At 38.7% G+C, this 144,179-nt stretch overlaps 1 protein-coding gene and 2 pseudogenes across 1 annotated transcript; all 3 read left to right on the top strand.

Annotated features, from left to right (window-relative positions):
* LOC109091872 overlaps positions 1–46,572 on the top strand; it is a 57,382-nt pseudogene extending 10,810 nt beyond the window's left edge.
* Positions 46,573–58,250: 11,678 nt separating this feature from the next.
* LOC109064174 lies at positions 58,251–120,229 on the top strand (annotated as a pseudogene).
* A 2,258-nt stretch (positions 120,230–122,487) lies between these two features.
* LOC109104055 (sarcoplasmic reticulum histidine-rich calcium-binding protein-like) lies at positions 122,488–128,644 on the top strand. The gene is made up of 6 exons (XM_042734939.1): positions 122,488–123,919; positions 126,197–126,297; positions 127,340–127,408; positions 127,662–127,716; positions 127,885–127,921; positions 128,035–128,644. Exons 1-6 carry the CDS (start codon positions 123,607–123,609, stop codon positions 128,054–128,056), a joined length of 597 nt encoding a protein of 198 aa, XP_042590873.1. The 5' UTR covers positions 122,488–123,606; the 3' UTR covers positions 128,057–128,644.
* The last annotated feature ends 15,535 nt before the right edge of the window (positions 128,645–144,179 follow it).

The raw sequence follows: 144,179 nt of genomic DNA, 5'->3' as shown, positions 1-144,179 counted from the left end.
AAAAACACAGAATTGTTGACATTTTTGCAGATTTATTAAAAAAGAAAAACTGAAATATCACATGGTCCTAAGTATTCAGACCCTTTGCTCAGTATTTAGGAGAAGCACCCTTTTGATCTAATACAGCCATGAGTCTTTTTGGGAAAGATGCAACAAGTTTTTCACACCTGGATTTGGGGATCCTCTGCCATTCCTCCTTGCAGATCCTCTCCAGTTCTGTCAGGTTGGATGGTAAACGTTGGTGGACAGCCATTTTCAGGTCTCTCCAGAGATGCTCAATTGGGTTTAAGTCAGGGCTCTGGCTGGGCCATTCAAGAACAGTCACGGTGTTGTTGTGAAGCCACTCCTTCGTTATTTTAGCTGTGTGCTTAGGGTCATTGTCTTGTTGGAAGGTGAGCCTTCGGCCCAGTCTGAGGTCCTGAGCACTCTGGAGAAGGTTTTCGTCCAGGATATCGCTGTACTTGGCTGCCACCACCATGCTTCACTGTTGGGACTGTATTGGACAGGTGATGAGCAGTGCCTGGTTTTCTCCACACATACCACTTAGAATTAAGGCCAAAAAGTTATATCTCGGTCTCATCAGACCAGAGAATCTTATTTCTCACCATCTTGGAGTCCTTCAGGAGTTTTTTCTTGTGTCTTGCACTGAGGAGAGGCTTCTGTCGGGCCACTCTGCCATAAAGCCCCGACTGGTGGAGGGCTGCAGTGATGGGTGACTTTCTACAGCTTTCTCCCATCTCCCGACTGCATCTCTGGAGCTCAGCCACAGTGATCTTTGGGTTCTTTTTTACCTCTCTCACCAAGGGTCTTCTCCCCCGATAGCTCAGTTTGGCCGGACGGCCAGCTCTAGGAAGGGTTCTGGTCATCCCAAACATCTTCCATTTAAGGATTATGGAGGCCACTGTGCTCTTAGGAACCTTAAGTGCAGCAGATTTTTTTTTGTAACCTTGGCCAGATCTGTGCCTTGCCACAATTCAGTCTCTGAGCTCTTCAGGCAGTTCCTTTGACCTCATGATTCTCACTTGCTCTGACATGCACTGTGAGCTGTAAGGTTTTATATAGACAGGTGTGTGGCTTTCCTAATCAAGTCCAATCAGTATAATCAAACACAGCTGGACTCAAATGAAGGTGTAGAACCATCACAAGGATGATCAGAAGAAATGGACAGCACCTGAGTTAAATGAGTGTCGCAAAGGGTCTGAATACTTAGGACCATGTGATATTTCAGTTTTTCTTTTTTAATAAATCTGCAAAAATCTGCAAAAATTCCGTGTTTTTCTGTCAATATGGGGTGCTGTGTGTACATTAATGAGGATGAACTTAAATGATTTTAGCAAATGGCTGCAATATAACAGAGTGAAAAATGTACGGGGGTCTGAATACTTTCCGTACCCACTGTGTGTCTATATATATAAATATATATGTATTTTTATATATATATATATATATATATATATAACTTTCCGTACCCACTGTGTGTTCCATAAGTATTGGGACAGTAATGACAAAATTGCTTTGTTTGCTGTGTAGTCAAGACATATGCAAATAAGATTAAAAGATGAATATGAGACAAAACTACAGAATGTCACATTTTATTATTAGCTGTTTAAACACGTTTTACCAAATAAAAAGACTTTTAGAGCTCATCCCACTATCTGATTACATTTACATTTAGACATTTAGCAGACACTTTTATCCAAAGCAACTTACAAATGAGGACAATGGAAGCAACCAAAAACAACAAAAGAGCAATGATATACTGTATAAGTGCTATAACATTTTTTAAGTTTACTATATATTTTATTTTATTTTTTTTTTTTTTAATATTTTTTTTTTATTTTATGTAATGTTATTGTATTTTTTTTTTTTTTTATTTTATTTAAAAAATAAAATAAAGGGCAATAATATTCTAATATTTTTATAAAGTTATATTTAATATATCACACTATGTGCAGTGTGAGGACCAAACCAAATCTCCAGGCTGAAAAAACTGTGTACCCCGTATTTTTTTTTCATTACATAAACTTGTAATTCTGAGATTGTTTTTTTTTTTTTTTTTTTTTTTTTTTTTTTATCACCTCCATTTTCACTTTCATTTGTTTTGTAAATATATGGAATAAAAAATTTAAAAAGGTATTTGCAACTTTTTATCTCACAATTCAGACTTTTCTTCTCAAAGTTGCTGATGTGCTATAGTTTTTAACTTATAATAGTGAATGGAAAAAGTCAGAATTGTGGCAAAAACAAGCTTCCATAGCATACTGCTTAGAGCAGACATGCTATGTACTTCAGAAATAGTAAGAGTAGTTTGTTAGTATTCCATTCCAAAAAAGCCATTAAAATGACAAACTGTTCACTTGAGAGCAAAAATCATACCCCAATTTGTAGATAAACTAGCACTGCACATTGCATTTTGCAATGGTTCACAGTCTTTCAGAAAAACAGTGTCTTTCTCTTTCTCTTAGGGAAGTTTCCCCGCTAAGTATTTTGTCCATAGCACTTCACGTGGCACCTGCTCTCTGGATAATAACTACAAGGCTTTCCTTTTGGTGGACGATGGGACCGAAGGACGTAAAGGTGGGGAGGTTGGTTTCAGAGGCCGTCTGGAGGATTACATTTCACGTCAGCGCCCAGGTACAAAATTAAACAGAATGGCACTGTGCTCTTCTTATGCAGGATCCAGAAATGTTCATGATACACTTGTGTTTAATAGAATATGACTGATGTGGAGTTGACTTTACATTGCTTGGATTCATTGCAGTTATTTCACTGAACAGACTAACCAGCAAACATTGGTTTAGCAAGGGAGAGGTTTTGGCCACCTAAAGGACATTTTGAGCTATTGCAAGAGAAGACAAAGCTTTAAGTATAAAGGCAACAAAGCTTATCAAATGAAATATTATCCATAGTCAATGAAATGAATTTATTAATAACATTTAATATGTATAAACGTATTATGTGTTTTATGTATTTTATGGTGAGATCTCTGAAAACAACAAGGATTTCATACTCACTGCGGTTGCTTAAATATGTCATTTCAGCAGGCAATGCAAGCATTGACATTCCTGTTCTGAATATGCTGATATCTGGAGAGGTTTCCATGGTGGAGGTGAGCAGATTACAATTATATTAAACAAAACTTCCTCTGTCCTACATCTGAAAGGGATAGTTCACCCAAAAAATTATTTTTGCTATTAAATTCAGAATTGCTATTAACTCACCCCCAGGCCATTCAATATGTAGGTGACTTTTAGGGGTTGCACGACTACTGATTTCTGCTAGTCGATTTCTTATTTAAAAAAATACTCGAATTACTTGACTACTCATTGTTCATGCTACTATAAATGAAAAGACATGAAATAGTTCTTATCAATAAACGATTATTAATTCATAGCCTAATGCAACAATTACATATGTAAATTGTCAAAACTTTATAATTATGACATTTCATGTCACAGCCAATATTTGTATCTGTATTTGTATCTGTAACAATCACAAAATTATTTGTATCTGCATCCGGATAAAACCGGGTGGAACGTCGTACAGTTACTTGATATATTTTCTAAAAATATATTTATCATGCACGCATTAAGATTTCATGACAAACGATTAGTGATCATTTGAACTCGACTGAATTAATTCAATGCGCACATTTTCATTACGCAGAACTCTTTAAGCGAGACTTTTTGAACTTCACTAAACAAATGTGCGTGTGCCACGCAAACCAGCAAAAGATAAAGATGCAAACATGTAGGCCAGGTAGAAAATGTATCTAAGTTGATTATTAGCCTACTCTTGAGAGAGAACTGGTTTGGTTTTTGAGAGACTGAGATGTGCAACTGTTTGATTGGTGAGCGTGCTGTGCTTATTTATTCGTTTAATATCATAGCCTAAGGTTTAATTCATTGCCTTTTAAAAATATACAAATAATAGAACGTGTTTGATGTATTATTTTATAGTTGATATTACTCTTGCTAAGATCTGATTTCTGAGAGATGCACAGAGAGGCAACAGCAATGCGGAGTTTAATTTGCGCTCTTTTCATTCATAAAGTTTACATTCATTCACTTCACACTCTATTGCGTGACTTTAGAGTTCTGTGTATAATATTGCGCTGATCCCCTGACTCAACTGTTATCTAGCAAACACCAGTTCATCAAATCAGACTAAGGCTGCATTTACACTCTGATCTTGATGCCCAAATTCAATTTTCTGACTATATCCGATTTTTTTGATGAGCCGCTTACATCATCTTTTAAAAGTGACCCGTATCCGATTTTTGCATTTACATCATACACTGCTGAAACTACCAAACGTAGACGTTCTGACCCAGAAAAGGAAGTAAAACAGCACGAAATATAATGGATGCAGATGCAAATAAAATTATACAGTGTTTTGCTTTCCACAATATTTTGAAATATAATATATTATATATATATATAATATAACATTGCTCCACTGTGTGTTCTTCGTCCTCCATCGCGCCTATAATAAGTCATGTGATCTCAGTTGGTAGTGTCCACCTGAGTTGACGTCACTTTTTTAATGACGTACGACTCGCATTTACTGGGGAATATCTGATTTGTCTGCTTACATGGCACACGCAAATGCACGTATCCGATTCATATCCGATTTATTACCACATATGAATGAGGCCTGAATCCGATTTGAGAAAATCGGAATCCATGCGGTTTTTTCCTGCTTACATGTTCACCGGTCATATCCGATCTGTGCCACATGAGAGGAAAAATCGGAATTGGGTCACTTGAACCATGCAGTGTAAATGGGGTCTAAATCATCTGAAACAATTCGCGACTCGAGCAGCACAGATCTACAAGATCTGCCTGACAGTCACTTCGACTCGAAATGAGTACTTGAATGAAGGGGCGAAATACTTTTTTTTTCTTTTTTTCTCTCTTTATGTTTTTAAAATGATGAGCTGATTAAGTTTTACACTTCATATTTTAGCCATGTAAAACATTAAAGTTTAATATCATTATTGGGTCCTTTAGTAATATATCTGTGTATGTGTCATCATTGCGTGAACCAGTTTGGGGAAAAGAATCATAGTCCTGAAGCTGTGGATTACAGATAATAATTTCATAAATAATGTTGAGCTTCTTGCACAGACCAATTGTTTTGTTTCATAATACCTCAAAATATATTGTCAGGAGTCACAGGTATCAATTTTGTCTTGTCTGTGTATGCTTTTTTGACTCTCAAGTGCTGGTAGCCTCTAACTTGTCTTTTATGAATCACCAAGGACCATGGTTTCAGCTAAGAAGATTATTTACTGTTCTACCGAAGAAAAAAAAGTCACCTATATTTTGGACTGAGGGCGAGTAAATGAACAGCCATTTTTCATTTTTGAGCAAACTACCCCTTTAATTGTTCTCTTACCATGTTTCTTCATCTCAGGCATTAGAAATCGCTCTGAAGAATTCAATGCCCTGGTTGGTCCTGGCTGGTTCGGGTGGGCTTGCTAATCTTGTGAGCGACATTGTGGAGAATGTGCAATCTGATCTGATGTCTGCGTTTGGAGGAGCAGAGGAGGAGGAAAGGTCTCCCAACATGGTGCTTAGAGATCGTATAACCACGAAAGTAAAGAACCACTTTCCTTCAGAGCAAGACATGGACAAGCTTGTTGATAAGGTAAATGTCACACTCTCTACTTAGTCAAACATAAATAACGTTGAACGACAAACTTTGTTTCAAACTTCTGTTTTCAATCACTGTATAAGCCAATCACTGTATTAAGATAAAATGATGCTGTCATCTTTCTAAAGTCATCCCCTCTGTAATTTGGCTCTAAATGTCATGTCAAAATTGTCATTTTGAACCCCCTCTACAAAATAGTGGATTACTCTGTAAATTATAAGCTATGATATTTAATATTTTGCTTTTTTTCATTCTCTTATGTGTTTAATTCACCTGAAAAGCAAAAAACAGTCACAATTTTTAGTTGGACCTCTGGTTAAGTTGAAATGTCACAGGCACGTTTTTTAAGCACTGTTTTTTTTTCTTGCTGCTTGGCTGGCTCCTGAAAGGTTTTAAGCATCTACCAGAACAAAGACCTCATCTCCATTTATCACGCAGAAGGAGCGGATGATTTTGACACTGTGATGCTTAAAGTGCTTGTTCAAGGTAGATTTAAACTGGTTATTGCAGTGTTTGTGGCACTTTAACTTCTAACCTTTTCTGTCTACAGTGTACTTTGATGTTTATATATTTCATGTATTTTTAATCTACATAATTTTGCTGTGTGTATGTGTTAGCGAGTAAACATCGGGTTTCCGTGACTACTAACCCCTATGTTGATGAGTTGAAGCTGGCTGTAACCTGGAACAGAGTGGACATCGCCAAGAGTGAACTGTTCAGTGGAAACATCGACTGGAAGGTACAGTAGAGAATTGTGAGAAATATTAAATTAGCTTCTGAACTAAGGCAAGTTGTTGAGTGTTACTGTAGTTCAAACAGCACAGCGTGGCACTAAAAGGGCCAAGGTCTTGGGTTTGATTCCCAGGATGAACTGATTAAATGTACACATTGAATGAAGAGTCACTTTGGATAAAAGCGTCTGCCAAATTGATAAATGTAAGTGGCAAAACTGAAAGTGTCATTCACATACATTATTTAATGTCCTTTTTTTTTTTTTTTTTTTTTTTTTTTTTTTTTTTACATTTTTATGTACACTACTGTTCAAAAGGTTGGGGTCAATAATTAAGAAATTAATATTTTTATTCAGCAAGGACACATTAAATTGATCAAAATGTCAGTAAAGACATTTGTTGTTGCAAAACATTTCAATTTCATTTTGTACTTTTAAACTTTCCATTAATCAAAGTATTTTTGTGGAAACCGAAATGTTTTCAGGATTCTAAGCAGCACACCAATATTAATAAGCAGAAGTTTTCAACAATTAATAATAATGTTTCTTGAGCAGCAAATCAGAAAGATTTCTGAAGGATCATGTGACACTGAAGACTGGAAAAACGATGCATAACAGCTTTGCATCACAGCACTTTAAATTATATTCAAATAGAAAACCCTTATTTTAAATTGTAGTAATATTTCGAAGTATTACTGTTTTTACTGTATTTCTCATCAAATAAATGCAGCCTTGGTGGGCAGAAGAGATGTCTTTCAAGAAATCTTTCCACCCCAAACTTGAATGGTAGTGTATCTTTTGAGAGGATATGGTACTATTAAACCAACTCATCCCATATTTCTCCAAATTTCAGACTGATCAATACATTTGAGCACAGGAATTTATGACCAATCACAAAACCATTCCTTGTATTCATATTATAAATGTCCACTAATCTGTTATGCGTTATGTGATATTTTCACATAAACAGTATGAAGATCTTGAAGAATCCATGACTGATGCCCTGGAGAACGATAAACCCCAGTTTGTGCGTCTCTTCATTGACAACGGTCTAAACATTGTGAACTACCTGACCTACAGCCGACTGGAGGGTCTTTACGACTCCATCTCTAAAACCTCTCAGGCCGGCAAGCTGCTGCAGCATTTCCTGGAAGAGCGCATAAACGAGTCCAGTGGTCAGACGTGCCATGTCAGCCTTTATGAGGTGAGATCTGGAAATGGACAAATATTGGCAGGTTAATTAGTCTGTCACCAATACATAGTAACACCCCCCTGCAGGCAGTTTCCTGATTATTTACACCTCCAGGCCATCTAAGGTGTACAAGACTTTTTTTCAGCTGAAGAGAAATGAAGGTTTTAGAAGAAAACTGTAGAGAATTTTCTCCATCTAATGCAAGTGAACATAGCTCAATAGAGATCATTTTTGATTGTCCAAAATTCATATTCAGCCAGCTTCGAAGTAATCCGCATTAACCCAGCCATCAAATATGGGTCTTGTCCCACATATTTGGTTTGGACTGTTTTACAGTGTGTAGGGCACTTAAATTTTAGAATTTGCATGTTCCTTTTGTCAGCAAAATATGTTTATTTTTTATTTTGTGTAATGTTTATTATTTTGAAGCTGTTTGTTTGTGTATTTTGGATTATTTTGATGGTGTATGTTTATGGATTTTCACTAGCTTTAGATGGAGAAAAATCCTTGAATGTTTTCCCCCAAAATTTTAATTGTGGGGGGTGGGGGAAGGCAGATGGACACCAACACAAATAAAATTTGTTGGCACACTTTGTAGACCAAAAACAAAAAAACAATGCCTTCACAAAAAAAAAAAAAAAACAGAGAGAGAAAGAACGAAGGAAGGCTGCTAAAAGCAGTTCAACATTGCAAACATGGATTGAAAGCTCCAACATACAGAATATTTAGCAGTTTGTCACACTTTTGTTCTTGTAATTAAGTATATTTCCCATTATCATCACTTGTCTTTGATACTTTCATATTTATAGTATATGCTAATATTTTATTAAAACCATATTAATAGTAGGCCTATAAATAGTTAAAAAGATAATATAAATGTCCCAAACAAGTTGTTTATTAGCATATATAATATAGATTTATGCTTTATAATATTAAATTAAATGTCTAATATTTATACTTGCATTGAAGATGAGGAAAAAGCTGGCTCATAGAGTGAGCCACAGCTGGGTAGTAACTGATTACATGTAATCTGGTTACGTAATCAGTTTCCAAAAATGAAGTACTTGTGATTAGAGTAAGTTACATTTTAAAATACTTGTAATCAGACTACAGTTACTTTTTTTATAGATTACATATTATTCACACAATAGAAATAAATTATTCATCATTTGATTCTCTCTAATTCCTTTTTTATCTTTTAAATGTTCCTTTCTAAAATAAGTGTACCGCTTTTTTAGACTCAGAAAGTCTTCCAGTTTTGTGGACATTTACACAGATCAGTCATTATTCAGGTGGCGACTAAAATTATTTCAGGTTTAAGAAATGTTTCAACATTGCATTGATTCAACTACTGATGAACACATTAATTTTTATTTGAATTATCACTCAGTAGGTTATTTAACCATGTATTATGTATTATTGAAAGGCTTTTGTCTTTCAAACTCACAAATTAAATTCACAAATTCTCATTATTTCTTATTTGCGGACATTCTCAAACTTTTTGTCATCTTTCACCTAATATATTTACTTTAAAGGGGTGGTCACTCAGCAATTCTGTAAAAGAAAATGGCACGGTTACACAGACCGTGCCCAAGGCCCTGATATACTTCAAATAAAGTTCCTTTTTGTTCTTCGTTTGGGGGCAAAAAGAAGTTTGAAAAGGCTGAGCAATGGTAGACTGTTTCCTAACTTTCCAACACCCCCACGCTGCTGGAGGCGGAGTGTAGATTAATGTAAACATGGCTCGCGACACTCACGCGTATGCCCTAAACACAATAAAGATACAATGATGGTGTATCTAGGTGTGAGACGGGTACTGATGGTCAGATTATAGACAAAAGAATAATGATTAGCAAAGTCAAGTTTGCAATATAAAAGAACCTTTCTATTTCCACAATCAGTCCTTTAAGTGTGAATGGCTCATAGTCTGACTCTGAAAACTTTAGCATGATGTGGAAAAAAATATTGGAGTCAGTTTGTTACTTCATTTTTATTAGTGTTTTTATTTATTTTATTAAACTGGATAAATTATTACACCTTTTTATATTTTATGTATGTCATGATTTGATAAAAACAAAAGTTTATTATTGTATGTTCCTGTGACATTTCATTAATTATATACCTTTTAAATTAACTTATTGAAAGAACAACAGCAGCAGCAGCAGTATTTGGAACACATGTATTTGGTACCTGCTACCTTTTATCTTTACTCTTTCCTTTCATTCTTTTCATGACTTTGGAAAACTTGCATCTGATGTTTCTCTAAGTCGCTTTTTGCATAACTCCGGGTCGTCTGTACCAAGCTTTGTTGCATTTTTTTTTCTAGGAATTAAATGCTTTCTTCTGAATCTTTAAAGTCTCTCCACAAGCGATCGTACAGGTGCGGATATATCTGTGCGTAATGTAATGGATTTTTGTCATGTACTGTAATTTGAAATCGGTAACGGGTTACAATTTATAAGAAATCTACCCAACTCTAGCCACAGCCATGTATTAACAAGCACCCATCCCCTTAGTGCCCCTTATTTTTGGTTTGGGCCACTGCCCCTCAAAATGTTTGTGCACAGTCCTGGTTCTGTGGATGTTTTGTGCACCAGTCGTGTGACCGACAACCGTGAGTGAATATGTGCTGTTGTAAATGTCACAGATTTTTCATCCTACTATAGGTGAGTCTGCTGCTGGAGAATCTTTTGGGAGAGGTGTGCCCGCCCTTCTATAGGCATTTGCTCAAAGTGGACGCAGCATCTACCAGAAGGAAAGCTTTGAAGGTACCAGACCTCACTTTAGTTCTGTATAATTTGAAAATGAATTTTTTGCACTGTCTGCTCAGTACCTAAAAATGAAGTGGCATTGTCTTTGAATACCGCCCTTTAGAAGGTATGCAAGACCCTGAAGGAGGACTGCTCTTATCAGCAAGTCATGTGCAAGCATCCGTGGTTATGTCTCTTCCTCTGGGCGGTGCTGCAGAACCGTGGTGAAATGGCAATCTTCTGCTGGGAAATGGTAACTTGCTTCTGATGAGCTGCTGTAGTAATTGTGATATTGTTAGGGATGCGCAATATATAGTTTATATCGGTTGATATTGGCTAATTAATTGATCATGTTAATTTCCCGTTTTTATATTTTGATTACGTTTGAACACTCACTTAAAGTTAACCTTCAAGTAAATAAAAGTAATTTAATAATTGTAAGATATAAATAAATGTAAATTTTCCATACATTGCGCCTGTGTGATTGTCTATATCGTTGCTCAATGTAAACTGTATTGTTGCAAGCTCTATATATAAAGTTGGATACATATTATATCTAACTTTATCCGCTTACATACAGTTTACTCACATAAAATGATCCACGAGTTCACTGTTACATATAATCTGATAGAGCAAATAATACGCATATTTTGGCGTGCTGTTCTTGGGGGAGGGCTCCGTGCCTGGAATATAGCCTGAAGCCAGAGAACTCCCACTATCTCTAGTAACAGATGAGAATAGATTAAGAGTGAGGAGTTGATGGAGGAGGGATGCCGGAAAACAGTCGTAGGATAAGGGGTAGGCTGTGTGTGTGTATATGTATATGTGTATATATATATATATATATATATATATATATATATATATATATATATAGTATATGTGATATGTATATGTGTATATATATATATATATATATATATGTATATGTGTATATATATATATATATATATATATATATATATGTATATGTATATGTGTATATATATATTAAATTAAAATTAAATTAAATTTATGCATTTAGCAGACGCTTTTATCCAAAGCGACTTACAGTGCATTCAGGCTATCAATTTTTACCTATCATGTGTTCCCGGGGAATCGAACCCCCAACCTTGCGCTTCGTAACGCAATGCTCTACCACTTGAGCTACAGGAGCATATATATATATATTGAACAAAATTATAAGTGCAACACTTTTGTTTTTGCCCCTATTTCACAAATCTGTCTAAATCTGTGTTGGTGAGCACTTCTCCTTTGCTGAGATAATCCATCCACCTCACAGGTGTGGCATATCAAGATGCTGATTAGACAGCATGATTATTGCACAGGTGTGCCTTAGGCTGGTCTCAATAAAAGGCCACTCTAAAATGTGCAGTTTTACTGTATTGGGGTGTCCGGGGGGTGTGACCACCATTTGCCTCACGCAGTGCAACACATCTCCTTCACATAGAGTTGATCAGGTTGTTGTTTGTTGCCTGTGGAATCTTGGTCCACTCCTCTTCAATGGCTGCCCAAAGTTGCTGGATATTGCCAGGAACTGGAACACGCTGTCGTATACACCGATCCAGAGCATCCCAAACATGCTCAATGGGTGACATGTCCGGTGAGTATGCTGGCCATGTTTTCAGCTTCCAGGAACTGTGTACAGATCCTTGCAACATGGGGCCGTGCATTATCATGCTGCAACATGAGGTGTAGGTCTTGGATAAATGGCACAACAATGGGCCTCAAGATCTCTTCACGGTATCTTTGTTCATTCAAAATGCCATCAATAAAATGCACCTGTGTTCGTTGTCCATAACGTACACCTGCCCATACCATAACCCCACCGCCACCATGGGCCACTTGATCCACAACGTCGACATCAGCAAACCGCTCACCCACACGACCCACACGACACCATACACGCTGTGTGCCATCTGCCCTGTACAGTGAACAGTACAGACGCTTCAGGAGTCTGAAGGCAAAAACGGAGAGGCTCAGGAGGAGTTTCTTCCCTCATGCTATCAGACTACTAAACCATGGACATTAAACACAATACACTTTACAGACTCTGGTAGTGTACCCAATAACTCTCTGCAAACTGCACTTTTTTATGACACCTAACTATGCAACTCATCTGCACATTGTTTACATCTCTGCACATCATCTGTATAGCAGTTCTTGTAGCATCGCTACACAGCATCTGTGTAGTAGTTTAATATATTGTGTATATTTCATTATTTGTATTTAATTATCTTTTTGTTTGATTTTTTTTTTTTTTTTTTTTTTTATTTTTTTATTATTTTTATTTTTTTGTTTTTTTTTATTCTTATTTTTATTTTATTTCTTCTCCTTATTTTTTAGGATATTTCATTATTTGTATTTAATTTTCTCTTATTTTTTTTTTGCACAGTCTGAAAAGAGTATGCCAGACCTACATTTCACTGCTTGTTGTATGTCATATAACTTGTACGTGAGAAATAAAATCTTGAATCTTGAAATCAGGGATTCATCCGTGAAGAGAACACCTCTCCAAAGTGCCAGACGCCATCGAATGTGAGCATTTGCCCACTCAAGTCGGTTACAACGACGAACTGCAGTCAGGTCGAGACCCCGATGAGAATGACGAGCATGCAGATGAGCTTCCAGGAGACCGTTTCTGACAGTTTGTGCAGAAATTCTTTGGTTATGTAAACTGATTGTTGCAGCAGCTGTCTGGGTGGCTGGTCTCAGATGATCTTGGAGGTGAAGATTCTGGATGTGGAGGTCCTGGGCTGGTGTGGTTACACGTGGTCTGCAGTTGTGAGGCCGGTTGGATGTACTGCCAAATTCTCGGAAATGACTTTGAAGAGGGCTTATGGTAGAGAAATGAACATTCAATTCATGGGCAACAGCTCTGGTGGACATTCCTGCAGTCAGCATGCCAATTGCACGCTCCCTCAAAACTTGCAACATCTGTGGCATTGTGCTGTGTGACATTTTATTGTGGCCAGCCTAAGGCACACCTATGCAATAATCATGCTGTCTAATCAGCATCTTGATATGCCACACCTGTGAGGTGGATGGATTATCTCGGCAAAGGAGAAGTGCACAGATTTAGACAGATTTGTGAACAATATTTTAGAGAAATAGGCCTTTTGTTTACACAGAAAAAGTCTTAGATCTTTGAGTTCAGCTCATGAAACATGGGGGCAAAAACAAAAGTGTTGCATTTATAATTTTGTTCAGTGTGTGTGTATATACACTCACCTAAAGGATTATTAGGAACACCATACTAATACTGTGTTTGACCCCCTTTCGCCTTCAGAACTGCCTTAATTCTACGTGGCATTGATTCAACAAGGTTCTGAAAGCATTCTTTAGAAATGTTGGCGCATATTGATAGGATAGCATCTTGCAGTTGATGGAGATTTGTGGGATGCACTTCCAGGGCACGAAGGTCCCGTTCCACCACATCCCATAGATGCTCTATTGGGTTGAGATCTGGTGACTGTGGGGGGCATTTTAGTACAGTGAACTCATTGTCATGTTCAAGAAACCAATTTGAAATGATTCGAGCTTTGTGACATGGTGCATTATCCTGCTGGAAGTAGCCATCAGAGGATGGGTACATGGTGGTCATAAAGGGATGGACATGGTCAGAAACGATGCCCAATTGGCACTAAGGGGCCTAAAGTGTGCCAAGAAAACATCCCCCACACCATTACACCACCACCACCAGCCTGCACAGTGGTAACAAGGCATGATGGATCCATGTTATCATTCTGTTTACACCAAATTCTGACTCTACCATCTGAATGTCTCAACAGAAATCGAGACTCATCAGACCAGGCAACATTTTTTTTCCAGTCTCCAACTGTCCAATTTTGGTGAGCTCGTGCAAATTGTAGCCTCTTTTTCCTATTTGTAGTGGAGATGAGTGGTACCCGGTGGGGTCTTCTGTTGTTGTAGCACATCCGCCTCAAGGTTTTGCGTGTTGTGGCTTCACAAATGCTTTGCTGCATACCTCGGTTGTAACGAGTGGTTATTTCAGTCAAAGTTGCTCTTCTATCAGCTTGAATCAGTCGGCCCATTCTCTTCTGACCTAGATTCAACAAGGCATTTTTGCCCACAGGACTGCCGCATACTGGATGTTTTTCCCTTTTCACACCATTCTTTGTAAACCCTAGAAATGGTTGTGCGTGACATTCTGACATTCAGTTTGGAGTTCAGGAGATTGTCTTGACCAGGACCACACCCCTAAATGCACTGAAGCAACTGCCATGTGATTGGTTGATTAGATAATTGCATTTATGAGAAATTGAACAGGTGTTCCTAATAATCCTTTAGGTGAGTGTGTTTTTATTTGTTTATTTGTTAATTGCATTCATGAGAAATTGATATATATATATATATATATTGTGCTAGTTAGGTTGATTAACTAAATGAGTTACACCTGTGCCAAGCTGGTTGATTATCTGATCATGCTCCTCTCGAACCTTATAAAACCTAATAAAACATCATGTTTTGTGATGAAAACGAAACTGTTTGTTTTAAAATTAAATGTTATATAAAGTTAGATACACATGTACACCTTCATCTGCATACATACAGTATACCTGCATTATATATCAAGTAACTATATAATAGCACAGCTCTAATCTGATAAATACGACTATAAAGCATTAGGATGTTATTTATTGTATGAGTTGAGTATGGTTTTATGGATTGTTGCTTTGAAAATGTGTATTATGAAAAAGCTTTATACAAATAAATTTGACTTGATGTTATGATATTAATGCATAAATTCACTTTCAGCATTTAATATGATTGATTTTAGTTTTTAGTGTTATACAAAATAGTACAAGAAAAAAATTATGTGTGTGTGTGTGTATATATATATATATATATATATATATATATATATATATATATATATATATATAATATTAATTTGTTTTTTAGACATTTATATGAAGTTGTGAATTATAATATCCGTGCATCCCTGCATACTCTCTTAAAAATAATCTCTTTATTGTTATTTATGGTTTCATGAAGAACCTTTAACATTTATGGAACCTTTTTCACTGTGCAAAACGTTCGTTATTGTGGAAAAGGTTCTTTAGATTTATTAATATTTAAAAGTGTCTTATTGCATCACTAACACACACACGAAAACAGCCCTTTTGGAACCTTTATTATTACGAGTTTATTGTGATTTATTAGATAATTTGTTCTCAGATGGAGATGTTCTCACAGCATCACACTCATCTGTGCCACTCTTCTCTCTCAGTGTGGTGAGTCGGTTCTGACGGCTCTGGGAGGATGCAAAATACTGAGGGAGCTGTCTAAACTGGAGACTGAGACAGATGCTAAGGTCCCCATGAAGGAGTTGGCCACAAAATTTGAGTGTATGGCTCATGGTAGGACATGTGCTATTGGTATCTTATAAAACCAGTGGTAAAAGAAAGTTTAAGCTTCTCTCCACTACAATTGTTTTGACAGATGTGTTTAGCACGTGCTACCAAACCAAAGCAAATTATTCCTACAAGCTGCTGATCCGCAAGTCTAAACTGTGGGGTGATGCCACCTGTCTGAAGATGGCCATGGCTGCTGACGCCCGTTATTTCTTCAGCCATGATGGAGTACAGGTCTGTCGGCATGTAGTTAGTCATTGTTTCGTTTAAAATAAGGTGAGCGTTTTTCTGAAACAGTCTCCTTTTTTAGTCCCTGCTGTCTCAGATCTGGTGGGGTGACATGGAAAGAGGAACAGAGCTCTGGAAACTCGCACTGACGATGATCATTCCTCCTCTCATCTACACCAACCTCATCAATTTCAAGTCAGTACATAAGTAATGTCAGTTTCCTCAGTTTCCTTGCATCTTTCCTTACATTATCACTATGTTTCACTTTTTTACATTTACCATTATGGCCTGTTTAACTCATTGAGAGGTAAAAAACTATTAAAATATAAAAAACTTCATACTATATATATATATATATATATATATATAAATATAAATAAATATATCATCATGCCAATTTGGTAAGTTTTATAGGACAGGATAGAAGACGATACACATCAACTAATGCTACAAATCATAACAGAATTCATTAAATCTATTGCTAATATTTGCACAAATTTACCCAAACAGAAGTATACAAACTTCTTGACATTCCGAAAAATAGAAATAAAATAAAATAATAAAAAAGATGTACTTGACTGTTTTTGTTGTGTTGTGGGAAGACATTTTGAACAAACAAAGTTAAACATTTAAATGAACTTTGTTTTTCAGTTTTATGAACTAATTTGTTTTTATGTGTTTTTAACAGTACAGTAAGGGATAAACTGACTTTTAATTACAAAAAAAAGTAGCATATGTAAAATGTCTTAATAGATTAGAACTATTACCTAATAGTTAAATTATGAACTAATATTTGTCTTAATGTCTTAATAGAAATATAACCTACTTGTGTACTGCATTGTAAGAATGACTGAGATATCTTCTTTACAGGAAAGCAGAGAATGCAGAAGTGAAATCAGGGATGGCACCTCCACCTTCAGCAACAGACTGTAATTACGGAGAGACTGTCTTCTCCTTCGCTGACATCAAACACAGGTAAATTGGGTTTTATTTGATACATGCATAAATATAAGATCTCTGTAGACAAACATGTCTTTATCCATTATCTTCATACAATATTTAGCAGTGAAGGCGATCACGAGGACTCAAATAACATCAGGCGACTAACAAAAGGTCTGCTTTTTTATTTTAAAACCCACCGGAATGATTTTTTTTCTCGTTCTTGATCAGTTTGGAAGAAATAGGTCTCTCTTATTGACTTCCCTGTTTCAACTTCCTGTGCAGGTACTGCTACAAATTTCCAACCCAAGAAGCAACCGTTTTGGGTTTCCCGCTGGAAGCAGTTCTGGTACGCCCCTGTCACTTCATTCATCGGCAACGTTGTGACGTACTTCCTCTTCCTGTTTCTGTACGCCTACGTGCTATTGGTCGACTTCAAGCCGCCTCCGCCTGAAGGCCCTGCCGTTTCTGAGTATGTGCTGTATTTCTGGGTGTTCACGATCGTCTGCGAGGAGATTCGAGAGGTAGAAGCTGCATTTCTCAAATCACTTCCTGGTTTTCCTGTACAATATATCAAACAAGTGATACAAAGAAAGAATTTTCAGTCAAGTATGATGATTCATTCTCTTTGTTCTCTTTCTCTCCCAGACATTCATTGTGGGCAGTAAGAAGTTTTGTCAGAGATTGATGCTGTATGTTCAGGATGTTTGGAATAAGTTTGATGTTCTTGCCATCTCCCTCTTTATCGCTGGACTGTGCTGCAGGTAATGCTTGAAAGTCAACAAAAATATTTAGCATCGTTGAGGATAAGAAACATTTTGTGAGCAGCAAATCAGTATATTAGAATGATTTCTGAAGGATCACATGACACTGAAGACTGGAGTAATGATGCTGCAACTATATACGTGTGTACTTTTATGTCCTTCTCAGGATGTTCAGTTGGTCATTCAACACAGGACGTGGTATACTATGTATGGACTACATGGTCTTCACGCTCCGACTCATCCACATTTTTGCCATTCACAGACAGCTGGGTCCCAAAATCATCATACTTGGCAAAATGGTGAGACAATCAGAGAGGTTATCAAAGTGATAATAAAGCTCTATAGATGCCGTCAACCAAAAATCATTTTAAATGCAATGCATTACCATAAAATTAAGACCTTTCCAAGTAGGGCTGCACGATTAATCAAATTTCTAATCACGATTAATTATGGATGCCACAATTACATAATCATTCAAAGCGGCAATTAATCGTTCAAAATCCACTCATGTTATTCTGCGTGTTTAAGATGCGTTTTTTCTTTCTACATTATCTTAAGGGTTTTTCCCATTATTTTAACTTTAGTTTTAGTATAACATTATAATACCACTGATATTTGTACTTTTTTATAATTTAAAGAAGAAACCATTTCGATGTATAGTTGACATTTGAGGCTTAATACTATAGAAAAGCACTAAAGGTTTTTTAAGTTAGTGTTTCATCTTGTTTAATTTCATATAAAAATACGACATGCAGTTGCATCCAACAATGGTATAAACATCATTCAATGTAAATTCTGATAATCGCAATTACAATTTCAAGGGAATAATCGACAATTATGATTTTTGTCATAATCGTGCAGTCCTATTTCCAAGTAACCATCCTGAAAAATATAGATTAATTTCATGCTTTTAAAAGCCCTCCAAGCCTAAAAGACTTCTATACCACTAAAATCCCATTGTGTCAACAGTTTACAGATTAAAAAAAAAAAAAAAGCATAAAAATTAAATTTAAACAAAAATTAAAACAGTTGGAGACCTTTCACATCTCACTCCTGTTTTTTATTTCTTATGAATGAACCACAGATAAAGGATGCGTTCTTCTTCTTATTCTTCCTGGCGGTTTGGCTGAGTGCATATGGAGTGGCCAATCAAGCTCTATTATACCAATACGACCCAAGCCCTGATAGAGCGTTTCGACGAGTCTTGTACAGACCATATTTGCATATATTTGGACAGATTCCTGTGGAAGAAATAGACAGTATGTTCACTTCTGATTTACACTTACAGGAATAGTTCACCAAAAAATGAAAATTTACTGAAAACGTGCTGACCCAAAATGTAGATGAGTTTGTTTCTTTACTTAAACAGGTTTGGAGAATGGATCCAATCGATCCTCTGCAGTGAATGAGAGGATCGATTGCCATCAGAATGAGAGTCCAAGCAGCTGATAAAAATATTACAATATTAAAGGGGTCATATGATGTAATTTCAAGTTTTCCTTTCACTTTGGAGTGTTACAAGCTGTTCGTATAGATAAGATCCCTAAAGTTGCAAAGACTAAAGTCTCAAACCCAAAGATATATTTTTATTGATGGTTTGGTATTTTTTAAGAATGGACCATTATTTTAAAGTGTTACCAAGATAATGTTAATAAGTGTTTATGTGGGAAGATTTTCATAGCGCTGCCCAAATGTTCACACAAGGAAAGAAGGCGTAACTTTGATTCTCGCTGTTGCCGCCAGCGTTATGTTGTGGAGATGCTGTTTATGTTTACATGACGTGTTTCAGAAAGGCGGGGCATAGAGGAGAAACAATAATGTACAGTATGTGGAAAATAATGTGTTTTTCGAACCTTAAACCGCATAAACAACATTTCATTACACCCAATAAACAAAATAATTAGCAACATCATATGACCCCTTTAACCAAGTAAGCCACACTACTCCAGTCCATCAGTTAACATCTTGTGAAGCAAAAAGCTGCATGTTTGAAATAAACAAAAAAATAAACAATTCTGAAGGCACGCTATATTTTTATCAGCTGTTCAGGCTTTTATTCTGGCCGCAACCATTCACTGCAGAGTATTATTTGGAGAGAAAGTGATGTTAATTTTGTTTGGCTTGAGGATGAGTAATTTTTCAACAAAGTTTCGTTTTAGGCTGAACTATTCCTTTAAATTGTCAACTAATAATATTTCACAACTTTCTGTTAACATCCATTGACTATATTGTATCTGTGTGTGTTGCTGGCAAGTATTGGGATAGAGACTGCACAGATAATCTGACACTGATTAATGAAGGCAAAGAGCCATGTAGAGACACCAGCCACAACTGGCTTGTGGTCATATTGCTGGTCATATTCCTGCTAGTCACCAACATCCTACTAGTCAACCTCCTCATCGCCACATTCAGGTATTTGTTTGTCTAGTCATCCATCTGCTATATGTAGCCATCAAATTATACATCCATCCATGTATTTCTGTTCTCTTTGTGTCTGTTTCTGTAGCTACACCTTCTCTAAGGTTCAGGAGCGCAGCGACACATACTGGAAGTTTCAGCGGTATAATCTGATAGTGGAGTATCATTCCCGTCCAACTCTCGCTCCACCATTCATCATCCTATCCCACATCAACCTCTTAATCAAAAGAAACTTACGCAAAGTGGCATCCACCAAAATCCACCGATTTGGTAAAGTTGGAAATGAACTGCAGTTCAAGCAGACTTGTTTAAGATGAAATGTGAAGTAAAGTAAAAATTGTGCATTTGCCTTTTATAATAGCACTGGAGTTGAAGGGTAGAGAGGCTAACAAGCTGGTGAAATGGGAGACCTTCCAGAAGGAGAACTTTCTGGCTCTTGAGAGCAAAAAACGAAGAGGGACTGACTCTGAGAGGCTAAAGCGCATGACTGCTAAGTGAGTCAAACTACCTCCTGAAATGAGAATTTGATGTTATTTAGACATACTGTTGTATTATATATATATATATATATATATACACACACACACACACACACATACAGTGCCTTGCAAAAGTATTCAAACCCCCTTTTTATCACGTTTTATGTTGCAGCCTTATGTTAAACTGCTTTAAAGTACTTTTTCCCAAGTACTTTTTTTTTCTCCATACACCATAATGACAAAGCAAATAACAGCTTTTTAACGTCTTTGCAAATTTATTAAAGATAAACAATTAAAATGATTCCATTGTGTAACTATTCATATAAGTATCTGGGACAGTTGAAATTTTATGCTCAGGAGCATTCATTTTGCTTGTAAATGTTGAAAATGTGTCAGTGTCTAGTGTTTAAATTGCCCATGATTATCAGTCATATGTGTTATGTGTTTATGATGGTCCAGCAGGCAAAGTGCAGATTGCTTTTGAACAGGCTGAATTTACCCTGATGATACAGGTGGAAGTGGCAGTGGGTTTTGACTATTTATCAGTCTAATGGCCTGGGGATATAAACTGTTCTGGAGTCTGGATGTTCTGGTCACAGTGCTCCTGTACCGCTTGCCAGACTTCATTAAGGTGAAGAAATTGTGGATGGATGAGTGGTGTCCTTGATTATGTTGCAATCCCATTTGCAGATCCTTCTATTGTAGATGACCTTCAGTTAGGGGAGATCTGTCCCTGTGATTTTCCGGGCCAGCTTTATCACCCTCTGTAATGACTTTCTGTCATGTGTTGTGCTGTTGCCAAACCACACAGCAGTGCAGCAAGTTAGCGCACTCTCCACAGTGCATCTGCAGAAGAAGTTATGGAGTATTTGTGGAAGCATGCCAAACTTCATAATCTCCTCAGGAAGTACATTCTTTGATTGGCCTTACTTACTAGTTTCACTGTGTTCTCTGTCCACTTGAGGTCCTCAGAGATGTGTACACCAAGGAACTTATAGCTGCCCACTCTCTCAACCTCAGCACCTTGGTCTTGCTGATGTTCAGTGTGAGATTGTTAGCCTCACACCATGTGACAAGTTCAGACACTTCTTTCCAGTATGCAGTCTCACCATTGTTTGTAATAAGGCCAATGACTGTGGTGTCATCTGCAAATTTTATGATGGTGGTGTTAGGATAGGTAGCAACACAGTCATGTGTGAAAAGAGTGTACATCATCGGGCTGAGTATATGTCCCTGAGGAATGCCTGTGTTCAATGATGGTGCTGGAGGAGTGTTTTCTGAGGCGGACGTGTTGAGGTCTACTGGTGAGGAAGCTCAGTATCCAGTTACACAGTGCAGAAGGCAGGCCCAGGTTATACAGCTTGTTTATGAGTTTGGAGGGGATGATAGTGTTGAATGCCGAACTGTAATCAATGAAAAGCAGTCTGGCATAGCCAGGTGAGTTAGGATTTTGTGAAGGGCAAATGAAATGGCATCCTCTGTTGATCTATTAGTCCTGTACGCAAACTGTAATGGGTCCAGGGGGGCTGGTACAGTGCCTAGAATGTGTTTCTTGATGAGACTCTCAAAAGACTTCATGAGAACCGGTGTGAGAGCCACTGGTCTGTAGTCATTCAGACTTGAAACTGTGGCTTTCTTTGGGACAGGGATGATAGTGGTGGACTTGAAACAGACATGGACTGTAGCTATTGTGGGGGAAAGATTGAATACGCCAGTGTTTACACTGGTTAGCTCTGAAGCACAAATCCTAAGTACACGTCCTTGGATGCTAACCTGACTTACTGCCTTGCGTGTGTTCACTTTACTCAGTGACTTATAAACCTGTGTGGGGGTTAGCGTCAGTGCCCGATCCCCCTCATCAGGAGTCACTTCCAGTGTTGTCCAGGCATCAGTGTTTAGGGCTTCAAAACGTGCATTAAAAGAGGTTGAGTTCGTCGGGCAGAGATACAGAGCTGTTTGCAGATGTCCAGCCTTTGTAATCTGTGATGTGTGCTAGGCCTTGCCACATTTTCCTTGAGTCATGGGCAGCATAGTAAGATAACAAAATTAATAAAAAACATTTGGTGCAGATGGTAATTTTATATGGCCAAAAGTAAGTTGAAATTCTGATAGCTTGAAATGTAATCATTGAGCTCGTTATAACAGCACAACAGACTAAAATAAAATTTAAAAACATTTAAAGCTACATAATACATTGATGATTGAGAAATCATGTTTGATACCTTTCAACTTGATTTTTTATTTTAAAAAAAATGATGCATGGATAATCTAGCAAACCTAGTTGCTTTGGCCCAGTAAGTGTTCATCTTGAAATACTGTATTACTAACAATATAAATGTCATTGTTATGTTTACTTTTCTGAAAATCAGTAAAGATTTCTAAGCAAAATGACAGGTGAACTATGGCCTGAAGGCGGATGTTTATACAATTATACTAAAAGGCCTTTTACTTGCAAAAAAAAAAGTATAAACTGTCAATCTGAGTCATATATAAATCAAATCAAAATATGATCAAAAATTGTTGTTCTTCAGATTAAAGCAGAATGTTGATGTGATGTGTTTCAGACTGGAGTGGTGTCATTAAACAGGTTGGTGAGATCAGAGATGTTGACCGCAGACTGCGAACACTAGAATCAGATGTAAGGGCACATGATGTGATATCTGTATTACACTGCATATCGACTATATCTAGCTGATGTTGATAGATGAATGCTCCCCTGTATGCAGATGGAGTTCTGTACATCTTCTCTTGTGTGGATTATGGAATCTCTGTCTCAGAGCAGTACAGTGAAGAGCCCTAAAGCACACCCGACTCGCAAAGGTAAACCTGCTTCTGTCACAATACTCACATATATTTTAGCACGGTGTTTCTCAACTGGTGGCTCACAAAAATAAAAGATTCAAGAATTGCATGTAAAAATAATAAGTGATCATTTAAAAGAAGGGTTCAAATAAATAAATAAATAAATAAATAAATAGAGATTTTAAGTTAATATTTCTGTAATTTAACAGCATATTTGCATATTCATGGTACTCTGATGTCGATTAATAGTCACATGATATGCAAGTAAACAGATAAAATATTTATATTTTTTTTTAGCACTTTATCACTTTAAAATTATCTAACTATATATCTTGTCTGTCAGCCTGCATAAAAATTTAGTCAAAATGATTTGAACTGTTGTTGTTATTATTATTTTGCTTTTTAACTCTAATTATAAAAAAGAATGACAGAAATATACTCGTTGTAAACTATACTTCTACTGTAAAATAAAAATGTATATGTGATAATGTTATAATTTTTTTTATCTTAAAGTTATAAAACTAATATGCATGTCTTAAATTCTTCACCTTTAAACACTCAAAACATCAAACTTGTAACCTTTTCAAATAATAGCTTTTATTTTGGCAGTATAATGTGAAATGCTGTAAACGTCTGTCTGGAAATGACACAGTGTGTAAAATATAAGGATAGAGGATAGAGAAAACATTAAAATATTTATCAACTTTTTTGTTGATGTCCAGTCAAACCAGTTGAGAACCACTGCTTTAGGCTACGTTTACATGCCAATGATGTAGTCAAAAACAGAAAAGTTTTTCCCTTGCGTTTTTAAAAAGTTTCACGTATACATGGTAGGGCTGGGCAATATATATATATTAAAAAAAATGATATCTCGATGTTGTCTTTTTTTTTTTTTACGATGTTCGATATATATCTTGATATTATTGCATTTGCATTTAAATAAAAAAAAAAACATGATTTTCTTTTGCCCCATTAAAAAAAAAAACAACAAAAACAATTGAGATTGAACAGCTAATTTAAGCAGTTAAAAAAAAAATCTAGACCAAGTGATCGCATTTTATTAAATGAACACATGTAGGCCTATATGTAACAAAACAAGTACAGAAAGTGCATGCTGTCAACTTTTTAAGTGCATGCAATTCACAATTTAAACTATGCAACTGGGGGAAATAATTAAATGATAGGTATTTTATTTTTATTTTTTTTACAAGTTTTTTTTTAGCTAAGAACACAAGTCTGTCAACTGTCTGCGGTTTTTTAGAGAAGCTCTGTGGCATGAAACTATGTTCCCACTGACACTAAAAAACCCTCTTGATGGAGAGCTAGTTGCTGAAGCACATAGCTATTTCATATATTCAAATATATATATATATATACACATAAATGAATACCAAAGACTTTTGCACTCTGTCTATATTATGAAAACTGGAAATGTTAAATATAACAGTGAAATTCCCTAATAGTAAATCCAAATGACCATAGCCTATGTTTCTCTATTCAAACATCAGTGGTCGAGTAAGTGCATTTATTCAGCGATCACAATCACAAACAATACAGTCGAGATCTTATCACAGAACACAGACCAGCAGAACGACGCTTTCATTAGATCGCTAAACTCCAGCTTGTTAGTGTTTTCAGATCATCGTCGGCAGTGCTTCCGCAATGAGGAGTGAGCACGTGCGCATGGTTGCCAGATTGCTTAAAATAAGCAAACACCGGGCAGAAAATGTATCCTTGTAACAGCAAAGCTCTGATTCGGCGATTTAAACTCTTGTTATCTGGCAACCGCTCTCATGAAAGCTCTTATAGTAGAGGCATGTAGAGCAGTCCGCAGTTACATGTTCCTTTTAGGACATTCGGCGCGTTCTTCTGGGAAATATATGCTTAAATTTGAAATATTTGATATTGACGATATTTTCAAATTTTACATCGTCGCCAAAATTATTCGGATATTATTCCTAATATTCGATATATCGCCCAGCCCTAATACACGGTAATGTTTTCAAAATGATTCGCGTTTACACAAATCTGCAAAAATGGTCAAAAACACTGTATTACGTATGCCAGACCAGTAGTTGGCGCTGTCACCTTGTTAGTAAACAGTACCTGTAGGGAAGTGATGACTATATTATGTATATGATGCATCTCCGCTGTTGGATGTAATATTGGTGAAGTAAATTCACACTTTGTTGAAGAAGCGTTAGCCAACTCTTGAGCAGCAACAACAGTACCATGTACTCCGCCATTGTTGTGTATTTTTGTTCGTGCTTGCCTTTAAAATCGACATGTACTATGCATGTCTACCAGGGTTTCCGTGGGGTCTTAAAGTCTTAAATTTAGTTGTATCAAATTTAAGGCCTTAAAAAGTCTTAAATTGTACAAGAAGGTCTTTCAAGAGGTCTTAAATTTGGGGACGGAAAGACCAGTATTGCGATATGGCTGAATGTGATGATTTAACTTCAAAAGGCTATGATTTCATGAAATAAACACAAGCGTTGCATGTACACAGTTCAGTGCCATGCTGCTTTGTGTTTTGCTGTTACCGGGGAAACAGTTATATTTCTACCAAACGCTCCACCTGCTGGCAGAGAATGAATGAGCAATTTCAATAAAACTGTTGTTTTGTTCAGCATTCAGACCAATGCGAAAATCACAATGACTCACTTATTAACAGTGACTTGCTGCCACCTGCTGGTGGTTTTAATTTCACATTTAAGGTAAATTTTAATTTTTTTTATATTTTCGAACATCAGTTTTCAATGTTTTATGTTTAAAATATCAAAACATTATTTCTACATTTGTAATTGCAGGTTAAAGTATTTAATGTCCCTCAGAGCTGCTTTAAACATTGTGTAAATACATCTAGACACCACCTCTAATGCAGCTTCTGTGTTTCCTCTGCATTGCAAAGATACATTTTGTTGATACTGATTTAATTGGCTTGGTAACAACCCAAATGCAAGAATTTGACTCAAAAGATGGTGCACACTTTTAGAAAAAATGGCTTAAAGGTAAAAATGCCCATAAAACTTGTTGGAAATTATTAATTTCTATTACTGCTGTGAACTGATCGCACAGAATATGAAGAATATCAAAAAAAAATCAGGAGTCAGCTATCCAAGGTAGTCCTTAAGATATCAGTGCAGTAACACACTCAGCAAAATATTGTCTAATTATCATTATCGATAAAATCCCAGAATATTATCGAGATATGATGTTTTTGTCAATTTCACACACCCCTAATTTACGTTATTTAATTGATATAATAATTTATTGGTATTTTATATATATTTTATATATATAATAATTTATTTCTTAACAATGGTTTAAAGGCTGAAATGTAAAGTTTATCGTTTTATAAAACTTTGTTTTTGTGAAAACTTATCTGAACTGTAAATTATGCTTTTAACAGTAATATTACAGTTTAATATGGTACTATAGACATTGCCCTACCCCCCGCTCATGTGGTATTAATTTTAGTTGTGCAGGTCTTAAAAAGTCTTCAATTTGAGCTTAAAAATCCTGCAGAAACCCTGGTCTACATACCTAACATGTACTTTGCATGTGCATGATGCCACCGTTTTCAAAGATTCCCGTATTGGGTGTTTACACAGAAACGACAACGGTGGTGTGATCTAAAAAAAAATCTCAAGGATATGCGTTTTCAGTTCCCAAAACACTGTTGTTGTGTAAACGAGCAGGCAAAATGCATAAAAGGTTTCCCGTTTTTGGCTGAAAATGTTGTCGTGTAAACGGCCCCTTAGTTGAATATATTTGCCATTGTGTGACAATCAAGACTTTTTTTTTTTTTCATTTCCAGCCTAAACTGATAGTTCATCTGTTTGTCATCAGCTTTAATTTCAGCCTCCAATGAAAAATGAAAAAAGCCTACTTTCCTGTATTCGTCTATATCTCTCACGGACACAAGAAGCTGCAGAGAGCTAGTGAAACCTGTCACAAAAAACTGCCCGTATTGTTCTGGTTTCCATTTTTAAACTGGTCATCCTGGTCTCTTCATGGTTCATCCTGCTCTTACAAGTTTAGTGCTCCCAAATGACCTGTCCTGGTTTTCCATGTGATCACGGGAAGAGAACAGGGCACAGAATGTCCTTGAACTCACTGTACACTAATAGGTCAATTATGTCATGTTACATTCAGAGATTACTTTTATCGTTAGGTTTTATTATAAGATCAGGGTAATTGTCTTCTTAGAATCTGATTTTATAGAGCTATAACATTGTAAAATAAAAACAAACAAAGAAATGTTTTTGATTAATGGCTTAAAAGGATAGTTCACCCAAAAATGAATATTCTGTCATCATTTACTCATGCTGAAGTTGTACCCAAGCCTGTATTAATTTTGTTTTTTTTCTGCTGAACATAAAAGAGACTTTGAAGAACATTGGTAACCAAACAGTTGCTGGTCCACACTGACTTCAATAGTATGAAAAAATATTATGGAAGTCCGTGGGGACCAGCAACTGTTTGTTTGGAAAAACTTGAGGGTGAGTAAATGATTTTTTGGTGGACTATCCCTTTAAAAGCTGCAGTAGGAACTAACAAAGCATACTGTAACTTAATTTTTTTGTATTTTTGAACCAAAAACCTATGAAAAACTCACATTCGTTGATTATATAGTCTTGGCACATATCTTGACACACATATGTTACAGTACATGAAATAAGTCTAATGTTCAAAAGGGATGTTTTAATGTCTAACTTTATTATTTGACAAACCAAACAAACAAAAAATCTATAATTGAATACTTCTTGCACTCAAATATGGAACTGGAATGCTGTAATTATTGTTTACATTTTAAATATAGCAAAATATTTTTTTTCATAAGATTCATACTGTAATTGCATTCTGTAACAATGTCCTCGGATTTTGTTTGGGTCTTTCTTTTTTTCTATTTTTGGATATTTATATGTTTGATTCTGTGATGAGTTTTATGAGTTCTTCATTGTCTTATTTGTGATATTGTATTCTTTTTTTTTTTTTTTGTATTACACTTTTAAAATACATTTTGAAACAATAATATCTCATGCAACTATTTAAAGGATTGTACTGTTTTGGCAACCTCAGCAGAACAGAATCAGCAGACAGGGAGGAGATAAATAGATTGTGTGTCCAAGTTTACATCTCGGATTTCAGGGGCAACAAAGATCCTTCACCATGTTCTCTCCTCCCAAACCCTCACCCCTCAAAAACTGAAGCCATCCCTATGGACTCTCTGGACTTGTAGACCCCACTAATTTCCTCTGTTATTATTATCCATTATAACAGGAAGTTTAAGTTGGATGGTTTGTCACTTCAAAAAATGGCAATAGGTTTTAGTTATGTGACAGCCAAGAATTATAATTTAGTGATGAGAGAAGACTCTTTTGCAAATGTTCTTCTTGAAAATGTAATCAATTAAATCTCTACTAATCTTTCAAACTCTAAGTGTCTGTATATAATATGTATTCTTTTATTAATTTGTATGGCTTGTTTTGTGGCTAATCAGGCCAATAAGAGACAATTAACTATGACTCACACACACATACACACACACACCTATCTATCTATCTATCTATCTATCTATCTATATCTAAACACACACAGGATACTTGAGGATCCTTAAAACCCCATGAAAACAAGATATAGAAATGTATAATTAAAAAAATGTCTACATTATAAAACCATATTGACACTGGTTCATGGATCACCGAGATCCAATCTTGATTTCAGAGTTTTTAAGTATATGTTTTCCTAAGCAACCAATAAGCAGCCCCATTGGCGGATTGTACGTTTCATTGAACTGTTGTCATATTCCGGTCCCCACAAGAACTTATGTTAATACTGGGTAAAAACAGAAACTTAATTAAACAAAAACATTTTTGTATACTGCTGGGATAAAAAAAAGAGCTCAAGGTCAAGCTAATAAAGGAATTTCTGATAATTATTTGTTTTTAGCACCAGCAAACCAGTCAAAGACTGACGAGAGAAAACAAGCATGGCTTGCAACGCTTAAAGGAATACTCCACCCCAAAATGAAAATTTTGTCATTAATCACTTACCCCCATGTAGTTCCAAACCTGTAAATCTTTGTTCGTCTTCGAAACACGTTTTAAGATATTTTGGCTTGTGACTGTACCATAAACTGCCAAGTAAAATACACTGTTAAGGTCCAGAAAGTATGAAAAGCATCATCAGAATAGTCCATCTGCCATCAGTGATTCAATCGTAACGTTATGAAGCGATGAGAATACTTTTTGTATGCGAATAAAAAAAAAAAAACGACTTTATTCAACAATTCGTCTCCTCTGTGACTCTCCATTTCACCGAAGCGCCTTTTTGGAGAATATGAGCTGAACGCAAGCAGCGTATGCTATTCTGTGTCAGCTACGACACAAGGATGTGCTGTTTTCTTTCAAATCAAAACATAAATACATGTAGAAAATGTATCCTTGTGGTGCGGCTGACACAGAAGAGCATAACCTTGCTGCGTTCAGCTCATATTCTCCAAAATGGCACTACAGTGATGTGGAGAGAGACAGAGGAGACAAATTGTTGAATGAAGTAGTTATTTTTGTTTTATTCTTGTAAAATAAGTATTCTCGTTGCTTCACAATGTTATGGGTGAACCACTGATGGCAGATGGGCTATTCTGATGATGCTTTTCATACTTTTCTGGACTTTGACAGTGTATTTTACTTGGCAGTCAATTGAACTGTCACAAGCCTCCCGATTTTCGTCCAAAATATCTAAAATTGTGTTCCGAAGACGAACGAAGCTTTTAAGGGTTTGGAACGACATGGGGGTAAGGGATTAATGTCAAAATTTTAATTTTGGGGAAGAGTATCCCTTTAAGTGAAAATACTTCTCAAAGAAGGTATATATACTGTATGTGTTCTTATCATTTTTTGGACAAAAAGTGCGCTAGTTTTCCAGTATGAGTCAGGAAAGAATTCTGCGTTAAGAAAAAAAACTTCTAAAGGAACCTGTGGAGAGTTTTTAGATGTGAAAATATTCCTGAAAGTGAATACAAATACATTTCATTTTCACCATCTGGTGACGTAAATGGTAGCAGGTGCATACAGCAGTAAATATTAGGGTATGCAGTGATTATGATGTATAGAGGTGACCTTTAGAAAAATGACCTGATATAGGGAAAGCACGAGCGAGCAAGGGAGGGGTGGAGTTTCAGCAGCTGAGTGAACTGATCTATTGAAGGTCAGATCATGCAGTGTACTGCTACTATTGAGATCCTCTTTATATAGCTTCCCACCCAGCAGACACAGCCAGGCTTAAGGAGGGTCAAAATGGGACTGGCTTCACTCGGTTGGGTCTATGTTTGTGTAATGTTGGTCCTAAAGTTGATTTGTACCTTCCTATAATCTTCCATTACTCATGAGCACTTGTATATCTCATTTTCTCTCACATAGACAAAGTAGTAATATAAAAGGGCATTTGAAGTGTGTCTTGTGCATGTGGCCCTGTCAATCATCTCAGTATGTTCCTCTGTTCTACTCCATTCTCTGAATGGTGCAAGTGTACATGTGACCTTACAACAGAGACCAGCCCCCTCTCTGTCACTCAACTACCTCTCTAATTCCCTCTGGTGGATCCAGCGACTGCACTTCCAAGTTCTTGGTCCAAAGATCCAAAGATCTTGAATCTTTGAACCCCATAAGAAACTGCTCTTCTTGGGTGGATACAAACATATTTTATATAAACTGTTTGACTGTATTTGTGTGAGGGAGCAACTGCAAGATGATAGCTTCACGTAGCTGGCTGTTGGGGTTTATCGTAGCTCTGTTTTGCACAGGACCGTTCGGGGATTCTGTGCAGGCTGAAGAAAAGCTGAGAAGTGAGGAAGCCGAGGTGCTGATTGGTCTGGACCCTACTGGAGGTGAGAAAGAGGAGGTGGCTGATGAGAAGGAGGTTGGAGATGTATCTGAAGAAGTAGATGAAGAGATGGGAGGAGGTGGGGAAGCAGAGGGAGCTGAAGATGAAGACAATGGAGAGGAAGCTTCTGAGGAAGAGGAGATAACTAAGGAGGCAGAAGCAGCTGAGGCAGAAGCTGAGGATGAGGAAGAGGATGACGCAGAAGAGGGAGCAGATGAAGAAGAAGAGGGGGAATACACAGAGGAAGAGCTAGAATTGGCAGAAGAGGAGGAGGCAGAGGAAGAGGAGGTAGAAGTACTAGAAGGATTAGCAGAAGAAGAGGATTCAGCACAACAGATAACAGAGGAAGAAGAAACAGCCGCAGAGGATGAGGGAGCGCCAGGTGAGGAAGAGGAAGAGGTAGATGAGGAGAAGGAAACTGCTGATGAAGATGAGGAGGAGGCTGGAGATGAAGGTGAAGATGAAGAGACCACAGTTGAAGATACTGTTGAAGGTAACTAGTGAATTAATCATTAAATAGCCTTCACAATCAACGTTAAGTGTTTTTACTTACACTGAAAACTGAAATATTTTTAGAGTATATTTACATGAAAAATGCTAGGAAACAACTAACTAAGAGACTTCAAGTAGAAATTCTCAAGTAAATTTGACTGACACATGAAGTTTTCTTAAGAACTAATGTAAAAAATAATATTAATGATAAAACATACCGTATTTAAGTTCGTGAGTTATGTTTACTTTAACATATTACTTTAACATACTACTTGCTACAATTCATCAATCAATAATACTGATAATGCACTTTATTAAAATTGTTAGTCTTGACCACAAATGACACGTTCCAAAACTTAATGCCTCTCAGTGAGTCTATGAAGTCACACAATGTCCCTAAAATAGATCACTATATCAGAACAGCTACAGCAGCTGAAATATTCCAACCACTTGAAGTCCTTTCTGGCTGAATGTTGTTGACATGAACCTAACACATGGCGTATGTGTTACATATACTCAGTGGCGGCTCGTGGGTTTTAAAATAGAGGAGGCACACTAATTGTATTGGTCTGGGATCCCTGCCGATTATTATTATTATTCGTTTAACCGCTTTAAAATGCAATTGGTTGCTTTTAGACAGAAAACGTAAAGAAAACGACACACATACAACAATATAAAATAATTTCACTTACCTGTCCTTTCACCTAAGGCAAACATCCATCCCTTCTTGAAAGTCTGTGTTAAAAGAGAGCTGCCTGTTGTGCCATTTAATATAGCTGACTGCTGTATTATATATCCAGCTTAGACGTGTTTTCCCTTTTTTAATTTGTATATATACTGTTTCAATGACAGCTTTGTAAATCTGTTGGCGATCAAATATAAAATATAGCTGCTCATAAGTACTTCGTGCCTCATAAGTACTACGTTCAAACTGTAAAATGTAATTTACGTCTCTATGATGATTGGATGATATACCAGAAGGGAGGCTATAGCCCATAGACAGTAAAATATGATGATTGTATGTTTTTTTTGTAGGGAGTCTTCAGCGCTGAAAGTGAACACTTGATGCTGATTGGCTATTTTTTTTTTTTTACTAACGGAGGCACAAGCATCTTCCCCTCCCCTTCTCTGTCATCTAGCGGTTATAATTACATCAGCAGATTCGGCACATTCGCGATAGACATGCAGCGCTTTACAACTTCATTAACATTTTTATGGTATTACAACTGTGACATTACAAACAAAAAATACACATTCTGAGACATGAACTGAAATTAATTGTGAATTTTATTAACATTAAATAGTCCTCCTCCCATTTTCACCTCATTTCAATTTTGGGGAGGCTATGCCTCCCATGAAGAGCCGCCACTGCATACTGTATACTCGACTGTTTGGCCAGCTCTGAAACCTAGAGTTTATCATCAACATACAATTCAGCAAAATCAAAATGCATTTGAGTTTATATCTAAAAATTAACAAAGCAACCGTATCTATCTCACTAGCTTTCCCTTGACTAACTGCTTTATGATTAAACAAATTCCATTTTTGCACCCCGCAATTCATTTTAATGCTAGATGGTTGGAGACTTTGAGTTAATGTAAACAGAATAATTCAAGTTGTCTTGTTTTGTTGTGATTACACAAATTTTCAGCATCCATTTTATATGAAGTTTCATAAACAAGAATAGTGTTTATTTCAGATCTTTTTATTAGCATTTTCAGTGACATTTACAGAACTACAAAAATAGTGTTTTTCATAGTAGATACATTAGATAAATGTGTCTACCTGCAGGGTCCGAAAATAATAAGTAATAAGAGCAGAAAGCAAACAGAACAGAAAGTCTACATTAAAGGTGACCTGTTATGCCCCTTTTTACAAGATGTAAAATAAGTCTCTGATGTCCCCAGTGTGTGTGAAGTTTTAGTTCAAAAAAACCTTACAGATCATTTTCTATAGCTAGTTAAAATTGCCACTTTTAGGGTATGAGCCAAAACGTGCAGTTTTCGTCTTTCCCTTTAAAAATGCAAATGAGCTGGTGCTCCCGGAGAAGAGGGTGGAGCCTCAAGAGCTCAAGCTCCGGCAATACTGGTGCTAGCTTTTGCAAATAAACACTCCACTATTAGCCTGTTATCTTTACAGAAAACGCACTCGGTTTAAAAGTCAGTCATCTGATTGTACTGTGCATAAAAAAAGCACTTTATGTATTACACAGATGGGAGCATGATGCAATAAAAATAACTCATGGTGCCATACAAACTTTATAATCCCTATTTGTGATTATGGGCTCCACTAATTCCGGTGGTTGATTTCACATTGCTTTCATATGCAATTTTAGCTCCCACATTCCTATTTACGATCATTCTGGTAGCACGTGATGGCAGCATCAGTGAAAACAGATAGACAATGGTAGCTTTAGGAACATTAGCCTTACAAAGTGCCAAGAAACTCTTCCAGAATGGCAATTTGGAAAACTAACGTGTGATACTTACTTCTTCTGGAGAGGAAACGTTAGCTGGATCACGAACAGTTGGTACTGCTACATCCTTCAGGAGCAACTTTTGTGCAAAACCTGCTTTATACTGACCCTCATTCACAAAGTAGTCCGGTGTAAAATGATTTGCACAGACATAAACTAATTTTCTTTGAAAACAAAATTAATCCACCTCTTCTTCAGTGGCTCAGATTTTGGGAGTAAATGGAGAGAGCTATGTGGATTAATACATCCAGCTACAGAACACCTTAAACGTTTGGGAGACATTCTCGTCAGTGCAGCAATGGCGGACTGTGTACAAATCACTGTGAACTCACTCAGGGCGGTTCTGTTAAAGCGGCAGTGTCTGTCAACATTCGTGGGTGGGGCCTGTGGCTATTGTGATGTCACATTAGCACCAAGTCAGAAAACAGGTAGTTGCGAGACTCTGCTTATGATTTATGGGATTACAAAAAAAAAAGAAAGGAGTGGGTGGATTTTTATCATTATAGGGTGGTTGTGTACACACATTGCCAACACACATTCATGTCCAAACACCATGCAAAAGTAAATTTTCCATAATAGGTCCCCTTTAAGAAGGACCAAGCACTGAACCCTGCACCCCAATGATTAGCCGATGTGACTTTGACACATATTCTCTCCAGGAAACCTTAGAGCTGATAAACATAAATATTTCAATGTATTGACAGAAACATTGACAGCACTAGTCTGTAGCTTTCAACTGTTGTAGGGTTAGGTGTTGTGGGGTCATCCAGGCCTGCTTAAATATAGTGGGAAATTAGCCAAACGCATTGATATGATAGAATGGAGTTGAAAAGATGTCTTGTACAAGATCCTGTGAATAGTCTGCACGTGTCTGAAGTGTTGCTGATCTTGTTTCAGTAGTAAGTGACCTTGGCAGCAGAAACAAGTGAAGGAGAGGGAGGAGATGAGAGATTGATACTTGCTCAAGTCAGCGGTGATTCAGAGAGAATGACAGACAACTGGAGAAAAAGGTGTTTAGAGAACTGTAAGAAAGCGACAAGATTGTGGTTAGGGATACAGTTAATGGTGAGCCTGTTTACTTGCATTGTGTGCTGCAGTGAAAAATGAGGCCAGAAATTCTAGGAAGTCAGCTGGTTGAGGTTTGTCCAGGTGGATGTTAGTCAATGTGGCTACCATCAGAGACATTGTGAACTTTGGCAGTAGCAGTAATTGACATTCTAAGTATGTGCTTTTGCAGATAAAAGAGAGAGGAATGAATTTCCAAAGTTGAAGACAAAGTTGATAAAAAGGATTGAGGGAGTTGCCATGTCGTCTGTGCAGATCCATGTCTGTCAGACCAAAACATTTTAAGAGGTTTGACTGAATGGCCAAGGCAGTGGTATAGTCAGCCAACTGGCAGTTCCAACAGATAGAAAGACTGTAAGTGTCACGGCGTGATAAAGGACAGGAGGCAACTGCAAGTAATAATGAGGTTTATTAAGAATATGTGATGATGACTGGCTTTTGGAGAATTACGCAGGGACTTCGGTGGCAGCACAGACAGGTGAGTAGATTCCCTTGAGTGCGATGATGGAAGTGGTGAAGACCTGACAATTCCCTTGAGTGCATTGGTGGAGATAGTGATGAATTAACAATCCCCTTGAGTGCGTTGGTGGAATTGGTGAAGGCGAGGTATCCGTACTGATAACATAAATCCAGAGACGACCAAACAGGAAACAGAGCATGAAGCAGGAACGCTGAATCTCGAACAGACAAACACCACGCGGACCTCACACAACGATCTGACAAACAAGAGACAAAAGACCGGGCATTAAATAGGCTGCTGTAACGAGCCGAACCTGCCGCTGATCAGCCGATCAGCGGTAACACCCACATGAAACAATTAACATGACGTCACAACAAACCAGCAGGAGACAGTGGATTCATGAACCGTGACAGTACCCCTCCTCCTAAGGACGCCTCCTGGCGTCCCCAGAACCGCTTACCTGTCGATTGTAATCATCGATAAGAGAGTGATCCAGGATGTCCCTAGCAGGTACCCAACTTCTCTCCTCCGGACCGTAACCTTCCCAGTCCACCAAGTACTGGAATCCGCGTCCCCTCCGTCTAGAGTCCAGAATGCGATTGACCGAATAAGTGGTCTCCCCATCTACGAGTCGCGGCGGGGGGGGAACCGGGGTAGGCGGATTAATAGGGGGATGAAAAAACGGGCTTAATTTTAGACACATGAAAGGCGGGATGAATTCTCCTGTACGCAGGAGGGAGTTTGAGGCGGACTGCCACCGGACTAATGATCTTGGTGACAGTAAACGGGCCAATAAATTTGGGAGCCAACTTATTAGATACGGAGCGGAGAGGAATATTCTTAGTAGAAAGCCACACTTTTTGACCCACGATGTATACGGGAGGCCTAGACCGGTGGCGATCGGCTTTAGCCTTGGTGCGCGCCCCCACTTGGAGTAGAGTCTCGCGGGCTCTAGTCCAAGTGCGGTGACACCTCTGGATGAAGGCGTGAACGGAGGGGACTGCGACTTCGGATTCCAGACTGGGAAAAATAGGTGGCTGGTAACCTACACTACATTCAAATGGTGATAGGCCCGTAGCTGATATGGGTAAGGTATTGTGGGCGTACTCCACCATCGACAATTGTTGGCTCCAGGAGGAAGGATTCTTGGAAACCAAACATCGCAACACCCTTTCCAAATCTTGGTTGGCTCTTTCGGTTTGACCATTGCTCTGGGGATGAAACCCTGAGGACAGACTTACAGTCGCCCCCAGTAATCTACAGAACTCTCGCCAAAATTTGGACACAAATTGGGGTCCCCTGTTGGAAACCACGTCTATCGGGATGCCATGTAACCGAAAGATGTGATCTACAATGTTCACCGCTGTCTCCTTGGCTGAGGGTAATTTGGGCAAGGGAATAATATGGGCCGCCTTCGAGAACCGGTCCACCACGGTCAAAACTACCGTGTTGCCCTGAGAGGGCGGGAGGGCGGTGATAAAATCTAGAGCGATGTGGGACCAGGGTCTCGAAGGCACCCGGCAGCGGTTGAAGTAACCCATCAGGGGGTCGATTGGAAGTCTTACCAGTGGCACAAACCGAGCAAGCCAACACAAAACTGTGAATGTCGCGAGCCATCAATGGCCACCAGAATCGTTGCTTGACCAAAAACTTAGTACGGTTATATTTTTTGGGTTGATGGGTTTTTTGGAGAATTTTGTGTGTATTTTTACATTTATATTTCTAAGTTTTTTTGATTTAAAGGGCTTAAAGATAGAAATCTACTGTGAATTAGAAAAATGTTGGGCATGGCCGAAAGTTTATGTGGGGTGTAAATATACTCGTCTAATTTGCATATTATGACGTCACCGGGGGCGGCCATCTCGAATTTCATAATATTCTGGAAATATTAGATATTGAATTGATGTTTGAACTTATTTGCATGTTTTTTTTTGTGTGTGTGTCTTTTTATCCTCATTCCAAATGATCAGAAAAGAGGAATCCAACAATAAAACAGGAAAAAAAGAACAAAATTATTACTATATTACTACACTATATAGTAGTAAAAAGCATGTGACCAGTAGCCTACTTTTTGATCAGTTCATCAGTAATATTCAGGAAATAATAGATATTGAATGGATGTTTGAAATTATTTGCAAGTTTTTTTTTTTTTTGTTTGTTTGTTTGTTTTTTGTCTTTTTATTCTCATTCCAAATGATCAGGAAAAAAAAAGAAAAAGAAAAAAGAACGGAAAAGTAGTAAATTATTACTATATTACTGTGCCATGGTAAAATGCATGTCCCTATTTTTTTTTATCAGTTGACCAGCTATCTAACCAATCAGGTATCTAGGCGACACAGTTTATAGTTATTGAGAGTATGGGTCCTCTCATTGCATGGCACAGCGCAGAGCGCACCTACTCACTGACCGCACCTGTACTGTCTGCCAGCGGCCTTTAGAGCGCTCGCGATCAGCAACAGCTCTCCTATGGACACTATGACCACGTTCACCCCTGCCACCCTCATCCCCGTTGGGCAAAGGGTCGAGATGATCATTTGTTTGTGCTTCGTGAACACTCTCGCCTTGTACGGCGGCACCATTGCGCTGCAAAGATGTACCGGGAGAAGCGCGACCATTAGATGACCGATCGTCATTTCCAAAAGGCAAATATTCCCCTTCAGAGTCAGAATCAGCGAATAACATTTGCAATACATCCTCACGGTACAAATTTGTATTAGCCATTTGCCGATTTTTCTCTCATAAATCTCACCATTTACTCGCACGCTATGAACTGAACTGCTTCCGCATCAATGACACGAGAGCTCACTTGCTCTGCTATTTCCTCGAACACTTTGAATAGGAACATGACGTAATGATGGTCTAGAATCTAAGTACTACATGTCTGCCATCTAGTGGTAGGGAATACAAATGAGATATTACACCATATTAGGAACTACAGTCTATTTTATTAAGTATGACGTCTTGTCGCAATTTTGCGACTTTGGCGCTTAGAGGGTTAACTCCTGGATGGCAAGCCACATTAGAACAATGTCCCCACTGGATAACGTTGGACCGTAATCCCTCCGGCACAAATAAGCGATTCGGTGGGCACCCGGGCGGAGGCATTACCCCTTCTAAGGCTGTCTTAACCTTCGATTCGATCTCCCATGTGAGTGTGGAGACCACTAATGTCTCAGGGAAAATACACTCGGGAGTGGATGGGCGTTCGGAACGGTCAAAAATACGTGATAAAGAATCGGGTTTAATATTTTTGGAACCCGGGCGGTACGAGATAGTAAAATCAAAACGTCCCAGTCAGAAAAAAAGTGCCCACCAGCCTGCCTGGAGTTCAACCTTTTAGCCGTACTAATATATTCTAAGTTCTTCTGGTCAGTCCATACAATAAAAGGAACCCCCGATCCCTCTAACCAGTGGCGCCACTCCTCCAATGCCATCTTGACTGCCAACAACTCTCGGTTACCAATATCGTAATTTCGTTCGGCTGGAGATAAACGATAAGAAAAGTACGCGCATGGGTGGACCTAGTCATCTGAGGAAGAACGCTGAGATAACACCGCTCCTACCCCCACCTCCGATGCATCGACCTCCACCACAAAAACTGACGTGATGGGTCAGGGGTTATCAAGATTGGGGCTGAAACAAAGCAGCTCTTCAGTTTGGCAAACACAGCCTCGACTGTGTCTGACCACCTGAATGTAGTCTTGGTGGAGGTCAAGGCGGTCAGAGGTGCGGCTAGTTGGCTGAAGTTGCGAATAAACCGCCGATAGAAGTTGGCGAACCCCAGAAACCTCTGTAGGGCCTTAAGGGAATCTGGACTTGGCCACTCTACCACATCCTTAACTTTCTCGGGATCCATGCGTATTCCCTCAGTCGACACGATATACCCCAAAAATTGAACCGACTGTGCATGAAACTCGCATTTCTCCGCCTTGACAAAAAGCCCATTCTCTAGCAACCTCTGAAGCACTCGTCGAACGTGCTGCACATGTTCCTGGAGAGAAGAAGAAAAAATCAATATGTCGTCCAGGTAGACATATATGAACTGATCAATCATATCTCGCAGCACGTCGTTGACGAGTGCCTAGAAGACCACTGGAAGGGCATGACCAAATATTCAAAGTGCCCCCTGGGGGTATTAAAAGCGGTCTTCCATTCATCCCCCTCCCTGATGCGGACCAAATGATAAGCATTACGTAAGTCCAGTTTTGTGAAAATCGACGATCCCCTGCAACCTCTCGAAGGCTGAAGACATCAACGGCAAAGGATAAGTATTCTTGACCGTGATGTCGTTCAGTCCCCGGTAATCAATACAAGGTCGCAGTGAGCCGTCCTTCTTTCCCACAAAAAAGAACCCCGCCCCCGCTGGAGAAGAGGAAGGGCGGATGAACCTGGAAGCTAGAGAATCAGAAATATATTTCTCCATAGCCTCCCTCTCTGGAACCGAAAGTGAATATAATTTGCCCTTAGGCGGAGACTTACCCAGACAGTAATTTTATGGCACAGTCGTAGGGACGATGCGGAGGAAGAGAAGCAGCACGAGACTTACTGAACACTTCCTTCAGGTGGAGGTACTCCGCGGGCACGTTAGACAAATCCACCACCTCCTCCTGCAACACAGACATAGAAACAGACGGACAGGCAGACACTAAACAAGACTCGTGACATCCTTGACACCAAGTTAATATGGTATTTGAAGACCAGTCTACTTTCGGGTTGTGGAGGAGGAGCCAGGGGTGACCAAGCCCTCTCGTTGGCCAGAGGGGAGTCAAGGATGTGGAATGAAATGGTTTCAGAGTGATTGCCAGAGGTGATGAGGGTGATGTCTTCAGTGACATGAGATATGACCGGAAGCTTCTGTCCATTGAGGGCTTGAACTGTGATGTGGTGCGAAAGGGGTCTGAGAGGAATGTGAAGACGGTGTGCTAGTGTGCTGTCCATGAAATTACCTTCTGCCCCTGAGTCCAGTAGTGCTTGACAGTTGTGGGTCTGTGCTGCCCACCTTAGCCTTACCGGAAGGAGCGTGGATGATGATGAGGTCTTCTCGGCGGAGATCCCACCCGATAGTAGCCTCATACGTACTACCGGGCCTGGCCTTTTACCGGGCAGGTGTAAGCGTGGTGCCCGGTTCCCCCGCAGTAGAGACAAAGGCCCAGGGACCTCCGCCTCTCCTTCTCCTCCCGGGAAAGCGGAGCTCGCCCTACCTGCATGGGCTCGTGATCGTAGGAGGGGCTGGCCGCGTCCCCGCCGCTGGACCGCACGTTCGGCTGGGACCAAGATGTGGAACTGGGTAAACTCCGCCTCTCCATCCGCGTCAGCCGTGATTAGACCCGCAAAGCCAGTTCGATGAGGCCATTCAGTGAAGTAGGGAGGTCCAGGGCGTAGATCTCCTTCTGGACGCGGTCAGCCAGCCCATGCAGGAACATGTCCCACTGCGCCTCCTCGTTCCAATGACCACTATAGACACTCGGGTACGGAACTCGATGGAATAGTCCGAGACGGATCTTTCATGCTGCCGTAGTTCCGCGAGCTTCCTGGCCGCCTCCCTCCCGGCGACAGCCCGATCAAAGACCCGTCTCATCTTGGCGGAGAGTGACTGGAACGAGGCGCAGCATGGATCCTGGTTCTCCCACACCGCCGTTCCCCCATAATGCCGCCCTCCCAGTGAGCAATGTGAGCACAAATGCCACCTTGGCCCTCTCGTTGGCGAAGGTTCTGGGTTGAAGGGAAAAATGCATGTCACAGCGGGTTAAGAAAGCTCTACAGTAGTTAGGCTCACCCGAATATGACTCCGGAATGGGAAGCCGTGGTTCCGGCTGGGAGGGGGCTTCCGAAGGGGCTGGCAGAACGGCCGGTGTGAGCGGTGCAGTGGGAGCTTGTAGTAACTGCAGTTGTTGGGTGAGCTCGGACACCTGCGTCACCAAAGCCTGAACCGCGCGACCAGTGTCGTTAAGATTCCTCTCCTGGGAGTCCATCCTTCGAACACTGGCGCTGAGGAAATCCTCCAGAGCAGACTGTTGATTACTCGCTGCCTCGATTGTTGGTCAGATCGTTCTGTCACGGCGTGATAAAGGACAGGAGGCAACTGCAAGTAATAATGACGTTTATTAAGAATATGTGATGATGACTGGCTTTTGGAGAATGACGCAGGGACTTCGGTGGCAGCACAGACAGGTGAGTAGATTCCCTTGAGTGCGATGATGGAAGTGGTGAAGACCTGACAATTCCCTTGAGTGCGTTGGTGGAGATAGTGATGAATTAACAATCCCCTTGAGTGCGTTGGTGGAATTGGTGAAGGCGAGGTATCCGTACTGATAACATAAATCCAGAGACGACCAAACAGGAAACAGAGCATGAAGCAGGAACGCTGAATCTTGAACAGACAAACACCACGCGGACCTCACACAATGATCTGACAAACAAAGAGACGAAAAGACCGGGCATTAAATAGGCTGCTGTAACGAGCTGAACCTGCCGCTGATCAGCCGATCAGTGGTAACACCCACATGAAACAATTAACATGACGTCACAACAAACCAGCAGGAGACGGTGCATTCATGAACCGTGACAGTAAGTGTAGGTACCCCGGAGTGGACGTCTTCCTATGGTAAACAACAAGAAGGTAGTAAGATGGAGTATTAAGGAACGCCAGGGGTGTCCAATCCTGCTCCTGGAGGGAAGTTTATCTCTAACACACCTGCCTGGAAGTGTCTAGTGATCCTGGTTGGTTCAGGTGTGTTTAATTAGTGCTGGACCTAAGCTCTGCTGGAAGGTGGCACTCTAGGAACATAATTGGACAAACCCTACTGTAAGCCCGAAACACAAATGCACAATTTTAGCAAGTGACACTGCTCTACTTGGCTACGATGCATGTAGACTGTACGATGATGACTCCTACGGACTCGTACGCTATGACGCACATTACTATAGAACAATAAAACATCATCAGAATGCGCTAGTGCTAAACAAAAAGAGCATGATAAATCACACTTTAGCTGTTGAAATAAAAACGCAAATAAAATCCATCTTTGAACCTCTCTCACTGTACGACACAGGACCACCGATTAGGAGCCACGATCACCGAAATTGCCACGATTGTTTCATTATGCCAATCTTTCGTCTGGTACAGCCGAAAATTGTGCAGTGTGTTTCGAGCTGTAGGTGCCACATTGGCTGCATTCCAATTCACTTTTAGACATGCATTCGCAAACTTCCCTAAGCACTTACCCACAGGGGAATCCCCGCCTTCATTTTGAAGTAACTTCGTCAAGTGGATGAGGGAAGTTTACATAGACACATCCTGAACCCCTCAATTTTGACCAAGGGAGTGAGTCTGCTTCATATACATACACACTTCAGGGCGCTCTGTAGACCACAATGTAACATGACTATAATGTCATTGCAGATCAAGCAGAGCCATTCCAAGGGTTCTGCCAGTAGTGGGTACTCATGCAACGGAATCAACAACGTACCTCTGAGTAAATGTGATTTGTTTTTGGTGTTTTTTACAAAAGGAGAGCTTCCACTTCCTCTTCAGAATCACCTATTAATTGAAGTTTCGCAAAGCTTCCTCTTCACCCATTACTGTTGCTACATGTTCTCATGTAGTGAAAATTACATCGTGGAGCATCGTGGAGAGGAAACTGACAACGCAATGACAGACAGATCAGGTTACTTTTTGTATCAAACAAAGCCTCAGCTTTTAAATTTTCATTTTTTAAAAGAAATTCAAACAATACAATTTTGTGGCTCTTTAATGTTTTGTGACAGATCACTGTAGCACCTCAGTTCAAGCGTCACATAAAGTGATCATCTAATACAAGTGCCCATACTAGTTATAGCATGAAATAAACATAAATGAACATCAGAAGGTATCTTGTTTCACAAGATGTCAATACGTTATACAAATACATTAATCTACTCTCCTGTTTGGTTTGTTGGACAAAAATAGCAGATTAGGTGTTATGACTGGTCAGATCACCTGTCAATCAAACTCCCTGTCAAGGGTCAGTTAAGTACTTGTCCAGTGATTGCTTTATAGTTGAGTGTCTTAACCAGCTGCAACAAGGCCTAAAGACGGGCACACAATGCACAATTTTAGCCCCAATATTCAATCGTCAACAGTTTTGTGGAAATTGCTGACAAATGCCAGAAATCTGAGGCAAATCAGTGCTCGTTCACGTGAGTGACAATCTCATTAGTGTGTTATCAAAGAGGCAATCTGAGAGAAGCACCGATGCCGGTGAGAGATCTGTCGGCGACTCACAATCCTTCAATGTAAAATTTGTTTTGACAGGAAATTACATTGGCAACGACCTACAGCAAATGAGAGAGCACGATACACGGGTAACTGAAAGTTCAAGGGGAGGAGTCAATATACCTGCAACAGAATATGAAAAAGCAACCATTCTCTCCTTCATATTCTTCTCTTTAAATATTTATTTTTCACTGCAAATCAGCGTACAGAAAAACTGGATTGCAATCTTTTTGTGGAGGTGTTTTTGACAGGAATATTAAGGTCTTTGTTAAACCTAATTTCTCTCTCTCTCTCTCTCTCTCTCTCTCTCTCTGTAGAAACTGCCAATGAGGAATATGTAGAGGGAGAAGAGTTGGTCTCCACGAAGGATGTAATGTATAGCTCAGGCTCTTTCTGTGCCCTTTGCTCAGTCTGTGAGGTAACCATGCTTCTACCTCACTGCACTTACATTACTGACTCACACATGCCCCAGTCCCTACTCATGTTAAGAGAGTTTTTAATTGGGCCTTGGGCAAAAATGTGCCCTAATTTAAAGGATTAGTTCACTTCCAGAATAATTTTTTTCTAATTTACTCACTCCCATGTCATCTAAGATGTTCATGTCTTTCTTTCTTCAGTCAAAAAGAAATAAAGGTTTTTCTCTGTATAGTGGTCAATGGGTTGAAGGTCCAAATTGCAGTTTCAGTGAAGCTTCAAAGGGCTCTACATGATCCCAGCCGAGGAATAAGGGTCTCATCTAGTGAAACGATCTATCATTTAAAAAAAAATAAAAAATTATATACTTTTTAATCACAAGTTCTGATCTTGCACTAGCTCTATGATGCGCGTCCATGACTTCACGCATTACTTAAACATGTTGAAAATTGATGTTTATTCTGGAAGCGAACTAATCCTTTAAAATAAGGGACAATTTATATTGCCATTTACTAAAGTCATTTATATTAGTAAGCAGCGATTAAGAAAGCCATTGAAAATGCCAGAGTTTGTTCAGTATGTATGCTTACTCACTGAATCCTGCAGTCTCACGGATTATCTCTTCATAAACAAAAAAAAAAAAAAACTGGTGCTATGATGAAAACAAGATTTTCATTTTGTGTAGACAGTCTGAAGCTGTAGGCATCATTACAAATTCAGAAGCAATAATCAACAATAATTTGTCATAATATTGCAGTTCTGCTATATAATGAATTCGTTTAATTCTATAATTTATGTAGGCTATTTACGGTATGTAACATCATCTGACTGCTGTGAAAATATATGCATGTCACCTTTTAAGCAGCATTAAATAATCATGCTACGTCAGATGCAGTTTTGCAGTGAAAAAACTACTTTTGTTGATGTTGATAAAATTATTATTAATAGTCGGTAGTATTTTGATTAAGTACTGAACAGTGCATGAGGTATTTTACATATTTTTCAATTACTTTTAGGTGATAATTTCACCTATTTTTAGCACACACTAAACCCACTGAACTTTAGTATAACCCATGAACTTACTTAAGTATAGATTTGGTGTGATTCCTAAACTTCCCCAGTAAATAGCAGAGGTGTAGCTTACTACTCTATCTCTGTCCTCCTCTCTCTTTCCTCTCAGCACTGCGGTACCTGTGACAAATGTCCCTGTGAGGAAGGGGACACGTCAGCACACTGCAATCACTGTGAAGTAGGTTTTCTTTCTTAATTAGACCAAAATTCATATTAATAAAGGCCAAAAGTATGTGGACACCTGAACACTACACCTCATTTAACAGCAAAAAAACAAACAAACAAAAAAAAAACATTTATATGACGAACATGTTATGCATCACCTACCCTCTTATCTTCTTCTTCCACAGGATTGTTCCTACTGTTACGTTTGTCCTGTGATATGTGAAACAGTCTGCCAGCCAGGTATGATGCTACTATTAATAGGATACACACTCTTGATTAATTTGAGAGTATCAAAGTTCACTTAGCTTATGCTGAACCAAACACTATTATTTGTTAGCATTATATATGTTATGTAATTACTTTCAGTCTTTTTTTGGATTATATTTTTGGAATGTTTGTTTGTTTTTAGGTGGAATTCTTGATGTACTGAGCGGTTCTCTCTACCAGTAAGGATGCAACATCTGTTCAAAACAACACTTGCAGAATAGTCACATTATGAATCAATTCATACCTGTTATCAGCATAGTTTCAGGTTAAGCCTTATTTGTGTGTTTTTTTTGTCCTCTACTTCACCTACAGGAAGGTAAACATGTTGCTCTGAATACGTTCAGCATTCTTCACAGCGCCATCTCTTGGTGAACAGAGGAACTACAGACTAGCACTCAAGTCATTCATTTGTAGGCCTATCTATTTGACTGGCAAGATCTGGGTATTCTCACTCTGAGGCCAGCAATGAGAGTGGACAACCTATCTTTAATACAGTATAAGCAAGGAACTGCCAGGACCTTAATGTTTACCATTTAATGGCACTTTAAAGGTGACTTTACAGACTGCATTAACTGAATAACAAATATGGTTACGTGCATATGATCTCATTTAGTACTTATATAATATTTCACAATATTACTGTTTTTGACTGTATTTTTGATCAAATAAATACAGTATTGGTGAACATAAGACTCTTCTTTCAAAACAAACAAACAAACAAAAAAAATTTGCCACCAGATTGCGGGCCAGAACATATTCATCAAAGGATAATTTAATAAATTAATTGATGAAAAATGCATTTAGAATTGCCTGCGACAGTCTGTTTACAGTGTCTTTTGTAACTGGTAGTGAGCTGTCTGTGTTAAATCCTGTAGGAAGACAGTCATTAACAAAAAGCCACATTTGAGTGGCGGTGTCCAGCAGAGTATGTGAGCGGAGTGAAGCATCAACAATTTCCCCTCCGAGCATTTAATATTCAGTAGCCTTTTTAAAAGGAACAAACTAATTCCTTGAGAACTATAATTCCCGCTCATGTCCATTGTATCATCATAGACTTCACATTCTTTCTGATTTGTGTGATCCATCTCTATCAAGCTAGCAAAATATGTTTAACGTGAATTCTTGCTATATATGCAGTTATATGATGGGCTGTTGGCATGAATTGTATGGGATGTCAATCCTGCCATAATTATAAATAAATGAATAAATGTACAAAGAAATGTGAAAAAGCAAAAATAAATTACTTAATATACAAAGAAGAGTAAAAAAGCAAAAATAAATAACTCTTTATAATTTTGTTTCTTTATGTATTTGATTTAATTTTTCCACATTTTTATTTTTTATTTATATATTTATTTATTTCCACATTTATTTTCACATTTCTTTCTTTCTTTCTTTCTTTCTTTCTTTCTTTCTTTCTTTCTTTCTTTCTTTCTTTCTTTCTTTCCACATTTCTTTTTTTTTCACATTTATTTATTTCCACATTTCTTTGTCAATAGGGTAATGAGGAGGCCTGTTTTACCCAGGCGGTAAGGAAGTCGACCGGAAGTTGAAGTCGGCAGCGTGCCGCCATCTTGTAGCAGAACTTCACTTGCGTTAGCATCCCATTGACTCCCATTCATTTTGGCGTCACTTTGACAGCGAATAACTTTACATCTGAGGCGTTTAAAGACTCCATTTGTCCATTATTTATTTCTAAAGATACACGACAATGTATAAAGGGCTCCATTACCTTCTATGTTACATTATTGGCCCCGTAGAAACAGTTTTTGTAAAAAATAGGCTAACGATTGCGTCATAACCACTCGACTCTCTGTCGCACAGTAGAGAGAAATTACCGTACAGACAGGAGGGAGAAGCTCGCAGGCAATCGGGGAGACGTCAAGAGATATGGCGTACTGGCGTTACATTTTAAAATACTATACAAAATAATTAATCAGAATACTTACTCCTGCTCACTCACGCCAAAGAACTCCCAACTCAAGCACGCCGTCTCTGCAAGATTAACGATGGCAGTTTGCACGCACAGCTACTAGAAGATTTACATCTGTCAGACAGGTTGCTGACGTCATCAAGCTTAGTTTGAGTCTGTGCGTCAGAAACGGAAGTGCTAAAAATCGCTAAAAAATGGGCTTCACTTGTCTCAATTGAGTTCCAATGGGGTCGCTGTGTCCATTTCTTTTACTATCTATGGTTTTACCTCAGGAATAGCAATGGAGCCAGAGAAGGCGAGGGGAAAGCTTTGAGGCCACAGTGTCACCTTGTGGTGCCCAAACAAAGTACAAGAAGTGTAGCCTACATGATGCGCCTGTTGATAGTGTGGGATGAATGACTTAGATGGGCAATATGGCCAAAATCTTATATCACGTGTTATTATTTTCTTATTATTTTTCTTATTATAGTTTCACATGGGGGGTTGTTTCGGCTTGGAAGCGTGCAATCTGTGATCGCGTGCATTTGCTGAAGCTTGCAAAAGTGTGCAATCACTTTCTTATGCGCACTGTTTATACTGCACATACCATGCAGGCCAATACAGAGCCTAATATTCTTCCTTTCTTTCTTATTATTAGTAGTAGTGTTAGTATTATCATCATCAACATCATCATCATCATAGCCTATATCCAAAATAAAATTAAATAGGCTAGCCTATATGAAATAGGCATATGGAATATATGTCTAATCATTTTATGATGCATTGTGAAGCTGATGTAAGGGATTCTGCATAAATGTTACTTAATAGGCCTATCATACATACTAACTTACTGTTGTAAATAAAGTACTCTTGTTATATGCTATATTAATTAACAAAAGTTGCTTAATTGCACCTAATTGCATCTGATGTTTCCAGATAATCTTTAAAGCAATATATTGGTGGACATTTTGGTTTTTTATAAAAAGAACATGCATAAATGAGAAAATAATGCAGGAAGAGCTAGTTTTTAAATGCAATAGGCTGAGCCACAAAAAAAGATCTCAATGTGTTACTTGTGTTGACTGACTCACATGGAAACCTACCTAAAATGCAACACTGAATTACTTCAAAATATATCTGTCTTGTCGAATATTTGCATAAATGGGTATTTCTTAAGTGGAAGCAAACAACTGTGTAAAATGTTTATGTGTAACTTTAGATCTGTGATTTGGATATTAATATAGTACACCTGCTGCTCTCTGTGTCATGTTAATAAAGAAAAGAGGGAATCACTGCTCTTGACCAGTGAGTGTCGGGCTAGAGGTTAAAAATTTTTACTTGCCCTGCCACAAAAATATAAAATAATGTTGTTATCGTTATTTTTAAAACATACATTTTAGATAACAGTTCAGTTTTACAATTCTAGATACCACAACAAAAACTACTAGCCTTATAAATATAAAGTTCAAACATCAAAGTGAACAGTTAATAAATAAGAACAAATTAACAAATTATAAGGATCTCAAAGTATTTCACGACCAGTTCGTATGTATTTTATGAGGTGACTGGCTCATTGCACATATTCGTACGACCTCACATTTAGGCTATGATTTTGTACGATTTGTCTAGACCTCAGTGATGGTTAGGTCCGGGATAATAATATACATTAAAATTTATGTGCATCGAGGCTATAGAGTACACTCACTAATTTTTGAAGCACCCTTAGTAGCCTATTTCTGTAAACGGGCCTGGATAAAACTAGCTGTGTTTGAGCAGTTTTTATTATCATTAGGCTATAGCTCATATTTAGGCATTTGAACGTGTTATGTGCCAATAGCCTATGCTTCAGGATTTGTTTATTTCCTTCAGGAAAATCTCTATAGGCTACAGTAATGCACATGGGCTTCATCGAATACGCCATGCATCTGTTGATTTAATCTTATGTGTGGATTAGGCTATTTGGTTTCATTAAGTGTGAATCTCCATTTTCAACGGCCCTGATAGGGCTAATAACATGATATGCGGCCGGCCAACGTTATACCAAGCAGTAGGGCTGGGCGATATATCTAACGATATGATCATGCGCATCTAGTCAGTAAATCTGGTTCCTTGATTAGCGCTAAATCGCCATCACCTGCTTTCAAATGGAGCGGCATTTAATAGTCAGAGCCGTAGGTCACTGACAAGCTACGCAATATCGTGTTCATTATCGAAGGCGATTCATCTGGGATAATGAACGCGATATTGCGTAGCTTGTCAGTGATCTACGGCTCTGTCTATTAAATGCCGGTCCATTTGAAAGCAGGTGATGGCGATTTAGCGCTAATCAGGGAACCGGCTTTGCTGACTAGATGCGCATGATCATATCGTTAGATATATCGCCCAGCCCTACCAAGCAGTAGCCTATAAATTTGGATGTTCTCACATCTACAAACCCGATTCCAAAAAAGTTGGGACACTGTACAAATTGTGAATAAAAACAGAATGCAATGATGTGGAAGTTTCAAATTTCAATATTTTATTCAGAAAACAACATAGATGACATATCAAATGTTTAATCTGAGAAAATGTATCATTTTAAGGGAAAAATAAGTTGATTTTAAATTTCATGGCATCAACACATCTCAAAAAAGTGGGGACAAGGCCATGTTTAACACTTTGTGGCATCCCCTCTTCTTTTTATAACAGTCTGCAAACGTCTGGGGACTGAGGAGACAAGTTGCTCAATTTTAGGAATAGGAATGTTGTCCCATTCTTGTCTAATACAGGCTTCTAGTTGCTCAACTGTCTTAGGTCTTCTTTGTTGCATCTTCCTCTTTATGATTCTAATACAGGCTTCCTATGGGTGAAAGATCTGGACTGCAGGCTGGCCATTTCAGTACCCGGATCCTTCTTCTACGCAGCCATGATGTTGTAATTGATGCAGTATGTGGTCTGGCATTGTCATGTTGGAAAATGCAAGGTCTTCCCTGAAAGAGACAACGTCTGGATGGGAGCATATGTTGTTCTAGAACTTGGATATACCTTTCAGCTTTGATGGTGCTTTTTCAGATGTGTAAGCTGCCCATGCCACATGCACTCATGCAACTTCATACCATCAGAGATGCAGGCTTCTGAACTGAGCGCTGATAACAACTTGGGTTGTCCTTGTCCTCTTTAGTCCGGATGACATGGCATCCCAGTTTTCCAAAAAGAACTTCAAATTTTGATTCGTCTGACCACATAACAGTTTTCCACTTTGCCACATTCCATTTCAAATGAGCCTTGGCCCAGAGAAAACGCCTGCGCTTCTGGATCATGTTTAGATATGGCTTCCTTTTTGACCTATAGAGTTTTAGCCCGCAACAGCGAATGGTACGGTGGATTGTGTTCACCGACAATGTTTTCTGAAAGTATTCCTGAGCCCATGTTGTGATTTCCATTACAGCAGCATTCCTGTATGTGATACAGTGCCGTTTAAGGGCCCGAAAATCACGGGCATCCAGTATGGTTTTCTGGCCTTGACTCTTACGCACAGAGATTGTTCCAGATTCTCTGAATCTTTGGATGATATTATGTACTGTAGATGATGATAAATTCTAACTCTTTGCAATTTTCTCTGAGAAACTCCTTTCGGATATTGCTCCACTATTTTTCGCCGCAGCATTGGGGGAATTGGTGATCCTCTGTCCATCTTGACTTCTGAGAGACTCTGCCACTCTGAGAGGCTCTTTTTATACCCAATCATGTTGCCAATTGATCTAATAAGTTGCATATTGGTCCTCCAGCTGTTCCTTATATGTACATTAAACTTTTCCAGCCTCTTATTGCTACCTGTCCCAACTTTTTGGGAATCTGTAGCTCTCATGAAATCAAAAAGGAGCCAATATTTGGCATGTCATTTCAAAATGTCTCACATTCAGCATTTGATATGTTATCTATATTCTATTGTGAATAAAATATAAGTTTACGAGATTTGTAAATTATTCCATTCCTTTTTTACTCACAATTTGTACAGTGTCCCAACTTTTTTGGAATTGGGTTTTTAACATTTAGGCTAAAATATAACGTTAGACATACGAATAAGAGTGAATGTGCACATTTTAAAATAAAATATTATTTTCAAATAGTGTAAATTGATTACTACTTCATATGAAGAATTCAGATGCAAAAGCCTCCAAGTGCCGTTTGAAATTTTCTTCTAAAATGGGAATTTTTATGAGGCTCCTATACTGTAGGTTCAGTAATTTCATTTTAATGGCAATGAATAGTTTCTTTTATTTCTTTTATAAAGTAAAACTGAACATAAACATAGGAGCCTGAGAAAATAACCATTTTAGGAGAAAATTTTAGATGGCACTTAGAGGCTTTTGCATCTGAACTCTTCATATATAACTACAAACCTAGAACTTATTTGAGCATTCTTATTTACTTATTTAATTGGTTTATTATTATTATTATTATTATGAAGTAGATCTTACAATTCTTGTGAGCTTGTGCGTGACCGTGATTTATGCGCAAGCATGTTAGTGAGCATGGCATCACAATCGATCAGATGTGTATTAAAATTGCGTTCATTACTATAGGAACCCCCCCTCCCCCCACACACACACAAAGTGACAGAGGGCCTCGCACGTCAACTTTGCACAAGGCCTCGCACCCCTCTTGTGACGGCCCTGTTAGGCCTACATATAATTATCACAGAAACAAATCCACAGCTGAACTGCGGTAACAAGTAGTGGTGTTTTCAGAATCAGCGTAACCTATTTAAAGGAATCAGTTGAATGGATTGAACTCACTCGTTAAGACAGTGACTTGCCACCACCTAGTATCTATTTAAGTTTCATATTAAACATATAATTTAATTGATTGACATACTGACATATTTCTGCCTTCAAAATTTAAAACCTTAATTTCATAACATTTTATGCATTTGTAGGCTAATTGCAGTGTAAATGCATTCAGTAATGATGGCTTTTGTTGACATTGATTGGATTTTTATTAATAACAGCCCTTTATTATTTTAACTGAATTTATCGATTGGAATTAAGACTATGGCATTCCATATTCATGATGCATACATTTAATACGCTTTAAAAAAATGCCCCCGGACATCAGTTTACGGGTTTGTTTCCGATGCTGTCAATGTTGTTTTTGGAAGTTAAATTAAAAAGATGCATAAAGTTTAAAAAGCTGAGGGCACAGGACAGGCGCTGTTTGGATGAGCATGATGCTTGTATGTTCAATGCATGGCGTGTGTGTTTCACTAGCTCTATTCCCATGGAAACCTTTTGTTTGACCTAATTCTGGATATTTCCAGCCAAAGATGTGTAATTAATCCGTATCTAAAGCTGTGTCTACACCAAAAGAAGCCATTACAATCAGTTGATGCTGTGACTGTCCACACTGGAAGTGGCGCGAGGCGACAAATCTTCTACAGTAATGCCTCCTTCTATTGAGAATCTTGGAAACATGCGTTATATGTGTTGAAAGTGAAACCTAACAAACAGCATGCATAAGAAAGCAAGCTTTAGCAAATGCACGCAATCACAGATTGCACACTTACCAGCCGAAACATCCCCACATGAAACTGAAATAATAACCTGTGATATAAGATTTTGCTCATATTGCCCATCTAAGTCATTTATCCAACACTATCAACAGGCGTCATGTAGGCCAGTGGTTCTCAATTCCAGTCCTCGCGACCCCCGCTCTGCACATTTCGTATGTTTCTCTTATTGCTTCAGACGTTTGTTCTATTTGAACGTAAGTGCCCTGGGAAGTGGACATCACAGGATATTCCGCCATGATTCCAGTTCGAAGCGAACGTATATGTTCCATTCAAAGTGCACTGAACTGTGCAAGATGCAAATTGAAATTGTATTTATTTACAGAGGTATATGATGTCACACTTGTCCGTGTGTGAAGATGTTGCACAGCACAAATCTGTGAATGAATGTTCCGAAGTGAGGTAACTTCAAAAGATTTCCCCTGCTCAGGGAGTAGGAAGCAAAAAACACTGTGTAGGGCCCATGTCAGTTGGAACACAGTTCATGCACTGATGAGCTGATTATCTGAATCAGGTGTGTTAACAAAGAGAGACATGCAAAATGTGCAGAGCAAGGGGTTGCGGGGACTGGAATTGAGAAGCGCTGATGTAGGCTACACTTCTTGTACTTTGTTTGGGCACCACAAGGTGACACTGTGGCCTCAAAGCTTTCCCCTCGCCTACTCTAGCTCGGTTGCTATTCCTGAGGTAAAACATGCCCTCCTCATTATTATACGGTGGAAGAAGTGTTTTAGTAATTAATTGTAGAAATAATTAATTAATTTGGTACATAAATGTGAAAATAAATAAAAATGGAAATAAATAAATGCATTAAAAAATGTGGGAAAAAAAGAAAAAAAAAAATATATATTGATATGGAATTTTAATTATAAATAATTAATTATTTGTGCTTTTTTACTTTTCTTTGTATATTTATTTATTTATGTATTTATATATTTATTTATTTTTTGCTTTATTACATTTTTTTTTAATTATTTTATTTATTTATTTATAATTATGGCAGAATTGGCATTCCATATGAAGGGTGTTTGCTGTATACCTAAGTGTCAGTCTGATTAAAAATAAGGGGATGATATTAAAACCTTGTTAAGATGTGCGTTTTCTGATAACCTATTGTGATTTTATAAATACAATTATTTTCGTGTTTGAATAATGATATATCTTTCATTAGGGATGTTGTAAAGTGTCTTCTATTGTATACTTGAGCCACTGGTATCTATTACGTACGTGTTTGTGATTAGTCCACATATGATTGTCAGTTACAGTCTTGCTTTTAATTCTATACATTTGCCTGATGTAGGTCGGTGGACCGAAACATTGCGTGTGATAAAGTTTAAGTATTGGCAAGCTTTGATAGTGTGCGGGTTCGTTACTTATTTTTGATTCAGTTGTTGATTGAATAAAAATAATTGAAAAATGTTTATACTATAATACATTTTTATTTTTCAGTATAAATTAAAAATAAAGAATGAAATCTTTATGATTAAAAATACAATTTAGAAAATGTGATGAGGGGGACATTTTAGGGGAAAACATTTTAGGGCAAAAACAGTGTTAGAGAGCCAACATCCTAGCCCTAATTTTAATTAAACATTTATTTTATTTGTTAAATAATTAAATCTAAAATCACATAGGTATATAATTAATGTATTTCTTTTAACACAAGATAAACAATTATGTTGTACATTAAATCATGATTGAATATAGTGAGAAACAAGCAATGACTAACAAGGTTTAACTAACTGTGATTTTTGAAAAAAAAAACTGCCCAGACAAATCCTTTGTACGGTGCCCGTAAGGTGACATGTCCGGTTCACTTAGTTTTGTTGTGGCCATGACATAATAACTTGTGGGAACGTGATATGTCGTGGCCACAAGATCATTTTGTCGAGGTAATGACATCCTTATGTCGTGGTCTTGAGATGCTATGTTGAGGGAACGACATCCATTTCTCGTGGCTAAGACTTCTTATGTTGAGGGAACAACATATTTTTCTTGTGGCCATGAGTTTAATGCTTAAACAAACCTGCGTGACCATAGCAACCTGGGATTATCAGAGATGGATTCATTAATATTTTATTTTGAATTTAGATATTATTATATTATTTATTAAAGAAATTATTACATTATTAAATTATTATATTAACTATAGTCCTTGGCTATCGGACTGTATTATGTGCGATAGTCGAAATTCAAATTTATCATAAATAAATGTTACACAAAATGCATAATATAAAATAGGCCTACAAGAAAACATTTTTATCCATCCTACTTGTAAGTCCATTAACTGATAGTCTTTTTTGACACCACTGACTGGAATATGTTTAAGCAGGCTGCCACATACAATAACACCACAGACCTCCAAGAGTACTCTGAGACTGTCACTGCCTACATCAATAAGTGTATTGATGATGTAACAGTCCAAAGATCATCACTGTCTGGGCCAACCAGACGCCGTGGATGACAGGGGGGAGGTCTGCCTTCAGAGCTGGAGATGAGGTGGGCCTGAGGACTGTTAGGGCCAACCTATCCCGCGGCATCAGAGAGGCTAAGAGACATTACTCCAGGAGGATAGCCCATCAATTCAGTGACAGCAGAGACACTCGGAGCCTGTGGCAGGGGATACAGATCATTACGGACTACAAGCCCCCACCGCGGACCTGTGACAGCACCATCTCCCTGCTGAACGCATTCTTCGCTCGCTTTGAGGAACAAAACAGCACAACTGCACAGAAGTCTCCACCTCCTCTTAGTGACCAGGTGATGACGCTGACCCCAGACAACGTGAGGAGATACTTGAGCAGGATCAATGCACACAAAGCTCCAGGTCCTGACAACATACCTGGGCGTGTACTGAGAGACTGTGCGGTGGAACTCACTGATGTCGTCACAGACATTTTCAACATCTCGCTTAGGCAGGCTGTTGTTCCCACATGTTTCAAAACTACCACCATCATTCCAGTCCCGAAGAAGCCATCTCCATCCTGCTTCAATGACTACCATCCAGTTGCACTTACCCCTATCCTCATGAAGTGCTAGTCATGCACCACATCAAGTCTGCCCTCCCCCCCTCCCTGGACCCCTTCCAGTTTGCATATCGGTCCAACTGCTTGAGCGATGATGCCATCGCCACTACCCTCCACTCAGCACTCACACATCTGGACAAAAAAGACTCATACGTAAGAATGCTGTTCATAGACTTCAGTTCAGCATTCAATACAACCATCCCTCAACAGCTCATTCACAAACTGGTCCAGCTGGGGCTCAACACTTCGATGTGCAACTGGCTGTTGGACTTTCTGACTGGTAGACCTCAGGCAGTACGGGTCGGCAGCAAGACATCCAGCACCATCACACTGAACACTGGGGCCCCACAAGGATGTGTGCTGAGCCCCCTCCTTTTCACTCTGCTGACCCACGACTGCACACTGTCACACAACTCTAACCTCTTTATTAAGTTTGCAGATGACACGACTGTGGTGGGTCCCATTAGCAACAGAGATGAGACAAACTATAGGAGTGAGGTGAGCCACCTGGCTGGGTGGTGCAGTGACACAATCTCTCTCTGAATGTGGAAAAGACGAAGGAGATTGTTGTTGACTTCAGGAGAGTGAACACTCAACATGCTCCTCTGACCCTCAACAGTGCGACTGTGGAGAGGGTGAGCAGCACCAAGTTCCTGGGCGTGCACATCACAGAGGACCTCTCCTGGACCGACAACACCACAGCACTGGCCAAGAAAGCACATCAGCGTCTCATTTACGGGACATTTACAGAACCTGTCTCACCCGTAAAGCCCTCTGCATTGCAGGTGATCCCATCCACCCATCACACAGCTTCTTCAGTCTGCTGCCATCAGGGAAAAGACTGCGGAGTCTCCAGGCCCGGACCTGCAGACTGAAGGACAGCTTCATTCATCAGGCTGTCAGGAAGCTGAACTCCAACCTTGCCCCCCTCCCCTCTTTTTCCCCATGCACCACTGAACTCTGAATTCTCTGTATGTATGTACTGTACATGTGGAAGAATTGACAATAAAGCAGACTTGACTTGACTTGACTTGTCTTTTCCCAGTAATATTTGTATATTATTATTATTATTATTAGCCTGTTATTATTGGTTATATTTTTATATTCGTTTATATTCATTTTTCCCCTTCATTTCGATCTCTTTACTTAATGTTCTTAATACTTTTTTAAATAGTTACCTACTGTAAATGCTCGACATGCCAATAAAGCTTTGATTATGCTGACTGGAATTTTTACTAGAACTCATTTTAAATTGAACATATATTTCATTTTATTTCGGCTAATTAATGGACCATAATTATAAATCCTATAGTATTTCGTTGAGGAATTAATCATTCAAGTAGTTTCATTTGTAAATGAAAACAGAACACTCTCATTTATCATCACACATGGGCATAAATACAATCATAAAGTAAAAACTTTATTGGCATAACTGTCAGGCGTTTATTTACAAAATATATTGTAGGCTAGCATAATTATACAAAACATTTACTAGGTAAAGCGATACACAAATTGAAAAGGGAAATAAGCATATAACAATACATATAACAATCATTATAAAAATATAGCCCTAATAATAATAATAACATACAAATTTTAAATTAAATTTGTAATGTTAGTAAAAATGTTTTATCTATTTTTGATAATCCCTGGTTTCTATGGTCACGCAGGTTTGTGCATTAAACTACAAGAAAAATATGTAATTCCCTCAACATAAGAAGTCGTCGCCATGACAAGGATGTCCTTACCTGAAAAAATTATCTTGTGGCGAGTTATTATGTCGTGGTTACGACAAAACTATGTGAACCGACCATGTCACCTTACGGGCACCGTATCTTTGTGTAACGTGCAATGAACCGTATTCTGTTTCAGGAGAACACTATCTCGTATTTTTTCCTCCACTCACGTGCCTCTCCTCTGTAACCACACCCTGCGCTGGTTACACCTGATTTCTCAGGTAGCCTACACAGCAAGTCTCGAGCGATCCCGGACTTCTTCGTTCGCGGGTGTCAAGGACGTCACTCGCTGCCGCAGCAGAGCGCTCTGAAGTGAAACTCACAACAAACAGCGACTTCATAAAGTCCATAAACAAAGCAAGATGAATGAAAAGGAAGTTGAGGAAGATGCAGTGGCCGTGATGCCAAAACAAGATCTGGTAGGTCTCTCAGTCAACTGCTTACCGCACCTGTAGCTATAACCAAAGCACTTCTTTGCCTTGATTTTGTGTTGTTGCAGACATGCTCCGGCCGTTTAATGGTCATTAATGGTCATTTATTATGTTATTAATAATACAAAGAAAAATTGCTTGCAATTCGTATCGTTTCTATTTAATGTTGACAATGAACAGGACTGCTGGGAGTTTTTCTAAAACAACATACCGTGGGTTATTACAAGACTGCGCATGTGTGCTCGGCATGTGCTTCTTAGGTAGTGTCTTTATTGGTCACATTTTTACCAACTACAATGTAGCTAAATGTTACAGCGCACTTACATTTGTTGTACTTTTTAAATGTACTATAAGTGTTTAAAATACATTATGTTTTTGTGGTGGTGTTTGTTTTAAAGGGAGCATATTAAAACCCCTAGTTTACATATACAGTAAAGTTTAAAAAATATGTTTTTGTTTTCAGATTTCCATCGGTTTATATATGAAGTGACATACAAGCTATAAAAAAAAGATGACATAAACAGGGTAAAACATTAATTTATATTCAATTTTATGGATTTTAAATTCGATGTTCTACTTCAGTAATTAAATTTTAATCAATGTATTCAATTTTAGTAGGTTGAATTTTACAGTACACAAAGACACACATGGTTTTTATGGTTAATAGTGACTCTCCATCGGCATAATGGTATCACCCTACAATGAAATCTACCCCTCACAGGAAACTTTGTGCATTTTTAGATTAATAAAAATAAAATAAAATCATTCTGTATTATTTGTAAGCCTTTTGAATTACAGGGACACCAAAAGTGTCCTCATAAATAAGCTTGGTGTTGTAATACCTATGTCATACCCACGTCATTATGCAGATTTGTGTCCTCATAAATCACATAAACAAGCGCACACACATCATTTCCTTTAAAGTTGCACTCATTAAATAATTAATTCTCAGAAGATGTCCCATTTCTCCAAAAATAATTACCCCATATTCCTCTGAAGAATACAAGTAGTTATTTGTACTGTGCATGAATTAAGTTTGTGCTTTGGTGTTTCAGTGTTCCAGACAAACACTGAAGGGACACTAAACACAGAGTTCTTAAAGTCTAAATAAGTGATGAGGTTCTATAATGGGTAAACTGGTCTGGCTTGCTTTCTTGATGAAAGGGGTGGGTGTGGACCTAATGATGAAATTACAAGTGGAGTTGGGATAAAGTGAGCCGTTTAACCTATAGTTTTGTGACTGATGAAATCAAATAGATAAGATGATAACACGTTGCAATAAGTTTTAATTTGTTAACATTAGTTAACTACATTATGAGTTTGCGTGAACTCACAATGAACAATGCTTCTTTGTCTTTTCACCTCAAGTATGAATATTTCACCCAAAAATAAATACTTGCTGAAAATCTACTCTCTCTGAGGCCAACTAAAATGTAGATGAGTTTGTTTCTTCATCAGAACAAATTTGGAGAAATGTAGCATAGCATTACATCACTTGCTCACCAATGGATGGTCTGCAGTGAATGGGTGCCATCAGAATGAGAGTCCAGATAATAAAAACATCACAATAATCCAAACAACTCCTGTACACCAATTAACTTCTTGTGAAGAGAAAAGCTGCATGTTTCTAAGAAACCCATTCACTGCATAAGATTCATTGGTGAGCAAGTGATGCACTGCTTAATTTCTCCAAATCTGTTTAGATGAAGAAACAAACTCATCTGCATCTTGGGAGGCCTGAGGATGAGTTACATTTAAGCAAATTTTGGGGTGAAAAATTTCTTTAATATTATCCATTGTTAATTTTAACATTTATTCATACATTTTGAAAAATAAAAAAGTTGCAGTTCTTAATATTAATCAATACACTGTATTAATCATGCACTAACATGAAAATGAAATGAACAACTTTGCTTCTACTAACATTAACAAACAATTATGAAATACTTTAAAAAGTAGGACTCATTATTATTTCATATTAGCTATTGCATTTACTAATGTTAATGAATGGGATACTTCTGTAAATTTATTGATTTTAGAGCTGGATTCCAAATTTATTGAAGAAGAGAGTGTGCACGACATTTGTGGAGGACTCTTTCAGGTAAGATGGTTGACTTTTCTGTATTGAGTATCCAGTATCTCTTCTGTAGAACAGTCAGAGCACAAATCCTTTGTCTGTTCTTTTAATAGCAATGGCGGTCGGTGTCAATGTGGGGCCACGCGGGACTCCCATCCTTCAGTGGCCTTGGGCGATTACTTCAGCGCGGCCATCGTCAGTCACTGGGACAGCACACAGCACTCCTCCGAGCAGCCCACAGATGCCTATGGAGAGCTGGAGTTTGCTGGGGCTGGCAAGAGACACAGCTATGTGAGTTCCTCATGCATATGTTCAAATTAATGGCACTGTGGCAGTAGTGAGCCTGGATGAATCCTGTATAAGCATTACATAAAATAAAAAGCTTAGATATTAGTGATATGGATTACATGGATAATAAAGAATTACACTTTGGTAAACAAGTACAGAAAAAAAATGTGTGTATATATATATATATAGTAGGGATATGCCGGTATCAAATTTTCCTATTGCGATTATTTGATAATGTTTTGTCACGGTATGCGGTATTATCACGGTATTGAAATTAAGTTTCAAAAAAGTGGTCATAATACAGTAAAACAGGTTAAATAACTTTTTTCTTATTACAAAAATAAATGAACATTTAAATGCAATAAAGCAATACAAAAAATATATTTAAAATTAAAAGTTTTACACTGATTAAAGTGCAAAAGAATTTTAAAGACCCATAGGTGTCACTTTACAATAAGACCTCATTAGTTAACCATTAACATTCACAATGAGCAATAGCTACATTTGCTACAGAAGTTACTAATCTTTGTTAAAAAATTCAAGTCTTAGCTCATGTTAGCTTATTAAATAACAAAGTTGCAACTTTCGATTTTAACAATGTGTTATTAAATATTGGAATACCTAAGATTAATGAATGTTCAGAAAAATTTTTCATTGGCAGTTTGTTAACTAATGAAGCCCTAATGTAAAGTGTTAATGAACAATAAAGTATCAAAACACTTTCAAACAATATCTAGGGCATGTTGTAGTCCAGATTAAAATGAAAAAATTTTATGGAATGAAAGCACATTCACTCTCTGACAGCAGATGGTGCTAAAATGCAGAAAATGCAGCCCTTACCCTGGAAACCCCATAAATAAAAGCAGCTGCTACTTTCTAAACATTTAAATAATATAAAATAATATTTATATATTTCCGGTGTTGTGCATTTTGACCAGTTGATGGGAAAAGTATTCTTAAAATGCATTCCAAATTCTGAATAATTTGTAATATATAATTATTCTCGGTATTTAGAAGTGCCCACAATAACAATATTGTGCATATTCATTACCGCGATATCACATTACAGAATATCGGCACATGTCTAATATAGTCACCGGGTGAAGAATCAAATGACAAAGATTGCTCAATAAATGCCCCGGAGGGTGGATTTATTTACAGAAGGGAGTGACAAAGGGAAAGGTCCTGGTGGGTGCTCTGGTGCCGTAATTGCTCTCTTCCCTCTTCCCAGTGCAGTGGGTCCCTGCTGTGCTCCTCTGGGGCTGGTCGGTCACACGCTGCTGTCTGTGGGAGAAATGAGAGGGCGAGTTAATGCTCGGTCTCATGGAGAAGTGTCTCAAAGGTGGCAGGGCTTGCGTGGCTTATGTAGCCACCACCTGATGAGCTGCAACTGTAACCGATCAGCCTGTGTCTGATTGAAGCATTTGACCAGTCCGTCGGTCTGGGGATGGTAGACTGTGGTCCTCAACTGCTTAGCCGGGACATAAAGGGAGTACCCTGATCAGTCAGGATCTCTGCTGGGATGGGTTGGAGAGCAGGAAGAGTTCCTGGGCGATGGCTTTGGCAGTGGCTTTTCGGAGGGGAACTGCCTCTGGGTACTGGGTGGAATAGCTGACAATCACCAGGATGTGTTCATGTCCCTGGGCAGACTTAGGCAACGGCCCCACAAGGCCCATCCCAATGCGCTCGAATGGCACCTCGATTATGGGCAGCGGTATCAGTGGACTGGGAGGAGGCGTCCTGGGTGACGTCACTTGGCAGGTCAGGCAGGCTATGCAGAACCGCTTCACTTCGGCTTCCGAGCCCGGCCAGTGAAATGTTATTCAAGCAATAAGCCTTGGGTTACCTCTGAGTTAAAAGTATTATTAAACGAGAAAAAGAGGGCCTTTTTAGTGGGTGATAAGGATGAGCAAAAGAGAGTACAGAGGTTATTGAAAGTTAAGGTTAGAGAGGGGAAAGAGAGTTATAAGTTAAAAATGGAACAGAAACTACAACAAAAGAATGTGAGAGGGGTTTGCAAAGATCTAAATATGATGTCTGGACATGAAAATAAAGTAAGAAGGTATATTGTCCCAGGTGGTCAGACATGGGTAGATGGATTAAATTTATTTTTTTATAGATTTGATGCTGGGTCTAATGATGATCTTGAACATCTCCCGCAAAGTAGCTTACCACAGAGCTCTCCAATCTTTCTATCCCAAGCTATTAGCTCATCCATTTCTCCCATTTCTCCAATTTGTGAGTGTATTCCTGGCTTTTCTATGTCAGTTGAACAAGTAAGAAATGGGTTAAGGAGAATTAAGATAAATAAATCTCATGGTCCGGATGGCATTAATCCGAGAGTCCTTAAAGTCTGTGCTGATCAGATTTGTAGGGTGGTACATTATATTTTTAATTTGAGTCTGCGCTTGGAGAAATTACCTGTTTTATGGAAGACATCATGCATAGTACCCGTACCCAAGTTAATAAATCCCAAGGTTTTCACATTATAGACCAATATCTTTAACGTCACAATTAATGTTTGAGAGATTAGTACTAGATTACTTAAAGTCAGTATTGTGTGGTGCTGTGGATAAACTTCAGTTTGCTTATAAAACTGGTGTTGGGGTTGACGATGCATATTATATACCTCTTGCATAAATCTTCAAGTCATTTAGAGACCCCGGACAGTAATGTCAGGATTACTTTCTTTGACTTCTCTAGTGCGTTTAATACTATTCAGCCCTCACTATTGCAAAGTAAGATGGAAAATGCTGGAGTACATCATGGTATGGTAAATTGGATCTTTCAAATAGACCACAGTATGTGAGGATGCAGTACTGTGTCTCTCAAAATAAGAGAGTCAGTCAAAAAGTTGAGATTGTAAAAACGTACAAGTATTTGGGTGTATATTTGAATAATAAGCTCAATTGGTCTGACAACACGATGCATGTTTATAGGAAAGGTCAAAGTTGTATTCATTTGTTAAGGCGACTGAGGTCCTATGGTGTAAGTCATGTATTACTTAAGACCTTCTATGACTCTGTGGTCTCATCTGTGATATTGTACTCTGCCACAAGTTGGGGGAGGGGGACTGCTAGAAAAGGAGAAGAATAAGTTAAATAAACTAATAAAGAAGGCAGGTTCTGTCGTAGGGAGTGTGTTACCCACCTTTGAGGTGATAATGCAGGATACAATGATTGGGAAACTCTATTCGATGATGAATCATGATTGTCATCCTTTAAATGAAATAGTTCGTGATTTTATGAGTACCCACAGCTTAAGATTGATCCATCCACGCTGATACAGGGAGCGTTATAGGAAGTCTTTTTTCCCAACGGCAATTAGGTTGTATAATGAGTGTTATTTAAGATGACATACTTTTTAGGATTTATGTTTTTGTATATAATTACAATGCTTTGCAACTTGATACTGGAGAACAAGTTTTTATGTTGTTTGTGAATGTTGTTTTAAAGTTGTTTTAATTTATTCATTTTATGGTTGTGCTGCTGTGACATCTAAATTTCCCTTCGGGGATTAATAAAGTTAAAGTCAAAGTCGAAAGCGGTCATGGATCCGCACGATGGTGTTCACGGCCCCGAGGTGCCCTGCCAAGGGATGTGAGTGGGCCAGCTCCAAAACGGTCTCTTTCTTGGTGCGTGGCACCAACAACAATAATTTTTCCTCCATCCTTCACTGAGTGACACAATAGAGCAGGCCGATTTGAACGACGAAATGCGGGAGAGGATGGGGGCCAGGCTGAGCTTCCTTGCCTTCAATGAACCAGACCTATGTCCAGCAATGCTTCAGCCTGTCGTCCTCGCGTTGTTCCTTTCCAAATGAGCCCCCTCCCATCACCTGTTGGAACACATCATAGAAGAGGTTAGGATTTTGGGAGGGGGACTCACCTTCTCTCCCGCTGTCCGAGGCCAGAAGAACGGGGCACTGACGAGGTCCTTTAGCAGGCCTCTGTCTTCGGCGGCCACCTTTGGGGCTGGCAGGCTGCTTAGCCGTGGCCAGCAGGCGGTCTCTCCTTGACGGGTGGCGAGGTGCTCAATGATCTGTTGCTGGCGGATGCTAATCTCGGTGAGCCACTGGAGGATTTTGTCCATGTTGGGGGAGGAGTGCTTACCTGTGACAGAAAACCGGAGACACACAGAAAAAAAAAGGTGAGGTGAAGGAGATCACTCGTCAATAATTCTTCACTGACTTGCCTGCATTCTCCACCAGTCTCACAGGGTGAAGAATCACATGACAAGGATTGCTCAATAAATGCCACGGAGGGAGGATTTATTTACAAAAGGGAGTTATAAAGGGAAAGGTCCTGGTGGGTGCTCCAGTGCCTTAAGTGCTCTCCCCTGCCTACACTATATAGTCCCATGTTTGTCACATCATAAGTGTTGGATCACCACATTTGAGTTATCATTGCAAAAAATGTGTTTATGTATATACATTCTGTTTATGTAGGCTATATACTGTATTCTATATAAAGTACCAATCAAAAGTTTGGACTCACGAATGGGAAGTGTGTCCAAACTTTTGACTATACTGTACTATAATATAGCCTACACAAAAAGAATATCGGCCGATATATTGTTATCAGTCTTTTTTACTCCCTAATATCGGTATCGAAAAAACCCATATCGGTCGGGCTCTAGTACACTTTTCCCCCGATCGTTCTGCTCCCGGGAGTTCTGGAGAGAGTACACCAGAACGGCGTCCATCTGTTGCTAGTAGCCCCGTTCTGGCCGGCCCGAGTATGGTTCTCGGACCTGGTGTCCCTCCTCGACTGCTCTCCGCTTGAGATTCCGATCAGAAGGGACCTCTTAGGCGGGGGACACAATTCTTCACACCTGCCCTAAGTTGTGGAAGCTGTAGGTGTGGCATCTGGGGGGCACAGCTCCTAGCAACTGGTCTCTCAACTGAGGTTGTTGAGACTATACTCCAGTCCAGAGCTCCTGCCACAAGTAAACAGTACACACTGTGAACTGGAAGCTTCTCACTTCATGGTACGGACAGTGACTGCAAGACCCAGTCAACTGCCCAATTGGTACAGTTTTGGAGTTTCTGCAGGAGTGATTCTCCGCAGGGTTATCTCTTGCCACTCTGAAGGTATACGTGATGGCCTTAGCTGCTTACAACACCCTTCTTGTTGGTCAGTCATTGGGAAGACACCCACTTGTAACTCATTTCCTCTGTGGCACCCTGAGGCTGAGGCCAGTACATCGCACTAAGGTGCCCTCATGGGACCTGGCAGTGGTTCTGGAGTAGAGGTCTGCAAGCCCGTCGGGTCTTGATGGGGCCCGACACGCTGAGTCCATTTGGGCCGGGCTTGGGCCATTTTTTTTTTTTTTTTTTTTTACAGATCGGGCTCGGTTCGGGCTCATTTAGCTTCTCTCCTTTTATCGTGCCCATATACGCGCAGAGCACACATAGGCTACTGTATGAAATACTGTTATAATGATTATAGGATATTATAAATATTATACATCGCCTACACAATATGCAGCACATATATGCACGCATTAGCATACAGGTGACAGTTGACCATGCAGAGCATCAGGGAGAAGTTGGAGCGTGGGGAGTTATTAAAAGTTCCCAATGCTTCGGGAAAAGCTGCATTTTGAAAGAGTTTTGATTTGATTACCACGACAAACAATGAGCCAATTGGTCATGTGCAGTGCTCGCCATCTCCTCATTAGACGCACCTTTAAGAAATGCATCTATACGGATTGATTATAATAAAAGAGATTTTGTTTTCGATATGTTTTATTTCATTAAGTACTTATTTAAAGATGATATATTTAGATATATTTATTATGTCTGTGAGGCATGTATTCGCTGAGTTTCGGTTCATTTTTGTGAAGCGCTCCTATTCAAGACCAGACGGAAGATGTTTGTTTTATTTATTTTATAAATGCACAAAGTTTTGTTGATATTGTGAGTGAACAAAAATAAAATTAGACCCTTTACAGTTACGAATGATGAATTACTCTTACCTTATGAGCAAAAATGATGGCATATCCATGGAAAACATGCAAGTGATCACGCTGGCGCCTCAGTGTCCTGCAAAGTGCACAGCTTCCACTCTCCACATAAACTACTGGATATAGCGCACATTTATCTGGGTTTAATGGTTAAACATTGGTATATGTAACTGTTTTAGTATATCTATAGACTTTCTTTTAGTTAAGTCATGATGATTTGAGAAGGCTAAATTGATCAAACATATATGATCAGCTTACTGTCTGCCGCTGGCCGCTTGGTCATTACTTTAAAATACAAAAACTTATATTTAACAAACAACTGGCCTCATGTCACCTATGGGGGTCAGAGCGCACTTGACTAGGAGTATGGCGGCCTCCAAGGCTTTCAACTTGGGTGTGGCCTTGCAGAACATATGTGCTGCAGTGGGCTGGTCCTCTGGCACTTTTGTCCTCTTCTATAACCTAGACCTGGCATCTACCCCAGGGTCCCAAGTTCTCTCTTCGTGATGTGCTCAAGAGATACACACACAAGCAGGGACTTAGTATGGCACAGTGGGTATTCTCGTTCCCAAAATGTTTCTCGACGCAGCTCGAGTTCCTGAAGGGGAACGTCTTTAGGTTACGTATGTATCCATGGTTCCCCGAGGGAACGAGACACTGCGTCTCTTTGCCATACTCCCTGCATCCCTGCAGGCGCTACTTCATCGAAGCTAATTTGCGCTCTGCCGGATGAGCTTTTATACTTCCTGGTTGCTCAAGTCACCCTGCTTGTGACAACTCGCTGTTCAATTGGCTTCAATATGGGTGACGTCTTGGACACTACGTCCATGTTTTTATACAGTCTATGGTTACAATACATACATGCATTAAGATACTTTCGTTTTGATCGCTACTGTAGAGAATATGTGTTTATACCCAAACTGTAAACTTTTATCCCAGTACTTGTTGCTTAAATGTCTGTAACACAGAAATAATAATGTGTGGTTGAAAAAGACTGTTGCTCTTTCTGGATCAGCAGCAGCGTGAATGATGCATTAACATGGGCAGCGACAGAACGTGCTTCTCACGCTCCACTGACACTCGCGATGTGAAAGTCATAATAGACATAACTGAATCTGTCATTCAGGAATAAGATCATGTGGGTATTTGAATTGAGATCGCGATCTTTAAATAATTAATTGTTAAGCTCTAATGTAAACACTGCAAAATGTTTTGCAAGGATATCATTAGGTTCTCCCGAGACCAGTCCGATCTCGCGAGACACATTGGATCTCGCGAGATCTCTTGCCATGAGAGCTCACATCCCTAGTCTGTAGATATCATATACACACATATATATATATATATATATATATATATATATATATATATATATATTGTCTATATACAGTGGGTACGGAAAGTATTCAGACCCCCTTAAATTTTTCACTCTTTGTTACATTGCAGCCATTTGCTAAAATCATTTAAGTTTATTTTTTTTTTCCTCATTAATGTACACACAGCACCCCATATTGACAGAAAAAAAACACAGAACTGTTGACATTTTTGCAGATTTATTAAAAAAGAAAAACTGAAATATCACATGGTCCTAAGTATTCAGACCCTTTATTCAGTATTTAGTAGAAGCACCCTTTTGATCTAATACAGCCATTAGTCTTTTTGGGAAAGATGCAACAAGTTTTTCACACCTGGATTTGGGAATCCTCTGCCATTCCTCCTTGCAGATCCTCTCCAGTTCTGTCAGGTTGGATGGTAAACGTTGGTGGACAGCCATTTTCAGGTCTCTCCAGAGATGCTCAATTGGGTTTAAGTCAGGGCTCTGGCTGGGCCATTCAAGAACAGTCACGGAGTTGTTGTGAAGTCACTCCTTCGTTATTTTAGCTGTTGGAAGGTGAACCTTCGGCCCAGTCTGAGGTCCTGAGACTTCTGGAGAAGGTTTTTGTCCAGGATATCCCTGTACTTGACTACATTCATCTTTCCCTTGATTGCAACCAGTCATCCTGTCCCTGCAGCTGAAAAAACACCCCCACAGCATGATGCTGCCACCACCATGCTTCACTGTTGGGACTGTATTGGACAGGTGATGAGCAGTGCCTGGTTTTCTCCACACATACCACCTAAAATTAAGGCCAAAAAGTTCTATCTTGGTCTCATCAGACCAGAGAATCTTATTTCTCACCATCTTGGAGTCCTTCAGGTGTTTTTTAGCAAACTCCATGCGGGCTTTCATGTGTCTTGCACTGAGGAGAGGCTTCCGTCGGGACACTCTGCCATAAAGACCCGACTGGTGGAGGGCTGCAGTGATGGTTGACTTTCTACAACTTTCTCCCATCTCCCGACTGCATCTCTGGAGCTCAGCCACAGTGATCTTTGGGTTCTTCTTTCCTCTCTCACCAAGGCTCTTCTCCCCCGATAGCTCAGTTTGGCCGGACGGCCAGCTCTGGGAAGGTTTCTGGTCGTCCCAAACATCTTCCATTTAAGGATTATGGAGGCCACTGTGCTCTTAGGAACCTTAAGTGCAGCAGAATTTTTTTTGTAACTTTGGTCAGATCTGTGCCTTGCCACAATTCAGTCTCTGAGCTCTTCAGGCAGTTCTTTTGACCTCATGATTCTCATTTGCTCTGACATGCACTGTGATCTGTAAGGTTTTATATAGACAGGTGTGTGGCTTTCCTAATCAAGTCCAATCAGTATAATCAAACACAGCTGGACTCAAATGAAGGTGTAGAACCATCTCAAGGATGATCAGAAGAAATGGACAGCACCTGAGTTAAATATATGAGTGTCACAGCAAATTGGCTGAATACTTAGGACCATGTGATATTTCAGTTTTTTTTTTTTTTTTTTTATAAATCTGCAAAAATGTCAACAATTCTGTGTTTTTCTGTCAATATGGGGTGCTGTGTGTACATTAATGAGGAAAAAAAAATTAACTTAAATGATTTTAGCAAATGGCTGCAATATAACAGAGTGAAAAACTTTAAGGGGGTCTGAATGCTTTCCGTACCCACTTTGTGTATATATATATATATATATATATATATATGTATATATATATATATATATATATATATATATATATATATATATATATGGCATATATAGATGATATATACATACATGTCGTTTCCAGGTTACTATATAGTATACTATATACTGTATGTACAACAAGTGAAATCATAAACATTATTATAATTATAAAAAGAAGGGGATTAAGAACAAAACTAGAATCAAATCCAAAGAGCAACTGAAAAAAATAATTAAATTAAATTAAATTAAATGAATATTAATTTAAAAAATGTGAATCTAATTTGCACACACACAATATATATATATATATATATATATATATATATATATATATATATATATATATATATATATACATGCAAATTAGATTCACAATTTTTTAAATTAATATTCATTGAATTATTTTTTTTTTTAATTTACAGTTTCTTTTTGGATTTGATTCTAGTTTTGTTCTTGATCCCTTTCATTTTATAATTATAAAAAGGTTTATGTTTTCACTTGTTGTTTAGATTAATTAATGTTCAATAATCAAATACTAAATAATTATTATTTTTAGAATATTTTTTTTGGTCTGTGACGAGGGCAAAAAAAAAATCTTCACATTAGAAGCATTTGATAAGCAGCAAAAATAATTGTGATTGTAAATAGTATACAGTTTTAATTTGACAGAAAATTTGCCAATAGTTGCAGAAACAACCATATGTTGTAAGTTGCAATTTATTTTATTTTTTTTACTAATTAACTAAGTTTTAGTTCATCTAAATCTTGGCATAAAAAGCAAAAAAATAATTGTCATGGTTAAAAGTGTATAGTTTTAATTTGACTTTTATATAACAAAAAGGTTTTAATAAAAATCAACCCCACAACATAAAAATTGCCCGTAGCTGAAGAAACGTTATAGTACAAAACTTATAGTTGTTTTTACTCTTTGATTCCTGTTTTAATCTTAATCCTTCTTTTTATTCCAGTTCTTGCGTCTCTCCAGCACCACAGATCCTTCTGTGGTCTTTAATATCATGAGACAAACCTGGAAACTGGGGCAGCCCAACCTGGTGGTGTCAGTGGTTGGTGGTGAAGGAAGGTCAAAGGTCAAGAGCTGGGTGCGAGAGGTCTTGAGGCAAGGGCTGGTTAAAGCAGCACAGAGTACAGGTGTCATATTCTCCCCTCACATAATATTATTAATTTATTCTTCATTCATTTTTACATTAATTTATGCTACTTTTACAACGGTGTTACCAAGTGTTGATATCGGAGTAGAAGGTTTAGATGTCCAGACATGCTTGTTTTAAGAACCTGTTAGTTGTTTTGTCTTCTTATTTGTGAAGAAGTTTGTATATCATGTGACTATTTGTTTGAATATGACAAATGAAATGCATGATGAGAAAAAGAAGCACATGACCACAGTGAATTTACATAGTGACTGGCATTGCAAGCAATTATATGAATCATACATTTATCTTTATACTAACTGCAAGCCATCAAAAGCCCAGCTACCCTGACACAAATTCAAGCTGGACTAATTATTTCATCAATGTTAGGAAAGTTGCTCAACAGGTTCCTCTCCGTGTGAATATAGTCCAAAAAAAGTAATGTAAATGTAAAAATAATAATTATATTGAAACAGAAATGTAAACAGTAAAATATAATAAATATATTAATTAAATTAATTATTAATTAATAATTGTCCTAAAAAATGTCCTAAATTTAATTACATTTACAATTACAGTTTTTGCATTTAACAGGCACTTTTATCCAAAGTCACAAGGAACAAAGCAATTTGTAAAAGAACCAATAATATTTGTAATATAGAATGGCAAATTTATTGAACAGCTAGATTAAGAAGCAAGCCTGGTACACTGCCAGTACCAGCTGATGAATTTATACATGGTTTGTATACACCAGATACACATGTAAAGAACATTGATTTTTACTATGGGGTTCTTTAAAATAGATTCTGGCCACAACTGGGAGCCAGTGGAGGGAGATCATTAGTGTGATGTGCTTTGTCTTTGGCTGAACTTCTCAGGCAATTAAAAAAGTTACATTTGTATTTTTGATGTATAGGAGCGTGGATCATAACCTCAGGGCTGAAGGAAGGCATCGGCAAGTGTGTAGGAGAGGCAGTGAGAGATCACGCCACCGCAGTGTCTTCTGTCAATTTAAATAAAGTGGTTCCTATAGGCGTTGCTCCTTGGGGAATGGTACATAATCGCGTGCAGCTTGTTGACCCTGAGGTAACTCTGCTTATGGTGCAGCACTAGCGTACTTAACACTAAATATTTTACTCTTGATAAAAATGAACACATTGAAAATAAATATTCTTCTATACCATCACTATTTGAACTTTGGTCAAAGTTGAGAACCAAAATTGTTGTATAAAATATATACAAGTACATATTTTTTATGAATGATCATATATATTTATATACACGCTCACCGGCCACTTTATTAGGCACACCTGTTCAATTGCTTGGTAACACAAATTGCTAATCAGCCAATCACATGGCAGCAACTCAATGCATTTATGCCAGTCTTCAGTGTCACATAATCCTTCAGGAATCATTCCAATATGTTGATCTACTATCAATGATGTTCTTTTTAGCTTTCTATTCATCAAAGAATCCTAAACAAACTGTCACAGGTTCCAAAAAATATTAAGCATCAAAACTGTTTCCAGCGCTGGTAATAAATCAGTATATTAGAAAGATCTCTGAAGGATCATATGACTGGAGTAACAGCTGATGAAAATTCTTATTTGCATCACTGAATTAAATTATATTTTAAAGTATATTAATTATGTATTATATATGTATAAATAACCTCTAACACGGAGAAGAGTGAAAACTCCTCACATGATGTCACCGTATGGGAACACCTTTCGGTGTGACGAATGTCTGAAGCCCTATACCATCCCGCCAATTTTATTGGCCAAATAGCACTTGGCTCCGCCTTACGCATGCATACGCATAGTATATCTGAGTGCCGTGCGCTATTTCGCTCAGAACTGATCATGAACTGAAGAAAATGTTATCAAGTTACGGAACGGCCGGTACCGCAGCATCTCGTTCCCTATTCCCTATTCAGGGAACCGTGGTTACATACGTAACTGAGATGTTCCCTTTCATAGGTCACTTCGATGCTGCGGTGACGTCACCGTATGGGAACCTTATACCATAACGCCTGACGTACCTGATAGTTGGGATCCAAGGAAAGCATCTGCTCAAGCGGAGAGAACCCGGGAGCCAGGAGCCATCCTCACATCCACACTGTAAAACTTGACAAAAGTGCTCTGTGAGGACCATCCTGCCGCAGCACAGATATCATACATAGAAGATCCACTGAGAAAAGCTTGTGATGAAGCCATTGCTCTCGTGGAATGAGCTCTTATTCCTAAGGGCGAAGCGAGTCCACGCACCTCATAGGCTAAAGATATAGTCTCCATACAGTCTCCAATGGGACATGCGTTGCTTTGTGTCACCATGGCCTCTATTTTTGTGTCCAAACAGACAAACAGCTGGTCGGACTCACGCCATGGAGCTGTTTGATCAACATAAGTCTTCAGCGCTCTGACAGGGCAAAGACTCAGATCTCCTAGCCCCGCCTCAGCAGGGGGTAAAGCTTCCAAGACCACTTGCTGAAAGTGAAAAGGGTTCGAGGCGACATTAGGGACATAATTAGGCCTCGGTCGCAACAGTACTTTCACAAACCCTGGTGCAAAGTCCATGCATGAGGGCGAAGCAGAAGAGCCTGAAAATCACCAACTCTCATGAGGGAGGATAAAGCCACAAGAAGAACTTTCTTTAAAGTAGGATTTTTTTTTTTTTTTTTACAATTTCCAAGGGCTCGAATGGATGTTCTGATAGACCTTGCAACACAATGAATAAATCCCATGAAGGAACTCGCACAGGGCGGAAAGGCCCTAGCCGTCGTGAACCCTGTATAAAGCGAGAGACCAGCGGATGATGGCCCACTGAAGTACCATCTAAATATACATGGTTAGCTGAAATGTCTGCCACGTAAACTTAAAGAGTGGCTGGTGTTACTTCATCAGAAAAACGGTCTTGAAGAAACTCCAGTACTGAAGCCAGGGGCAGTAAAACTGGATCTAAATTATGAATTCCACATCAGGCAGTAAACAGTTTCCATTTGAAAGCATAAAGCGTCTCGTAGAAGCTGCCTTAGAATTCATTATAGTCTCGGTGGTTCCAACTGAAAGACCGGGACATATTAACTCACTCCGCTCAGAGGCCACGCCAACAGCTTCCATAGATCTGGCCTTGGGTGCCAAATCATCCCTCGTGCTTGCAATAGGAAGTCCTGTCTGAGGGGAATCTCCCACGGAGAGCCAGCTACAGATTGACCAGATCCACAAACCACAGCTGTGTGGGCCACCACTCAGCCACCAACAGCAGCTGCTCCACACTGTCCAGCCAAATTCTGGATAGCACTGCTGGAATTAGTCGAATTGGAGGAAAAGCATATAAGCTGGTCCTGGGCCAATCGTGAGCTAACGCATCCAAGCCTAGGGGCGATGGAGGGCATAGGGAGAACCACAGCAGGCTTCTCCAAATAATTGCCATATAAGGCTACTGTTTGGGGTGCAACCTCCATTCCCCTTGCTCCAGGCTCTGTCTGGAGAGCAAATCCATTCCGAAGTTCAAGTGCCCAGGGACATGAACCACTCGGATCGACAGAAATCTGTTCTGAGACCAAAGGAGAATAATCCTCGCCAGCCTGCACAGGGGGTGAGAGCTTAATCCTCCTTGCTGATTCAGATACGACACAACCGCTATGTTGTCTGACCTGACTAGTACATGACGGCCGATCAGCAGATTCAAGAAATACTGGAGAGCTAGAAAAACTGACAGCAATTACAACCTGTTTATATGCCAGCCGCGTTGTGTTGCCGTCCATACTCTGTGAGCTTGGCGTCCTTGACAAACAGTTCCTCAACTGGTCAAAGACGCGTTCGTCGTGCCAGTCTTGCGGGAAGCACAAATCCCCAGCCGAACTCCAGTTTGAAGGAATTTAGCTGACATCAATGGTTTTATTGACATAACCCACCTCCGTGTCACCGAAATCGTACAATGCGGAAAACAACGGGGTAAAATGTTTTGGCTTTTCGTCCACCACTGAAAATGGCCGCATGTGAAGCAAGCCCAGACGGATTACAGGAGATGCCGCTGCCATTAGACCCAAAAGTCTGAGGCACAAACTCACCTTCACTGCGTGACCTGCTATGAAATGGCGCAGGCATGACGTGAGAGACTGAACGCGCGGGAGAGATAGTCTTGTTGTCATCGCGCGAGAGTCCAAGTCTATTCCCAGAAGGTTATCCATTGAGAGGGAATTAAAACACTGGAAACGCTGGAAATTCATGTGTAAGCCCAGGCTGTTTAGATGATTCAGCAAAAGATCCCGATGGGAGTGTGCTTGAGTCTGCGATTGTGCTAACACCAGCCAATCGTCCAGGTAATTCAAAACGCTAACGCCCTGGAGCTGCCGGCGCCAGAGCTGCATCCATGCATTTCGAAAATGCTCGAGGAGCCAAGGCTAAGCCGAAGGGAAGAACACGGTATTGATACGCTTTGCCCTCTAAGCGAATCTGAGGAACTTCCTGTGTCTCTTGATGATCTGAATATGAAAAAATGCATCCTTCAGATTGATCGTGACAAACCAGCTGTTTGGTTGAATCTGAGACAGAATGGACTTTACTGTTAACATCATTTTGCTCGTCCTGAGTGCAAGATTAAAATGGCGTAAATCCAATATCGGTTGTAAATCGCAATTTTTACATTTTTTTTTTTTATACACAAAATAGCGGCTGTAAAAACCTGACTCCATCTGAGAGGGGTGTACTTCAATAGCCCGGGGAAGCGCTCCCCTGCGGCCCAGAAAACGTAGTGGTTTCCAAGCCTCCGCCTGGGGCTGCAGTGTTCCCACATGCATTAATGTCCAAGCACGGAAAGCTCACAGCATCCGTAAGCAAGGGAAGCGCATGTGTCAAAGTCACTGTGTTTCGTTGTGTATAATCCTGAAGCGTATCCACGGCAGGATTTAATCCAACAAGATAAACATCGGGCCCCACCTCTAGCAAGAACGCGGCAGCTGTGTGGGCCATCATAAACGGGCCGTCTTTGTCAGCCTCTTGTGCCGTCCCTCAAACTCTGAAGGCCGGATTGTGCAGAGTTTCTGAGGGGGCGCTCAAAGTGATAACTCGATCCAATGATGCTCGAGGTGCCTTTTGCTGCGAGACAGTCAATGTTAGAGCGTGGGGACTGCAGTGAGAGGGTTGGATGTGAATTAGCGGTCCAACAGCACTCTCTAGAGGAGGGCACAGTCCCTGACGAACAGTATCAGGAACTGTTGTTAGGGGATTGAGGACGAGAGGCTTTTGCCGTCCAACTCAGGTTTTCTGTAATGTCGGCGAGATTAGCGAAGGTGGCGCTCGACCATTAACATCCCCGTCATAGAATGGTCCACTGCTCGGGCAGTATGTTTGGTAGCGTTTAGATCCTAATCTTTTGACGGTTGAATCTTTTTCACAGCCTCCGGTGTGATACCTTTCTCGTTAAGAACTGCCATCAAGTGAAGTAAATTTGCAGAGATTAGATGCGACTCGACGCCTTCGAGAGGGGGTGAGACTTCAGGCCGCGGCCGAGTTCGGCGCGATACGTTCGGCTAGAGAGTTCGTCCACCAGCAGCATCGCTGTATAACCGCTGTATAAAAATGTCAGCAATGGTGGTGAAACCCGCGGCGTTCGTGATGCATGCTGATTAAGGCTGCTTCCAGGACCTCGAAACCTCTTGATGGAGGTCCGTGAAGAAGGGTAGCGGCTCACAGTGCTAGGTATGGATAGTTTATCCACCATGTGGGTAACCACATTCAACAGCTCACTGTAGGAAGGGGAGGCACGTTTCTCCTGTTCACTCGGAGGGAGAGAACCACATGTGCCGGCCAGAGCGTACTCTGAGTCCAAAGCCGCGGTGGACAAACATAGTTTGTAAAAGCAAATCTGCTGATTTAACACACTCGGGTGGGGGAGAGCGAGCGAAGTGGAAAAAACTCTGATGACTGTAGATCCAAAGCCATGTCTTCAACGCTCTTGATGTTCTTAAACTTTCTGTTACAACTCTGAGTGAACCGCTTCAGACGGATCAGCGCGTGCGGCAGGGAACTGAACAAATCATTCAAACTGATTCGCGAACCAATTCACTGCTTTGTCAACTGGTTTGATCAAGCTTTTGAACAGAACTGACTCAAAGAATGAATCATTCGCGAATGGGCATCACTCATTGCCAAGAGAAAAGTAGACGGCACATTTGGAATAAATTGAAGCATTTATAACTTGCATTGCATTAAGTAATCATACCCAAATTTGTAGATAAACTAGCACTGCACATTGGATTTTGCAATGGTTCACAGTCTTTCAGAAAAACAGTGTCTTTCTCTTTCACTTAGGGAAGTTTCCCCGCTAAGTATTTTGTCCAAAGCACTCCACGTGGCACCTGCTCTCTGGATAATAACTACAAGGCTTTCCTTTTGGTGGACGATGGGTCCGAAGGACGTAAAGGTGGGGAGGTCGGTTTCAGAGGCCGTCTGGAGGATTACATTTCACGTCAGCGCCCAGGTACAAAATTAAACAGAATGGCACTGTGCTCTTCTTATGCAGGATTCAGAATTTTTCATGATACACTTGTGTTTAATAGAATATGACTGATGTGGAGTTGACTTTACATTGCTTGGATTCATTGCAGTTATTTCACTGAACAGACTTGTAACAGACTAACCAGCAAACATTGGTTTAGGTTTTGGCCACCTAAAGGACATTTTGAGCTATTGCAAGAGAAGACTTAGATTTAGGTATAAAGGCAACAAAGCTTATCAAATGAAATATTAACCATAGTCAATTAAATGAATTTATTAATAATGTTTAATATGTATAAATGTATTATGTGTTTTCTGTATTTTATGGTGAGATCTCTGAAAGCAACAAGGATTTCATACTCACTGCGGTTGCTTAAATATGTCATTTCAGCAGGCAGTGCAAGCATTGACATTCCTGTTCTGAATATGCTGATATCTGGAGAGGTTTCCATGGTGGAGGTGAGCAGATTACAATTATATTAAACAAAACTTCCTCTGTCCTACATCTGAAAGGGACAGTTCACCCAAAAAAATAAGACTTGCTATTAATTTACTTACCCCCAGGCCATTCAATATGTAGGTGACTTTTTTCTTCAGTAGAACAGTAAAGAAGATTATGAGCTGAAATCACCCTCTTTGGTGATTCATATAATGCAAGTCAGCATGACAAGACAAAATGAATATCCATGGCTCCTGATGATACACTGAGGTATTTTGGTCTGTGCAAGAAACTGAACATTATTTAAAACGTTATTGCCTGTAATCCACAACCTCAAGCAAACGGTCAGGAATGATGTCCGGTTCACGAACGAATAATTCTTTTAAACTGGTTCTTTTTAGTGAACTGGATGAACCAGTTCATCAAATCAGACTAAATCATCTGAAACAATTCGCGACTCGAGCAGCACAGATCTACAAGATTTGCCTGACAGTCACTTTGACTCGAAATGAGTACTTGAATGAAGGGGCGAAATACTTTTTTTTTTCTCTTTGTTTATGTTTTTAAAAAGATAAGCTGATGAAGTTTTTACACTTTGTATTTTAACCATGTAAAACATCAAAGTTTATATCATTACTTGGTCATCTAGTTATATATCTGTGTATGTGACATCATTGCGTGAACCAGTTTGGGGAAAAGAATCAGAGTCCTGAGGAAGTGGATTACAGGTAATAATGTCAGAAATAATGTTGAGCTTCTTGCACAGACCAATTGTTTTTCTTCATAATACCTCAAAATATATTGTCAGGAGTCACAGGTATCAATTTTGTCTTGTCTGTGTATGCTTTTTTGACTCTCAAGTGCTGGTAGCCTCTAGCTTGCCTTTTATGAATCACCAAGGAAAGGACCATGGTTTCAGCTAAGAAGATTATTTACTGTCCTACCGAAGAAAAAAAAGTCATCTATATTTTGGATAGAGGGCGAGTAAATTAACAGCCAACGTACTGTAGTTTAGTTTATTTCAGATGGACAACTTAGGTTCAACACAATTGAGCTAATGTACAATAACATATTTACATTAGTCTGAACAGGTGTAGGCTGAAGCTCTTGCTTATAATGTCTACCCTTTTTAAAACATCTCATCTTTTAATAAATAAACAAATAAAAATAAAGAAAAAAAACTGTTGTTTTACATCAATATACTGTTGACAAACTAGTATAACTACACTACAATAACATTATTTTTGCCAATCAATACAGTTCCACAATCCAAAATACAACAAAAAGCCGCTTTCATTTATCACTCTTTAAATAGTTTCATATAGTTTCAGTGTTTTATTCTTAAATAGCTTCTTTAACTTGCTAAGTGATCCACATATTTTTAATTCCTCTTGACAGCTGTTCCATAGAATTACACCTTTAACTAAAATACAATGGTATTTTGCATTGGTCCTCACTTGGTTCTTTTTAAACATACAAGTTCCCCTTAAATCATGTTGACATTCTCTTTCTGTAAACAACCCTTGGATACTTTCTGGCAATTGATGATTGTTTGCTTTGTACATAATTTGTAATGTTTTTAGTTCTACTAATTCTTTAAACTTTAGGGCCTTTAGTTCAATAAATAGGGAGATTGTTGGCTCCCTATAGTTGGTTTTCTTTACTATTCGTATGGCTCTCTTTTGTAGCATAAATATTGAACTGGTATTTGTTTTATATGTATTTATAAATAGCCATTTTTCATTTTTGAGCAAACTACCCCTTTAATTGTTCTCTTACCATGTTTCTTCATCTCAGGCATTAGAACTTGCTCTGAAGAATTCAATGCCCTGGTTGGTCCTGGCTGGTTCGGGTGGGCTTGCTAATCTTGTGAGCGACATTGTGGAGAATGTGCAATCTGATCTGATGTCTACGTTTGGAGGAGCAGAGGAGGAGGAAGGGTCTTCCAAAATGGTGCTTAGAGAACGAATAACCACGAAAGTAAAGAACCACTTTCCTTCAGAGCAAGACATGGACAAGCTTGTTGATAAGGTAAATGTCACACTCTGTACATAGGGATCTTGTACTCGTACTCGTACTCGTTAAACTGCCCCGATACCAAACGCCGATACCACACAGCACGTGATAAGTGCCATATTCAGACAAAGAAACACAGACAACAGAACAACAGACAGCAGAATGAAGTTATTAGAGATTAAGGTTGTCTACGTAGGATATTTATATAATGAATATAATGTTTAACGTTCAGTATTATCACCTGTATAGCTGATGTGCACGAGCTGATAAAGCACACTCAGTGGATTGAGCGTGCAGCGGTGGAGATGCGCGAGCTTGCAAAAACTTGTAAAATATATTTTAATGGGCATAATTAAGTGTGAAAATAACCGAATGATATACAGTTAATCCAAAAATTATTCAGAGACCAGATATACATTTTTATATATTTTTTTTACTAGTGGGTGCAGGAGACTATAGTTCATTTATGTAAATGAGGATAGCAAAATAAAGTAAACTGTGACAAATTATACCCCAAAATTCTTCAAACAAAGTCTAGGGAAAAGTTATCTGAAATTATCAAGATTAATTTGTTCTGACACAGTTTAACTATGAGTTCTTATCATATTTTATTACCATCTTCTAAACTATAGAGAATAAACTGTTATAATGTGAAATGTTGAAGGTGCCTGAATAAATTTTGGTTTGACTGTATCTATTTAATAAATTAAATCAACCAGCTAACATTATACATACTCTTTTGATTTCTGTACCCAATGTTTTAAAAAATTACAAATGCAATAAAAATATCGGTATCGGTACTCTGTATCGGCAAGTATCAAAAATAAAAGTATCGGTATCGGGCGAGTACTGGAAAAAGTGGTATCGGTGCATCCCTACTTAAACATAAATAACGATGAATGACAAACTTTGTTTCGAACTTCCATTTTCAATCACTGTATAAAAGATAAAATGATGCTGTCATCTTTCTAAAGTCATCCCCTCTGTAATTTGGCTCCAAATGTCATGTGAAAATTGTCATTTTGAACCCCCTCTACAAAATAGTGGATTACTCTGTAAATTTTAAGCCACGATATTTAATATTTTGCTTTTTTCATTCTCTTGTGTGTTTAATTCGGTCATAATTTTTAGTCGGACCTCTGGTTAAGTTGACATGTCACAGGCACGTTTTTTTAAGCACTGTTTTTTTTTTCTTGCTGCTTGGCTGGCTCCTGAAAGGTTTTAACCATCTATCAGAACAAAGACCTCATCTCCATTTATCACGCAGAAGGAGCGGATGATTTTGACACTGTGATGCTTAAAGTGCTTGTTCAAGGTAGATTTAAACTGGTTATTGCAGTGTTTGTGTCACTATAACTTCTAACCTGTTCTGTCTACAGTATACTTTGATGTTTATATATTTCATGTATTTTTAATCTACATAATTTTGCTGTGTGTATGTGTTAGCGAGTAAACATCGGGTTTCGGTGACTACTAACCCCTATGTTGATGAGTTGAAGCTGGCTGTAACCTGGAACAGAGTGGACATCGCCAGAGAGTGAACTGTTCAGTGGAAAACATCGACTGGAAGGTACAGTAGAGAATTGTGAGAAATATTAAATTAGCTTCTGAACTAAGGCAAGTTGTTGAGTGTTACTGTAGTTCAAACAGCACAGCGTGGCACTAAAAGGGCCGAGGTCTTGGGTTTGATAACCAGGATGAACTAAATGTACACATTGAATGAAGAGTCACTTTGGATAAAAGCGTCTGCCAAATTCATAAATGTAAGTGGCAAAACTGAAAGTGTCATTCACATAAATGATTTCATGTCCTTTGTTTTTCTTTTTTTTTTGTGGCAGTAAAGACATTTATGTTGTTGCAAAACATTTCAATTTCATTTTGTTCTTTTGAACTTTCCATTAATCAAAGAATCCTGAAAACATTTCGGTTTCCACAAAAATATTAAGCAGCACCCCAATATTAATAAGCAGAAGTTTTCAGCAGTTGATAATAATAATGTTTCTTGAGCAGCAAATCAGAAAGATTTCTGAAGGATCATGTGACACTGAAGACTGGAGAAACGATGCATAACAGCTTTGCATCACAGCACTTTAAATTATATTCAAATAGAAAACTGTTATTTTAAATTGTAGTAATATTTCGTAGTATTACTGTTTTTACTGTATTTCTGATCAAATAAATGCAGCCTTGGTGGGCAGAAGAGACGTCTTTCAAGAAATCTTACCACCCCAAACTTGAATGGTAGTGTATCTTTTGAGAGGATATGGTACTATTAAACCAACTCATCCCATATTTCTCCAAATTTCAGACTGATCACTACATTTGAGCACAGGAATTTATGACCAACCACAAAACCATTCCTTGTATTCATATTAAAAATGTCCACTACTAATCTGTTATGCGTTATGTGATATTTTCACATAAACAGTATGAAGATCTTGAAGAATCCATGACTGATGCCCTGGAGAACGATAAACCCCAGTTTGTGCGTCTCTTCATTGACAACGGTCTTAACATTGTGAACTACCTGACATACAGTCGACTGGAGGGTCTTTACGACTCCATCTCTAAAACCTCTCAGGTCGGCATGCTGCTGCAGCATTTCCTGGAAGAGCGCATAAACGAGTCCAATGGTCAGACGTGCCATGTCAGCCTTTATGAGGTGAGATCTGGAAATGGACAAATATTGGCAGATTAATTAGTCTGTCACCAATTCATAGTAACACCCACCTGCAGGCAGTTTCCTGATTATTTACACCTCCAGGCCATCTAAGGTGTACAAGACTTTTTTTCAGCTGAAGAGAAATGAAGATTTTAGAAGAAAACATTAGAGGATTTTTCTCCATATAATGCAAGTGAACATAGCTCAATAGAGATAATTTTTGATTGTCCAAAATTCATATTCAGCCAGCTTCAAAGTAATCTGCATGACCCCAGCCATCAAATATGGGTCTTGTCTTTAAAATCATCCCACATATTTGGTTTGGACTGTTTTACAGTGTGTAGGGCACTTAAAACGTAGAATTGGCAGGTTCCTCTTTTCAGCAATGGGGTGGTTCTTGCTGGGACAGATTGCTTCGCTAGAAAACCTTTATTTTCCTCTTTTCAGCAATGGGGTGGTTCTGTCTACATTGATCCCTGTTCACTAGATTTAGATCGAGAAAAATCCTTGAATCTTTTCCCCCAAAATCTTAATTGTGGGGGGAGGCAGATGGACACAAACACAAATAAAATTTGTTGGCACACTTTGTAGACAAAAACAAAAAACAATGCCTTCACAAAAAAGAAGACAGAGAAAGAAAAAGTGAAGGAAGGCTGCTAAAAGCAGTTCAACATTGCAAACATGGATTGAAAGCTCCAGCATACAGAATATTTAGCAGTTTGTCACACTTTCATTCTTGTAATTAAGTATATTTCCCATTATCATCATTTGTCTTTGATACTTTCATATTTATAGGCTAATATTTTATTAAAACCATATTAATAGTAGGCCTATAAATAGTTAAAAAGATAATATAAATTTCCCAAATGTGTTGTTTATTAGCATATAATATAGATTTATGCTTTATAATATTAAATTAAATGTCTAATATTTATACTTGCATTGAAGATGAGGAAAAAGCTGGCTCATAGAGTGAGGGAGAGCCCACTGAGCATCAGTCAAATCAGACAGGTACAGGTAAGACTGGTAAACTGGCTGACAGCAAGAGTGTGATAAAAAGAAAGATGCACATTAAACTATTTGAATTAATAAGTAATTATATTACAATCAACATAAATTGAATTAGCACTAAGCCTAACAATTGTATTTACAATATGATTTTAAAATGTTTGTTATTCCTTCTCTGTATTAAGATGAAACTGCCCCAGAGTCAATTCAACAAAGTAAAAGTGAAGTGACAGAGACAGAAAATGTCCAGACTTCTAGTGAGACAGAGAGGGAAGAGACAGAGGCAGAACAGGAAGATATAGAGAGTGAGGCAGCCACAGCTGGGTAGTTACTGATTACATGTAATCTGGATTATGTAATCAGTTTCCAAAAATTATAGGGTTACTCCACCCCAAAATGAACATTTTGTCATTAATCACTTACCCCCATGTTGTTCCAAACCCGTAAAAGCTTCGTTCGTCTTCGGAACACAAATTAAGATATTTTGGATGAAAACCAGAAGGCTTGAGATGGTCTCATAGACTGCCAAGTAAGTAACACTGTCAGGGTCCAGAAAAGTATGAAAAACATTGTCAGAATAGTCTATCTGCCATCAGTGATGCAACCGTGTTATGAAGCGACGAGAATACTTTTTGTAAGCGTAGAAAACAAAAATAAGGACTTTATTCAACAATTCCTCTCCTCTGTGTCTCTCGAAATCAGCGTAGTGCCATTTTGACAAATCTGAGCAGTACGCAGGCGGCATAGCGCATCAGCGCAGTGCGGCTGACACCGAAGAGCCTATGCCGCCTGCGTACTGCTCAGATGAATGAATATGTGCTGTTTTAAATGCCACCGATTTTTCATCCTACTATAGGTGAGTCTGCTGCTGGAGAATCTTTTGGGAGAGGTGTGCCAGCCCTTCTATAGGTATTTGCTTAAAGTGGAAGCAGCATCTACCAGAAGGAAAGCTTTGAAGGTACCAGACCTCACTTTGGTTCTGTATAATTTGAAAATGAATTTTTTGCACTGTCTGCTCAGTACCTAAAAATGAAAGGTTGTTGTCTTTGAATACCACCTTTTAGAAGATATGCAAGGTCCTGAAGGAGGAGTGCCCGTATCGGCAAGTCATGTGCAAGCATCCGTGGTTATGTCTCTTCCTCTGGGCGGTGCTGCAGAACCGTGGTGAAATGGCGATCTTCTGCTGGGAAATGGTAACGTGCTTCTGATGAGCTGCTTGAGTTATTGTGATATTGTTAGAGATATGCAATATATCAGTTATATCAGTAATTTGAGAGATTTTTTTATTGGTTATTGGTTGATATTGGCTATTTAATTGATCATGTTAATTTCTCGTTTTTTTATATTGTGATTACGTTTGAACACTCACTTAAAGTTAACCTTCAAGTAAATAAAAATAATTTAATAAGTGAATAAATAAAAAAATTCCATACATTGCGCCTGTGTGATTGTCTATATCATCGCTAAATGTAAACTGTATTGTTGCAAGCTCTATATATAAAGTTGGATATAAAAGTGAAAAAGTGAAAAGTGAAAGTGTTTTTTTTTTTTTTTTTTATTTATAGTGTTACATACAGTTTACACACATAAAATGATTCACGAGTTCACTGTTACATATAATCTGATTGAGCAAATAGTAAGCATATTTTGGCGTGCTGTTCTTGGGGGAGGGCTCCATGCCTGGAATATAGCCTAAACCCAGAGAACTCCCACTATCCCTAGTATGAGATGAGAATAGATTAAGAGTGAGGAGTTGATGGAGGAGGGATGCCGGAAAACAGTCGTAGGATAGAGGTTTATTAGATAATCTGTCCTCAGATGGAGATGTTCTCACAGCATCACACTCATCTGTGCCACTCTTCTCTCTCAGTGTGGTGAGTCGGTTCTGACGGCTCTGGGAGGATGCAAAATACTGAGGGAGCTGTCTAAACTGGAGACTGAGACAGACTCTAAACTCTCCATGAAGGAGCTGGCCACAAAATTTGAGTGTATGGCTCATGGTAGGATGTGTGACATTCATTTGCTATTTGTATCTTATGAAACCAATGGTAAAAGAAAGTTTAAGCTTCTCTCCACTACAATTCTTTTGACAGATGTGTTCAGCACGTGCTACCAAACCAAAGCAAATTATTCCTACAAGCTGCTGATCCGCAAGTCTAATCTGTGGGGTGGAGCTACCTGTCTGAAGATGGCCATGGCCGCTGACACCCGTTATTTCTTCAGTCATGATGGAGTACAGGTCTGTCGGCATGCAGATAGTCATTGTTTCGTTTGAAATAAGGTGAGTGTGTGTTTTTTTTTTAAACAGTCTCTTTTTTTAGTCCCTGCTGTCTCAGATATGGTGGGGTGACATGGAAAGAGGAACAGAGCTCTGGAAACTCGCGCTGACGATGATCATTCCTCCTCTCGTCTACACCAACCTTATCGATTTCAAGTCAGTAGATAAGTAATGTCAGTTTCCTCAGTTTCCTTGCATCTTTCCTTACATTATCACTGTTTCACTTTTTTGCATTTACCGTAATGACCTGTTGAACCCTGCAAAAATTAACTAATTGAGAGGATACTTACCTCTCAAGACTTCTTAAACCTATCTTTTAAAATATAAAAAACTTCATACCATATTATAATAATAATAAATGAATAAATATATCATCATGCCAATTCGCAAAGTTTTATATGACAGGAAAGAAGATGATACAAATCAACTAATGCCACAAATCATAACAGAATTCATTAAATATATTGCTAATATTTGCACAAATTTGACCCAAACAGAACCAGAGTATACAAACTTATTGACATTACAAAAATATTAACAAAATTAAATAACAAAAAAATATGTACTTGTCTGTTTTTGTTGTGTTGTGGGAAGACATTTTGAACAAACAAAATTAAATATTAGATAAAACGAACAAACATAAAACGTTTTATCTGGGTCAAAAAGACAGTACAGTAAGGGATAAACTGACTTAATTACCAAAAAAAGTAGCACATGGAAAATGTCTTCATAGATTAATAGGACTATTATCTAATAGTGAAATTATGAAGTAATATTTCAATTTTCACAAAATTTTAATCAGTATGCTACAATTTGAAAATGTACTGCATTGTAAGAATGAATAAGATATCTTCTTTACAGGAAAGCAGACAATGGAGAAGAAGTGAAATCAGGGATGGCACCTCCACCTACAGCAACAGACTGTAATTACGGAGAGACTGTCTTCTCCTTCGCTGACATCAAACACAAGTAAATTGGGTTTAATTTGATACATGCATAAATATAAGATCTCTGTAGACAAACATGTCTTTATCCATTATCTTCATACAATATTTAGCAGCGAAGGCGATCACGAGGACTCAAATAACATCAGGCGACTAACAAAAGGTCTGTTTTTTAATTTTAAAACCCATCAGAATAATTTTTTTCATTCTTGATCAGTTCGGCCGAAATAGGTCTTTCTTATTGCCTTCCTTGTTTACTTCTTCCTGTAAGCAGGTACTGCTATGAATCCCCAATCCGGGAAGTGCCCATTTTGGGTTTCCCGCTGGAAGCAGTTCTGGTATGCCCCTGTCACTTCATTTATTGGCAACGTTGTGATGTATTTCCTGTTCCTGTTTCTGTACGCCTACGTGCTATTGGTCGACTTCAAGCCGCCTCCGCCTGAAGGCCCTGCTGTTTCTGAGTATGTGCTGTATTTCTGGGTGTTCACGTTCATCTGTGAGGAGATTCGAGAGGTAGATGCTGCATTTCTCAAATCACTGTTTTCCTGTATGATATATCAACAGTAGTGTTGTCACAGTACCAAAATTTCAGTATTCGCTACCAATACCAGCGAAAATCCACGGATTTCGGGACCAATTTCGGTACCAAAGCAAAACACAAAAACATGCTAATTAAAAAATTTGACTGCTTTTCTGACTTGACACAGACAGTGTTAACCATTTGTACATTCTTTAACACGCATATTTTAGATTCACAATTAATTTAAAAGCATCTGGTGTGTAAAAATAGTAAATATAATCATGTCCTCTCCTGTTTTTTTACCCTAATAAAAGTTATAGGAGCATTAAATAGTTAACAAAGATTCTTCATTCTAATGCTCATTAGCATTAGCAGAGCTTATGCTAACGATTAACTACTCTAATAATAGCGTTAATTTCAATCCGACATTCAAATTAAAATATTTAATAAAAATCATTACAGAATCGGAAATCAGAATCAGAATCAGAAAGAGCTTTATTGCCAAGTATGCTTGTGCATACAAGGAATTTGTTTTAGTGACATAAGCTTCCAGTACACAGAGACAACAACAACACACAGAGAGAAAAAAAAAATGCAAATAAATAAATTGTATGAACAGTTGTGCTATAGATGATAATGGAATAGAATAGAGTAAGATGCATATATGTACTTGGATGGAGGGGTAACAAATAAATATAAGGATATTGCACATTTTTATTGCATAAGTGGGGAACATTTAACTGTTCGTGAGGTAGATTGCCTGGGGGAAGAAACTGTTCTTGTGCCTGACTGTCCTGGTATTTGCGGCTCTGAAGTGCTGGCCAGATGGCAAAAGTTCAAAAAGGGGGTAACTTGGATGTGAGGGATCCAGAATGATTTTCTGAGCCATTTTCCGCACTCTGGATGAATACAGTTCTTGAAGGGTGGGCAGGGGAGCACCAATAATCCTTTCAGCAGTCCGAACCGTTCTCTGTAGTATTCTGATGTCTGATTTTGTAGCTGAACCAAACCAGACAGTTATTGAAGTGCACAGGACAGACTCAATGACGGCTGAGTAGAACTGTTTCAGCAGCTCCTGTGGCAGGTTAAACTGCCTCGGCTGGAGAAGTTAGTACAACCTTTGTTGGTCCTTTTTAACAATGGAGTCAATGTGATTGTCCCACTTCAGGTCCTGAGAGATGGTGGTTCCCAGGAATCTGAATGACTCCACTGCAGCTGCAGTGCTGTCTATGATGGTGAGTGGGGGGAGTGCAGGGGGTTTCTCCTGAAGTCCGCGATCATCTCCACTGTTTTGACAGTGTTCAGCTCCAGGTTGTTAAGACTGCGTTAGACAGCCAGCTCCTCAACCTCTTGTCTGTAAGCAGACTCGTCACCATCCTGGATGAGGTCGATGACTGTAGTGTCATCTGTAAACTTCAGGAGCTTGACAGAGGGGTCTTTGGAGGTGCAGTCGTTGGTGTACAGGGAGAAGAGCAGTGGGGAGAGAACACATCCCTGAGGGGCACCAGTGTTGGTGGAGCAGCTGTTTGACATGAATTTCCCCAGACTCACTAACTGTTGCCTCTCTGTCAGAAAGCTGCTGATCCACTGACAGATAGAGCTAGGAACAGAGAGCTGGGTCAGTTTGGTCTGGAGGGCTGTTGGGATGATGATGTTGAAAGCTGAACTAAAGTCCACAAACAGGATCCTCACATAAGTCCCTGTTTTTTCCAGATGTTGCAGGATGAAGTGCAATCCCATGTTGATTGCATCATCCATGGACCTGTTTGCTCGGTAAGCAAACTGCAGGGGGTCCAGCAAGGGTCCAGTGATGTCCTTCAGATAAGCCAGAACCAGTTTTTCAAACGACTTCATGACGACAGACGTTAAAGCCACAGGTCTGTAGTCGTTAAGTCCTCTTATCTTGGGTTTCTTTGGAACGAGGATGATGGTGGAGCGTTTGAAGCAGGAAGGCACTTCACACAACTCCAGAGATCTGTTGAAGATCTGTGAAAAGATGGGGGCCAGCTGGTCAGCACAGGTTTTTAGACAGGCTGGTGTAACACCATCTGGGCCTGGTGCTTTTCTTCTTTTGTTCTTCCTGAAGACCTGGCACACATCGTTTTCACTGATTTGAAGTGCAGGAGCGGGGGAGAGGGGGTGTTAACGGTTGTGTAGGGAGCTGGTCAAAATGGGTGTGGGGTGTTTCAAATCTACAATAAAACTCATTCAGGTCATTAGCAAGTCATTGATTTGCCTCAGTGGAGGGGGATGGTGTCTTGTAGTTAGTGATGGCTCTCAGTCTTTTCCACACTGAAGCTGAGTCGTTGGAAGTGAACTGGTCTTCACACTTTTTAGCGTAGGTCCTTTTAGCTACTCTAATCTGTTTGTTCAGTGTGTTCCTGGCCGGATTATTCAAAACTCTGTCCCAATTTCTGTAGGCATCTTCTTTGGCCTGACGAAGATGTCTGAATTTTGCTGTAAACCATGGCTTATCATTGTTGAATGTTAAATAAGTCCTGGTAGGAATACATATATCCTCACAAAAACTAATATAGGATGTTACAGTCTCTGTGAGTTCGTCCAGATCGGTGGGAGCAGCTTCAAAAACACTCCAATCAGTGAGGTCAAAACAAGCTTGTAAATCCTGCTCTGTTTCGTTGGTCCATCTCTTTACAGTCTTTACTACAGGTTTAGCAGATTTAAATTTCTTTGATTTTATGGCTGTTGGTTTGTTTGTGGTGAAAAGTGATATGCATCCTTTATTGTGGTGTAACAGTGAGCCAATATATTACTGTCTCTGGTGGGACATGTAACATGCTGTCTGTATTTTGGCAGTTCACGGGAGAGATTAGCTTTATTAAAGTCCCCAAGAATGATTAAAACAGAGTTCGGGTGTTGTTGTTCTGTCTCCGATCTGATCAGCGAGTTTCTGTAAAGCCAGGCTTACGTGCGGAGGGATGTAAACACTCACCAGAATGAACAAGTGAAACTCCCGTGGCGAATAGAATGGTTTGCAGTTAACAAAAAGCACTTCTAGATCTGAACAGCACATCTTCTTCAACACAGTTACATCTGTGCACCACCGTTCATTGATGTAAAAGCATGTCCCGCTGCCGAGCGATTTCCCCGTTGATTCTGTGTCACGATCTGCTCGAAACAGCTGAAAGTCCGGCAGATGGAGCGCGCTGTCTGGAATGGCATCATTCAGCCAGGTTTCCGTAAAACACAGAGCAGCAGAGTGTGAGAAATCCTTATTTGTCTGGGAGAGCAGAAGGATTTCGTCCGTTTTGTTGGGTAGAGAGCGGAGATTTGCCAGATGGATGCTAGGCAACAGCGTTCGAAATCCGCGCTTCCTGAGTCTAACGAGCGCACCAGCTCGCTTCCCCCATCTGAGCTTCTTGAAGCGTTTGATCAGCACTGCTATTCCGCCGACAACAACGCTCAGTAAAACGTCCGAATAATTGAAATCTGGGAAAAGATTTTGTGGTGTGTTCTGCCAAATGTTCAGCAATTCATCCCTGGTTAAAATGAGTGTGTTTGACAAACAAAGAACTGGAAAAACGAACAAAAACAGTACAAACACTGGAGACCCAAGCACTGAAGCAGCCGTGTGCGGCGCCATAGAGAGCGGTGTTTCCCACAGCCTTGCACTCTATTTGTGGTGGCATATACAGGTGCATTTCAATAAATTAGAATGTCGTGGAAAAGTTCATTTATTTCAGTAATTTAACTCAAATTGTGAAACTCGTGTATTAAATAAATTCAATGCACACAGACTGAAGTAGTTTAAGCCTTTGGTTTTTTTAATTGTGATGATTTTGGCTCATATTTAACAAAAACCCAACAATCTCAACAGATTAGAATGCTTCATAAGACCAATAAAAAAACATTTTTAGTGAATTGTTGGCCTTCTGGAAAGTCTGTTCATTTACTGTACATGTACTCAATACTTGGTAGGGGCTCCTTTTGCTTTAATTACTGCCTCAATTCGGAGTGGCATGGATGTGATCAGTTTGTGGCACTGCTGAGGTGGTATGGAAGCCCAGGTTTCTTTGACAGTGGCCTTCAGCTCATCTGCATTTTTTGGTCTCTTGTTTCTCATTTTCCTCTTGACAATACCCAATAGATTCTCTATGGGGTTCAGGTCTGGTGAGTTTGCTGTCCAGTCAAGCACACCAACACCATGGTCATTTAACCAACTTTTGGTGCTTTTGGCAGTGTTGGCAGGTGCCAAATCCTGCTGGAAAATGAAATCAGCATCTTCAAAAAGCTGGTCAGCAGAAGGAAGCATGAAGTGCTCCAAAATTTCTTGGTAAACGGGTGCAGTGACTTTGGTTTTCAACGGACCAACGCCAGCAGATGACATTGCATCCCAAATCATCACAGACTGTGGAAACTTAACACTGGACTTCAAGCAACTTGGGCTATGAGCTTCTCCACCCTTCCTCCAGACTCTAGGACCTTGGTTTCCAAATGAAATACAAAACTTGCTCTCATCTGAAAAGAGGACTTTGGACCACTGGGCAACAGTCCAGTTCTTCTTCTCCTTAGCCTAGGTAAGACACCTCTGACGTTGTCTGTGGTTCAGGAGTGGCTTAACAAGAGGAATACGGCAACTGCAGCCAAATTCCTTGACACGTCTGTGTGTGGTGGCTCTTGATGCCTTTACCCCAGCCTCAGTCCATTCCTTGTGAAGTTCACTCAAATTCTTTCATCGATTTTGCTTGACATTCCTCATAAGGCTGCGGTCCTCTTGGTTGGTTGTGCATCTTTTTCTTCCACACTTTTTCCTTCCACTCAACTATCTGCTAACATGCTTGGATACAGCACTCTGTGAACAGCCAGCTTCTTTGGCAATTAATGTTTGTGGCTTACCCTCCTTGTGAAGGGTGTCAATGATTGTCTTCTGGACAACTGTCAGATCAGCAGTCATCCCCATGATTGTTTAGCCTAGTGAACCAAACTGAGAGACCATTTTGAAGGCTCAGGAAACCTTTGCAGGTGTTTTGAGTTAGTTAGCTGATTGGCATGTCACTATATTCTAATTTGTTGAGATGAATTGGTGGGTTTTTGTTAAATATGAGCCAAAATCATCACAATTAAAAGAACCAAACACTTAAACTACTTCAGTCTGTGTGCAATTAATTTATTTAATACACAAGTTTCACATTTTGAGTTGAATTACTGAAATAAATTAACTTTTCCACGACATTTTAATTTATTGAGATGCACCTGTATATGAAAATTAATTCTCTGCGAGCAGGAGGGGCTTATAGAGTGGGAGAGATAGAGGTTTCCCGGTTATGGCTGCAATCAAATAAGCGCTGCCCTCACAAACGCTGCTCGGGCATTACAGGCAAGATGAAATAAAAATGACATCCATCATTTTCTGAAGACAGTTGGTTTCCTTCAGAAATACAGCTATATAAAAACACCTGCACCGGGTTTTGACTTTGACGTGCAGTGCTCATGTTTATTCAACAAAGTCAAAGCCTTTTGAAAAATCTATTTGTGGCGGCCGCCACAAATAAATCAATTTATGGGAAACACAATGAAACTTACCTGCTTGAACTCTTTTATTTGATCATTCATACTCTGGTTATTAGCAGATTTCGGCATGGGATTGCGGCTATTAATAATGATTCTACTCATTCCCACAGGATCCGTGCTTACAATGCGATGATGGAATGTATCATTTGCATGTGCTTTTGAGTCTTGAGAACTCACTCGCCCGCTCTTATTTTCTGTGCACCCACAGATTGCAATAAGCAGAGTGACAGCTTTTAAAGGTGACCTATTATGCTCTTTTACAAAGTCTTGATTTTGTTTTGGGGGTGTACTAGAACATGCTCTTGTAACGAGTTATAGTGAATACAGTTTGAATGTAACACATTGTTTTTCACTAAAATCCTTTTTATTATATTATGGGTTTATTTGTTATTGTATTATTGATTTATTTCTGTTTTACTTTGTGCAATATACTGTATGTCGATGATGCTGTTCACTGTTTAGAGACTTTTATTTTTAAAGTTTCTGTTGGCGCTCTACTGGCGCCATTTTCAAGTGAGTGCGCGCTTCTCTTCAGTTCGCATTGTATAGGCTGGTGAGAGGTAAGCGTTTGTCAGTGCTCTTCATTTTATGGGTGAATTAAGTTTGCAAAGTGTATAAATTGACTAAATATTCTATTATAAGTACTTCTGAGACTGTATGCAGTGTTCTGTTATAAGTTTTATGCGTGAGTGGATTAAGAAGTTATATCGTGTCGGCTGTATGATATGCTATTGGCATGGTTTGAGTCATTAATTAGCTAACAAATATTATATCATACAGGAATGTCTTTGGCATGCCCATGAGAGAGAGATTTGAACTTTATTCATGTTAATCAGCAGGTATTTCACTCTTATTATATTCTTCTATATTCTTGTACTATATTAATACTATGTTTCGGTGTTAATGGTGTCTTTCTCAATTGTTATACTCAATTGTTAAAGTGAGTTCGCATTGTATATACTGGTGAGAGGAATGTCTTTGGAATGCCCATGAGAGAGAGATTTGAACTTTATTCATAGTTAATGCTGGGCGTGGCTGTCAATAAATCCTCTTTGGTGAACAGAAGTGAAAGTGTCCTGAGCCTTCTTGCACACAATGCATATGATAGTAGCAGCGGTCAGCAAAGGGGTTACATTGGTGCTGTGACCCGGATAAAGATTTGCTTCAGGATCTATGTCAATCAGGTCACAGAGGGACGCTGCTTTGAGGTTCACGGTTTTGTGAGGGAAGAAATTTCAGAGTACCACATGTGGGATTTTCCATATTGACTGGTGCATTTCCTCATTAAGTGATTATCATTCTCAGACTGATATTTTCTGATAGAGTTTATTCTATTTGGACATTTATCTTCTGTTGGATTTATTTTGTGTATGAAACCGAACATGGCATTTAGTTTAAACGGAGATGAATTTGATGAAACAACGACTGGGTTGGGTCTTGGTAGGGGGAGAATATTTGGTCAAACTCCAGTCGCTCCAACTGAAAGGGAGAGTAGAGTGAACAGAATGCCTCATGTGTTGTGCTCCACACGTGTAACTGATAATGTTCCCAATCAAACAGCTGACACTTTGCCCTTAGCTGTTCCAGACATAAACGATCCATACTGGCAAGGGTTGATAGCACATATTGCTCAACAAGTTGGTCAGACAATGTAAGCATCTCAAAGTGAAGCTAGGTACGGGGAAGGAGAGAATAGAGGTGCATAAACACAATTGTTAGATACCACTAAGACATTCTCAGATATACCTTTACTTAACTTGATTGGAGTGAGATTGGTCATGCAGTCAGACACAAAGGAGCCTCCAGTTTACCATGGTGATTCGTCAGACAAGCTTGGAGTGCATGAATGGGAGGAGCTGATGGGCACATATCTGCGAAAGAGAGGAATACCATTAGCAGAGCAACATCAAGAGATTTTAAGCAGATTGATGGGTAAAGCTAAAGATGTTGTCAGAGTTACTCTTCGTTGTAATTTAGCTTTAAACCCAGTTGAGAACCCAAAGGTTATCATGGACATTCTGAAACAACATTTTAGTGATGTCAGTTATTCATGTATGCCCTTGGCTGACTTCTTTGGCACTGTTCCATTAACAGGAGAAGGTCCTGTTGAGTATTGGGTGCGGTTGAATAAAGCAGTGGATCTTGCAGAGGAAGCATTAAAAAGACTTGGAAGACGAATGGAGGATCTGTGTCAAGAAGCGGCCATGATGTTTGTGAAGTACTGCCCTGACTCCACCCTAGCTCCAGTTTTCCGTTTCAAAGCTCCAGAAAAATGGACTGCACAGGAGACACAAAATCAGCTTGACAGGTACTAAACAGAGCTAAAAGAGCAGATGTCGACGAAGTCGAAGCGTCATATTACTTCAAAACATGTCACTACTCATGTTCAGATGTCACATGAGGTTGATGAAGTAGATGTTGGCTCTTCAATAGAGCCAGTTGAGTGTAGTCGAATCAACACTGCACACACTATAGAAAGTGATGAAAATTGTATAAGAACTCTGATTAATCTTCTTGATCATCTCAAAATGTCCAAATGCCATCTCACCAGCCCCAAGGCAAGCTCTGTAGAGTATGCAGATCTCCAGATCACTCCACTGTAATGCATTGCCGGCGAGAACATCTGTGCTTTGTGTGCTTCCAGCCTGGGCATAGTAAGAGAGACTGTACAAGTGACAGGTCGAGACCTGGTCTGACACCATTCAGGGGCTTTTCAGGTTTAAACTAGATGGCTCACGTTTGGAAGGGGGATGCATGGGAACAAGCGAAGAACCCCTAGAGAGTGTTGATCTCCATCACTTATATGAAAATGCATGTGCACAGGCTCCCACTGGAACCAAAGTGATAGCACACAATGTCCAGGCAGTTGAGGCATTCGATGAATTGTTCTATGCACCAGTCAGTGTAAATACTTTGTTTCAAATGAAGGGAATGCTTGATACAGGGTCCATGGCCTGCACCTTTAGTGACAAAACCGAAAAGAGGATGATAAGTGAGAATATATTGCCTCCACCTACACTTCTTCAACAGGAAGTCATTCTAGTGGGATGCGGAGGTAAAGTTACAAGGCCAGAGTGTATGTATGAGGTTGAATTGAAAATTTATGGAGAGAGCTGCCTAGTTCCTATTCTTGTTGTACCCAGCCAGCAGGATTATTTAATCATTGGCACAAATGTTTTCAAATTCCTCGCACATCGCATGAAGACGATAGGGATTATTGGCGACTTGTTTCTAATCAGACAATGGAGCCGATGGCTGGATGTGAGCAGTTCCTTGATGTAATGGCCAATACTTGTCAGTGGAAGGGCTCAGAGTTGCCAGACAAGGTGGGAACCATCAAGCTACAGCAGTGTCACTCTTTTAGCAAGACAGGAGCACCTTGTTTGGGGAAAGTTGCCAAAAAATGTCCCCATGTCACCAGGAAGCACAGTTGTAATGGAACCAACGACTTCAAGATCTGTATCACGACTGATCGCTGGGTTCCCGTAAAAGTCACCAAAGTCTCTGATAAGCCAATTACTCTCAAGAGAAATCGCAAATTGGCAGATGTATCGCCATGTGTCGCCGTGGATGATTTTGAACTTTTCCAGGGATTGAGTCAAACTGAGGTGTTTGAGAAGGAGAGTCAGTGCTTACCTAATCCATCTTCTGATTTTAGACAGCGACTGAAAACTGTTGGTCTTGCTGATCTTGACATCCAGTCTTGTTCTGTCAACCATGAGACAAAAGAGAAGTTAGTCCAGTTACTGGAGAGATACAACAATGTGTTTTCCAAGCATGCTTTGGACTGTGGAGAAGTGAAGGACTTTGTTCATCGCATTAGGCTAATGGATGAGCGTCCATTCAGACTCCCTTATCGTAGAGTGCCACCTGCACACTACCAAAAGTTGCGTCAGGTTCTGTCCCAGATGGAAGAACAAGGGATAATTAGGAAGTCTGTTAATGAATATGCTTCCCCGCTAGTCCTAGTGTGGAAGAAGGATGACAGTCTGAGGATATGCACAGATTTTAGATGGTTAAATGCAAGAATGATAAAGGATGCACACCCACTTCCACACCAGTCTGACTGCTTGGCTGCTCTGGGCGGAAACACCCTTCTTAGCACCATGGACCTGACATCAGGATTTTATAACATACCCATGGCCGAAGAGGACAAGAAATATACCGCATTCACGACTCCTGTAGGGCTGCATGAGTATAATAGGATGCCGCAAGGGCTATGCAACAGCCCAGCCTCCTTTATGCGGATGATGGTAAGCATCTTTGGAGACTTAAACTTTAGCAGCTTGTTATGTTATCTTGACGATCTGCTGGTGTTCGCTCCAAGTGAACAAGAGGCATTGGAAAGGCTGGAGATTGTGTTCAGTCATCTGAGGCAGCACAACCTTAAGTTGAGCCCTAATAAATGCCATCTGCTGAGAACCTCTGTAAAGTTCCTAGGTCACATCATAGACAAGAATGGAGTTTCTGTAGATCCTGCTAAAGTCGAGGTGAGCTCGCAGCTCTCCAAATTTGATCTGATGGAAAACGACAGATGTACCCCATCAGTGCAAAGAATTAAATCAGTCCTTGGTATGATCCTTTATTACCAGCATTTCATTCCTGGATGTTCTTCTTTGGCAAAGCCACTCTTTGCTCTCATGGCTGGGCAGAGAAGGAAGAAAGGATTTAAGGGAAATATTAAAGCAGGAACTTATAGGAAGCTCAAACCCACGGATTGGACAAAGGAATGCGATCATGCATTATTTAGTCTCAAGGAGAATCTGCTACAAAGTGTGGTTCTAGCACATCCTGACTTCACTCAACCTCTGATTCTTGCAATCGATGCTTCATTGGACTTTTTGGTAGCTGTATTATCTCAGGTGCCTGCAGGCGAAGAGCGAGCTCATCCAATTGCATTCCCGAGCAAGACCCTGAGCAAATCACAGAGGACCTATCCAGTTCATAAGCTCGAGTTTCTGGCACTTAAGTGGAGCGTATGTGAGAAATTTAGCCATTGGTTGAAAGGCCAAACATTTACTGTTTGGACAGACGACAGTCCGCTCACATACGTTATGTCCAAGGCAAAACTTGACGCTTGTGAGCAACGTTGGGTGTCCAAACTGGCAGCTTACACTTTTGAGTTGAAGCATATAGCAGGGATGAAAAACTTAGTGGCAGATGCTCTGAGTAGAGACCCTTTTGTCAAGACTGTGAGCGGCAGGCTAATGAGGGAGCGCTATTGTGATTTGCTTGTGGAGGCTGAAGAGGATGATGGAGATGGAGTTCGAGACGCTTTTCGTCAAGGTGCTCAGAACTTACAGATCTGCCCTCAGTACTGTCTTGCCTCCCTCTTTGACAGCACCACTGTCAAAGCCTGCTTAAGTTTACATGATCAGTGGGAAGAAACATCAAAAGCAAGAGCTGTGCAGATAATTCGGTCTTATCAAGATCTAGTACCAGCTGGTGTTGATACCCTTCCTATGATTGCTGCAAATGAAATCAGGGACTTGTAAGAGGCTGATTTGGTCATCTCAAAAGTTTTGTCCTTTATGAATTTGAAGCGTCAACCATCAAGACAAGAAAGGGCCAATATGAATTGCAGAACATTATCTCTTTTCAGGCAATGGGATAAACTTAAGATTGTAGATGGAATACTGTACCGAGTCACACAAGATCCACACAGTAAACATAAGCGGTATCAGTTGGTCTTACCTTCCAGCCTTAAGGACCAAGCTTTGACAGGATTACATGACTTGGTGGGCCACCAAGGGCAAGCAAGGACCACCCATCTCGCCCGCCAACGTTTCTTTTTGCCAGGAACGGGGCATGATATTTGTGGATATATCAAGTGCTGCCAAAGGTGCATCATAACCAAGGCTCCAGAACCATCCGCGCGGGCCCCACTTGAAAGTATCAAAACCTCCATGCCCATGGAACTGGTATGTCTGGATTTCTGGACTGCGGAGGATGGGAAAAAGCGTTCCGTTGATGTGCTTGTCATGACGGACCATTTCACGAAGTTGGCTCACGCCTTCCCTTGTGCAAATCAATCAGCAAAACAAGTTGCAAGGAAACTGTGGGACCGTGTATTCTGTGTGTACGGATTCCCAAATTGCATCCATACAGACCAGGGAGCCAACTTTGAGAGTGCCCTTCTAACGGAGCTTTTCAAACTGTCAGGAGTCGCCAAGTCTCACACCACTGCATACCACCCCATGGGAAATGGGGGGGTAGAGAGGTTTAATCAGACCTTAGGAAGTATGCTCCGAACTCTGCCCCTAAAAGAGAAGCACAAGTGGCCAGAGCAAATTCAAACGTTGACCTTTGCCTACAACGCTACATGAAACAACAGGGTATGCTCCTTTCCAGCTCATGTTTGGTAGCGTACCAAGATTACCGGTGGATGTTATGTTCAGACAGGTACTACATGACCCTGTAGTTGTTGATCATGGTACTTACCTGAAATCGTTGATGTCGTACCTCCATGAAGCTGCTGAGATCGCACAGCGACATTCTGAAAAAGAGCAGAGGAAACAGGCAAAAGGTTACAACAAGAAAGTCAGAGGGACATGTCTGGATATTGGGGATTGTGTGCTAGTAGCGAATAAAGGAGAAAGAGGAAAGAGGAAACTAGCAGATAAGTGGGATCCTGTAGTGTACACCATAGTGGACAGAAACCTGCAGACGCACACTTACAAACTCAAGGATGAGAAAGGGAATGTGAGGATAGTGCACAGGAATTTGATGTTGGACATTAGTTTCATTTACATTTACATTTAATCATTTAGCAGATTCTTTTATCCAAAGCGACTTACAAATGAGAACAATAGAAGCAATCAGATCAACAAGAGAACAACAACGGTATACAAGTGCTATGACAAGTCTCAGTTAGTTTAGTACAGAACACGTAGCCAGTTTTTTTTTTTTTTTTAAGAATATGATAGACAAGAAAAAGAAAAGGTAAGTACTAGTATTAGTTGGTTAAGTGCAGGCGAAAAAGATGAGTCTTTAGATGTTTTTTGAAAATTAGTAAAGACTCAGCTGTTCGAATTGAGATCGGGAGGTCATTCCACAAGCTGGGCGCAGTCCAGGAAAAAGTCTGTGAGAGTGATTTTGAACCTCTTTGGGATGGCACCACAAGGTGTCGTTCACTTGCAGAGCACAAACTTCTGGAGGGCGCATACGATTGAACTAATGAGCTTAGGTATGTTGGTGCCATGACAGTGGTTGTCTTGTAGGCAAGCATCAGTACCTTGAATTTGATGTGAGCGGCTACTGGTAGCCAGTGTAACCTGATGAGGAGAGGAGTAACGTGAGCTGTTTTTGGCTCATTGAAGACAACCCTCGCTGCTGCATTCTGGATAAGTTGCAGAGGCTTGATAGTACATGCAGGAAGGCCCGCCAGGAGAGCATTACAATAGTCCAGTCTGGAGAGAACAAGAGCTTGGACAAGAAGTTGGGTGGCTTGCTCTGACAGGAAGGGTCTAATCTTCCTAATGTTGTATAAGGCAAATCTGCAGGACTGTGTCATTGTAGCAATATGGTCTGTGAAGCTTAACTGATGATCCATCACAACTCCTAGGTTTCTGGCTGTCATGGAAGGAGTTATGGTTGACGAACCCAGCTGTAAAGAGAAGTTGTGATGAAACAATGGGTTAGCTGGAACCACCAGCAGTTCAGTCTTAGTATGGTTGGGCTGAAGGTGATGGTCATTCATCCAGCTAGAAATGTCACTCAGACAGGCTGAAATGTGAGCAACTACCGTCGGGTCATCTGGTTGGAATGAGAAGTAGAGTTGAGTGTCATCAGCGTAGCAATGATAGGAAAAGCCATGCTTCTGAATGACAGATCCTAATGACGTCATGTTTTAAAGAGACAGCAGCCTAAATAAACCTGCTGCTGTCTTTCATTATACAGTGAAAATTTTCTAGTGTTATTTTACAGTTGAATAGATTTTAGTTAGACCTAACTGAAAAAAAAATAAGTACTGTTAATTTTTTTATTTGTATCTTGTTATTGTTTTTGTTTGTGCTATTGATTGTCATTAATTTATTTGTTCTTATTTTATTGTTTACTATTTACATGTATTTTTAGTTAAAATAAATACAATTCTGAGTGCAAGTGATTCTTGGGTGGGGAGGGCCGTGGTCCAAGGGAAATAGTCCTGCTACCACAGCTGGAAAAAATCCTAGAGGAAACACTGCATACATTTAATAAAATTAGAAAAAATCATTTACAAAGTTAAAAAGAAAATGCCCCTGTAAATCATGTTGAGTCAAATGTCACTTCGCGTAAGGAAGGCTAATTTTTTTTTTTTATTATTATTGATTAGAAGGTGCTCCTAATTTTTTTAAATTAGGAGGACAAGTGCTCCTAATCATTTTCATTCAAATTTAATGATTAATTCTCTTTGTTCTCTTTCTCTCCCAGACATTCATTGTGGACAGTAAGACGTTTTGCCAGAGGTTGATGCTGTATTTTCATGATGTTTGGAATAAGTTTGATGTGCTTGCCATCTCCCTCTTTATTGCTGGATTGTGCTGCAGGTAATGCTTGACAGTCCACAAAAAGTTTTCAACGTTGATGATAAGAAACATTTTGTGAGCAGCAAATCAGTATATTAGAATGATTTCTGAAGGATCACATGACACTGAAGACTGGAGTAATGATGCTGCAACTATATTCATGTGTACTTTTATGTCCGTCTCAGGATGTTCAGTTGGTCATTCAACACAGGACGTGGTATACTATGTATGGACTACATGGTCTTCACGCTCCGACTCATCCACATTTTTGCCATTCACAGACAGTTGGGTCCACAAATCATCATACTTGGCAAAATGGTGAGACAATCAGAGAGGTGATCAAAGTGATAATGAAGCTCTATAGATGCCATCAAGCAAAAATAATTTTGCATGCAATGCATTACCAAAAAATTAAAGCGATAGTTCACCCAAAAATGAAAATTTGATGTATATCTGCTTACCCCCAGGGCATCCAAGATGTGGGTGACTTTGTTTCTTCAGTAGAACACAAATTATGATTTTTAGCTTCAGGCATTGCAGTCTCTCAGCTGTACAATGCATGGCAAATGGTAACAATCTATGAGAGAAAAAAAACATGCACAGACAAATCCAAATTAAACCCTGTGGCTTGTGACGATATATTGATGTGTAAAAACACAAAATGATCGGTCTGTGCAAGAAACTGAACAGTAATTATTATTATTATTTTTATTTTTTTTAACCTCTGATTCACGCAGTGTCCGAACTGTTAGAACTCTTGTGAACAAACTTCACAGCAGCAGGCGCATGAGACATCTTCTTCTTCTTGCTTTATGGCAGATCGCAGACTTATAATTTGCATTACCGCCACCTATCTCTCAAATGGCCCGTTAACACTCTGTCTACATTCTCAGTTAGGAGTGTCGATGGTCCACTTGAGAGATAGGTGGCGGTAATTCACTTATAAGTCTGCGATTCGCCATAAAGCAACAAGATGATGATGCAGGCTGCTGTGAAGTGCGTTCACAAGAATTCTAACAGTTCGGACACTGCGTGAATCAGAGGTAAAAAAAACAAAAAAACAATATAAATACTGTTCAGTTTCTTTTACAGACCGAAAGTTTAGTCTCTTTACACATCAATGTATCGTCACGAGCCGCAGAGTTTAATTTGGTTTTTTCTGTGCATGTTTTTTTTTTCTCTCATAGATTCTGTTACCATTTGCCAAGCATTATACAGCTGAGAGACTGCAACGCCTGAGGCTAAAAATCATAATTTGTGTTCTACTGAAGAAACAAAGTCACCTACATCTTGGATGCCCTGGGGGTAAGCAGATAAACATAAAATTTTCATTTTTGGGTGAACTATCACTTTGAGACCTTTCCAAGCAACCATCACCATATTCATTTCATGCTTTTAAAAGACATCCAAGCCTAAAAGACTTCTATACCACTAAAATCCCATTGTCTCAACAGTTTACAGTTAAAAAAAAATGCATAAAATTTAATTTAAACAAAAATTAAAACAACAATTGGAGGCCTTTCACATCTCACTCCTGTTTTTTATTTCTTATGAATGAACCACAGATAAAGGATGCATTCTTCTTCTTATTCTTCCTGGGAGTGATTCTGAGTGCGTATGGAGTGGCCAGTCAAGCTCTATTATACCAATATGACCCAAGCCCTGATAGAGTGTTTCGACGAGTCTTGTACAGACCATATTTGCATATATTTGGACATATTCCTGTGGAAGAAATAGACAGTATGTTCACTTCTGATTTACCCTTAAAGGAATAGTTCACCTAAAAATGAAAATTTACTGAAAACGTGCTGACCCAAAATGTAGATGAGTTTGTTTCTTTACTGAAACAGATTTGAAGAATGGATCCAATCGATCCTCTGCAGTGAATGGGTGCCATCAGAGTGAGAGTCCAAGCAGCTGATAAAAACATCACAATATTAAACAAGTAAGCCACACTTCTCCAGTCCATCAGTTAACATGTTGTGAAGCAAAAAGCTGCATGTTCGAAATAAACAAATCCATCATTAGGGTGTTTTATCTTTACGCCGTTGTTTCTGGGAAAAATACGAGTCCATATTTCATAACAGTGCTTTCCCCAGTGAAAAAGTCCCCTGTTGTCCTCTCACATCAAAATTCACCAACATATTTGTTTAGAACTGCTTTGGAATGTTTTAAAAAGTAAAACGTTTTCGAACTGTGCATATGTGGTTGAAACAAGATGACTTTTTCACTGGAGAAAGTGATATTGTGGATAGAGGACTCATTTAAGCTGAAAGCATGTTAAACTGTAAAAAAAAAAAAAATGCTTTGATGATGGATTTGTTTCTTACAAACACATAGCTTTTCACTTCACAAAATGTTAATTGATGGACTGGAGTGGTGTGGATTATTGTGATGTTTTATCAGCTATTTGGACTCTAATTCTGATGGCACCCATTCACTGCAGAGGATCCATTGGTGAGCAAGTGAAGTAGTGCTAAATTTCTCCAAATCTGTTCTGATGAACATCTACATCTTGGATGGCTTGAGGATGAGTAATTTTTCAACAAATTAAAAGTTTAGGCTGAACTATTCCTTTAAATTGTTAACTAATAATATTTCACAACTTTCTGATAACATCCATTGACTATATTGTATCTGTGTGTGTTAAGCTGGCAGTTATTGGGATAGAGACTGCACAGATAATCTGACACTGATTAATGAAGGGAACGAGCCATGTAGAGACACCAGCCACAACTGGCTTGTGGTCATATTGCTGGTCATATTCCTGCTAGTCACCAACATCCTACTAGTCAACCTCCTCATCGCCACATTCAGGTATTTGTTTGTCTAGTCATCCATCTGCTGTATGTAGCCATCAAATTATCCATCCATCCATGTATTTCTGTTCTCTGTCTATGTTTCTGTAGCTACACCTTCTCTAAGGTTCAGGAGTGCAGCGACACATACTGGAAGTTTCAGCGGTATAATCTTATAGTGGAGTATCATTTCCGTCCAACTCTCGCTCCACCGTTCATCATTCTATCCCACATCAACCTCTTAATCAAAAGACTCTTACGCAAAGTGCCATCCACCAAACACCACCGATTTGGTAAAGTTAGAAATGAACTGCAGTTCAAGCAGACTTGTTGAAGATGAAATGTGACATAAAGTTAAAATTGTGCATTTGCCTTTTATAATAGCACTGCGGTTGAAGGGTAGAGAGGCTAACAAGCTGGTGAAATGGGAGACCTTCCAGAAGGAGAACTTTCTGGCTCTCGAGAGCAAAAAACGAAGAGGGAATGACTCTGAGAGGCTAAAGCGCATGACTGCTAAGTGAGTCAAACAACCTCCTGAATTGTGAATTGGTGTTATTTAGACATACTGTTGTATTTTATATATATATATATATATATATATATATATATATATATATATATATATATATGGGTAGTTAACTTATCAATGTGTCCTATGGTGTGACGGAAAATTCAATCCAATCCAAAAATCCAATTTTTATTTGTCAACTACCCATATATTGTTGTATTATATATATATGTGTATTTATATTTTTATTTTTTTATATATATATATATATATATATATATATATATATATATATCTATATATATGTATGTATACACACACACACACACACACACACACACAGTATTGAGAAGATTGAAGATTACTTTGGAAATGTAATAGGTTACAGATTACATCACCCTATTTAAAATGTAATAGTAGTGTAACTTTTTTTTTTACTTTATTAAAGTAATGTAACTGATTACTTTTGATTACTTTTTGATTACTTTTCTAAATTTCTATTGAATGTTTATTTTGAACTAATCTTTTTCAAACATTTACACCATGAATGGTTAACCTTTCAGTAGTGCTCAACACTGTCAGACTTTCAAAATCATTCATCACTTGAATTAAGATGATCAAATTTGAACACATCCACCACAAAATCAGACTTTAGTACTTTAAATCATAAGAAATTGAAATTTGAAACCAAATCTTTGCAGAAAATTTAAAAAAAATATATAATAAATAAAAGCATTTACTTCAACTCAAATACGGTTATCTAATAAGCATACATCTTATTCTGTGTACTAAACTCATGAAACATTGGTGTCTTTTAAAAAAAGGTTTAAATCTTTAGGTTGGGGACATGCAAAATGATTAAAAGTTTTCTCCTGAACTGCACCTTCACTTCTATTTTCCTTATAGTCTCTTTATTTTGCCCTGATATCCATCTCTCTCATGACTTTAATACTCAAGATTTAACAAAACTATACTTTCTAAATTGCCTACATGTCAAAATTAGTACATCACTGCAATATCTTTATAGAAAAAATCGTAATGCTGGACATGAGTCATGTTTTTCACTTACAAAAATTAACCATGCTTTTATTATAGTAAAAGTACAGTGACCATGTTTTTTTTTTTTGACAAATGGATTACCATTTATATTTATTTTTAAATAAATTAATTTGTAAATTAATTTTTAATTTGTGGTTACCATGGTTTAACAATAGTAACCATTGTCTTTGGATTTATAGTAAAATCATGTTCATTTTCGTAAGGGTTGTGTTGTTGTCTGCCCTAGCTCCCCCTAAACCTATTATAAAATATGATTATTTTTCTGCTAAATTACTACTGTAACATTACAACAGATATTAATAATGTCCTTTATACAGTATTTTGAGTGATGGTGAGCAATGGGCTGCTGCTGCTTAGCTAAGTAAACAAAGACAAAACTACAATAGCTTATTTACTGATGAAACTGACCTGCACTTGAAACCCTGAACAGTAGTTTTGCTTCTCTGCTCCACCTGTGCGCTTCGACAGTCCACTTCATTCTCTCTCTCGCATTGATTACTCTGATCCAAACCGTTTGGCGGAGGCGCGGAGAGCGCACGAGCCAAAGCATTGCCAGTCACGACTAACCGATTCATGATTTATTAGCAGTGGTGGACAAAGTACACAAATCAAGTACTTGAGTAAAAGTACAGATACATATTATAGAATATTAATCTTGTGAAAGTGTGGGTGATGCTTTTTCAATTTTACTCGAGTGAAAGTACAAAAGTACTCAATTTTTTATGTACTTAAGTAAAAAAAGTACTGATAGATTTTAGCAATTTTATATAGGCTACTTAATTTAATTTTATAACATAACAGTTAGCTAGAAGTTCCATCTCGCAACAGTATATGTTGCAAAATGATTTTTTTATAAAATAAGATTTGGTTTGATAGAAAGTCCCAGTTCATAAGAATCATTCACCCGGGAGTATCGAAATTGCGTTACTCTCAGACCCCCGGTGCATACAGATAACACTAACAGTAGAGCCTAAAAATCTAGATCAAATATAAAATATAAGATAAAACTATACAATAAGGGAATGTAAAAAAGACATAATAGAAAAAATAAAATAAAAATAAGGTTAAATAAAAGCAGCGCAAGGCACATGGCAGATAGAGTGCAAACCAGTGAAGAAACAGTGCAGATAAAAAGATGTTTTAGTGCATAAAAAAATATCTTATTCAGTCTGATTAAAAGTGACAAAGTGACAAAGGGCTCAGAGCAGTTATTTTATTAAACTGACTGATGAGGAGGTAGAATGATGTCAGATCCATGGTGAATGAGGTAGTGAGCAGACCACTGCTGCACAAAGTGACTGGTGCATGACATTCGTATGTTAGAGGGAGGGGGGGTGGAAGGACCTGGGGATGTGGGACCTGGGGGGGGGGGGGGGTGGGGGGTTTCATAGTTCAGTGGTGCCTGAGGCAGAAGAGGGACGGGGGGGGTAAGTTCGGGAGCGAGTTCAGCTTCCTGACAGCCTGATGGATGAAGCTGTCCTTCAGTCTGCTGGTCCTGGCCTGGAGACTCCGCAGTCTCCTCCCTGATGGGAGCAGACTGAAGAAGCTGTGTGACGGGTGAGTGGGATCACCTGCAATGCAGAGGGCTTTTCGAGTGAGACGGGTTCCATAAATGTCCTGGAGGGAGGGGAGAGAGACACCAATGATCTTCTCAGCTGCTCTCACTATGCGTTGCAGAGTCTTCCGGCAGGACGCGTTGCAGGCGCCATACCACACAGTGATGCAGCTGGTCAGAATGCTCTCGATGGTGCCTTTGTAGAAGGTGTACGTGATGGGGGGTGGGGCTCTGGCTCTCCTCAGTTTGCGGAGGAAGTAGAGACGCTGTTGTGATTTCTTGGCCAGTGCTGCGGTGTTGTCGGTCCAGGAGAGGTCCTCTGTGATGTGCACACCCAGGAACTTGGTGCTGCTCACTCTCTCCACAGTCGCACCGTTGATGGTCAGAGGAACATGCTGAGTGTGCGCTCTCCTGAAGTCCACAACAATCTCCTTCGTCTTCTCCACGTTCAGAGAGAGATTGTTGTCACTGCACCACCCGGCCAGGCGGCTCACCTCGCTCCTGTAGTTTTGTCTCATCTCTGTTGCTAATGAGACCCACCACAGTCGTGTCATCCGCAAACTTAATAAAGAGGTTGGAGTTGTGTGACGGTGTGCAGTCGTGGGTCAGCAGAGTGAAGAGGAGGGGGCTCAGCACACATCCTTGGGGGGCCCCAGTGTTCAGTGTGATGGTGCTGGATGTGTTGCTGCCGACACGTACTGCCTGAGGTCTTCCAGTCAGAAAGTCCAACAGCCAGTTGCACAGCGAAGTGTTGAGCCCCAGCTCGACCAGTTTGTGAATGAGCTGTTGAGGGATGATTGTGTTGAATGCTGAACTGAAGTCTATGAACAGCATTCTGACGTATGAGTCTTTTTCCTCTAGATGTGTGAGTGCTGAGTGGAGGGTAGTTGAGATGGCATCATCGGTCGACCGGTTGGACCGATATGCAAACTGGAATGGGTCCAGGGAGGGGGGGAGGGCAGACTTGATGTGGTGCATGACTAGCCGTTCGAAGCACTTCATGAGGATGGGAGTAAGTGCAACAGGACGGTAGTCATTGAAGCATGATGGAGATGGCTTCTTCGGGACTGGAATGATGGTGGTAGCTTTGAAGCATGTGGGAACAACAGCTTGACTAAGTTAGATGTTGAAAATGTCTGTGAAGACATCAGTGAGTTCTGCTGCACAGTCTCTCAGTACACGCCCAGGAATGTTGTCAGGACCCGGAGCTTTGCGTGCATTGATCCTGCTGAAGGATCTCCTCACGCTGTCTGGGGTCAGCATCATCACCTGGTCACTGGGAGGAGGTGGAGTCTTCTGTGCAGTGGAGCTGTTTTGTGCCTCAAAGCGAGCGAAGAAGGTGTTCAGCTCGTTCAGCAGAGAGATGTTGCTGTCACAGGTCCGCTGTGGGGGCTTGTAGTCCGTAATGGTCTGTATCCCCTGCCACAGGCTCCGAGTGTCTCTGCTGTCGCTGAATTGATGGGCTATCCTCCTGGAGTACTGTCTCTTAGCCTCTCTGATGCCGCGGGATAGGTTGGCCCTGGCTGTTCTCAGGCCCCCCTCGTCTCCAGCTCTGAAGGCAGCGTTCCGCGTCTCCAGGAGTCTGTAGACTTCCCCTGTCATCCACGGCTTCTGGTTGGCCCGGACAGTAATGGTTTTTGTGACTGTTACATCCTCAATACACTTGGTGATGTAGGCAGTGACAGTCTCCGAGTACTCCTGGAGGTCAGTGGAGTTATTATAAGTGGCAGCCTGCTTAAACATATTCCAGTCAGTTGTATCAAAGCAGTCCTGAAGAGCCTCAGACGATCCTTCTGGCCACACTTGAATCTGTTTCTGAACTGGTTTGGCGACTTTAACGAGCGGTGTGTATGCAGGCTTTAGCATGACAGTGATGTGGTCTGAGGCACCGAGGTGGGGGAGGGGGAGGGCTTTGTAAGCTCCTCTCTGTGTGGTGTAAACAAAGTCTAAAATGTTTTTACCTCTTGTTGGAAAGTTAATGTGTTGGTGTATTTTAGGAAACACACTCTTTAAGTCAGCATGGTTGAAATCCCCAGCTATGATGAGAAAAGCATCGGGGTGTGCTGTCTGCTGCTCACTGATGTGCTGGTACAGTTCATTTAGTGCATCGTTCCTGTTGCTGTTGCTGTTGTTCGGGGGAATGTAAACCGAAACGAGCAGTATGGCAGTATATTCCCTCGGCAGATAGAACGGCCGGCACTTAATAATCATAAACTCCACCAGGGGTGAGCAGTGTTTGCAGATCACAACAGCATCGCGGCACCACGCGTCATTGATGTAAACACAAAGCCCGCCGCCGCGGGTTTTTCCTCCCGCGACGCGAGCTCTGTCTGCTCGATAGCACGTCAGCTGGTCGAGCTGAATGGCGCAGTCCGGAACGCTGTCGCTGAGCCATGTTTCCGTGAATACAAACACACAACAGTCTCTTACAGTCCTCTGAGTTGAACGTAGTAATCGGATGTAGTCCAGTTTATTGTCCAAAGAGCGTACGTTAGCCAGTACGACGGTGGGGATGGATGGCTTGTGTGGGTTAGCCGTTAGCCTAGCCCGGATACCTCCGCGCTTACCCCTCTTCTGCTTCCTCTCACGCCGCTTGTGGCGCCTCCGCTGTGGGCGAGATGCAGTAGAGGGGGTCGGTGATGATGTAGGCCTCCGGAGCAGTTCGAGATCTCGCAGCAGTTCCCGCGTGCGCGGAGTTTAACTCTAAAAATGCGGCTCTGCCGACATCCGGCAGAAACTCACGACTGTATGCGCGCTTAAAGACAGATAGACGCGATGACGACGTACAAAAACACTGCGACTCACAAGACAAAAAACACGAAAACACCGTTCTGTCGGGACAGAGAGAAGCCGCTGCGTGTGGACGCGCCGCCATCTTGAAAAGGTCGTGTGGAAGCGGCTGCGTGTTGAAACGGTGTGCTAGAGGTTACATCTCGCAACAGTATATGTTGCAAAATGCATCCTGCTTTCATCCCTGACAGGATGCACACTTAAACTGCTTCTAAGACTTTTCAAATGTTAGAGCAGAAGTGTGTAATCTCAAAGTTTTAAGATCATTCAATCATTTCCTTCAATATTCTCATAATTTTTTTATTTAGCGCTTTCTGTTTCCTAAGTAATTGGATCATTTACATTTTACATTTATGCATTTAGCAGATGCTTTTATCCAAACCGACTTACAGTGCATTTAGGCTATACATTTTTTTTTACCTAACTTGTGTTCCCCTGGGAATCGAACTCACAACCTTTTGCGCTGCTAACGCAAAGCTCTACCACTGAGCCCCAGTAACACTATCATTGTCCTTATTTTTTTAACTTTGGGGCTCCATTCCTTTTGAATCCCTTGGACAAGGAGATCATCCAAATAATTTTATAGTTTACTTGGTTCATTGTTACTGTTTCCAATTGAGAATTGAATGGGGAATCACATATTTATTGGGTCACCTGACCGTTCAACACCCTCTCTTGCAATTTCCTGATCAATTTCTTGGTTAATTCCTCTTGTGAATTGTCCTTCCCTTGGCATTCTATCTTTAACACATCTCATAAGGACAGTTCCTGTTCTTTCACTTTTAAATTTCTTTTCAATAGATACTTTAAAAAAATTCTTCTATTTCTGATCAACATTACTTCTAGAAATCTTCTCATTTCCCATTTAGAAATTGGGTCTTGCTTTCTAGGGACCTCATGTACCAGGCATTTCCTTACTCCAAAATGCCAGCTCTAGGAACTGTCCGAGGCTCATTCCGGCCACTTGGCCTCCGGTTTCCTGGACAATCACTGCAGAATCATATGCTAAGTCATAAATCCCCATACTCACAACCCCTCCTTGTCATTTTAAACTCTGTAAATTCATTAACATTGGGTTTCTCATAAACATTGGATAATGTCTCTGACCATTGATTAATTCAAAATACATTTTTCTTATTGAACTTCCACATCAAAACAAATTTCTCTACTTCTATGATTCATCCATTCAATTTTCACATCCCCAATTTTTCCTTTTGCTTCATAAAAGTTTTGTCTCGTTGCTTTAAATACGGCAAGTCCCATTTGGAATTTATGCAGAAAATTTACTATATAATTTACTAAAGTTTACTATTGCAAGTTGCAAGACATTTTGCATCACTTTAGGGCCTTTTTCATTTTATTCCATCTATTCTTTAAAATAATAATACCCATTAATACTGTGTTGTCATTCTCTAAGAAAAATCCCAACATAAAAACACTTAAAGTCGAAAACCCTATTATTGTCCATAAAGTTGCCTCTTTGCCATATTTAAACATCAATAGTCCAATTAGATACATTGCACTTATTATAATAACTGTTATTTCACCCCAGAAAACAAAAATTATTTCATTTATCATTACTGATGTGATGTCAGTACCCGTTTTGCAAAGGCCTGTTATTACCAGGGCCACTGTCCCCCTGCATTCTAATAATTTCTGCCATTTTCCTTCTCTGGTTCATGATATATCACCTTCACTTCCCGAGAATACTTAGGTATTAATTCTCTGATATAATTCAGAGTTCATTACAACGACTGCAATTGTTTTGCGTTTTAGGGGGCCCTGACTGTTCCATTTTTCTCTAACTTAGTTCTTGTATTTGTTGTTAGAGTTTTTGTGTCTTTACCAAGTTTAAATCCTAGGAAATCTACTTTGTGTTTCCCAATTTCCATTTTCTTTAAACTAGGTTTTAAACCAGCTTCAGTTATCCTTTCTAGAGTCAGCCCCAGTGTATGTGAGCGAAGCGGAGTGGGAACGGAGAGAGGAGTGGAGCGGTGTGATTTTGCCTGGAGCTAGGAGCGGATTTTTTGAGAGTCAGAGCATTGAGGTTTTTCACTTTCTCCGAGAACGCTCCTCTACCACTCCGTCACAATGCCAACTCATGCATTAAACATAATTAGTTAGCTGGACAGATATGTGGATCACATACAAAGGTTAAAATGGCGATGGACGAGTGCAGGAGGTAATGTATAGATCGCAGGCATACATTTAGGAATGAAGAAAAACATGAAAGTTACAGCATATTCTTTCTGTTTTTGAAATAGTAACTACCCTCAGCTTCGCCATAGTAGAGAGAAATGTTACACAGTAAGCTAATGAGTTAAGCAGTCATTCAATATGGACTTGGGCTAATTGTAGTGTTATTCTTCTAGTATTATAAATTTATTTTTAAGTTTCATAATTTCTGAACAGAACTTTGATTTTTCAAGCAAAGTGAAATAATTTAGTGGTGGAGCGGTGTTTCTGATCAGTGGAGTGAGAAGTGGAGCGAGGAGCGGGAAATGGTGAACCGGGAGCAGATGGATTATTGAATGCTTGGAGCGCTGAGGGGAAATTGTTGCCGCTCCACTCCGCTAACATACCCTGGTCTGCTCTAGCAGTTTTAAATGTTCTTCTTCATTAGTCGAAGAAATCAGGATATGATCAATATAGACTGTCACCGTTATTCCTGCAAGGATTTCAGTGACCATACTCTAAAATGAATTTGGCGAGTTTTTGTATCCTTGAGGAAGGTGCATCTAGATATATTGATTCCCTCCAAAAGTAAAACCTGTCTTTCCTTTACTTTCTTTTGCCAAAGGAACACTCCAGAAACCGTTCGCCAAATCAATCTTTGACAGCCAATTTTTATCTCTGCCTATATCTCCACTCATCTCACAGCAGTCGATTAAGTACCTAGTATCAGGAACAGTAACCTAATTTAATGCCTAATAATTAGTTACAAGCCTCCATGTTCCATCTGGTTTAGCAACCACTTGCAAAGGGGCTTTAGTCTGGGCAAATTCTTTCTTCTGCAGTTTGCTAATAATTCCCTGCTCTGTTAGTTCTTTAATCGTTTCGCTGGTTTCCTTCTCTGCTGCACTATTAATTTTATATTGTCTCTGGGAGCGGAGGAATTCCCCCCTGAATCACGTTCATATTTCGATTGGACTTTTCCACAATCATTGTCACTCTGCGAATAATGGCTAGAGTATTTAATTAAAAGTTTTTCCAGATCCCCTTTATCGCTGAATTCAGGTTCAATTCAATTCAAGTTTTTGTATAGCGTTTTTTTACGATACAAATCATTGCAAAGCAACTTTACAGAAAATTAAGTTTCTACAATTTTTAGTAGTAGCTTATCAGTGATCAGAAAAATCAATTAAAGACCTTAACAAACAGATGATTAACACTATTAACAGCAATTATGCAATCAAACTTATAGCAAAATGTGGTAGTTCTGTATGTTGTTTCAGGGTTAGCATCATCTGAGGTCCTCTTAGGGGTTGGCTTGTAAATTCTGTGGCAAAACAGAGAAACAAATAGAGACATAATTAACGTAGCTGCTGTTCCAGCCAAGTAAAATTAATTAGTTTATCCCAAGCAAAAGAATAATAATGCACATTTGATCAGATATAACTGAAGTCCAAAATTATGAGATGCATTATTTGAATGCTTGGCCAAAGAGTTGTGTTTTAATCTAGATTTAAACAGAGAAAGTGTGTCTGAATCCCCAACATTATCAGGAAGGCTATTCTAGTGTTTGGGAGCCAAATGCGAAAAAGCTCTACCTCCTTTAGTGGACTTTGCTGTCCTAGGTAGTACCAAAAGTAGTACCTAGGATAGTAAGGTTCCCTTACTATTCTTTCGAATTCTTTGTTCTGGTCGACTACTCCTATTTTTCATATATTTAAAAGATCATCCGGGCAAAGCAAATTATCATTTCCAAAAATTACATTTATTTTCTTCTTTCTCCATATATTTTTATTTCTTGAATTACCTTCAAAATCCTCTACTGTAACTACATTCATGAATTCATCATGTTTTTCTAAGGGTTTATTATATTTATTATCTTTGACTAGCTTACATATTTTATCCACCAAAGTGTCCAGCGTAAGCATAGCTGTCAATTCTTCCTGCATGTCACCTTTTTGACCTTTTTAATGGCCAATTGCGTGTATTGCAAGTTTTCCATTCGGCCCTCCTATTTTCTGTAAAACCACATCGGCTGTTCTAAGGGGATTCTTTCTGCACTGTATTATTCTGTCTTACTCTTCCTGAAATTTCTGTCCTGCCTGCATTCTAAAGGCACAGGCCACTCCAGCCCCGTGCTGAAGGTTTTTATTAGCCGCATTGACCAAAACACAAGCTGCTTCTTCAAGCTCCAAATACCCTTCTTTAAGAGTAATTACACTCCTTCCTTTCCCAAAATATATCCTAGGCTCTTTGTTCTCTGAAGAGAACTCATCATCTGGACTTTTGGGGTTTTCAGGCTGTGCAAAACTAGGTTCTAGAGCGCGTCGGTTCCCCTCTCTACGGGGTATAAAATAAAATTAAATTAAATTAAATTAATGCATTTAGCAGACGCTTTTATCCAAAGCGACTTACAGTGCATTCAGGCTATCAATTTTTACCTATCCTAGTATAAAACTAGGAACTAATTCCTTGTCGCGTATCAGCTTCATCTAGGGCATCCCAACTCTTTGTTGGTATGTTTCTGATTTCACTCCCAAATTCATCAAACACTTTAACTTTGGGAAATCCATCTCTACCTCCTTTACTGGAGTAGATAATTGATGAAACCTCTGCTCCATTACAAATCCTAAAATTCACCACTGAATTTCCATCATTCTGATTTTTCCCCATGGGATCTGACTGGATTCGCATCTACACTGTGTTGGATTAATCCAGTCTAATTTTCCACCTTAATCCTGAGGAACAAGACTAACCAGTCATTTGTCCCATCATAATTCACTTTGAATTTCGCTGGAATTAGGTCTATTCTCTAACAACACTCATATGCTTATCTCCGTTAATGAGAGTGGAATATTTAATATAAATATTTATGGTGAAATGAAAACAGTTTAAAATTATTTACTTCATTACTTTTTTCTCCCCAGGAAAAAAAGTCTATATGCATGTGCTAATTTTCCTGTCAGGTTGTTTTTTATAAATCACACCTTTTGCTTAGGAAGTGGCATACGCCTCTTTCAGGGCAGGTCTTGTGTGTATGCAACGGTTATAAATGAGGCCCCTGGAGTCTGGATGTTCTGGCCGAAGTGCTCTGATACTGCTTGCCAGACTTCATTAAGGTGAAGAAATTGTGGATGGGTGTCTTTGATGATGTTGCAAGCCCATTTGCAGATCCTTCTATTGTAGATGTCCTGCAGTTAGGGGAGATCTGTCCCTGTGATTTTCCGGGCCAGCTTTATCACCCTATGTAATGCCTTTCTGTAATGCCGTGTTGTCTTGTTGCCAAACCACACAGCAATGCAGCAAGTTAGCGCACTCTCCACAGTGCATCTGTAGACATTATGGAGTATTTGTGGTGTCATGCCAAACTTCCTTAGTCTCCTCAGAAAATACATTCTTTGACTGGCCTTACTTACTGGTTTCACTGTGTTCTCTTGAGGTCCCCACAGATGTGTACACCAAGGAACTTATAGCTGCCCACTCTCTCAACCTCAGCACCTTGGTCTTGCTGATGTTCAGTGTGAGATTGTTAGCCTCACACCATGTGACCGGTTCAGACACTTCTTTCCAGTATGCAGTCTCACCATTGTTTGTAATAAGACCAATGACTGTGGTGTCATCTTCAAATTTTATGATGGTGTTGTTAGGATAGGTAGCAACACAGTCATGCATGAAAAGAGTGTACAGCATCGGGCTGAGTACACATCCCTGAGGAATGCCTGTGTTCATGATGGTGCTGGAGGAGTGTTTTCCGAGGCGGATGTCTTGAGGTCTACTGGTGAGGAAGCTCAGTATCCAGTTACACAGTGCAGAAGGCAGGCCCAGGTTATACAGCTTGTTTATGAGTTTGGAGGGGATGATATTGTTGAATGTCAAAATGTTTTCAATGAAAAGCAGTCTGGCAAAGCTGTCTTTATTTTTCAGGTGAGTTAGGAATTTATGAAGAGCAAATGAAATGGCATCCTCTGTTGATCTATTAGTCCTGTACGCAAACTGTAATGGGTCCAGGGGGGTTGGTACAGTACCTAGAATGTGTTTCTTGATGAGACTCTCAAAAGACTTAATGAGAACCGGTGTGAGAGCCACTGGTCCTTAGTCATTTAGACTTGAAACTGTGGCTTTCTTTGGGACAGGGATGATAGTGGTGGACTTGAAACAGACATGGACTGTAGCTATTGTGGGGGAAATATTGAATATGTCAGTGGTTACACTGGTTAGCTCTGAAGCACAAAGCCTAAGTACACTTCCTGGGATGTTATCCGGACTTGCCGCCTTGCGTGTTTTTACTTTACTCAGTGACTTATAAACCTGTGTGGGGGTTAGCGTCAGTGCCCGTTCCCCCTCATCAGGACTCAGTTCGTTGGGCAGAGATACAGAGCTGTTTGCAGATGTCAGGCCTTTGTAGTCTGTGATGTGTGCTAGGCCTTGCCACATTTTCTTTGAGTCATGTGCAGCATAGTAAGATTCCAGCCTTTGTGTGTAGGATGCTTTGGCAGATTCAGTGCTTTTGCGAACATCATATATTGACTTTTTGTAGGCCTCAGAGTCCCCAGATTTAAAAGCCATAGATCGAGCACGTAGACTGTAACGTACCTGTGCAGTAACCCACGGTTTCCTCATTTGGATATGTGCAAATGGTCATCTGTGCCATGATATTGTCTATGCATGTTCTGATACATGCTGTAACAGTTAATGCATATTCATAAATATTGACTGTGAAGTCCTGTAGTATTGCTGCTGTTCTAAATACATCCCAGTCGGTAGATGCAAGACAGTTTTTCAGTGTTTGTTCAGCTGTCTCAGACCACACTCTGATGATTTTCCTTTCTAGAGCACACTGTTTCAGCTTGTTTGTAGGTTGGGTATAGAAAAATTGTAATGGGGTCTGAGTGTCCAAAAAGAGGTTGGGACTTCGCTTTATAAGCTCCCTTTAATTTTGTATATATGTGATCCAGTGTGCTCTGCTCTCTAGTAGGAATGTTGATGTGGTATGCTGAGTATAATATTTGATAAATCCAGATAAATCAATATGAAGCTCATTGTCGAGGAGAAAAAGCACCACAATTTTATTTGAAGGCCCAAAGAGAGAGAGAGAAAAAAAAACAGTTTGTTGTAGATGGTAATTTTATCTTATGGCCAAAAGTAAGTTGAAATTCTGATAGCTTGTAATGTAATCATTGAGCTCTTTATAACAGTACAACAGACTAACATCTTCTTTTCTTCTTCTTCCGCTTGTCTGGGGCTGGGTCGTGGGGGCAGCAGTCTAAGCAGAGATGCCCAAACTTCCCTCTTCCTAGACACTTCCTCCAGCTCTTCCGGGGGGATACCGAAGCATTCCCAGGCCAGCTGAGAGACATAGTCCCTCCAGCGTGTCCTTGGTCTTCCCTGGGGCCTCCTCCTGGTGGGATGGTGTCCAGGAGGCATCCAAAACAGATGCCCGAGCCACCTCAGCTAGCTCCTCTCGATGTGGAGGAGCAGCGGCTCTACTCTGAGCTCTTCCAGAGTGGCCAAGCTCCTCACCCTATCTCTAACGGAGTGCCCAGCCACCCACCCTATGGAGAAAGTTCATTTCGGCCACCTGTATCCGGGATCTTGTCCCATAGGTGAGAGTAGGAATGTAGATCGACCGGTAAATCTAGAGCTTTGCCTTGCAGCTCAGCACCTTCTTTATCACGACAGACTGGTACATCGACCGCATCACTGCATCGACCTATCTCCAGTCGGTACCTCTCAACCTCCTGCACAAGCTCAGTCTCCTTCCCCGCCAGCGAGGTGACATTCCACATCCCTAAGGCCAGTTTCTGTGTCCAGAGATCGGGTCGTTGGGGCCCCTGCCTTCGACCACTGCCCAATCCACAATGCACCAGTCCCTTACGGGTCCTCCCGCAGATGGTGGGTCCATGGGAGATCGTCCCCACGTTGCTCTTTCGGGCTAAGCCCGGCTGGGCCTCGAATTCGAGCCCCTGCCCCGGGCCTGGCTCCAGGGTGGGGCCCTGGCTGCACCATGCCGGGCAATGTCACGGTTCTTGTTTATATAGGCTTCATAAAAGACCTCAGAAGCTCCAGACTAACATAAAATTTCAGAACATTTAAAGCAAACTAATACAATGATGAATTACTAACAATGTAAATTTTATTGTTATTGTCTAAAAATCAGTAAAGATTTCAAAGCAAAAAGACAGGTGAACTATGGCCTAACGGCGGATGTTTATACAATTATACTCAAAGGCCTTTTACTTGCTAAAAAAAGTATAAACTATCAAAAAATGTGTTAAAAAATTGTTGTTCCTCAGATTAAAGCAGAATGTTGATGTGATGTGTGTTTCAGAGTGGACAATGTTGACCGCAGACTGCGAACACTAGAATCAGATGTAAGGGCACACGATGTGATATCTGTATTACGCTGCATATCGACTATATCTAGCTGTTGTTAATAGATGAATGCTCACCTGTATGCAGATAGAGTACTGTACGTCTTCTCTTCAGTGGATTATGGAAACTCTGTCTCAGAGCAGTACAGTGAAGAGCCCTAAAGCACACCCGACTCGCAAAGGTAAACCTGCTTCTGTCACAATACTCACATATATTTAAGCACGGTGTTTCTCAACTGGTGGCTCAGAAAAATAAAAGATTCAAGAATAGCATGTAAAAATAATAAGTGATCATTTAAAAGAAGGGTTCAAATAAATAAATAAATACTTAAAGTTCCCCTGAGAATATAGGTTAATATTTCTATAATTTTACAGGATATTTGCATATTCATGGTTCTCTGATGCTGATTAATCATCACATGATATGCAAGTAAACCGATAAAATATAATTTTTTTTTCGTACTTTTTATCTTAAAATTATATATCTATATATCTGTCTGTCTACCTGCATAATTTTTTTTTATTGGAATTATATTGTCATAATGATTTAACTCTAATTATAAAAAAGAATGACAGAAATATACAAGTGGTAAACTACAATTTCTACTGTAAAATAAATATGGATATGTGATAATATTATAAATATTTTTTTATCTTAAAGTTATAATACTAATATGCATGTCTTAAATTCTTCACCTTTAAACATTCAAAACCTCAAACTTTGAACCTTTCAAATAATAGCTTTTATTTTGGTGGTATAATTGTGAAATGCTGTAAACTTCTGTCTGGAAATTACACAATGTGTAAAATCAACTTTTTGTTGATGTCCAGTCAACCAAGTTGAGAACCACAGCTTTAGTTAAATATATATGCTATTGTCTGATGGTTAGAATATTTTTTTTTTAATTTCCAACCTAAACTGTTCATTTTTTTGTCATCAGCTTTCATTTCAGCCTGCAATGAGAAATGAAAAATGAAAAAAGCCTACTTTCCTGTATTCGTCTTCATTTCTCACTCTAACAGACACAAGAACCAAGAAGCTGCAGAGAGCTAGTGAAACCTGTCAAAAAACTGCCCGTATTGTTCTGGTTTCCATTTTTAAACTGGTCATCCTGGTCTTTTCATGGTTCATCCTGCTCTTACAAGTTTAGTGCGCCCAATTGACTTGCCCTGGTTTTCAATGTGATCATGGGTAGAGAACAGGGCACAGAATGTCCTTGAACTCACTGTACACTAATAGGTCAATTCTGTCATGTTATATTCAGAGATTACTTTTATCGTTAGGTTTTATTATAAGGTCAGGTTAACTGTCTTCTTAGAATCTGATTTTAAAGAGCTATAACATTGTAAAATAAAAACAAAGAAATGTTTTTGATTAATGGCTTAAAAGGATGTTTTTTATTAATGGCTCAAAAGGATAGTTCACCCAAAAATGAATATTCTGTCATTATTTACTCATGCTCAAGTTGTACCAAACCTGTATAAATTTCTTTCTTCTGCTGAACATAAAAGAAGAGATTTTGAAGAATATTGGTAACCAAACAGTTGCTGGTCCACATTGACTTCAATAGTATGAAAAAATACTATGGAAGTCAGTGGGTCACTTGAGGGTGAGTAAATGATTTTTGGTGGACTATCCCTTTAAAAGCTGCAGTAGGAACAAACAAAGCATATTGTAACTTATACTTTGTATTTCATTTTTTGCATTTTTATTTTTAAACCAAAAACCTATGAACAACTCACATTTATTGATTATATAGTCTTGGCACATATCTTGACACACATATGTTACAGTACATGAAATAAGTCTAATGTTCAATAGGCATGTTTTAATATCTAACTTTATTGTTTGACAAACCACACAAACTAAAAATCTATAATTGAATGCTTTTTGCATTCAAATATGGAACTGGAATGCTGCAATGATTTACATTTATAAATATAGCAAAATATTTTTTTCATAAGATTCATACTGTAATTGCATTCTGTAACAATGCTCTCGGATTTTGTATGCAATTTATTTTATTTTTGGATATATGTTTGATTTTGTGATTTTTTTTATAAGTTCTTCATTGTCTTGTGATATTGTATTTTTTTTATTACACTTTTAAAATACATTTTGAAACCATAACATCTCATACAACTATTTAAAGGATTGTACTGTTTTGGCAACCTCAGCAGAACAGAATCAGCAGACAGGGAGGAGATAAATAGATTGTGTGTCCAAGTTTACATCTCGGATTTCAGGGGCAACAAAGATCCTTTACCATGTTCTCATCCCTTACCCTTCCAAAACTAAAGCTATCCCTATGGACTCTCTGAACTTGTACACCCCACTAATTTCCTGTGTAAATGTATTAAACATTGAAACAGGAAGTTTGGGTTGGACAGTTTGTCACTTACTTATAATTTAGTGATGAGAGAAACAGAGCTTTTCAAAACTCCAAATCAGTTGAATAAGCTGTTCACTATTTTAAAATGCTCAAAATGCATATGCCGGTGACACTGATGGTCAAAGCAGTGTAAATGCAATGCAGACTCTTTTGCAAATGTTCTTCTTGAAAATGTAATCTATTAAATCTATACTAATCTTTCAAAATCTGTGTCAGTGTATATAATATGTATTCTTTTATAAATTTGTAGGGCTTGTTTTGTGGCTAATCAGGCCAATAAGAGACTATTAACTATGACTATACACACACACACACACACACACAATAATAACAACACACACATATATATATATATATATATTCACAATATTACTGCTGTTACTAGATTTTATACCAAATTTCTTTCAGAAACATAAACATCTATCTATCTGTCTATCTATCTATCTATCTATCTATCTATCTATCTATCTATCTATCTATCTATCTATCTATCTATCTATCTATCTATCTATCTGTATATAAACACACACAGGATACTTGAAGATCCTTGAAAACCCCATGAAATGAAGATATAGAAATGTATAATTAAAAATGTCTACATTATAAAACCATATTGACACATAGATTGGTTCATGGATCATTGAGATCCAATCTTGATTTCAGAGTTTTTAAGTATATGTTTTCCTAAGCAACTTATGAGCAGCCCCATTGGTGGATTATAAGTTCCATTGAATTGTTGTCCTATTCCTGTCTTCACAGGAACTTATGTTAATACTGGGTAAAAACAGAACATTTATTAAACAAAAACATTTTTGAATACTAGGATAAAAAAAAGCTCAAGGTCAAGCTAATAAAGGAATTTCTGGAAATTATTTGTTTTTAGCACCAGCAAACCAGTATGCATTGCATTCTGTCAAAGACTGACGAGAAGAAACAAGCATGGCTTGCAACGCTTAAGTGAAAATACTCACCAAATAAGATATATGCTGTATGTGTTCTTATTATTTTGTGGACAAAAAGTGCCATAGTTTTCTGGTATGAGACAGGAAAGAAAACTTCTAGAGGAGCCTGTGGAGAGTGTTTTGATTTGAAAATCTTCCTGAAAGTGAATACAAATCCATTTCATTTTCACCATCTGGTGACGTAAATGGTAGCAGGTGCATACAGCAGTAAATATTAGGGTATGCAGTGATTAAGATGTATAGAGGTGACCTTTAGAAAAGGACCTGATATAGGGAAAGCACGAGCGAGCAAGGGAGGGATGGAGTTTCAACAGCTGAGTGAACTGAACTATTGAAGGTCAGATCATGCAGTGTACTGCTACTGTTGAGAGCCTCTTTATATAGCTTCCCACCCACCAGACACAGCCAGGCCTTAGAAGGGTCAAATCGGGACTGGCTTCACTCGGTTGGGTCTATGTTTATGTAATGTTGGTCCTAAAGTTGTTTTGTGCCATTCTATAATATTCCATTACTCATGAGCACTTCTGTTTATTTAATTTTCTCTCACATAGACAAAGTAATAATAAAGGGCATTAGAAGTGCATGTGGCCCTGTCAATCATCTCAGTATGTTCCTCTGTTCTACACCATTCTCTGAATGGTGCGAGTGTACATGTGAGCGTACAACAGAGACCAGCCCCCTCTCTGTCACTCAACTACCTCTCTAATTCCCTCTGGTGGATCCAGCGACTGCACTCCCAAGTTCTTGGTCCAAAGATCCAAAGATCTTGAATCTTTGAACCCCATAAGAAACTGCTCTTCTTGGGTGGATACAAACATATTTTTTATAAACTGTTTGACTGTATTTGTGTGAGGGAGCAACTGCAAGATGATAGCTTCACGTAGCTGGCTGTTGGGGCTTATCGTAGCTCTGCTTTGCACTGGACCGTTCGGGGATTCTGTGCAGGCTGAAGAAAAGCTGCGAAGTGAGGAAGCCGAGGTGCTGATTGGTCTGGACCCTACTGGAGGTGAGAAAGAGGAGGTGGCTGATCAGGAGGAGGTTGGAGATGTATCTGAAGAGTAGATGAAGAAGTGGAAGGAGATGGGGAAGCAGAGGGAGCTGAAGATGAAGACGATGGAGAGGAAGCTTCTGAGGAAGAGGTGACACCAGAAGAGGAGATAACTAAGGAGGCAGAAGCAGCTGAGGCAGAAGCTGAGGATGAGGATGAGGCAGAAGAGGAAGTAGCAGAGGAAGATGATGAGGCAGAAGGAGTAATAGATGAAGAGGACGCAGCAGCGGAAGATGAAGAGGAGGAATACACAGAGCAAGAGGTAGAAGTAGCAGAAGAGGAGGTTGCAGAGGAAGAGGAGTTAGAAGTAGAGGAAGGATTAAAAGAAGAAGAGGATTCAGCACAACAGATAACAGAGGAAGAAGAAACAGCCACAGAGGATGAGGCAGAAGAGGGAGCAGATGAAGAGGAAGTAGCAGAGGAAGATGATGAGACAGAAAGAGTAATACATGAAGAGGAAGCAGCAGAGGAAGAAGAAGAGGAGGAATACATGGAGGAAGAGGTAGAAGTAGCAGAAGAGAAGGAGGCAGAGGAAGAAGAAGAGGGGGAATACACAGAGGAAGAGCTAGAATTGGCAGAAGAGGAGGAGGCAGAGGAAGAGGAGGTAGAAGTACAGGAAGGATTAGCAGAAGAAGAGGATTCAGCACAACAGATAACAGAGGAAGAAGAAACAGCCGCAGAGGATGAGGGAGCGCCAGGTGAGGAAGAGGAAGATGAGGAAAAGGAAACTGCTGATGAAGATGATGAGGAGGCTGGAGATGAAGTTGAAGATGAAGAGACCACAGTTGAAGATACTGTTGAAGGTAACTACTGAATTAATCATTAAATAGCCTTCACAATCAATGTTAAGTGTTTTTACTTACACGGAAAACTGAAATATTTTTAGAGTATATTTACATGAAAAATGCTAGGAAACAACTAAGAGACTTCAAGTAGAAATTCTCAAGTAAATTTTACTGACATGTGATGTTTTCTTAAGAACGATTATAAAAAATAATATTAATGGTAATAAATACTGTTCCTGAGTAATGTTTATTTTAACATATTACTTTAACATCCTACTTACTTCAATTCATCAATCATTAATACTGATAATGTACTTCATAAAAATTGTTAGTCTTCACCGCAAATGACACGTTCCAAAACTTAATGCCTCTCAGTGAGTCTATGAAGTCGCACATTGGCCATAAATAGATCATTATATCAGAACAGCTACAGCAGCTGAAATATTCCAACCACTTGAAGTCCTTTCTGGCTGAATGTTGTTGACATGAACTGTATGGCATATGTGTTACATATACCCGACTGTTTGGCCAACTCTGAAATCTAGAGTTTGTTATCAACATAAAATTCACAAGCACCAAAATTATTTGATTTTTAGCTGCCATCTAAAAAACAAACAAAGCAACCTTATCTATCTCAGAGGCAAATGCTGTAAGATGAGTAAACAAATTCCTTTATTGCACTCCTAAGAAGGACACTTTGAGAAAGGGAGACTATTTGTTGAGGCATTACAAATGAAAGTGAACAATAAAATGCCTTCACAATGGGCCCTTCATAAAGTCCTTTAGAGAAGGGACACTTCAAAGAAGTAATTGTGTTTTTATAGTCATGTGACCCAGGGTGGCAAGTCCTTGCGATTCATTTTAATGCTAGATGGTTGGAGACTTTGAGTTTAAACAGAATAATTCAAGTTGTCTTATTTTGTTGTAATTAATTATGCAAATTTTCAGCAATCATTTTATATGAAGTTTCATAAACAAGAATAGTGTTTAATAGTAGATACATTAGATAAATGTGTCTAACTGCAGGGTTCAAAAATAAGAAGTAATAAGAGCAGAAAGGGAACAGAACAGAAAGTAGACATTAAGAAAAAGAAAGGACCAAGCACTGAACCCTGCACCCCAATGATTAGCCGATGTGACACATATTCTCTCCAGGAAACCTTGGAGCTGACTAAACATAAATCTTTCAATATCTTGACAGAAAAGTAACTAGTCTGTAACTTTCAACTGTTGTAGGGTTAGGTGTTGTGGGGTCATCCAGGCCTGCTTAAATATAGTGGGAAATTAGCCAAACGCATTGATATGATAGAATGGAGTTGAAGAGATGTCTTGTACAAGATCCTGTGAATAGTCTGCACGTGTCTAAAGTGTTGCTGATCTTGTTTCAGTAGTAAGTGACCTTGGCAGCAGAAACAAGTAAAGGAGAGGGAGGAGATGAGAGATTAAAACTTGCTCATGTCAGCGGTGATTCAGAGAGAATGACAGAACTGGAAAAAAAGGTGTTTAAATTAATGTAAGAAAATGACAAGATTATGATCAGAAAATGATTGTGGACTATCTTTAGTCACAACACTGTGACTATGGCCATCTTTAAACCTCTCTCACTGTACACACAGGACCACTGATTAGGAGCCATGATCACAGAAATCACCACGATTGTTTCATTATGCCAATTATAACAAACGTTCGTAGATCAGGAAGAAGGATGCGGGAACCAGCAAACATTTAAATATTTTAATAATAAAATAAACACAAAATAAAATCCAGGCCTGGTCCTCTCTCGTCCAACACTGTCATCACTCCTCCTTTTATCCTTCCGGAGCTCCTCCGTGGGACTCGAGACCGGTGAGTGGCAGGTGTTGCACATTAGCATTTACTCCACTGGCCCCGTTGCCATAAATCTGAGGCAAATCAGTGCTCGTTCACGTGAGTGACAATCTCATTAGTGTGTTATCAATTAGTGTGTGTGAGAGAAGCACCGATGCCCATGAGAGATCTATCGGCGACTCACAGTCCTTCAATGTAAAATTTGTTTTGACAGGAAATGACATTGGCGATGACCTACAGGAAATGAGAGAGCACGATACACGGGTAACTGAAAGTTCAGGGGGAGGAGTCAATATACCTGCAACAGAACATCAAAAAGCACCCTTCACATTCTTCTCTTTCAATATTAATTTTTCACTGCAAATCAGTGTACAGAAAACCCGGATTGCCATCTTTTTGTGGGGTTGTTTTTGACAGGAATATTAAGGTCTTTGTTAAACCTAATTTCTCTCTCTCTCTGTCTGTGTGAAACTGCCAATGAGGAATATGTAGAGGGAGAAGAGTTGGTCTCCAGGAAGGATGTAATGTATAGCTCCGGCTCTTTCTGTGCCCTTTGCTCAGTCTGTAAGGTAACCACGCTTCTACCTCACTGCACTTACATTACTGACTCACACATGCCCCAGTCCCTACTCATGTTAAGAGAGTTTTTAATTGGGCCTGGGGCAAAAATGTGCCCAAATTTAAAGGATTAGTTCACTTCCAGAATAAAAATTTCCTGATACTTTACTTACTCCCATGTCATCCAAAATGTTCATGTTTTTCTTTCTTCAGTCAAAAAGAAATTAAGGTTTTTATCTATATAGTGGACTTCAGCAGGGACCAATGGGTTGAAGGTCCAAACTGCGGTTTCAGTGAAGCTTTCAGTGAAGGCTCTACACAATCCCAGCCGAGGAATAAGAGTCTCATCTAGTGAAACAATATATAATTTTCTAAAAAATAAATAAAAAATTATATACTTTTTAATCACAAATGCTCATCTTGCACTAGCTCTATGATGCACGTCCATGACTTCACGCATTACTTATGTGTTGGAAATTGATGTTTATTCTGGAAGTGAACTAATCCTTTAAAATAAAGGAAATTTATATTGCCATTTACTAAAGTCATTTATATTAGTAAGCAGCGATTAAGAAAGCCATTGGAAATGCCAAAGTTTGTTCAGTGTGTATGCTTACTCACTGAATCCTGCAGTCTCACGGATTATCTCTTCATAAACAAAAAACTGGTGCTATGATGAAAACAAGATATTCATTTTGTGTAGACAGTCTGAAGCTGTAGACATCATTACATCAAATTATTATTAATAGTCTGTAGTATTTTGATATATTTAAGTAATTGGTTATAGAGTTAATGTCACTGGAAATCAGTCAGTTTCTAAACCTGATGATATCATGACGATGATCAGTGCATGAGGTATTTCACATATTTTTCAACCACTTTTAGGTGATAATTTCACCTATTTTTAGTACACGCAAAACCCACTGAACTTTAGTATAAACCATGAACTTACTTTAGTATAGATTTAGTGCGATCCCTTCCTGAACCTCCCCAGTAAATAGCAGAGGTGTAGAGTACTAATCTATCTCTGTCCTCCTCTCTCTTTCCTCTCAGCACTGCGGTACCTGTGACAAATGTCCCTGTGAGGAAGGGGACACATCAGCACACTGCAATCACTGTGAAGTAGGTTTTCTTTCTTAATAAGACCAAAATTTATACTAATAAAGGCCAAAATTATGTGGACACCTGAACACTACACCTCATTTAACAGCAAAAAAAAAACATACAAGTAAAGTATGTGTGTCAACCTCCTGTTCCCTGTGTTGGATTTACCCTCTGTGTTGGATACAATTAAAGTCTCTTTCGATTATCCTCAGCTCCATGTTCCTTCTGGCAGTGTAACGTGACATTACTCTCTTATCATCTTTTTCCACAGGATTGTTCCTACTGTTACGTTTGTCCTGTGATATGTGAAACAGTCTGCCAGCCAGGTATGATGCTACTATTAATAGTATACACACTCTTGATTAATTTGAGAGTATCAAAGTTCACTTAGCTTACGCTGAACCAAACACTATTATTTGTTAGCATTATATATGTTATGTAATTACTTTCAGTCTTTTTTTGGATTATATTTTTTAATATTTGTTTGTTTCTAGGTGGAATTCTTGATGTACTGAGCGGTTCTCTCTACCAGTAAGGATGCAACATCTGTTCAAAACAACACTTGCAGAATAATCACATTATGAATATATTCATACTTGTTATCAGCATAGTTTTTTTTTTTTTGTCCTCTACTTCACCTACAGGAAGGTAAACATGTTGCTCTGAATACGTTCAGCATTCTTCACAGCGCCATCTCTTGGTGAACAGAGGAACTACAGAATAGCACTCAAGTCATTCATTTGTAGGCCTATCTATTTGACTGGCAAGATCTGGGTATTCTCACTCTGAGGCCAGCAATGAGAGTGGACAACCTATCTTAAATATAAGCAAGGAACTGCCAGGACCCTAATGTTTACCATTTAATGTTACTTTAAAGGTGACTTTATAGACTGCATTAAATGAATAACAAATATGGTTACGTGCAAATGATCTCATTTAGTACTTATATAATATTTCACAATATTACTGTTTTTGACTGTATTTTTGATTAAATAAATGCAGTATTGGTGAACATAAGACTCTTCTTATTCAAAGCATAAAATCTTACTGGCCCCAAGCTTTTGAATGAATGTGGAGTAACCTACATAAAATAATAACAAAGGTAATAACAAATGTTCAGGTCAACATGAATGTGTTAGTTCTCTCTGTACAACTAAATCATAAAATGTAATTCTGGTTTCAGATAAATCAGTGTCAGTTTAAAGAAATGTGTATACATTTTAAGTGTGTGAATAAAGAGATACACTAAATACACTCAGGTTGTTCCAAACATGTATGAATTTCTTTCTTCTACTGAACACAAAGATATTTTTAAGAAAATGACTTAGCCTGAGTATAGCCTAACCTGTTGCTGTACTGTGGTCTGACATCGTAGCTTGTGCAATGGTAAGCTGGCACACTAAGGGGCTGTTTACCTGACAACGTTTTCAGCCAGAAATGGGAATTTTTTATGAGTTTTGACTGTTCATTTACACGACAATGGCGTTTTGGGGACTGAAAATGCATATTTTTGAAATATTACAAGTTTTTGAAAACAGCACCGTTGTCGTTTCCATGTAAACGCCCTTCAGCCAAGTGTGTATTTACATTACCAATATTACAACCAACAGTGGAGACACATCATTTACAGTTGTCAACTACCCCATATATATTAATATATAAATATAATATATATATAGAGGGGTAGTTGACAAATAGGCAGTAAAAAATGCTTTTTTTGTAAAAAAACAAAAAACAAAAAAAAAATACTTTTTTGAAAAGGAAAGGCACATATTTATGTAGTGTGAAGTCTGATCTTTGAGAAAATATAAAGGGTCACTAACTTCGTCAAGTCTTTCTTTTATTTTCTTTTTTTTTTTTTTTTTACATTTTTATTGAACTGTACCATAAATTTGTCCTATGGTGTGATATAGCAAAAAATAAGAACAACAACAACCTCTTAATAGTACATGAATAGCAAGAGAGAGATTTATCTTCATTGTTAGACCCTTATTTTCATGTGGTGCTATTTATTTATTATGAAATTATAAATAACATATTTCTTTCCCCATGACTTGTTGGACAATTTCAAGACCAACTTTGACAAATAGACAAACTTTGCTTTCATTCGTTCAAAACTGCTGAAAATTATACCATTTTAAGTTTAGCGATATTTGTATCTCCCCTATTGCAATACTTAACTGTTTTTTTTTAAAGATATTGAGGTAAAAATAAATCTCTGGTTCTTTTGTTTCACACCATAGTGAGTGACGTGACATACAGCCAAGTATGGTGACCCATACTCAGAATTCGTGTTCCGCATTTAACCCATCCAAAGAGCACACACACAGCAGTGAACATACACACACAGCAGTGAACATACACACACTGTGAACACACACCCGGAGCAGTGGGTTTTTATGCTGTGGTGCCCGGGGAGCAGTTGGGGGTTCGGTGCCTTGCTCAAGGGCATCTCAGTCGTGGTATTACCGGCCCGAGACTCGAACCCACAACCTTCGGGTTAGAAGTCAAACTCTCTAACCACTAGTCCACGACTTCCCCCTTGAATAGGACATTATGTCACACTAAAGGACAGAAATGGTAGTTATTAAATTATTTCTATTTAATTTTGAACGTCAAATGAGAAATAAAGTTGAATTTTGATACAAACAATATCAACGTGTATTTAAAATCAATAAATCCAGTCTCTTAGTCAATCAGTATGTTACTAAAACTCTTCTAGCCCACCTGCTACATGTGTAGCACAGCTAAATATGATTGATATTCAAACCATATTCATTAAGATGTGAATGGATTTAAAAAAAAAAAAACTCTATGGCTACTCTTAAGGCATCATTTTGTATTGTATTTACTTTCTGCATTGTTATCTTAGTATCTCCTCCCTTCTGCGTGGATCCCTGTTAATTTTCTGTCTAAATTTCTGTGTCCTTTCTCTTCCACTAATTTCTCTCCCTCAGTTATTTCTGTCTCAAAAACATAGTATTACATTTTATACTTATTTTCATGACACTTTAATAATAGTACAAGTTTTCTGTAAAAACATCAGAAAATAGTTTAACGTAAATATTGCATTTAAGAACTATGTAAATGATCAAAAAAGAATTAACAAAAATCTTATTTAATTGTTTAAAATGCTTCTTAAAAAGATCTTGTCCTGTGGTGTGACGTCTTTGTCCTGTGATGTGACACCGGAGACATTTTCTGTCACACCAAAGGACGTTTCAGCCTTTTTCTGTTAATTAATGACCTTGCAAGCTAACCTGTCATTAGTGGTTTGCAAGACACATCTGCATCAGTTTCCATGATTATGTAGTTTAGCATGCGTTTTTTTAATTTAAAAATATAATTTAGGGGTGTCACACCAAAGGACAACAAAATGTAATACTTTTGTAGTAGTTCCAAAAAAGTTAAATATTTGAACAATTCTGAGAGAAAAAATTTACCATGTGCACATGTCATGGGCTTCACAGGGGGCTTCAGTAACAGGATCATAATTGGGGTCCTTCAGCTAATTAAAGTTTTCTCTGGAGGTCCGGACCTTGGTGGAAAGTACCTGATGCACCATCCAGGATCTGAGCACTCTCTGAACAGACACAGATTGCCTCGAGAGGTAAGAGATGAGGCCTGCAGCAAGAGATAAGGACTGTGAGAAATACAGACATTGAAAATGTTGCTTGCAATTAGACCCACGTTTCGCATTTTCTCATGCAGATGCACATTGTAAGCCGCAGAAGTGATCTTCATGACAGCACCGCAAAAGTTCAAGCTGGCTTCGCTGTGCTGGGCTTTTCATTGTGAGTCGCATTTACAAGGCTTATCCACTAGAGGGCACTATTACCATTTCAATTGACAATTTATTTGGAAAGTAGCCTATTCAAAGTTTTGCCTTATCTGCTTAATATAGTGTCATTTTTTTTTTCTGAAAAGAAACAAAAGCGTTGTATATATATATATATATATATATATATATATATATATATATATATATATATATATTTATTTATTTTCAGTTTTAGTTATTTTTAGAACTTTGAGTTAAACTAAATGAAAATTAGAAATGTTGCTCTGGAAACTAACTAAAATAATATTTATATAATATTAATATTTTAATTCAGGTAATGTTTATTTTAAGTAACATTTTTATGGTTTTGGATTTGGTTTAAACTAATAACCCTGCTGAAGATGTCTATTATTGAGTCAGTACTTGCCAAACAATTGTGGTTAGATAATTGATGTGTTAAAACAATTATTTCCAGTGCAGTGACACAACTAAATGTAATGCTCACCTTCTCCCTCTGTCAGTTCATTTTGCAAAACACGTTGATAAAACACAGTGAATTGAGGATTGAATGTCTAATTTTATAGTGGTAGTTACCTAACCTAACTGTTGTTAAAAGAACTCTGAGAAAATTGAAATGACAAATGAGCTAAATGATAAATTCCACTCAAATCTTTTTCTCCAGGAGGGCAAAAAAAAAACAAAAAAAAAACATCCTTTGGGCAAAAAAAAAAAAAAAAAAAGACATCCTTTACTGACTATCTCCAAAAAATACCAAGAAAGGGTAAAATAACTATTTTAGCCAGACATCAGTCTAATAATATAAATAACTTGAATAGTTATAACTGTATATTTTTACATTTGCATTACAGGGTAGAGTGAGGGAAAACATCCCTCTTAAGGACTGTGTAATTTTTTTTCTTCTGTGAAACAAAAGACAATAACATACATTATAAACAAAGTATGAAAAATTTCCAGAGTTTTCATGTTATTAGATTATTAAATTTGTACTAAGGTCGGACAAAGCAATTTGCTTTAAACATTTACAACAAAATCAGAGTACAGACAGTTTTTGCTTAAAATTAAAGAGAATATAATTAATAATTATGTATTAAAAAATTAAAACAGCCTATTTGAAACATTTTTATAGCTAATGCTAACTGGCTAGCTAACTAGCTACCTGATGGTAAATGGAAAAATCCAAATATTTTTATTCAACCAACTAGTTAGAATACATTTGATGGAAAAAAAAAGGATTTGATGTTCAGAACTAAATAACTACAGTGATTGAAATTTGTTTTATGTTGGGATTTTAATATATAGACTATGTTAAAAAAAAAATGTCATTATGAAAATATAATTATATTTTTTATTAAATAACATGTACTCCCTATCTACAGCCCCTACTGTTCTCATATCATATAGGCTATAACTGTGATTTTCTACAAAAACAACAAGCTTTAAAACACTTTTTTTCTTACTGCTGAAAATTAGATAATTTACTGTTTTTTCTCCGGTACATCACCAGTGTAAGCCTCATGGTGAAAACTCTACATCCCTCTTGTCAATGTAGTCCATAGTTACAATAAAACAATTTATCTTAACTTTATCTCGTGGTTATTTGGGGAAAAACAGTAGGGGGCGTTTTACCCCACTCTACCCTAAATGTACCACAGATTGAGAGTCGGTAATTATTCTATAACTTCAAAGTATTTCATATGTTTTGATATGAATAAGGTGCTGTCACATTTACAGTTGTTTGTATTTTTGCGGCTGAAATCTAGTCATTTCACGCTATCGAGAATTTCACGAAAGATTTTGCAGATGTCACAACTGGCTTAGTTTGCTCATGCGAATTCGCTGTGTTGACGAACAGAAAGCTGTTTGGTTTGAAAGCGATACAGTGAGCGGCACTTTATATATACTTTTTTGTCTGCAAAAGTTCGCTAAGATATCACTAATGAGACTGCGCCTTTGTCATTGTATTAGGATCAATAGTTCCATGACTTTGACCGAAGGACTTTTATGCATTATTACCAAGCCCTAACTGCATTGCTCACAAAGGCTGCATTTATTTGCTTAAAAATAAAGTAAAAACAGTAATATGGTAACAGTCACATGATTCTTCGGAAATCATTCGAATATGATGATTTTCTGTTAAAGTACATTTCTTATCAATGTGCTGCTTGATATTTTTGTGAGAAAGAAAAAAAAAAACCTTTATTGAATAAAGTTCAAAAGAACATTATTTATTTAAAATAGATCACGATAAAAGACTTTACTGCCTTTTAATCAGTTTAGTAAATCCTTTTTGAAATAAAGTATTTATTGGTAAATACCACAAATTTTTGAACGGTAGTGTACATCTCAGGTAGCTTTAAGCTTACTTATAATTACATTAAATTACATTTTAAAATGATCATAATCAGATTACAGTTAATCAATCAATCAATCAATCAAACAATCAATCAATCAATCAAAATTTATTACAGACTCAAGGTCCAAATTTAAATAAGACAATAGGACAACATATACAACCTATAGCATCTATCACAATAAAGAGTTACAAAATACTGCAATACCACTGTCTCCACAGCTTTGACTGATACCGTGTAGTAGGCTACTAACCCTTAAATTTGATAGACCCACAATAATCTTATTTTTAGAAGCATTAAGCCGGCAGATAAATCTATGCATAAGATTTCGTAACATACTTTAAAAGTGATTACTCTTGCACTCATAAACATTTCACTTGCACTATGCCATCTAGGTCTCTTTAGTAAAAGTCTCCTTGCATCATTATAAGCTACGTGCAGCTTCTGTAAACTAGATGTTCTATAGTTGCACCACAAATGAGCAGTATAAAGTGATACCTTCACTGAACAAAACTTAACATACATAAAAGTATATTCGCATGCATACATCTTACGGATATTGCCTTTCGATTTTCCATTACTTTTTTATGCATTTATCAATTTTCCTTAATTCGTTTTTTCTTTTACATTTTCCATTATAAGTACCTCACCTTGAGTCATATCATTTAGTTTTGAAAACTTTGGGTATGTCATTGCTGTTTTCATGTTTAATGCAGGGATTTTTATGTTTTTATATCAATGTGATCATTTAATGGTAAGATTAAAGCAAGATGATAAGTAATCTAAAATGTAGGCTTAGTCAGAATACATTACCTAAAATGAGTAACCAAGATTATGTTACTAACAATTTTCATCATGTAAATTGTAATCAGTAGCAGACTACAATTAATCTAACCAACACTGCTTTACAGACATGTGTAGTGTATGAGAGTGTGATATTCTGTAGTTAGTAGCCTATAGGCCTATGTGTGGACCATCCCTTTAACTTCTTATAATTTGAAAGCGGAAAAACCTTTTTTTCTAGTTGCAAAGGACCCTTTTCACAAAATTTCAGGTTTCTCAGAAGTATAAGTCATTGAATAGTGGTGAACAGAAACCACAACAAATATTAATTTTGCGTAAAAAAAAAAAAAAAAAAAAAAAAGTGTTTTTATGCATTTCCAAAAAGGGGGAAAAAATGAATGATTGATTACACACTATATGACAGAGTAGGAATAGTGTTTATACAAACTTCTTAACAGTTAAGAAAACACAGGGCAAACATGCAAAACTGCAAACCACTAAACATAATGACACTGAACAAAGAACTGACTGAACTGAAACTAAACAGAACAGAGCTAAACCACAACTAAATGAGACATTGTGGTGGTCAGAAGAGAGAAAGATGTCCAATTTGCCGTTTTCTGTCATTTCAAATCCAAGATGTTAAAACTATTCTCGTTATGAATTCAAATATTACCATATAAGAACTTTGCAAGACTAAAGCCCCGTTCACACCAAGAATGATAACGATAAAGATATTAGCATCCGCACCAGCAGACGGTATCGTCTGTTTATTCTAAGCGCAAGCTTGTCGGCCGCTTTAAAATATCGAGCTTGTTATAGCAGGATGGATTCTGATTGGCTGTCAATGTTTGTTGTTCATCAGCTGTAAAAAAAACAAAAAAACAAAAAACAAAAAAAATGTTCTGAAAGTGATTCCAACAATATTGTTTCTCTGTGCCTTTATTGTTATAGTTGTGGTGTGGACTCAATGCTATTCTTTAATACTGAGAAATGATTTCCCCCTCTTGGGGGCCCCCTCTAACGCCAGACCCTTGGAATCATCCATATATATGAGAATCAAGATATTTCATGATATATTTTGGGGATATTTTGAATAAAAAAAAAATAATAATAAAACTCCTGCTGAACAAAAAAAACAAAACAAAACAAAAGACACCATTAGAAAATTTGTAATGTTTTACTGGTTATAATGGGACTAGTCAGAATGAGCTTTATTGCCAGGTATGTTTTCACACAAGAGCAATTTGTTTTCATGACAGAAGCTTGTGCAGTGCAACAGAATGACAGCGACAGAACAAAAACACAGATAATAAAAGAATAATAATAATAAAGAAAATAAAATATGTAAATAAGGAATAACAATAGATAAATTGACAATTGTATGTGGAGGTATATTACAATAGACAGTTTTGTATGTACAAGTATATTATGTGCAAATTTGAAGAGTAGACTTAGTATGTGTGTTAGATAAATAAGTGTATGTGTATAAATAGTGTTGTGTGTTCCATAGTTATTGTGAAGTGTTCATGAGATTGATTGCCTGGGGGAAGAAACTGTTCCTGTGTCTGGTTGTTCTGGTGCTCAGAGCTCTGTAGCGTCGACCAGATGGCAACACTTCAAAGAGGAAGAGTGCTGGATGTGAGGGGTCCAGAGTGATTTTGTTAGCCCTTTTGATCACTCTGGATGAGTACAGTTCTTGAAAAGGAGGGAGAGTTGTACCAATGATTTGCGCAGCAGACCAGTCTACCCTCTGTAGTCTTCTGAGGTCAGATTTAGTAGCTGAGCTGAACCAGATAGTTATAGAAGTGCAGAGGACGGATTCAATGATGGTGGATTAGAACTGTAAAACCATTGTTTTGGTTTTACTGGAAACCGTAATGGACCCTGTTGGTCTCAACTGGTAATTAGTTGCCTTCTATTGGTGACTTGTTAAAACCAATAAATCCTAATGGAATATGTCCCAAAACAAACTACAGAAAACCATTTTAATGGTTTTATTGGTTAAAAGTTGATGGTTTGTAATGTTTGTAATGTTATTTGTTGTGGAAACCATTAAAGTTTTATTTATTTTTTTATTTTATTTTTTCTGTAGGGATAAAACCTGCTATGTGTCACATGACAAGCATGAGAGACCCCCTACCACCCTTCACCCGTGCCCCCTCAAAAATTATGCCCCTGACACTACAATACACAATTATTTGACAAATAAATGAAACATGATGAAACATTCGTTTTAGTTGAAATTGTTATAGATTACTTCTAGAGATTGCAGCGATACATGACATGGTGAAATATGACTGAATTAATAATAAGCTACTTAAAGTAGGTTGAGATGAATTTTAAAATTGTGCCCCCTAAAAGCACAAGTGCCCCTGTCTTATAGATTACTTCTAGCCCCCCAGTTACAGACCACCCCTGTTACAGTGTTACTAACTGTAACAATGCACCATCACAGTCTCTATCCTACACATGTTGTTTCATAATCTCCTATTTGCATACATAACTCTGCTTTGATTGACAAGCCCATGTGCATATTCTGCTCATGTGATGAGTATATCATTTGTTCTATCTTACTGTCATATTACTGTCATATTGTCTAGCCTCCATCTCCCCTATATCCCTCTCTCTTTTCAGCCTCTGTCTCCTCTTACCACCGGCGTCTCTTATCACACTTTTATCTTAATCCTACACATCTTGTGACCTGACAGTATGTGACCACATACACACACACCTCTGCTAAATCAGTGCAATCAGTAAAATGATGAAAGATGCTACATTGTTTGCAGTTGTGACCCTTTTTTTTTTTAGCTGCTCAGATTCCCGACAAGAAATTCTTTTGACAATGTGTTCCGGCCACAGCAGCCTCTGAACAATCGCATGGTTTATTCGTCTGCTGCTCTTATCACAGGTGACTGTGTTTATTTGAAATGTATGCAGTAGGATATTGTGTAAGCCATAAATAACAGGAATTAGAGAGCTATAATTAACCAGCCGTCTTTTTCTCCATATTTATCTCAGGTCACCGACCATCCAGGGGCCCTAATCTGAAAATTATGCACAGTTTAAATACAAAAGCTTTTATTTTACTCATTATAAGTAGGAAAAAGCAATGCAATTTAATGCCAATTTAATAATAATAATAAAAAATAATAATAATAACAATAATATTATTATTATTATTATTTATATTATCTGTTATTTGTTCATTCTCTTTAACTCTTATTTAATTGAAAAAAGTACAAAGGAAAGATTTCCATTTTCACAGAATTTTGTTATTATGAACAAATTTTGATTTCGATGGCTGCAACACATTCCAACATTATCATGTTTGTGTATAAAAGAAGCATATCAGTCTTTGCAAGCAAAGCTGGATCATGGCTCTTCATTTTGTGCCAAATTTCATGATATAAGTGTCAAACAAATCAAAAATCACATTTTGCAATGCAAAATCGTAAAGAATTTAGGTATTTCTCCAATTATCACACGTAATATTGTGAAAAGATTCAGGGAATCCAGAGAAATCACAGTACATGTAGGGCAAGGCAGGAAACCTCAGTTGAATGTGCTTGACCTTTGAGCCCTCAGATGGCATTGCATAAGAAACCGTCATGCTGTGGTGTTAAATATAGCCACACGGGCTCAGGAGTACTTCAGAAAACTGCTGTCAAAACACAGTCTGCTGCTGCATCAAGAAATACAGCTTGAAACTCTGTTACTCTAGGAGAAAGCTATACATCAATTCTATTCAGTGATGCAGCCGGCTTCTCTGAGCCGAGCTCATCTCAAATAGTCAAAAAGCAGTCATTTATTCCATCATCACCCAGGAGCTGATAGTGCACATGCACAGTGAGACCTGAACAGCACATATTGATATCTATGTTTAAAGTTTAAACTAAACTAATGTAAGCTTTGCCAGTCTAAACAATTAAGAGCCAGAGGACACGACCTCGCGCGTAGTGAGAAGATTTGTGCGTGCACTCATCCGAAGCGCGCAAACTCACGTCTCAGAACAAACGCAAATATTAAGCTCTCTCTGAACTATTGTGTTTAAATAGACAAATTCACACAAAAATTGTGTCAAAATGCCCATCTTGGTAAGTATCCTATAGCAGACAAAGCCGGCTGAACGTACTGCGCCAGTGTTTTAAAGTGACGGCACTTTCTTAATGTTAATCAAACAGCAACAACAAAGAAATCACTCACTGCTCTTGATTGAATAGCTTTTGTAACTTTAATAAAGATTAATCTTTAATTTATACAGTCAATTTCATTTATTATTACATTTCATTACTTATATTCAATTTCTGTACCTAAAAACTAATGTAAGACCTACCTAAAAAACACCTGAAAATCACTGTTAATTTTATTTGTATCTTTACTCTTTTGTATTTACTTGTGCTATTGTTTGTAGTTAGATAGATTATTCTTATTTTCTTTATTTTTATTTGACAGTATAGTTTTTCCCTAAACATACCACATACCGAGCCATACCGAAACCATGACTCTAAAACCGTGATACAAACCCAACCATGAGTAAGTTGAACCGTTCCACCCCTAGATTAATGACAGGTCATCCACACCCACAAACGTATTTATGGGTCACTTAAAACCTGTGCAAAAGAACCATTGAAAATACATGACCTCATTCCTTTTGTGCCCATATACACAGGAAATGAAAAGAATGAAAGAGGAGACAAAGAGAATAATAAGTCCAGGCAAAGCTGTGGGATTAATGCCAGCTTACATAACTTCATTTTACAAAACTGTTTTTTGTTTTAAAGCACTGTGGCTGTGACGGAAATAGCTACAACAAAAAAATTAAAAAGAAGCTTTTTGACAACAAACAGAATACAGAGACATAATAGTTGATAAATTCAAATGTTTAAAAATGAATAATGGATCATGTAATTTGGATGTAAATGTAATTAATATAATCAGTATAATTTAATCATCCATCCATCCAAACATTCTTCAAACTTCTTGCATTAATTAATAAAATATAAATGTAACATGACAAATCTTTCTCAGAGATTTCTACAGAAGGAACCCTTATAATGTCGACATGGCTCATTGAAAGCCACAGCCCTACAAAAATGCACAGCATCTTGTGAGATGAGATCATGTTCGTCATGTGACCTTATAGACAGACATATTCCTTTTTCACAATTTTTCCATGACTCTTTATGACTTCATGACACCAATAAGAAGCTCCAGGCTGGTTATGTTGGCATGGATCCCACTACAAGCAGATGTTAAGATGGCTGTTTTCACACGATTGATATTATGAGAGTAACTGTGGTACTGTATGCAGTTCCAGTGTACATGCTAAGTAGTCACTGGATTTCAGCTCAAGATTTTCCTTAAATATTTATGGCAAAAGCTAACTGTACTGTTTTCATCTATATTATTTAAATATTTGCACAATTACCAAAGAATTTAATATGTTTTGTTTTTCCTGTTTTCTTTGTCATGATTTTAGGGCGAGACTGGGAGGATTTTTTTTTTTTTTTGGTTTTGCCTATGCTATACAGTACTGTTGTTTTATAACCTTTTGTTTGGGCATTTGAAGTGTGCATGTAAATTATTTCCAGGTGTGTGTTGTTTTGTTAGGTAAGTTTGTTAAAGAACATGGTTTCTTGTCACTGTTCTTCCAGGGACACTTTCATAGAGTTACCTCAAAAACAAATTATTGTCTGCAAGTTTTCTTAAAGGGGTTATATGATGTGATTTAAATTTTTCCTTTCTCCTTGGATTGTTACAAGCTCTTGGTTCATGAAGAAGATCTGTAAAGTTACAAAGACTAAAGTCTCAAATCCCAAGAGATATTTTTATCAAAGTTAAGACTCTGCCACGCCCCCCTAAAACGGCTCATTAAAGCACGCCCCCACATATCTACGTCAGTATGTTGGATGATTTACATAATGCCGCCCAAATGTTCACGCAAAGAAAGAAGGCGTGGTTTCAGTAACCGCAGTTAGTGTGAAGCAGCCATGTCAGGGAGATGCTGTGTGTATCTAGGAGAAAGCAAAAGCACTTTATTTGGCCTTCCGAAAGTAGATGCATTTAGGAATCTTTAAGATTACTTAGAACAGAACAGCATCGCATTTTATGGATGACGGTTTCGTGAACCTAGGAGAGGAGATAATTCTGACTTTGCTACGACAATCTGGCGTTTCTGAATCAGCTACTGTAAGTATGTTTTGTTATTATAGTTTAAGTGTTTGCTATTGACTGTTCAAATGCGCGAGTTTTGCGCGTCGTGTGTGTGTGTGTGTGTGTGTGTGTGTGTGTGTGTGTGTGAGAGAGAGAGAGAGAGAGAGAGAGAGAGAGAGAGAGAGATAAGGTAACATGTTAGATTGTGGTGTCTTATGTGTTAGTGGTTTGTGTATTGTGTACTGCAAATACGTGCTTGATTAATGTGTGTGTCTGTTGAGTGTGTTTGTCTTCAGGGCTTGAACTGATGGTAAAACTAAGGACATTATTAACTGTCTTTACATTTATTTTGAAAGATGAAGCTTACAATTATGGAAAGGGGCGGTACATTTCCGACGAGTGCTTGCAGTGTTCGGCCAATCACAATGCACTGGGTCAGTTGGCCAATCAGATCATACTGCGCTTGTCAGAAGAAGGGACTTTATAGAAAATGACGCGTTTGAGAGAGGCGGGGCATAGAGGACCTACAGTAATGTACAGTATTTGAAAAAAAATTTTTTTTTAACATTAAAGCATGTCAACATATTCTTTTACTCCAAATACACAAAATAATGATCTTTTAAAAAAGCATCATATGACCCCTTTAAAATTTACAGCCAAAGGCACAATTCAGAACTAAAGTTTTAGGAATGAGGATCTCTGTTGCACCCATATACTATATATTATATATGGTTTTTTATTTTTTTATTTTAGAAAGCAGAATGTCTTAAAATGTCTTCTAAGCAACGTCTGTGAGGACCAAAGTGAAGGATTTAATTGTAGAAAACAGTACACCTCCATGAAAGCTGTGGTATTACAAATTTAAAAATCTGTCTTAGACCTACAGATCCTATGTCCTGACATACAATCACCTGAAAAAAGATGAAATACATTTAGTGTTTATGGTAAAGATGATGTCATCAGGTGAATGATTCTGTTCCTGCTAGTTCTCTTATTCAATCTTAAAAAATATGCTTCACGATGCCATAGAAGAACCTTTTTGTCAAAATGGTTCTGTTTCACAAAAGGTTCTTTGTGGCGAAAGAAGGTTCTTCAGATTATAAAAGGGTAAGAAAGAGATGGATCTTTAACCTTTGTGTGTCTCTCAGGTCATTTTGACCCAAATCAAAGAAATTTTAAAATATATATTTTTTTAAATTCTAAAAATAAGGCTTCTTTACTTTTGTCACACTTGCACCGGGAATTCACACACACACAAAAATTGAATGGATTCCAGGAGTTTATGTGGGGTGCAATAAAAAAAAGTAACAAAAGTGTCCCTCGCGGGTCATTTTGACCCCCATTGGAATAAATGTGTTGTAAGGGTGAGACTACAGAATTTCCCCAGTTCTGAAAACACACACACACACACACACACACACACACACACACACACACACACACACACACACACACACACACACACACACACACACACACACACACACACACACACACACACACACACACACACACACACACACACACACACACACTTCAAATTTCAGTGATGTGGTGGAGACCAATGAGTTTATATCATATTTAGATTTTAAAATGTACATTTTATGCTTGAATCGGTAAGAAGTAGCTTCAATATAATGGAGGAATGAGAGAGGTTACCTCTCCTACTGTTGAGGCCTAAACTACTGGTTAGTTCCTAAAGCAGCCATAACTTTGATTGACTATTATGACACATTATTAACTATAAACCCCTCTGTTCATCACCAGTATGGTATTGTTTAAATTGTACTGATTTTAGCAAGATTTTGGAAGGGAAATGCTTCAATTAATCATCTCTCTATCTACTCAAGGCATGGTTACAGAAGTGGAGAAGAGAGAGGAGGATCAGGGAATAGATTACTTTGTTCGTCCTGACCCGGCCAAAATACAGGCATTTTTAAAACACCACCCCAGACAAGATGTGAACAACCCTGTGGTGAAGAAGGTGTTTACCAGTAGACGTGGGATGGTAAGACTGATGGCTGACGTATTGCAACAAACGTCATGCTTTGTTTTGTTTTGTTTGCCTGGCCTTCAGCAAGGCAACTGACTCTTTTGTGACTGGAATTTCAGACTGGAGATGCACCAGAGAGTTGAAGAGCATTTGGAAAAGTATGGCACACAGAAACTGTGCTGAAGCTATCATTTTAAAATGCTCAAAAGCTAAAATTAGCAACATATTAGGAGCCAGTCAACTGGAAAGCGCACAGAGATCAGGTGAAGAGGAGACGTCAAGTTTTGGAATGGGTAGTAGAGGTTTTGAAAGTTATAGGAAAGAGAGGCCTAAGCTACAGAGAGGTGGAGAATGAGGCTGCATATATGTTGGACATTGACAGCATTGACCATGGAGATTTTTTGGAAATGATCACTTTATGATGATGGGAAAGTATGATGTCAGATTCTCCAAAGATTCAGCATGCTCACAGATGCATATCACCTGCTTGGACTTGCATGCAAGTTCTTGCTGACACTCTCAAAAACCCAAGTGGCATGTGAACGATAATTTTCAACCCTGAAATACATAAAAACAAGCTCAGGAGTTGCCTGTCTTCCAGTCACTTAGAAACCTTCATGTTGATGGCCACTTAAAAGGATATTCTTGTGGCTTTGGACACAGACACTGTAATTGACATACTTGCAGAAAAGAGTGAGCTGATGAAGAAACTGCTGTTATAATGTGGTGAGATGAAATTATTTGTATTGTTTTATAATGATTCATAATGATGTAGCTTTTCACGCTAAAGATAATGTGATCTTGTGACTCATTATCCCCCTCCACCTCTTTCAGGATGTTCTCTCTTGTGTGTTTCAGTGTTGATTGTTGTTGAGTGTTTAGATGGCCACGCAGCCTTCCAACGAAGCATATAGTACATCCAAATCTCTCAACATTGTTCCAGACTAAAGATACCAGTATTGTTATGTAACTATGAATTTACTGTGATTACTTCAGTCTATTCATTCTCATTCACCTCTGTCTGTCTTTGTGACCCCCACCTTCTGTTTTCTCTCTTAAAGGCTTTTCTCATTTGTTTGGAGAGAAGATTTTAGAAGAGAGTCTTTACCGCAGTGAAAATTCACTCTTTTATTTCGTATGCAATATAAATATAAATAACACTTCCTCATCAAATCAAGTCAAATCTCTTTATTGTTACACATCTTGTACACAAGTGTACCAGCGGTGAAATTTTTATGTGCAAGCCTCTGTGCCATGGCAGTATAAACAACAAAAACAAACTCTTCTCTATTTTTCTCTGGCTCCCCTGTTAATCCTTGTCCAGCTCATATTCTCCAAAATGGCGCTACGGTGATGTGGAGAGACACAGAGGAGATAAATTGTTGAATAAAGTCGTTATTTTTGTTTTCTTCGTGTACAAAAAGTATTAATTTTTCTTGTTGATTTTAAGTTTTAAAGTCTGATGGCAGATGGACTATTCTGACAATGTTTTTCATATTTTTCTGGACCTTGACAGTGTATTTTACTTGGCAGTCTATGGGACAGTCACAAGCCTCCCGGTTTTCATCCAAAATATCTTAAATTGTGTTTCAAAGACGAATGAAGCTTTTACGGCAGTGATCCACAAATCTGGCTCACGAGATCCACTTTCCTGCAGAGTTTAGCTCTAACGCTAATCAAACACACCTGAGTTTGCTAATCAGT

Source organism: Cyprinus carpio, chromosome B12 (assembly GCF_018340385.1).
Source record: "Cyprinus carpio isolate SPL01 chromosome B12, ASM1834038v1, whole genome shotgun sequence".
Classification (NCBI taxonomy): domain Eukaryota; kingdom Metazoa; phylum Chordata; class Actinopteri; order Cypriniformes; family Cyprinidae; genus Cyprinus; species Cyprinus carpio.
This window is presented reverse-complemented; position numbering and strand designations above follow the sequence as displayed.

Excerpts from the sequence above, each read along its gene's own strand:
- LOC109104055 (XM_042734939.1), top strand. The coding sequence starts at position 123,607 with ATGGAGGAAGAGGTAGAAGTAGCAGAAGAGAAGGAGGCAGAGGAAGAA. Across the intron at positions 127,409-127,661 it reads CACACTGCAATCACTGTGAA|GATTGTTCCTACTGTTACGT; the intron begins GTAGGTTTTCTT and ends CTTTTTCCACAG. Across the intron at positions 127,717-127,884 it reads TGAAACAGTCTGCCAGCCAG|GTGGAATTCTTGATGTACTG; the intron begins GTATGATGCTAC and ends GTTTGTTTCTAG.